Source organism: Liolophura sinensis, chromosome 6 (assembly GCF_032854445.1).
Source record: "Liolophura sinensis isolate JHLJ2023 chromosome 6, CUHK_Ljap_v2, whole genome shotgun sequence".
In the NCBI taxonomy this organism is placed as follows: domain Eukaryota; kingdom Metazoa; phylum Mollusca; class Polyplacophora; order Chitonida; family Chitonidae; genus Liolophura; species Liolophura sinensis.
Window position 1 is genome coordinate 69,200,238 of NC_088300.1, and position 144,179 is coordinate 69,344,416.

The 144,179-nt window shown below is 37.7% G+C and overlaps 5 protein-coding genes across 6 annotated transcripts in view; 1 reads left to right on the plus strand and 4 right to left on the minus strand.

Moving 5' to 3' along the window:
- Positions 1-12,320: 12,320 nt before the first annotated feature.
- On the minus strand, positions 12,321-19,701 carry LOC135467476 (myosin light chain kinase, smooth muscle-like). The gene is made up of 8 exons (XM_064745249.1): positions 19,698-19,701; positions 19,031-19,272; positions 18,330-18,486; positions 17,963-18,106; positions 17,186-17,383; positions 15,000-15,119; positions 13,787-13,979; positions 12,321-13,417 (listed from the first exon to the last, which is right to left on the minus strand). Exons 1-7 carry the CDS (start codon positions 19,699-19,701, stop codon positions 13,789-13,791), a joined length of 1,056 nt encoding a protein of 351 aa, XP_064601319.1. The 3' UTR covers positions 12,321-13,417; positions 13,787-13,788.
- Positions 19,702-19,765: 64 nt separating this feature from the next.
- Positions 19,766-23,700, minus strand: LOC135469140 (myosin-binding protein H-like). 2 transcript variants are annotated; one of them, XM_064747677.1, is made up of 6 exons: positions 23,606-23,700; positions 22,841-22,885; positions 22,391-22,538; positions 21,552-21,732; positions 20,928-20,948; positions 19,766-19,965 (listed from the first exon to the last, which is right to left on the minus strand). In XM_064747677.1, exons 2-6 carry the CDS (start codon positions 22,846-22,848, stop codon positions 19,796-19,798), a joined length of 528 nt encoding a protein of 175 aa, XP_064603747.1. In that variant the 5' UTR covers positions 22,849-22,885; positions 23,606-23,700; the 3' UTR covers positions 19,766-19,795. The 2 variants fall into 2 exon arrangements, with proteins under 2 accessions (XP_064603747.1, XP_064603748.1); XM_064747678.1 differs by lacking the exon at positions 20,928-20,948.
- A 1,764-nt stretch (positions 23,701-25,464) lies between these two features.
- On the minus strand, positions 25,465-112,673 carry LOC135467477 (twitchin-like). Its single transcript, XM_064745250.1, has 85 exons — positions 112,377-112,673; positions 108,484-108,811; positions 98,906-98,921; positions 96,536-96,684; positions 95,333-95,497; positions 94,380-94,688; positions 93,742-93,757; positions 93,207-93,423; positions 92,749-92,839; positions 92,067-92,299; positions 91,758-91,849; positions 91,122-91,335; positions 90,756-90,843; positions 90,429-90,496; positions 89,868-90,111; positions 89,385-89,410; positions 88,348-88,357; positions 87,756-87,941; positions 85,714-85,797; positions 82,703-82,722; positions 81,156-81,258; positions 80,345-80,584; positions 80,026-80,071; positions 79,664-79,722; positions 77,578-77,589; positions 75,893-75,984; positions 74,116-74,196; positions 72,351-72,542; positions 70,010-70,277; positions 69,572-69,711; positions 65,436-65,574; positions 63,488-63,609; positions 62,427-62,571; positions 60,798-60,939; positions 59,997-60,127; positions 59,559-59,651; positions 58,614-58,808; positions 56,181-56,480; positions 55,838-55,989; positions 55,553-55,703; positions 54,988-55,109; positions 52,569-52,740; positions 52,072-52,177; positions 51,522-51,718; positions 50,822-50,994; positions 50,367-50,496; positions 49,755-49,903; positions 49,267-49,402; positions 48,780-48,887; positions 48,238-48,432; positions 47,927-48,031; positions 47,265-47,459; positions 46,533-46,832; positions 45,933-46,090; positions 45,356-45,479; positions 44,503-44,805; positions 44,054-44,204; positions 43,621-43,772; positions 43,113-43,231; positions 42,572-42,737; positions 42,124-42,206; positions 40,990-41,209; positions 40,099-40,287; positions 39,712-39,822; positions 39,152-39,256; positions 38,627-38,824; positions 38,068-38,179; positions 37,401-37,573; positions 36,721-36,909; positions 36,013-36,102; positions 35,285-35,457; positions 34,588-34,717; positions 33,847-34,149; positions 33,457-33,568; positions 32,942-33,114; positions 32,066-32,350; positions 31,621-31,786; positions 31,039-31,196; positions 29,987-30,052; positions 29,735-29,828; positions 28,218-28,421; positions 27,617-27,758; positions 26,697-26,896; positions 25,945-26,097; positions 25,465-25,525 (listed from the first exon to the last, which is right to left on the minus strand). The coding sequence occupies exons 2-85, from the start codon at positions 108,794-108,796 to the stop codon at positions 25,465-25,467; spliced, it is 12,495 nt and encodes a 4,164-aa protein (XP_064601320.1). The 5' UTR covers positions 108,797-108,811; positions 112,377-112,673.
- Positions 112,674-135,257: 22,584 nt separating this feature from the next.
- LOC135467478 (guanine nucleotide-binding protein G(I)/G(S)/G(O) subunit gamma-7-like) lies at positions 135,258-140,532 on the minus strand (the record flags this gene model as incomplete). The annotated part of the gene is made up of 3 exons (XM_064745251.1): positions 135,258-136,756; positions 137,240-137,360; positions 140,414-140,532. Coding segments are annotated over 2 exons (225 nt in total), but the record flags the coding sequence as incomplete, so codon positions are not given.
- Positions 140,533-140,847: 315 nt separating this feature from the next.
- Positions 140,848-144,179, plus strand: part of LOC135468779 (tRNA wybutosine-synthesizing protein 2 homolog) — a 6,999-nt gene continuing 3,667 nt past the window's right edge. Inside the window, exons 1-3 of the mRNA XM_064747199.1 lie at positions 140,848-140,909; positions 142,869-143,233; positions 143,852-144,002. Coding sequence (XP_064603269.1) covers positions 140,848-140,909; positions 142,869-143,233; positions 143,852-144,002 — 578 coding nt within the window. The remainder of the gene's footprint in view (positions 140,910-142,868; positions 143,234-143,851; positions 144,003-144,179) is intronic.

Consider the following 144,179-nt stretch of genomic DNA (forward strand, 5'->3'; position numbering starts at 1 on the left):
CTAAATTTCTATAATAAACAGGAAAATTATCTGTATCACACAGACAAGGTATAACAAGTTGTATTCCTAAAAAAGGAAAAGCAAAAATTATCTAAATAATTGGCAGTCTATCACCCTATTCAGTGTTTCGTATAAAATAGCAGCAGCAGCAATAGTTACACACATCAGGCTTAAACCGCCCAACAATAATTAATCAAAACCAAAAGGGTTATAAGGAGTCGAACCACAACTATACCGACGAAATCCGGCCTTATATCAGTTTACGCCTCTCAAAAGTTTGGGAATTGAATTTAGTATCGGCTTGGCAGAATTCGTAAGGATGAGGTTCATAAAATAATTAATATCATAAACAGTTGAACCAAAAGGGACATCACTCCGCTAGGTAGAATCACTACTAAAATCTGTTTATTGTCACAATTATTGTTCCATATGACTTACATTATCGCGAATAAATGTTTTACATTCATTTGGATTGGCAAACTTGATAAAATGCATGGAAAACAATCATGAAAGAGATCAGGAATGCTGAGTGGTCAGCGTGTACCAAACAGTGAGGAATATAGGTGTATAAAATCACAAAAATAACCTGGATTACATTAGATTATTCTGTATAGATAGAGTTTGATCCATGCCTCAATGGCGACTTTCATTCCCAGCGGTCATCCCCTGGAAATTGGTTTCATTGCTGCAGAGAAAATTGTTATGCCTAAAATAACCAATATTTCTTTGGAAAGTCTTTAAATCTTGGAACCGCCTTCTACAAAGCATGCTTATTTCTACGAAAGAAACTATATTTTTTGATAAAGATTCGTTTAGTTTAAACAAGCCCATTGTACAGCGTACTTGGTTTAAATACTGGTTTTACATTTTGCATGGCGCTTACTAGCTCAGGGTAGTGTAGCTATAAATATTACTTATTGACCTGACCAGAGAGGCCTGTTTTATCAAAAATCTAAACGATAAGCCTAGACGACTAACTCAGTAACAGTTTCACAAAGACAAAATTTGGCTGTATCGACTGAAGCGTTTGTGCTTTAGGTCTTAAAAGGTCGCTCAAAACCCTTAGTCACGTCCGAAGGTGGCTAGTGTGGATGGGGTGGGAACAAAGTCGGCTTTCAAAGCGTTATGAGTCCCATTTCCGAAACTCTACTTTTTCACTGGAAAAAAAAGTCTTATTAAATCTATTGATGTTTCCCTTTGGCGGTATGCTGTGAGAGTTATCCCCCTTTGTTTGTAAACTTCCTCGAAGACGAAAATGAAGACGAAATTATCATTTTTTTGAGTTATTTTATGCACAATAATTTAACATTTATCATCATGGGCTTAACCAATCAGATTGTTGCAGAGCGACAACAAGCATCACCGGCTATGGTATGTGCAAGTCTCCTGTGCTTTTGACACTTTTGCTTTGGTGGAACAGCCCAGTCAACTTTATTTTTTAGCCTGTTTACAGCAGCCGGTGGTTAAATGGCCCTTAGACATGAGACAGCTACAGAATTTTGTTAAACGGGTATCTGAGATTACAGGCTAGAATCCAGCATTACTTTGAGCCGGATCAATAAGATCGCTGGCTAAAACCCAACTGGTTTGTTGTGGCTTTCCATTGACCACTGAGCTCAAAGGCTAGAGTCTAGCCAGCTTTGCTTCGTCCTTGCGACTGACCATTGAGATCACAGGTTAGAATCAAGCTAGTTTTCCTGCCTCTTCACGAATGACCAGTAACATCACACCCTAGAATCCAGTTAGTTTTCCTGCCTCTTTATGCCTGATCATTGAGATCACAGACTAGATGCGGTCGCTAAATGAGTTCGAGTTCAGCTCATGTTGGCGTCCTCTCAGTGTGTACATGGAAGGATTTGCTAAAACCTGCCGATGGTCGTGGGTTTCCTCCAGGTTCTGCCTGATTTCTTTCTGGCACAATGCTGGTCGCTGTCCTATAAGTGAAATATTCTTGCGCACAGTGCGAAATACCAATCATATAAATAATTATGCCAGGTCAGCAATATTTCAGCCATATCGTGGCGAGGAGGCAGTGAATAGCTTTCCATGCGATGAGAACATCCAAAATCAAATCAAATATACTGACATGTTTTTTAAAAAAAAATACAAGCACCAAGCATTAGCTAAAACTAGAAAACCACAATGTTTTTAAAATATATATGTATACATTCTGGAAACCTGTGTATATACATAATGTAGAAAAGCCATATTTTGTGATATAGGCCAAATCATGTGTTGTGAGCAGGCCGCCTTGATATTCCATCTTGTTTCCACATCAAGGAGCCTAACTCACATCATATCAATGGTCTAGAAAAAGTCAATAATCTTACCACATCCCAGTCACTAATGAAGGAATCCGCCATCACAAATAGATTTAGTTATTTAATTGATTGGTGTTTTATGCCGTACTCAAGAATATTTCACTTATACGACGACGGTCAGCATTATGGTGGGTGGAAACCGGGCAGAGCCCGGGGAAAACCCACGACCATCCGCAGGTTGCTGACAGACCTTCCCCACGCACAAATAGAAATAAACACCCATGTAAATAGATAAACATGCGTACTACCAAAAACATGTTATTGATCTCGAGGCCAGATCGCGCTGCATTAATCTTGGGAGAAAACTGTGATTAGACTATCAGACATTTTATAGACAAGGCAATGACGATTGACCGGATAGAAACGAGGAACATCTTCTTCCATGGATTAGACCGCAGAAAGCCAGAAATTAACCGCCAAAGTATTGCAACAAAGAGACACATTAATGCAAAACGTGAATGCTCAATACATAAAATACTGAAGTCGAGAAATTTGTAATTCACGATAAGTAATGTTCAAACAGAGCATTAGCGATGGAACATCCCCCTCGTGTCACTGTGCTTTACATGCAGCACGTTTTGAAATACCAACCCATTTACTTCAACGTTGCTTTCCCCGTTATTCGACGCCGACGCCGACACCGACGCCGTCGATGGCGCCCGGAATAATGTTACTGGCGAAGTAAAAAGTTGCAGTTCGCTCTTGTATACGACATTTTCCCGGAAGGACTTACAATTGTTTACGAAGACTTCCCATTGGAAATGAGAGAAGCCAGAAGATAACCACTGCCAGATTTGAAAGTCTCAATTGTTTACCCTGCGTGCTAAACTCATGTGTGACGGAAATGTGGTGTATGAAATCCTCGTGCCTTGTGAACTTGCTGATAGGTAGCTACCATGTAGCACACCCGCAGAAAGTTTCAGGAGAAAACACAACTGAGTCAATTTATCTTTTTCATTAATATCAAAATTTTTTTTTAAATTTTTAGTGGCTTTGCTAGATGAGGGTATCTGATAAATTCTGTGAGATATTGTCGTCGCTGTGATTCCAAGGCTACACAGTCAAACAAACAATGATATTCATCTCCGCTTTTTTTAAAGCCACACAAATGGCATATTTACTCATCTGCTGCGATTCTACCCCATCGCCCAGTTCAATATGTAGTTAATGATTTGAGATACTCAAACGATGCATAAAATTTTACTGTTTTTTTCAGGAAGATCATCTAAATAGCTTTCATCTGGCGCATCCTTGCAGATACAATAGAATTTACCTTTCAAGCAATTTTACATAATACGCTGCAGGCTTGTCCATCGTCTTTTAATAACTTTAGCATTACACCACAATTCTCAGTTTTACTCTTTCAGTCAACAGAGTAACACCTGTTTCACCAAAAAAACATATAATTTAAAAACATAATACACTTTTTATAAATTTTGACTGAAGTCTTGTTAAAATTTCAATATTTCCAAAACCCCAGATTTGTAATTGGTAGACCTACATGTACTTCCTTTCCTCATATAAATGAAAATCTCGCGAGAAAAAAGTTCGGTTATTTTAGTTCAGTTGGTAGACCTACATGTACTTCCTCTCCTCGTATAAATGAAAATCTCGCGAGAAAAAAGTTCGGTTATTTTAGTTCAGTGACATCGGTTATCACGCAGCCAATCAAATCAAATTTCTGGTTGCGACCGTTGGAAATGGCAGCTAATCAAACCGCTTTATAGGCCTACGCTTTGTGGAAGTATTTGAGTTGAAAATCAGATTTCGCGCCTTTTCTGGAAAGAGTTCAACGACAGCGCCCGCTCACGAACTGCCAATCATTGCCACACTGTTGAATCACGCGAAGAGTACTGGAGGAGAAACAAACCAAATTTAACCCAGCTGAGATAGGCCTTGAATAAGATTTTAACACGAATGATGAAAAATATGGCTTTTAGGCAAGAATTTATTTCACTAAAAGTAGAATGTACTTATAACATTCAGATATCATAGTTTCATTATCCTGTTGATCTTTAAATTTTAGAAATCGGCATTTGTCCTATTTAGCTCCATGTTATTTATCACTTCCTTGTCCTTGCGAGGAGCCCGGATGCTGAAAGCTATGAATTTGTGCAAAAACTGTAAACCAAACCGCCAAAACATATATAAACACAACAGTTATGTGCGGCCTATTTCGGCTCTGAGAACACAGTGACATTTTCCATATTGTAAGAAAGCTAAGCAGCGGATATAAATCCTGCCTCACAGTTGCGTCAGTTATATTCTTCATTCATTTCGAACTAGCCCATATAGGCCTCCGTGGCGAATGTACTGCTAGTGTGGCAAAGTTTGTGACACTCACCGGGCGGTTTGCCTAGGGTTCGGGTTAAAACAGTTTATATATTATTGTATTGAATGTTTCACTGCAGACAAACTTTCTTTGGAGTTCTCTAGATTGAGAACACGTATTTATTGGTCATTTCAAACCATTTGAGAAAAAAAAATACTATTCGAAGATTTCTTTTAGAAATGTGGACCTAAATGACTTAGGCCTGTTTATATAGCATTTTCACGCACCGTTGGACACATACCTTAATTATGGACAGCACACTTCTGTGTATTCATTGTTGGTGATTTGTCGATTAGGATTCTGGTACTAGTTTCAAAACAATAGCACACAGAATCAGCATAGCTTATGTACTGTTGTGGTCACTGATTAGTTTCATGTAACAGATCATAACTGTAATTCCAAAGAAAGCGATAGTTTTCATTTGGAAAAATCTCTATTTCGACATACATTTACAGCATCGACTGGAAATACGTGGGCACTTTTCACACAACAAACAGTATATATACAAGAACAATGAGAAATGATCGCTTTAGCTAAACCTGTGGACAGCCACAAAGAAAAAAAGCTAACAAGGGAAAAAATTGAAAGGTGCGATTTCAACAAAGCTAATTCCCTCGTGGCTATTTTAGCGTGGCACACTTCCATCTTATGCACAGAACCTCTTTAAATAATATATAACTTATACTATTTTTTTGATCTGCAGCCAATAACTGAACAATTTTGCTGCAGAGAACAAATTGGAAACAGAAAAACGGAAGGGAAAATTTGTAATCTACGCAGTGCAAATTAAACAATAACACATTGTGACTGTGAATAGAAATTAAAAACAATGGTTATTTAGTTGTTGTTCATGAAGGTGTGAAATCCTGTAGTGTTAACCCCCGGACCATGAGATGGTCATACAATCTCAGCAGGTGGCATATCTATGGTCACGATGGAACTCCCGGCATGTTGTCCTTGATTGAATGGCTTCTAAAATTCCTGATTTGGCAAAGTGAGCTTTCATTGTAACATAGGTTAAGCAGTTTTCCATTATATTTTGTGACTTGTATTAATTGTAGAATAGTCACGCAGTGTGCTGATTTCCAGTTAGGTTCGTCTACACATAAATTTCATTCTTTAATCCAGATGTTTAAGAATTTTCAAAATGAATCGATGTACATATGTTCTCATTTACAAGTAATTTGAAGAACACATCCTTGCGGGAGGGCTTTTCCTGACGGTAATTTTGTCGCCTTCGCTTTGATAGTCGTTACTGTGTTTTGTCTTTGGTATCGGTGTAAATATTGAACTCATTACACTGAAAGATTGTCCCAGATTGTAAATGCATTACTAAGGATAATTCATGCAATATCTTTGGATAAAGTGCTTATGAAAGTGTAAGAGTTGAGGTTCTCCCGTCAAACTTTCTGTTTTCGCCACACACAGGTAGGTACAATTGTTGTAGGGTGTGTCTGAGGACAGCTGAGGATTTACGTTGAGACAATGGCATTGCTCATTTTGAAAGTGCTCACAGGCTAATGGATATTTTAATCACGCTTAAGATAAGAGTGATTTCTCAGGTGTAATGTGGATGGGTCTCTCAGCAACCTGTGGATGGCTGTGGGTTAATTTCCCCTGGGCTCTGTCCGGTTTCCTTTCACCATAATGCTGGCCACCGTCGTATAAGTGAAATATTTTCGAGTCAGGCGTAAAACATCAATCAATTAAATAAAATAAACAAATAAATAAATCTCTCAGGTTAAGCTTCACGGATTGAGTTTTTATGTTGACCGGATTTTTTTAGTGTGACTACGTGATTTATTGGGTTTCTGTACATATATGTCTCACAGCTAGTGTGGGTGAGGTTTTCTCATATCCTGTATAACATCTTTCTTGTACCGACTGTAAATGTCAGTCAACTCATACCCTGTATTTCAACTTTCTATGATATCGAACATTTTACCGAGGTGAAAACTGGGCCTTGGTAGAATATGCCCATAAAATGTAGTTGACAACTGAGTGAGATTGTCGTAGAAAACATATTGTGGAATCCCTGAGTATCTTAATTATTTACATGTAAAGTGGATAAAATGCGTACTATCTACAAGACGTGTCAACGAAAAAACTTCTTTATACACAGCAAGTTAATTCCTCCATCGATTGACTCTAAAAATGAAAGAATTGTACTTTTTATATAATTTTACTATAATGTCGATGTATACGATCAGATAAAATACTAGTACATCTTTGTTTTTTGTTATGTAAAAGCTATTCCTAGTTATCAAGTTGGCCATGTATGGTGTCATTCAAGAAAGGACACCTTACTGAATTGTCTCCCCTGCGACTGTACATCCTTATTGATTTTGACAAGTTATATTTCAGCTTGTTTGAAAGAAAATGACGGAACGTTCGCGAAATGAAAGTGTGCTGTGTTTTTACAAATTGAAATATGCCGTGCATCAGTACCACCAGGTTCTAGAGCTTCAGTAACAAGACATATAGGCTGAAATTCTTTCAGTTTGATGGACAGTGATGAAAACGCACATTTTGAAGCGGTCGTACATTCATCGGTCCACTATGTTGGACGTCATTATCATCCTACAGCACACTGTAAAAGCGTGCGTTTCGCATGTATACAGTTTAGCTGACTTCAAGGGGTCAATGCTTTGTTTGCCATAAAAACAAGAGCAAGTTGTTACTTGTGACAAAAAATGAAGTTTACACTACGTATTGTCTTTGTTTACCGATGTGAGGGTATCGGTATAATAAGCCAAAATCAATTCCGATAACAAGCCTAACGAGTGTCAAACAGTCTAACACTCTCAAACACTCAAATGGTTGGTTTAACAATTCAATAAATCAAAAGGAAATAATGATTTAAACTACAAATAGCAATGCACAGGATATATATATATATATATATATATTATATATATATATATATATATATATATATATATATTATATATATATATATATATAATAAATGTTATAAGAAATGGCGGCAGCTACTCGTATGTACAAATACTTCAGGACCTGAGTTACGCTACAGTCCTTAACTTGACTTTCCGTCCTTGTCCAATCGGCCCCTGGAATATTCCAATCCTGTTTGTGGACGTCCGTTCCTCTGTACTGACGCAGTTTGTTGATCTCCCCAACCTTAACACGGTGTGGAATCTTCCGACTCGTCTTACGAAGGGAGGTTGATACTCTTCTGGTATCGAGACCACAAAACCTCCAGCAAGCAGTTTAATATATATACACGACACAGTTCACAAACAGCAGAATGTCCGCCAACAATCACCCGTTAGTCCTGGTCCGACTAATCCAAATTACACCGCATTTCCCCTCCAAAGAACCAGCATTCCGTCAACAGCACCTTATAGCTTTCCAAATACCACTGTCGTATCACTATCTTATCACTCTCTATCACATAAGTTGCGTGGTTGTTTTGCTCTGGTTACATCTTTCCACAGGCTCTTCCTGGTGAAGTGGAATAACCGCTTTTATCAGAATTCCATTGAAAGCCGTCGATAGACGGAGTCACTTGTATTACGTCAGCCACATCTTCTTTAACTAAGCTTAAAGCCTGCATGTTTGGCTGTCTGATAACGAGGTTCGATGTGTCCTGGGTTTGGTTTCCTCTGATAGTATCCTTATCCGCGATTATAGAAATCATAAATTAATGCAAAGGTGTGAAAAGAATATTCATCCTCCACGGCTTTGAGATATTTTGAAAATATATTTAGGATGGGCCTGGGTAGTTCGATGGCTTGAAGAGAGTGGCAGCAGTTATATAGTAAATGTTGACAACGCCAAATGGGATGGGATTACCCAAAATGCCCTACCCCATGCAAGTATCACAAGCAAAACATTCTTTTTTTTAAAATCCTACCCCAAACGTTTAGTAAATGTTAACAATGCCAAGTGCGATTATATCTGAAATCGTTTCTCCAAAAAGTGACTCAAGAAAAATAGCGATTTGAAACCATACCCCTAAACAGACAGTTTAAATGCCCCAAAAAGGAATTTGCTAAATTTGAGCAAGAAACATGCTTTGTGTAAAATACCGTACTTGAGGATAGTTTTCTCATTGAAAGGACATGACATATATACCTTATCTTGGGATATAGATATAGATGACAATGAAAACTTACAATTCTTTTACATTGATTTGCCAGTTGGGTGAATGACATCACAGGGATTGGCAGTTGAGAAATTGTTGTTGCTTTGGAAGCATTTTTTGGCATCAGAGTTTATGTGAATATTCCATTTGTAATCTCTCCATTTGTAAAGAATAAATGGGTTATTATGGTCCATTGTGCTGCATTTAATTTATACACCAAATTGGTCAAAAGTGTAGACCCAGGCACTCGTGACACTTCACACTAAACTTTTACTATGTCACCAAAAACAGTCGAAGGTGTACTAAGAATGTCAATCAATATATAAACTGGATTACTGTGGCGAATTTCTGGTGATTAGTGTTTGTCTCCCTTTGGCATAAGTGCAGTAGAAATACCTCTGATTAAAATGGTCGATGCAGATGCTAGACGTCATAATGACTATTGTTGGAAAATAATTGCAGATCCACCTTGAGCACTGTGGCTGCAAACCTGCTCACTATCCGTCCACACGGACGAGATAAATCGAACAAACATGCCGAGAGAGGGTTGCAAATATTACATATAGCCTCTTCAAATGGTCGATGCAGGTGCCAGACGTCAGAATGATTATTGCTGGAATATGCAGATCCATTGCTGATGGATTCAGATCTTGTTTGTGGTAGAGGCAGAAGCCAGAACGTTCATCGAGGGACTGCCTGGAATACTGTGACTGCAAAACCTGTTCACCATAAAACATCCGTCTCAGAGACGAGATTACTCCGACAGACAAGTCACACAGGCTTCATTCCAGGGGATAAACAATTTCCACCAGCAGGCCAGTAGTCAGAACATTCGAGCAAATGTTCAAAGTACTACGGCAATCTTAGTGATAATTACATGTAGACTAATTCTTTTACTTGTGCAGCACTATCCAAAATATATGTTCACCATAGGGTGACATTGGATAAACTGACGTCACTGAAAACATACTTGCTTTACACGTGACCACTTTCTAACCTATCACAACCGTGTTAACTCCTTTGTTCAGCGTGTTCAAGTTAATTTTAATCACAACTTGTATGGGTCACGTAGTGTTTTTTACTGAACTAAACATGTGGAAATTTATCCGTGCAACCTAGTGTTTAGTTTGATTTGGGGACAAAATTAGGGATTTTCACGAAGTTCAGGGAGATAAAACATCATGTATCATGTTCCTTTGAAACATGATATTAAATCATAGCGCAGAATGAAACTTTGCTTTCCACGTGACGACAACGGAATTAGGAGGGTTATGTGCAGTGTGAGAAGGTCACATAAATAGGCTATAAGATGACAGGTTATAATTACAATATGCATTATCTCACGAATGTTAACATAACTGTCAATTTTAACAGCATCGCGAAAGGATATCTTCAGTAGTCCAAAAGAGTACTGATCCTTTGTTAACCCTTAAGTTTTTTGCACATTCGTGCACACAACTACATGACCATTTTCGCTCACAATCACAATGTGTTATTGTTTAATTTGCACTGCGTAGTTTACAAATTTTCCCTTCCGTTTCCAAATTGTTTTCTGCAGCAAAATTGTTCAGTTATTGGCTGCAGTACAAAAAAATGTATAAGCTATATATTATTTAAAGAGGCTCTGTGCATAAGATGAAATTCTGCCACGGTGAACCTAGGTACAATAGCAAGGAAATAGCAAGGAAATTGGCTTTGTTGAAACAGCACCTTTTCAATTTTTTTCCTTGTTAGCTTTGTTTCTTAGCTAAACAGGTTTAGCTAAAGTGAACATTCCTCGTTGTTCTTGTGTATATATTGATTGTTGTGTGAAAAGTTCCCACGTATTTCTTGATGATGGATGTCGATAGAGAGATTTATCCAAATGAAACCTTTCACTTTCTTTGGAATTACAGTTATGATCTGTTACATGAAAATAAGCAGTGGCCACAACAGTACATACGCTATGCTGATTCTGTGTGCTATTGTTTTTAAACTAGTATAAGAATCCTAATCGAAAAATCACCAACAATGAATACACAGGGAAGTGTGCTGTCCATAATTAAGGTATGTGTCTAACTCTGGGCTGTTTATATAGCATTTTCACGCACCAAGTCATTTAGGTCTACATTTCTAAAAGATTAATCTTCCAGAAAAAAAATCTTGTCTAAAAGCTGTAATTTTCATCATTCATGTTAAAATCTTATTCAAGGGCTATTTCACCTGGGTTAAATTTGGTTTGTTTTCACCTCTAGTACTCTGGCACACTCTTGAATCACGTGATTAATGATTGGCTCAGAGCAGGTATGACATCTCTTCAAAAGTATGAATACCAAAAGGCAAAAAAGCGCGATTAAAATTATCATCTTCAACTGGAGGCACAGATTTGCAAAAGGTACTCCTAGTTGTTTAAGTGCTTTGTTATGCTTATGTTTATGGTTATGTTGATGTTTATCCTGATAGTTATGTTTAAATTGTTGACGTTTGTTATGATCATACTTAGCGTTAAAATTGCACACGTAAGTTTAGGGAAACCATATGTCAACAGAGTATCTCATCTTGTATCTCCGATGGTGCATATGAATATAGGCCGAAACTAGCGAATGAGGAAGATCTGGCCTGGTGAAGATTACTCCTTAATAAATGGTTTATTGATGATCTGCTAGCCTAAAACATTCCATATATTGCAAAGGCTGTGGCAGATATTTATACACCTTGGCAGGATTAACATCTTATCTGGATCTATATTCGTACAAAGACCAAGGCGCTTTCCTTTCTCACAGACTTTACGACAAGACGGATAGTTTTAATGTGGATATTGTAAATTTTCCTCACCGAGACAGCAATATACCAAAGGGTCCTGCATATGGCGTGTACACCTTGTAGCATTTGATAGATCTTGTGTGTTGTGTGACAATTTCAACCGTCACACGTTATTCCTGGAAAACTAGTATGTCAAGGTTATTCCATCAAACACCTTCACTTCAAGTTTCTTCAGTATAACAATGAGTATAATTCTCTTTAAGCCTCAAGTGGTTGATATTTGTGCTGTGTCAAAAACGGCCTCCACGTGTGTTTGCCCGAAATATTGACAATATGTATTTATTTGATTGGTACCTTGAGTCGCATTTACAAATTAAAACGTCAGTCTCGAGAGTTTGTCCTCACATATATATACATGTGTGTACAGAAGTTGTTAGGTTAATCGGTGGAGGGAACCGGGCAACGCTGGACATCTCACAAACATCCTGAGAAGCATAAGCAGCCAAAACTGGATTTGCACACAGCCAAAACTGGATTGGCCATCTTATTGCCAAGGGCCAGGTAGTTACATCGTCATTGCTTTGCTCATATGAGCCAGGAAGGGCCCCAACATTGACTTTTGTCTTGCACTAAGAGAAAGGCTCATGTAAAACGTTTCCTTCTTGCGAATTGGACGAGTTTGTTAAGACTCGTTAGGATTAGCTTGAGATATTGAGCTCACAACGTTTGACTTCCCCCTATTGCGGTGTCCTGTGGCTATGTTGAAAATGTGAGCAATACACTACTACTACAGTAACACGATGAGCCAACAACAAGCTTTTTTGTACAAACAGCTTTATTTCATGGAAGGGTGCGTGGTAGTCTGACAAGCAGTTGTGGCGGGAGACAGTGTGTAGGCCAAGGCGTCACTTCTTGAACGAAAGTTAAAGTAGAAAAGGTTTAATATTAGGAGGTTTTCCAAAACACAAGTCAGCCTGTCATTCAGCTTTATACAGCACGTCTCTGAACATGCCACAGTCAGGATACAGCACCAAAATATATCTTGCTTACACCACTAACAAATACAGCAGGAGCACCAATGCTTAGCACTGCTTCTCAACATAATGAAATGAGCTACAAATGAGTTGCCAATTCCAATAAGAGCCCTTCAAAAGCTTTTTCTTTACTAGTATTTTCACACGGAGGAGGCACAGAGTGGGTGTGGTTGACGGTATCATAGCATCACACATGGAAAGAGAATATTCCCCTGGGTCACATGTAAAGTAGTGAAGAGAGTGAGAATGGCGCCTAGGTCATCCTCAAGCTAAAATGCCCATGCCCGTCGACAAGAGTGATATATGTATTAAATAAATTCTTCATTTACAAAGATATATATTGTCGGAAAAGAAAAGGGAAAACTTTTTTCAATTCTTTATATATTTTGCATTCACTAATATGATGATCCTACACACAATTCATAACTCATAAATTAAAATATGATCATTAGATCTAATAAATTATAGGCTGCTATAAAGGACTTAATAATATGAACAAGGCACAAGTTAAACATTCCTTCTAACCAAGATGACAAATATACACACTCCAGATTCACCACTCCACACTCTCTGGTATTACACCCCTCTGACAAGTAGCAGAGTGTAAAAGTAGCCAAATAGAATAAATATAAATAACAATACTTACAGAACAATAAAAAATATGACCATAGTATCACATAATCTCAAAATGGACACAGTTACCAGTAACACGAGCACTGGCCCTTCAAACAGTTTTGTACGTCAGCCTATTTACATGCTGGACCTCTGGCACACGTGGACTGTTTGCACAGTACAGAGTAAAGGAAAGCGTTCAAAGGGCTCCACTTGCACGGCAATGATCATATGCTGTCAGTACTTCCTTCTGGCTTTAAGTGATTTGCTACAAATGAAAAGAAAAGATCGCCATAAATACAAGACATCCTAGTAGTGACATCGCCAAGATAACAGTACAGTTAGAAAGTACGCATTCCTCTTATTAATATACAAAAATTATACAGCCGGTTATCTAAACCCAGAGCGAATCTAACCGTTTAACAGGTAAAGACTTCAAATTACCGGTCCCAGTAGATTTGCTGATAAATGCATGTGATTTGTGACACACAAGATGTTTCACTTCTGTACATCCTTTCAGTCAGGTTTGAATGAAACTGCCAAAGGGTAAATTACATGTAGTATCTCCAGGGTTTGTCCAGAAATTCCTTCTATTTTAGGGAAACAATAGAAGTCTTTGCTCAACTACCATTCCTACCTTTATATAGCCATTCCAACACTGAGGGTGAACATCCAGCTGGAGGAGCCCTTATCACTGGTGGCTTTGACACTGTAGATGCCCGCATCAGTGGACAAAGCTGAAGGTATTTCCAGGATGAATGAGTTGCCGTCCTGGCTCAGTTTGATACGGTCACTCTCCTCCAGGTCCTGACCATCCTTACTCCACTTCACTGAAAACATGCGACAATTAAGTGAAGAATTTAAGCATTTAACAATAACTTAAGAATTCAATTATTTATATAATAATACTCCACTTCATTGAAAATAATTAAGTTATTTTTAAAGAATTAAGGAATTATTTTATTTATTTGATTGGTGTTTTATGCCGTACTCAAGAATATTTCACTTCTACGATGGCGACCAGCATTATGGTGGGAGGAAACCGGGCATAGCCTGGGGGGAACCCACAACCATCCGCAGGCTGCTGGCAGACCTTCCCACATACGGCCGGAGAAGGATTAAGGAATTAAATCATTTATATGATAACAAAGACTTTATGGTACCATGGAAGAGTTTAACCAGAGTTTGACCAGAGATTAAAAAGTAACCAAATTCTGATGGTCGCATCTCTGTAGATGAAGAACTAGTCTGCCAGATTTCTGGAGGCAGATAAGCTTACCACCACACAGACATGGGTGATTTGCTGGAGTACTTGCCCCATGGCTTAAATCCATCACACATACAACCAAACAGCAACACACAGTAAATCAGCTTACATTTTGCCCATAAAAAGTGCATTTTAGAATCAAACAAGTATCATTTGTACTGACAGTGTTGAAACTTACATATTTTCCAGTAGAACATCATCCTACCTCATATCGTACATTAGATATACTGTATAGGCTTTTCTAAATAAATTTCTGTATGAATGTGTGTATTCATGAAGGAATCAAAGAAGATTGGTATTGTAACTAATTGATAACCCTCAGAAAAATAAAGTATTATTGTTATTATTATCACTACCTTCCAAAGAAAGCTCAAAGTAGCTTTCTTTGAACAACATAATAGAACTCTTGAAATCAGGCAAAATATGTAACTCAATCCTGGATGAAATTTTAGGACCTTTACATATGTCATCAACAATTAATCTCTGCTAATAACTACTGCAGACCCATCTCCCACTGTTAACATATTTACTGACTTGGCTACCCTACCTTGAATATACATAAATATATGAACTGTAGACCAACCTTGAACAGGTGAATCCCCTTCAAAACTGCAGTTGAACTTGGCCTGTGCTCCTTCCTCAATACTGGTGGACTGAGGAAACTTCACGAAGACTGGTCCTTCCATGTCAGGCTCGTCCGGCACTGTTAACACAAAGTCCAATGGTCAGCCAGGATCACAGTGTCTGCGGTGGAGCTAGCAAAACTTTCTCTTCATTATTTATAGCTAGAATTAAAATATTTGTCCATCTTAATCCCAGTTAATAGCAAACATAGTTTTTTTTTTTTTTTGCTTTTTTTCCCCAAATCATGCAAGTTTCACACAATCATGCACCACAGTTCATAAAGCTCCTGGGTCTTCATATTGGGATGTTTTTTTCTAGGGAGGGGAGAAAATTCTGTTGAGCAATAAATATTCAAAACGTAACAAGAACATTTTAATTATTAAAGTGGTCAGTAAATGGAACCACTCCCATCACTTTGAGGACATTTTCACTAGCAGATTTCTGCCCAGTAATTGCCCTCAATAACACAGTGTGCTGTTGGCCACAGGGAAAGGCACGCATGCCGTGAAAAAATGATGTTACATCAAGACGTCAAGTCAACAATGGTTTTGGTCATTATATAACAAGTAGTATTGTTCACAGCACCCAAATCACTCAGATACAGGAATGTTGACAGCATGCCCATGGTGATGTAGAGTTACATGTACATGTATGGGATCTCTCTCCATATATCATGTGACTTTACATGCGCATAATTTCAGTGGCGCCCAGTATCGTGGGTATTATGTCACCATGATAGTTACCTGAACGTAGCGCTATATGCAATTTTGTGAAACAAGGCCCTGTGTTTTGCATATACATTTAAGGTAGCAAAGGACTAAAGTAAATAAATTTCAAACCCCAAATGTTAATTTATAATTTTTTGCTGTATAATACGTAAGAATATGATACAGCTGGATGAAGCAGCGCATGAAGTCAGTATGAGATTCATGGATTAACAGATTTATGGATACATTGTGATTGCTAGGCCTATGCATATATCCATGGTGTACATGTATAGTGCTGTATGCATACAGCAAATCGGGAGCGATCAGGAAGGGAGGTGGCACTGGGTGTACTATAGCCTACTCACCGCCCTCCACTTTACAGGCTGGAAAACAATGTGGGGTTTTATATTATGATGTTAGTTACAACACTTTAAGTACATCTGCACCAACCACAACAGCATATAAATATGTGTTTATAGATTGTAGGTTATAAATGTGATGTTGTCACTGGTGCACAATAACATACAATCTTTTTAATAAAATACAAAAACACACAAAAAAGATTAAAAACAAAAAGATAACGAGTCAGTTAAATATTCACCCAAAACCTAAGTTTGGGGAGTAGTACATTGATTTACATATACATAACTATGATTAATAAGGTCAGATCCCAAATGGCTCCATGTCATAAATTTTGTATGAAAATTACATATTGCTCCTGAAAGTTCATGTTTGTCAGAGAACTAACATCTGATGAGAGTAGACCTCCTGATATACATTTGTTGGCTGTTGAAGTGGACCATGGTTAAATGGCTGGCTTTGTGTAATTTGATCTATGAGGGGTACATTTTGAAACAAAGGTCCCTTATTGACACCCTTTAATGAAGCTTAAATCTTTATGCATACAATTATTATGAAAATTACACTAAAAGTGATTTCCACTGAAAAACGTGCTTTAGTGGTTGAAAAGGCTGAAGTCTCTTGTGAAGCAGCCACCAAATTGACAAGGAGAGCATTTGTCAGGTATCCGGTGAGATGTTTCCTCCACCCCTGAACCTGACCACTGTTGTACAAATATTTTTTATTTAATTATTTGATTGGATTTAACACTGAATGAACATTAGAATCAGACAACATTAAAAGAAAGGTTTTTAAGTGCACCCTCAGAAGTTAAAAAAACACGAAACAAATATAAACAACACAGAAAATCATCCAAAAATTTTCTAAATAACATATGATGATATGTATTAAGCCTGAAAGTCTTTATGTTAATAACACACACACAGAGTATATATATATATATATATATATATATATATATATATAGGGACATTAGGTAAAACATAGTATACACACACACAGCCATTTAAACACATAGTCTGTTCTTGTACATCAAACATTTTTGAGCAGAGGAAGGCTGAAAATATACATGACTGACCTATGACTTTGACTGTGCAGGAGCTGGTGGCGTCCCCAGCAGCATTAGAGGCCTCACACGTATAAAGTCCCGTGTCCTCAGGGAAAATCTCAGCAATCAAAAGACGATATGTGCCGTTGTCATTCTCATAGGCAAAGTCTTCACTGTTAGGGATTTCCTTTCCATTGTGAAGCCAGACAACATCAGGCCTTGGGGATCCTGAAGATGAAATCACCCAAAAACAAAATGTGAAACATACTTACTGTAAACAAACATTTATAGAGTTCTTCTGAAAAGGTTAAATTTTTCTTATTCATAACACTACTTTTATCACTACAAAGGGTTATAACAGTGTGAGATGTGCTCCCAGTGAATGTTCCAGGGAATCTCTCAAAATAAAGGCTGAAGAATTCACTGGTTGACGTTATGAGCAGCCATCTAATTGAACACATCTCTATGGAAAGACACGTGTGAGAATTATAAGCCTCTTCAAGAAATATGTACACTGTCACCATGACACATTCATCTGGGATTTGTGAAAAATGCTTTTCAAAGACTTAAAAGGCCCTAACATCCTCATGTTTTCAAGCAAGTCCTTGGACCTTTCAGTTTAAGTATGATGAACTCATTGGTGCATTACAAACATACTGCCTTAGGATAATCAACAATGATAATCATCAAAAACTTCAAAGGAATTGAAATCTTTTAACAAGATTCCGGCACATGTACTTTAAAAGATTTCCAGGAGCAATGTGAAACGTGATTTATGACACAATTAATACCCAGAGTAGACCTCACCTGTGACGTCACACTTCAAGACTACTTTGTCCCCATCCTGAACAATCTGTCCCTGAGGATGAGTCTTAAACCTGGGAGCCTGCTGAGCACCACTCTCTCCTCTACTGCTTTCTACAGCCTCTGTCTTCACAGGGGCAGGTTTGGCTGTAACAAAGTCCAATAAGCAGTTGTTAAGTGCACTTTTAAATGCATATAAAAAATAATCAAATAAAACTTTTGCTGTTGGAACTCACATTTTTCCAGTAGGTTATCATCTTACTTTTCCAACCAAACCAGGACACACCTTTACTCGATGAACAGAGCTCTCAGAAAGGCAAAATTACTAGGGGGAGAGAACTAGGCGACAGTGGAAGCTGACTGCACTCACGCTTGATCTGTACTGATGTCTTCGTTGTTGCCACACCCTCCAAGTTTGTGGCCTTGCAGGTGTAGTCTCCTTCGTCATCCAGGATAGTCTCTGCAATCACCAGGGTACATGTTCCTGCACTGTACCGTACCTTCACCATGTCATCAGGCTTCACCAGCTGTCAACAATATTTGTATTCAGTTTCACATGGGGTATGAATGGACATTTTATGCAGTATTAAACCTATTACTTCATCAAATTTAAATAAAGTAACCTGAAGCTAAATGGTACTTTATGGTCTCATGTTTCACTTATTAACTACATATAGGTACTTTAAGTAAGGTTTTCTGTACACAAGAGAAACAAGCCAACAACAAACCATTTTTGTTTCACCCAAAAGCATTAGTTACTTATGAAGTTGTCCTGTTTTCATCCTGGATACAACATACATCTAATATACATAATCAAATTATCAATTTGTGGGTGTGTGGTATTTCCTGGTATTGTTGACTTTTTTATGGTTTGGTTTGATTTCTTAGAAAAAAACAATTTCATTTTTTACAGGGGGCCTTAGATCTAATAGTACTGATGAAAAGTGAAAACATACAGAATTGCTAGGTTTTCAAATGAGTATAATCATGAGACGTTTAAATTAAAATGAACAAGAATCACTACTTGAGAAGTACACATGTAAAATTGCCCAATGAAACAGTCAAACTTACCACACCATTCCAGTACCACTCTACATCTGGTTCTGGTTTGCCCTCCAACTGACAGGTCAGTGTTAGCCTTTCTCCTTCATTCACAAACTGAGGGGAGAGGTTCTGGGTGAAGCTTGGGGCAGATCTGTCCTCTTTCTCTGTAGAAATAATACACACCCCAGTTATTATTGTCTGAGCTTTAATGTTGAGAGTTACTGATCTGTAGTGTGCAATTCTCTCACCTCTACTAATGAATACACTGACTGCAAAACAACAACATACACTTAAAAATATGCCATCATTTTTTTTTATACAAGTACATACATATTCAGTAGTAAAATTACACAGATCTATGAGCCAGCCATTTTACCATAGTCATTTACACACACTGCAAGTGTTATTTAAGTAAGTTTAATCTCATATAAAAATAGTTCCTGATTCTTCATTCACTTCCCTTTCCAGTAGATACCTGTGATCTAAATTTCAAAAAACGTAACTGGAAATGTTCGTAATAAAGTAAACATTCCTGATCATACATGTATGTCTGAAACTATTATAGATAGGGCCTACATTTTCTACATAGGTTTCTGAACAGTAATATTGGTCAGACAGTTTTCTGGAAGACTAACTACAAGTGGAACACTGCAAGCAATATGCACTTTTTCTCAATTATATCTGTCAATGTCACCCATTACAAGTATCTGCAGATTAAAAGTATGACATGGTGTATGTTAACATGTGAGCACTTACGTCTTCTGTTATTTTCTACTGCTAGACACAGATTCTTCAAAAGTATTCCTCTGTCCTCTTGGAGTGCCGGACTGACATGCCATCATCCGTCTCAAACTCATCCATCATTGCACCAGACTTTGTACGACGTACACTTCTGGACACACCAGTTGTTAGAAGAGAGTCTTTCTCTTGTGACAAACCCTTAGGTTTTTTCTGGAAACGTTCTGTCATGAAAATAGGTTTTTGAAAATATAGAAACAACAGCACATGTGATCAGATGGGTAGATACCTCATCAGAGAGCTAAACATGTGAAATACATATTACTTATGCCTCACATGCATGTTTTCATTGTAATCATAGTCGACTCGTGTAATGTTTTGTTTTAGATAATGTGTCCTTTTCAATGTTTGCTCCATTCAAGAATTATAGCAAACATTTCATTCATATCCATACAATGCTGTTGTAAATTTCAATTGTAACTGTTTGAATTGTAGCCAGCAGCAGAGCGACAAACTGCTGTCAAAAGCCTCCATACATATTTAAATACATACAGCTTCAGAATTCCATTAAAACTTAATTGTATTATACATATTTTATTGTTTTAAAGTCCGTTGTAGAAGCTCTTTCTGACTCTGACATTGCCTAACACATGTAGATGATACGGGAATAATCTCAATATTAGTAAAATACATGTTCATGTATTATATATAAGAATGAAAAGATATGATGTGTCTTTTGCAAGTCCAGACCACAGAAACACAATCACTGTATTAACACATATAACAGATACAGGCAAAGGTGATGTGTACATGAGCATGTCAACAATATAACATTAAAATATATAAAGCACTAACAATTTTAGGAGTATGTGTGACACTTTCTGTATCAGACACACTGAGCCATGCAAATAAAACATTGATAATATATCAGCATGTGAACTTGTCAAAACATCCCAAACTTTTAATTTCAGACATTTTCAAAAGATCTGTAGATTATGGAAGCAATAATGTATCCATGGTTTCCAACATTTAAAGCATTTCAACACATACATGTATGATATAGTTGCTGGACACATTGAATGCAGACCCATATATATATATATTGAAGCTGAGAATGGTTATTGAGCAATCAGTAACAATTCTCCGTCACAAGACGTGTATACAGTCACCACTTTCTTCATCTCACCTTTTGCCTTCTTCCCAAAATCTGCAAAATACACAGTCCTTGATGCACTAGTGGCATGCATGCACAGAGAAAAAAACTGTGAGGTATATGGTATGGGATGAAGGTTGCATGCTGGATATGTATAGGTACAGAGAGATTCTGCAAGAACAATGTACACAACCCTAGCAACACAAGTAGTGCAATCAATATCTTCTCAAATGTAACTTTTGCATTCCATGATTTTCCATTAATCATTTTTCAACATATGAACTATATATCTCATGGACACACTGAAGCTTATTTCACTGCTCTTGAAAAGAGGAGGGTTAAATAGTGCTTGCTTTTTCTAACAAACTAGATGCACATGTGTTAAAAATGCTGACCTCACAATTATTACTAAATAAAACAATGTCTAAACACTGGGAATGAGCTAACATCAGCCTGAAGGGAATCTGCAAGTTTCTGTATGAAATACTCCTTGCTACAACACACAGGAAGACAAAGTAGTGGAAGTCAAGCAGGGGATAATCTCATACTCCTACCTATTTATCAAATAACAGTCCTAAGTACTTTTGGGTGGGGATGAATAGTGACTACTGGGTAGATGGGTGTTGGAGACGAATGAGGTAAGAGTTAGTTCCTTACCTTCCACAACAACTCTGCAGCTGGTTTCCTCTTCTCCCAGCTCGTTGATGGCAATACACTTGTATGTGGCGGTGTCCTCCACCTCGGCATTGAGCACCTCCAGGGAACAGACTCCACTGGAGTAGATGATGTCATAGTGGTCATCACTTCTTAGCTCGCGCCCATTCTTATACCAGGTCACCTGCAGCACACCATATGCATTCAAAACACCTCCTCAGTTTATTTAACGACACTTGAAGGTCAAATAAGAACTTACTCACCTGTTTGTTCAATTAGGTATTTTTTGTGTCACTGTCAGAGAATTTTATAACACTGGACATATTATAGCACACCTCCAGGATATCCACCTTATACAAAGAAAAAAGGCTTTGCAGCATACGAACACATAACACTGGCGAAAAGGACAAAAAATCCTATCCATAACTCTTGTATCTGTCAGTTTGTCAGTCTTTAGTTATTTTCAGATATACCCTATTAAAGGTTAATGCAACAGTTCTTTCATAAAGGTTTGCACAGTTTATGTGACATGTAATAAAAACTATGAATTACACATTCAATCCAACTTCGAGAAACCTTACTTGCCCAAATAGACCTGTTGAATCATCAAGAACCCTTTCTCATTGAATTCTGCATATAAATATCACATGAAAGCACTCAAGCTGTCTTGATCCCTGGACAAATGCAGTTGTTCTATTTCTTGGATTCCCGGCTTTTCAAAAACCCTCAAAATAAACTAAAAAATTCCAGACTTGACCAAGAATTATGTTAACTGTATATGAGAACTTTCAAAAACGTATGCAAATACAGAGTATATAATATCTATTAAAAGTGATTCTAACCTTTGGATGTGGCCTGGCCTGTACACAGCAGAGCAGCTTGAAGCCCACACCTGCCTGGATGACGCGAGGTCTGAGGGAGAAGGAGAAATCTGGAGGCTCGTCTTGAGGTAACTCCACCTCAATCTCCTCCAAGGCTTTCTGCCGTGGACTGTAACAACAACAACAGCATCTTCTCAATTACATTAAACATCATTTTTAGAGTACTGCATTTCACCTGAAGTTTAGAATGAAGCCAGATGTGTCACTTTACAAAAGCTAAAGTATATTTAAGTTCTGTGCAGATAAACTCAGGCCTCATAAGTATCATTTTAAGGTCAAAGTTCATGTAAAATCCAGCATGTCCACTCACTAAGTTTATTTCTGAATGAATGACTTTCTGAAGGCACATTAAATTTCACATTAAATGGTTGTTCAAAGTCTCTTTGTTTAAATGAGAGAGAACAGACTTACGTTCCCATGGGAGTTGTATCTCTTGTAATGGATTCTTCTTCAACTCTGAAGGAAAAATCAAATCAAGTTCTTTTTATTCATCACATTAGCACTCATGTTAACACTGTCAGAAATGTGTTTATGAGTTAGGTTAATAACAAGAAAATTGGCCACTATTAGCACACTGATGACCATACTTGCGTTGTTATGTACATACCAACACTACAGATTCTAGTTTGCCAACCACAATCACATAGTTAGACCGTAGTACAGTTTCATAACCTTTTGCCCTTGTCTACTTTTTTAAACTGCAGTAGTGAGATCTTGAAAAATGAACAGAAACGAACATGATTTGGCGTTCCAAAATGGACCACATTTTGGTAACAACGGCCAGTTCCCATGGGAATTATATCAGCAGTGAGTTGCAGGCCGCATTCCTCTCACTTTAGGTATGTACATGTATGTTCAGTGCTTTTTTTTTCTTTTCATTCCCAGGCAAAAATGTTGACTGCATCCTTACTCTAAACATAAGCCTTTACATGTATGTCCAATCATTGTAAGGCATTGGGCCTAGAAATGATTCAATCTGATTTGATTTGATTGGTGTTTAACAAATTTTTCACTTACAAGACGGTGATGAGATTTATGGGTGTAGGAAACAAGACTGCCCAAAGTAAACCACCAACCTTTGCCAGGCACATTACTAGAATTGCTCTCTTTCACATATTTCCCATGACCATAAACATGTACATGTATGTATACAACCAGATTTCTGACCAAACCTACCTTCAACCTTGAGCAGAGCTACCTCCTCTCTCCTGCCGAAAGAGTTCTCTGCTCTTACTTTGTATTCACCCTTATCCTCCATTTTACAACGACTAATCTTCAGTTCAAATTCCCCTCCACGATAAATTTGCATATATTTGACACTCTGTGTGAGAAGGTCATCATCTTTGTACCTGTATTAACACACAAGATCATGAGTAAATTTTGCGTCTCCTGATAGTAGTAACTTTCTTTCTGTTTTTCATGTTTTTGCTATTTCTAATTACACATAAAGCCACCTGTCATACACCTGCATGCTTAATCTTGGTGCAACTATAACCGAGATTCCCCAGATTTCAGTCTTTATTCATACCAGACCCCTGACTTACCATGTAATAATGGGTGATGACAGAGCAATGACTTTGCAGTCAAACTTGGCAATCTGACCTTCTGCCACAAGAGCATTACGAGGTTTGCGGATGAATCTGGGCATAGCTTCACGACGATCTGTAACACACAAACATAGATGACACTCAACAAGCCGGCTGAAAGAATTTATACCCCATAACATAATTTATCATAATTTATATGTTTCAAACTTTACTTGAAGGGGCACAAATTCATATCAACCTTAACCATACCAGTGCAGATTTACACAAGAGTCTTCTGGATCTACAGAATCAATTACAGCATCAACCTTTCCTTAACAATGTTCGGACCGCAGTTTACATCAAAAATCCATATTGAGTATCCTCTCAAGGGGCCTGGCATGGCCGAGGGGGTTCGCACACCAGCACAGCGCAATGATCCAGGTGCCTCTCACCAATGTGGCCGTTGTTAGTTCAAGTCCAGCTCATGCTGGCTTCCTCTCTGGCCATAAGTAGGAAGGTCTAACAGCAACCTGCAGATGGTCGTGGGTTTCCCCCGGGCTTCTCCCACCCTAATGCTGGCCGTCGTCGTATAAGTAAAATATTCTTGAGTACGGCGTAAAACACCAATCAAATAAATAAATACATATATCTTCTCAAACATTAGCATGTCCCTTGAGTGAAAAGCAACAAAGACACAAAAGGGTTAATTTCCATTTTATATGACCCAAATGAAGACTTAAACTGAAACATCAGGGTACGGATGTGGTGAAAGTTAAACTTACCAGAAATAGGAATCAATAGATCTGGTATTCCTTTGGCCTGTGTTTTACGCAGGGAACTGAAATTGGCAATCCGGCCGATGGCTGGCATTGGCTGGGGCCAATCAGCCTGGACAATAAAACAAGAGGTTATTTTCTACACAGATCCATTACATACACTGCAATCCAATCTTATGTTTAACAAAGTTGACTGTATTAATTTGTCTTTGAACTTCTTAGTGAAGAGTTGTGTTCACTGGAAAAGAAGAATATAATTTAAAGCATGGTTAAACACATGTAAGTTAATTCTATTTTCTGTATTTCTTACATATTTCTGCTTGATCTTCTCCCGGATTCTGTTGTATCTGCTGGACGGTATCCTGTTAGTCAGGTGACTGAGATCTCCCTGCAAAATACAAACAATAAAATGATATTTATTGCAACATCATCTTTCGAAATGATCCACACATAACAAAAGATCAAAGAACTATCTCAATAACTTAAATGCTTTTTATACACGTACCAAAGGAAGAATTTCTTTTAGTCTTACTAAGAATTTAATGAGAACTTAGTTAAAAAGAAAATATTACATTAGCTGGAGTTATTCCCCTGAGTGCACCCAAACTGCTGAGTTATCTCCTCTTAGCATGGTTTACTTGCAATTTGCACAAATGAATCATAGCAAAGTGTTTGCTTGATTTCTCTTTAATTCAGTTCAACAGGTGTATAGGCAAGTATTTTAATGTAATTATTAAAATTTACTGACCTTAAGCCATTCATGTTCAAGAGCATCATGGACAGTCATTCTCTTCCTGGGAACAGATAAATATAGATTGTAACTTACAACTTCTCTACTTTCCCACATGTATAAAATAACAACAAATAACCTGTTTTGTATGCATTTCAAATATTCTGGTAACTACTTTGTATTCACACATTTTCATCAGCTAAAATTTCAGATATCATTAAGCGTGATACTTTGTACGGTTACAACTATCTCTAGTTAATACTGTGGGAGTAAAATAGTCTTCTTAGACTTTACATTTAAACTGATGAAATTGTTTGGAAAGTAGAATAATATCCTACCATGAAAATATCAGATTGGGCACCAGAAGCAATGTTTCATGTCATTTATTTGTCTTGAAAAACAATATTTGGGGGGGGGGGGGGGGTATATTTTAGGTCATTTACCATGCTTTCCATGGTTACCAGTGTCTCTACTTGTACTTACTGTGGTTGTCTGAGGAGAAGAGATTTGATAAAGTCTTGAGCCTCTGGGGAGACATTACTGAAAGCATCCCTGTCAAACTCCCAGTCACACCTCTTCACATTCTGTAGAGTCTCCAGATCGTCCTCACCAGCAAATGGAGATAAGCCACTCAACCTAAACACACAATCGACAATCACATATTTACTACATACAACACTATGTCATTTGCATGGAAGATCTTGTAATATAGCAAAAGGTTCAATGCAATTTATGTTGTGTTCTTTTTAGTTGGTTTAGTAAACCTCCCCTCAGCAGAACACAATACGTTATTTTCCTTCCTTTCTCAGAATTTGAACACCACAGTTGACATTTTACCTCTTACAAGATGCAGCAGATCCAAGTTTAGATTTATTTACGCTACCTCACACAAAGTGTACGTTGACGACATCAGACCTGATGCCTAATTCTATCCCAGTATAATGACACTAAGCCAACCAGAATTTTGCCAAATTTTCCTCCAAAATAAATTCCAATCGCTGTTTAACACATACTGTATGTACATGAATGAGCATAAGCTTTGAAAAAAATGCAAACTTCACAGTATAACAAAATCATCTTGGTTACAACATTATCTAGATTTCAAGTTTAAACTGGGCTAATTACAGGAATAATGTTTGCTTTAATAAGCTCAACTCTCAGCGTTTAATAAAAAATAGTCTATTACTCAATGTGTATCATTGCTGGCAAACATACAGGACTCCAGTCCTACTCACAGAACGTAAGCCAGAACGCCAACTGCCCACATGTCAGTGTAGAAACCCACAGGTTCCCGGTCCACAATCTCAGGGGCAGCGAACTCTGCTGTGGCAGTTGTCACTTTCACTATCTCCTCCGGATTCAACTTGGTAGCCAAACCAAAGTCTATTAACTTGACATTTGTGCTCTTGTTTGTCTCACACATAACATTCTCAGGCTGAAAACAAGGAAATGAAAACATCATTTAACATGAGTTTGTACAGTGTTTTCCATTTACATCATGTGTCTATGATTTATATGCTTTTGGTCATGGAATTAACCACCTGTCTTGTTATAACTTCACTGAGTTCACCCCAAAATCTTTCTGCTGTGTCTTATCCTTTAATGCATCCATTATATACCACAGGAATTTTAATTTACATTTATTTATTTATTTGATCCTTGTTTTAACTCCATACTTATTTTTCACTTGCACAATGGCAGTCAGTTGTATGTATGCCTGGGTTTTAACATCGCACTTAACAATTTTTCAGTCATTAGGTGTGTTTACATATACTGTGTCTATATTGAAGCTAGGCCAACCAATCCTGTTTTCTTGCGCTAACCTCTCAGTGCTGAGTGACAAAAGAGGCAACAAGTACCTTTCTAAAGTCTTTTTTTTATGATCTGACCCGGGTTTGATCCCATGTCTCCTGGTTTCAAGGCAAATATTCTAACCATTAAGTTACCGAAGCACCAATGTGCCTTTAGCAAGTTACTGACAAACTTTTACATGTGACGCATGGATATGCACACTGTACTGATGGAAGACGACTGTCACACACAAGCGCTGTCGCGTCATCAAGGCAACATGCCATGAAAGCAGCAGAAAATATTGTAGACAAAGGTTAATTGTTTGCCGCTACATGTATAATGAAGTGTAATTGGTCTAACTCACCTTAACATCGAGATGGACAATGCTGTTCTCATGCATGTGTTTAAGGCCCTCACAGACTTGTCTCATGTAGTTGATCACCTCAGCCTCTGACATCTTGTAATCCTCAGCTGCAATTCTGTCAAACAACTCCCCACCTGACAAGCTGTGAACACAAGCAATTCCATCCCATTTTGAGATATAAAATATGTCCCCCCACCCCCAAATTTTTTTTTTTCTTCTTTTGCATATCTTTGTTTTACGGTCATTTCTGCCATGAATGCACTTACATAAAAGATTTGAAGATAAATTAATTGCTTCAATATAAAGGCACAACAAATGGCAAATGCTCCTAATTTCAAAGTTTTATGAATGTGCAAATGAAGGATATTTAAGAAACATTATGCTTTAAAAATGCAAAACAAATCACATGACTTTAATAGAGGGTGGATTGTGGGAACTTTAATTGACAGTTAAGAAAACAGAAAGTCATATTTACTGATTTAAAATGAATATGCAATAGTTTTTAATTCAAACTTAATTTGTCAACAATTAATCAGTTGGAATGGAGTATTATATGACCCTCGCCGAACAAAATTGAGCAAAGTGCAAAACATCAACTGACAATTCGAGGATGAGGACCATCTCGTATTTATCCTCGAAAGCATCATGGAGGTTGATGAGCTTGGGGTGGTGCAGCTGGTTCATCACACTGATCTCATTCCTCACTGTGTACTTGTCCAGTGGGTATGGGGTATTGATGAACTTGGCCACAAACACACGGCCTGTCTTCTTCTCAACACAACGATGTACAACACCGAAAGCACCACTAGCATAAATCAAAAAAGAAAAAAACAAAACGATGATTGCTCCTTCTTTAATCTGTACAAAAATATCTTGACATGAACCACAATGGACTGTATAAATAAATATATATATCACTTTTTAACTATATTTCGTACTGCAACAGTACATCAATGTGTACAGTTTTGTGAATTTTGTATCATATTTATTTCTCATATGCACATTTAGCAGTCAGTAGGAGACCCAAAAACCTACATACAGGGCTTCAAATGTTTATAAAATTTTACCTGTGTCAGGTGACAGGTAAAATATTTTTTCACCTGTATCCATTGAATATTATACCTGAACTAATTACTGTTTCATTCTTTGTACACAAGTACATTCAAAGTATAAATCTGAAGTACATGTATGTGTGCCAAATGTCGCTTGTTTTTCTTTACTGTAATGATCCTTGCATTTTATTGCATTAGCTTCTCTCTGTATGAAATCACACTAGTTTGCATGTGATCCTAAGTGATAGATGTGCCTTTAACATTGCCAACTTTAAAGACATCTGTAAAGTTAAAAGTGGATACTTGACAGCTATATTAGGACAATATTTTGCAAGGCAGTAGTAACCCAAATGACCATTTCCAGTCCTTGCTTTGTCTGTTTTCTGGTGAAAACTACGAAGATATTGTGACGACGAATGATCACTACATTAGCATTCTCCACAACCGCTGGGGGTAGTACATGCGCATTTGCTATGGCCTACAGTTTCTGAAAGCTGATTCATCATGGAGAGTGTCACACAGTATTGAGATTTCAGCACTTTCCACTTATCTGTCACTGAGTGTGAGTCAGGCATATCGGAAGTTGGACATATTCAGCCTGCTGGATTTGTCCAACTTATTGTCACCTTAGGGACATGCAAAAACACTGACTTCTCCAAACTGAAGGTTTAGTCACTGCCTACCAAAATAAAGTGCATGTTTTATGGTTTGAGGTGACATGGTTTATTTGTCGCCAGACAGGTCAGTTCATTTTGTGCCTGTCAATGGCAAAACTCACCTGTCATCGATGTGGAAATTGTCGAGCTCTGATATACGAGAATCAACAGTTTAGTTTGACCATCTACTAACTGATTGTTTATTTTACAATTTCCTGTTCAAGAGCATTTTATTGATGTTAGAAAAGTGTTCTTCTTGAAAGTAGCAGTGTGATGACATACTAAAGGGAACATGTGATTTTCTGCAACAAAAGTAGTATTTGCTTGTAAGAAATTCACATTTAGTTTGACTATCAGGTAAACACTGTACTTTATGTAACACAAGAAAGGTACATGTACAACATACAAACCTTCCCAATTCTTCCAAAATATCATAGTAGTCATTGACATCCCCTTGTCTGACCTCCACTGGCTGTGGCTTGTATTTCTTCCAGATGTCTTCATCTGAGTACAAGATGAAGAAAATTAACAACCTAAAACCTAATTAATCTCCTAATATCTTTTTCCATGTATTTGAAAGTTCAATTGTAAATGTGAATAATTACAATAAAACGTTACTTGAGCCTGATAAGGTTACAGGTGATCAACTCCGTCATACTTACAGAATTTATCGTAGTCGTGAATCTTAGGCCCATCGTATTTCGACCTGATCTTTCTGCCAAATTCATCTGAAAAACAAGAGTATACTGGCAATGAATGAACTACACATTTGCCATAAATAGTGTCTAACCCACTAACAAAGTATGGATACGCGAATCATACATTTGTTTATACATATAACATTAGAGTCGTCCTGCCTGCTTATGTTGGGAACAGGACGCTGACCCTTGAACATGCATTATATTTTAATCGTCCTACCTGCTTATCTGGTGGGAAAAGGACACTGGTCCTAGAACATATTACATTATAGTCGTCCTGCCTGTTTATTTGGTGGGAAGAGGACACTGATCCTTGAACATGTATTACATTTTAGTCGTCCTGCCTGTTTATCTGTTGGGAAGAGGACACTGGTTCTAGAACATATTACATTTTAGTCGTCCTGCCTGTTCATCTGGTAGGAAGAGGACACTGATCCTTGAACATGTATTATATTTTTGAGTTTCTGCCTGCTTTATCTGGTGGGAAGAGGACACTGGTCCTACAACATATTACATTTTAGTTGTCCTGCCTGCTTATCTGGTAGGAAGAGGACACTGATCCTTGAACATGTTACATGTTAGTCTTCCTGTCTGTTTATCTGGTTGGAAGAGGACAATGATTCTAGAACATGGATTATATTTTAGTCCTGTCTGCTTGACTGATGGAAATGAGACAAATGTCTGGCTATATTCCTAGGACATACATGTATATTACATTCTGCTTTTAATAATCCACATGTTTATGTGGTGAAAATAGAACAGTGCCATCTAGATATATTCCTATAACATACATTACATTTCTTTTCATGCCAGTTTTTCTAGTGGGAATAAGGCAATGTTCCATACCTTTAGTTCCTTTATTTCATTGTTGTTTTACCACATACTTAAAAACTTTCCCAATATACTATAGATATGCACACTTTATTAGTGGAGGACAAATGGCAACCCACACTTCGTGTCTCACAGAGAAAGGCAAGCACCTTTGAGCACTAGACCAGGGCTAACTCCCTGCATACCTTCAAGCTGTTTCTTCTTCTTCACCTCCTCTGGTTCATCAGTCTTGATGGTAGCGGTGGCCTCGCATGGATCACTACGCCCATAGAAGTTTTCTGCCATCACACGGAACTCGTACTCCTTAGAGGGAGATAACCCTGTGATGTTGTGGTACGCAAACCTGAGCAATCACCCAAAAAAGCGTACTATTAAGCTCAGACTTCTTACAGAAAACTTATTTAGAATACATAATGTTCATATTGTTGTAATGTTAAACACAGAGGGTCTTGACATCAAAGTTACATTGTTACACACTCACTGGTGGTGTGGTGTGGTAAGCTGAAGCGTCTTGGATTGGTTTCACAGAATAGTTACTTGAAGTACCAATATGGATGAAGTTATGTTTGAAAAAAAAGAGAATTTCTGTTACACAGTTGCTACTAAGTAACACATAAACAAAGTGTTAACAGAAAATCATTTTCATGTGAATAAGGACGACTGACAGGTTTCATATGCTTAAAAATAGGACAATTAATGTTGCACAAACGATTCACCAAACCAGCCACCATTTTCATGAGCTTTTGAGTTTCAGTGGTAAACTGTACCTGGTAGAAGCAACCCTTGTCCAGTTGTTGGAGGGAGGCTCTCTCTTCTCCACCACATATGCTGTAATAAAGCTGCCTCCATCATTCAGCGGGGGCTTCCAGGAGAGAACCACAGAGTCATCACGAATGTTCTCCACCACGGGGAAGCGTGGAGCATCAGGGCGATCTGCAAGACAAATTATTAGTCAATGCTGATTTAAAACACATCTATGTTTTCATTTTTCTATGTGCTGTGGGCCTAGTTGGCTCAGGTGGTAATCAAATAACTAAAATCGGACTTCTCATTGCAAAACTATATAAGGGTGTGGTATGAGAGTACAGTTCTGCATGAACAAAATCCTGTAAGCAGGCAATACTTTCTGATTATCATTATCATGGGGTGAGATGTAGTTAGGTTTACCTGCAGACTATAAGAGAGCACAGTTCAGACCTGGAGATGCCTTACCATTAATCTGAAGCTTTAAGATGGCAGAGTCTGTTCCCAGATCATTCTCAAGCTGTAGTCTGTACGGTCCGTCATCCTCTTTGGTGGCTCCTTTTATACTGAGCATGGCATGACGCTCTGTGACTTCCTGTGTAAAGCGAGATCCTCTCAGAGGTTCTCCATCCCTAATCCAGCTCACAGTTGGCTTAGGGTTACCCGTGAATGGGATCTTCAGGAACACAGTCTCACCCTTCTCAAATGTGCACACATCTTGGAAGCGGGGTGGTACATGGATCTTTGGTGCAGCTAAAGGAAGAGTAAAAGTGTGGACAATAGCTGGTGTTTTATCTCGCACTAAAATACACTAGAGGCATTCCTTAGTTACACTTTTGTTAGAAACATGGTCCATGGGTTTTGGCATGGGTCTTTTAAGAAAACAAATTACATGAGACCACAAACTAAATCAAGAGAAGTAAACAACCAAATATAAGTATCTCAGGAATAGTCAGTAGACTGCTCACATGACAAAATGGGTCTACATGTGTGGATCAATGCAGATTTTGATTTGAGCATATTTTACATGTTGATTAGAAATGAATCAGGCTGATTTGTTAAAATATTTGAATACATGTATGTCTTCGCCATGCAAAATTCAGTATCTTCTCTAAAAACTCTACACATATTTCTTACATCAAGTACAGTTTTTATAATTATTGTCATTTATTGTGCCAAATTATTATAACTTTATCCCTGACATAAAACCAAGACGTACAGCAAGTTTACGATTCCAACAGTACTAGGAGTCCCTCATCACTGAGTAGATTACTTTACATGTATACTCTGCACTAAGAGAATATAAGCAGATATGACTTACAACAGTGACAGATGTGAACTTACATCTGATCTCCAGTGATCCCCTGCTGCTTCTTGAGCCTCCTCTGTTGGATGCCTTACACACGTACTCATCAGCATCCTCTCCGTACACGTCGTGCACTATCAGCACCTGTTTGTCCCCCTCCGTGAAGATTTCATACTTAGGGCCGTCATACAGCTCGCGCATGCCCTTAAACCTGGTGTAAAGAGTAAACCATCATAAAGGCCAATTACTATTACAGTAACACAATAATGAAATGTACAAAAAGAAAGCTTCTACCATAAAACACCTATGGAATATGACCCAAAATTTCCCCCCAACAAAAACACATTTTTAAAGGCGATAAATGTCATCAAATATTACTTTTTTATGCTGAAACTTACATTTTTCCAGTAGGACATCATCCTACATTCCTAACAAACCTCAAAACAACTTACTGATGTCAATAGAGCTCTTGAAATTAAGAAAAATGAGCAACTTAAAGTCATTTGGGGTCATTTAATACCACATTACAGACCCACTTTATTCAGCCACTCACCACTGAATCTCTGGCTTGGGTGTTCCATTCACCTGGCATTCAAATCTGGCAGTTTTACCCTCTACAGCCTGGATCTTTCTGACACCAGACTCAAACTCTGGTACAGTGGAAGCTGGAAGTTATGACAGACAATTGTTAGATGTGAGTTAAAATATATTATTGGGCAAAATTGTAGTCTATATAACTTTCTTGTCATGATTCACTAACAAAATTAATCACAGTTAATGGAGAAAGACATATGACAAAAAAAGTACACATCTGCACAATAATACTCAACTGTCAGACTTTCCATTAGATATCCAATAACAGCGTTTAAACAATATACTCTGAAATACACGTATAATGAAGAAATCTATACACATATCACAGAAATATTCTCAAAAGACTCACCATTGGGATCTTTGACCTTGACTGAGTTGGAAGCTGATGACGGTTTGCTCATACCAGCCTCATTCTCGGCAAACACCCTGAACTCGTATTTGCGGTCTTCAATCAAGCTAGGAATATTAAATATGTTGGTGATGCATGGTTGCTGGTTGACTCTGGTCCAGTTCTCTGTACCATGTTCTCGCTTGTCAATCCAGTAACCCTTGATTTTACCACCACCATCAGATTTGGGCTTCTCCCAGTTCAAACTCACAAAGTCTCCACCGACCTCTGTAACTTCTGGGGTGCCTGGGGCATCCGGAGGATCTGTCAAGCAAAGATCATGCATGTCAATTTATAGTTAAGAAACTTTGAAGAGTAACACAAAACAGAAGATTAAAAAAATCAGAGATATATTACTTTGGCTTTAGTGTAACAGGATTCCCACTGATGAAAGGAAGTTTTTTTCCTGCATTTGCAAGGATGATTAAGTGTACGTAAAAACCTTTACAAGGAGACTAATGGATGCTATATTATTAGCTAATTCATTTCTACATTTCAAACATTATGTAATTTTTCACATTGAGAAAATTTTAAAAACATTTTAAATTTCAACAAAATACTTTCCATGATTTCAAGCATCGCTGACATTTATGGTAACCCCAGTGCAAGCATTTAATGTAATGATTTATTTTCTTTTTTCTGTTTTTTCACATGAACTTTTGTCAATCCCTGAATTCTCTGTTACACTTCTACACTCCTTACCAAACTGCATCTTTGCCACAATGGGGTTTTTGGCCTCCAGGTACTCGCTGTTTCCATTCTCATTGACAGCAGCTACTCTGAACAGGTACTGACTGTCTTCATACAGTCCTTGCACATCACAGTTATTGTCCTACACAACACAGAGAAATCCATCAATAGTTACACAACACTGCATCACACCTTCATGGAGGGCAGTCAAATTAGTCATCAGCAAGTAGAACTCGTGCAACATAAAGCTCTTGGATACTACAAGTGCACATAAACATGTGAAACTTTAACTTTACGCAATGGAGTTTTAATAATACTAAGTGTTGATAAAGAACTGACTTTGCATTTCACCAGGTGATATTCAATGCATACATAAGGAAGAACTGTCACCAAATATTTAGCATTCTTTTATACATATTCAACCTTAAACTATTAATGCCATATTCAAGAATTTTTCCCTTAATGTAAGGAGGCAGCCAGGTTTATGGGTGTAAGATACAGGAATCCCTAGATAAAATCACTTCCTTTTGGCAGATACCTGACAAACATTCTGCAGTAAAGATGATGCCGATCCAATGAGGCCTTGACTCACGTCTGCTAACTCTATTGGCCAGGAAATGTTAGTTTGTGGCAAGAAATGCCCTTTAACTACCTGACCAAGCCACAGCCCTGAATTTCAAAATAAAACTGAGCTCCTCTGAAGACTTACTCTGCACTGTGATGACACAGTTGTCCAATAGGGTTTAGTTATGTCCTTCCTCTCCACAATGTAATGAGTAACCCTGGCACCACCGTCATCTTTGGGTGGTTTCCACTGGAGTTTGCACGAGTTTTTGGTAATATCGGAAACATTAAGAGGGCCTTGAGGTGTGTCAGGGGGACCTGCAAAGGAAACATACAAACTTGTAATGCTAAGATTATCTGATTATAACAGCAGGATGCTTCATGCTCTACAAAGTGGTCAAATAATTTGTCTCAAAATATACAGCTCAACAATACAAAAGTTGTCTGACAAACAATATGTACAAGCAACTGTTAAAGTTGACAAGATCCAGTTCTCTTGTTCATTTTATGAATGTTAAATCTACACTAAACTTGCAACAGAAATAGAACAGTGAGTCAAACAGAACAAATGAAATCTCAATGAAGAGAGGCAAGACGTATAGATGATTGAATGATTAGCAGTATAATTCACAATAAATACCCTTGTGAAACAATCAGTCTTAAAATATACAGCATAGGAATAAAACAGTTGTCCTGATAAGCAATATGTAAAAACACTTGTTTAAGATGACAAGATACAGTCTACTGTTTTATAATATAAGCGTAGTCTATCCCAATACTGAGACAGGATTTGAACACTGAACTAAACATAATGACAAAAGGCACAAAGTGGAGATGATTGGAGTTCATGTGGATATGTCTAGTTGTACTTACTGACAACCTTAAGCTGGAATGGTGCAGAGACAGACCCACTGGCATTGCTCACTTCTATCTCGTACCTACCAGTGTCGTCACGCTCTGCTTCTGTAAACACAAATATCAACGGTGTATGATAAGCAGATAAATACTTTATCATTTTAAGTCATAGTGAAACATGGCAGAATACAACAGAACAAACATTCTGGAAGTTTAATTCAATGACTTGGTAAACCTCATATCAATAAAGAAGTTGATATCCATAATTATTTGCGCTGGTACCTTTTTATCGACCACTCAACTTTAGAATGCCATTAAAAAATTGACTGAAAACCAGGAAATCCAAGATGGCTGACAGTCCCACTGGATTACTTAGATCAAATGATGAATGTAATTCTTAACAGTCCTTTCACTCACATCAAGCCAAAGTGTAAATTTAGCCTTGACTGGTTGAAAGCTGTTACAGTTGACAAAATCAGGTGTGACAGATAGACATGTGGAAGGATGGATTCTCACAAAGAGAATTCCCATGACATTTAAAAAAAAATCAGAATATGCAAAATCAGATCATGGGAACACTCAAAGAGATATCTTCATTTAGACAATAAGAATGGCATTCAGTAAGTCTTTAAGATATTTCTACAGCTTACCTCTAGGATTAGGGTGGACAGTTTTTAAAACCGTAAAACAATAGATAGATGGCAGTGAGATTCCTCCAATACTCACCTTTAATATTGAGGACAACAAAATCATCAAAGGGTGAGAACTTGAGGCGATCGTCTCCTTCAATTTCCCGGCCATTCTTTTTCAGTTTGAACTCAAATGGTCCAGTGCCACTGACAGGCAGTTTGAGCTTGAACTGTTCTCCTGAGATGATCTTCTGATCCCTGAGCTCCTTGTCTAGATACGGTAGACCTGTACACAAAACACAGCCATCTCAATGCTACATGTATATACATTTATCATCAAATGCAACATTCACTGGACAGCAATAGTCAGGTAGGGGACGTGTATATTCCTGTATCCTACAGCTGATAACATGAGTCTGCTGCCTACATTTAGGTTATCTCCCATTGTTCAGCTGTTGACACAATGATAAATTGAACTGCCTGTGCACTGGCCTTCTGCACTGAATTAACGGGCTGACGTCTCGCCCAATATGAGGGTTACTGACATCATACATTTCTCTATCCTGTCACTGAGTAACCATGTAACTAATAGTACACCACAAAGAATTAAGAGAGAAGTCCTGTCCACCAAGTATTAAAGATGTGAACCTCCTGGCTGCTCCTTCAGTTGCCCAAAAAGTCTTTCAAAAAAAAAAACATCCTTTACTTTCTATTAATGGATATTTACAGGTCATGGGTAGGGATCAATGCTGATGGTTAGGGTGTATCTGATCTTACCTAGAACATTTAGGTTAGCTGAGCAGGAGAGGCGCCCCAGAGGGTTGGTCAGCTCACAGGTGATGTCAGCTGAGTCATTCTCGTAGACATCCTTCACCAACAGGGTGCACACGTCACCCTCCTGTTTGGCCTGGATCCTGTTAGCACTGCCAACCTCTAGACCATTCTTGTACCTAGACAAAAAAACAAATGATGCCACTGTACTTTTTAACTATAAAACAAACATTATTCCTATAAAAGAGGAAATGTCCAATAAAAGAAATGTATGAGCACTTAACTGGTTTATCCATAACTGACAAATATCATTAAACATAGAACAGGCAAAGATTTAAACTTGGACTTGCCAGAACGAGTGACCAACACATGCCAAAATTCATACATTTATGTTTGTTAATGCTCAAACTCTGCAAAATGGCTGAAAACCCCCAAATTATAGCGTTAGTGTCAGCTATGCATTACTAAACCTCTTCTTATGTTCTTATTTACTTGACTGAAGGTCTCTAAGCCTTCTTAAGGTGACTGGTTTTTGTTCATTTTTGTGCTGTCTGACAGCACAATGATATTTTATTGAAATTTTCTCTCAAATTCCAAATACCCATTGGTAACCAAATTTGGGACCTGTATCTGAGGACTACACAAGAACAGTTCCTGGAAGTGCTGGGCTTACCATTTCACAGTAGGTTCAGGTTTTCCATAGACCTGAGCTGTGAACAGGGCCTGCCCACCAATAGGGGCCAACACTTTGGAGATCTTCTTGATGAAATCTGGAGGAGCTCCACCTATGTAACAACAGCAAAATTTGTTTTCCACATCAACATCAAAGCAAACAGAATTATTAACTGAACTCATAACAAAAGAGCTAAAAGCAAAGAAAACTCTGAAACGAATTTTCAAGGTGTTTATTGATGGTATTTATGATAGTTTAAAAAATTGTCAATCCTTGTGGTTGTTGAAACAATCCAGTTTCGTTTCCAGTATAACTGATTTGAGAGTTTTCTTTTAAGAAAAACAGCAGTCAGTATAAAATATCACAGAAAATGTAGCAAAAGCAACCATTACGGTCAATATAGCAAATTTATTGAGCATGTTTATGCATGCTCTATAAGTTATCAGAAGCTTTTTGTCCTTTCAACAGAGTACATACATGTATATTCTTTCCACAGTTCAATTATATTAATTCAGGACGGATAAAGCGTACAACACGTAACCCTGAAAAGTTTACTCACTGATCCTCTCTTTGACTTTGATTGCAGCTGACCCATTACTGGGTTCTCCCTGTCCCGCAGCATTGATAGCAGCCACCCGGAACTCCAGCTCAGCCCCCTCAGGGAGGTGAGCCACATTGTAGGACGTGTCCAGGATGGGGTAATCGTTCACACGCCGCCACTCATCAGTGCCTTTGTTACGCATCTCAATGTTATAGCCTTCAAGTACATCAATCACATCAGCTAGAATTTCTCAAAACATCTTGCAAGTAGTGAAAATGATAATATAATATACCAGCTGTAGTATTCAACTAAAATCAAATGGCATGTCCACATGTTATGCACGTAGGTATTACAAATTAAAAAGTGTGACTAGGATTTGGACGTGCTCAAAACAACTTTCAAGTCACATAAATTATGATATTACATAAACTTGATCATGCTCACATCTATATTCATAGTAATGTCATATTTTTATTTTTTGTTTTCCTTTGCCATAGTAAGAGATCTATAGTGAGTAATGTTAAAAGTTGCATCAAGTTGTACCTGTAATTTTGCTGCCACCATCAGATCGGGGTTTCTCCCATCTCAGATCTACGTAAGTCTTGCCAACATTTGTAGCTTCTGGCATACCAGGTGCTCCAGGCTTACCTTAAAGGTGTACAAATGTACAATTAGTTTTAGTTTCTGCTTTCACAATGATCTAAAATGCATCGGCGAAAAAATCTAGAATCAAATTATCATGTATGAATAGTACATGTATACAATTTTAAACATAAGAATCAATGTTAAAATGTGTTTGAAGACTCATGAGTTAATCTAAAGTCAGTTGAATTGCTAATATCTGCTGATATCAAACAAATATTTTACTGCAAAATCACATGGGGGGAAAAAAGAACTGAGAGTTGTTGGTGAAAGTGGCCATCTAGTGCAAGCAGAAAACCTTGTAAGGAATATTTGATCATTGTTTAATGCTATAGTAAAACAATTTTCTCTTAGTATATGATAGTGGTCTGTTTTATAGGTAGAGGAAACTGGAGTACCATGGGTAATTAAACGCAGCAGAATCTACAAATTCCTTGTTCTAAAATGTGTTTGTGACTTACTGAATTTAGGTTTGGGTGCAACAGATCCTGAGGTGTCACTGGGCTCACTCAGACCCACGGCATTCTTGGCTCTTACCCTGAACTCATAGTCACCAGGCTTCAAACCAGACACTGTCAATAGATTCAAGTAAATGTCAGTGCTTCTAGCTGTCAATCAAGCAGTCAGTTATACAGTGTACTGCCACATTTTTACAGCAGTAAACATGTCTTTAATATGTACATAAATAATACGATACATCACTTTTAATAGCAAGGTTGTCAGCTAAACTGGTTACCATAAACTACAAAACATTCAGATATGAGGTCAAAAATTAGCTGAAAAATGTAAATGTCACATGGACTGTTGATTTCAGTTCAGACCAGCCTTACAAAAACGTAGATTCTGACCTTTGTACATGTTATCTTTGACGGGGAAATCTGTGACAGGTTTCCACTTGCGTCCATCTGCCTCTTTCATCTCTACAATGTACCCTTGTACCTTCTTCCCACCATCACTCTTAGGCCTGGTCCAGGAGAGAGTGACAGCATCCGCATCAATATCAATGACATCTGGGGTACCGGGAGGATCAGGGACGGCTGAAGACATAGGAGTAGGGACAGAGGCATAACATCACTTCGACCACTGAATTACATGGTGACATAAGATATATTTATTCATTTATTTATTGGTGTTTTATGTCATACTCAAGAATATTTCCCTTATATGACGACGGCCAGCATTATGGTGGGAGGAAACCGAGCAGAGCTTGGTTTAAACCCACGACCATCCGCAGGTTGCGCCCAGACCTTCCCACTAACGGCCAGAGACATACGATATACTTCTGAATGATAAAATACATACATCATATGGGGTATAGTATATAGGCACAGTAAATATAACAATAGAAAATATAACAAAGATTAGGGATACACTGTTGTTTTAATGTTTTACTTGCATCACTTGGACAAAAATAAAAGAAAGACTATTTTGTAAAAGTTACCAAAATAATATTTGCCCTCATGCAATTTTGTATGCAGACTGATGAAACTCATGCATTACAAGAGAACAAAGGTCAATTAAACTTGGACTCCAGTTGATTGGGAAAAGGTACCTCATTCTATCATAAAACTACAACTTTTATCATTAAGTCATAGGAAAAATAATCAAAATTTTCTACTGGTTGTTGAGGTGTAACACAGTCATGTCATGCTGGATAAACTCGGCTTAAATTACATTATGCCTTTAATGTCGAAACACTTTGTAATGAAGTTTTATTGCACATGACAACAGACACTCACAGAATGGGCTCTTGGCGATCATGGATTCCCTGGCCTCCAGAGGCTCACCGACTCCATGTTTGTTCTCAGCACGCACACGGAACTTGTATTCCTTGCCCTCAGTCAGTCCCAGAACCTCATAGTTTGTGCCACGTACAAACTTACTGACACTGCTCCAGTTTCCTGTACGAGGATCCTGCTTCTCAACGATGTAGTTGGTGATGGGCGAACCACCATCCTCCTGTAAACCACAATTACATGAACAGATACACACATGTATCATGCTTCACTTTGCATTAATGATAGCAAAGTCAGTACATTTAAATAGAACCCACTATCTTTTGGTGCCTGAATGTGATCTTTTTTCTGTGATATGCTCAGCTTGATGTGTGGCCAGATATTTCGCAAACTGACTGCATGTATCTGCATCAAAACAATCAGCCATATTTAACTGTCTATTCTACAGTGATGAACTCTAGGTATTAAGTTCTCTGTAACAACGTTGACATTGAAGCATCAAAACCCTTTTCATTGTACTTTCCGTATTAGTACATGAACATACATACATGTATATCGAGTCTGTATACAGGGTTAAAATGAAAACATAGCCTCAAAAACGCACGTTCCGGTCACCCACATTGCATCACCTGTCACGTGTTATGAGTAGAGAGCGTGCTGCACCTGTGTGACACGCGTCAATCAAGTGTGTTTTGGAAAAATTCTCTGGCTCTAGTGTCAGAGAAACCCTTCCGCCAGACAGCCGCCAGTTTTGCTGAATCAAGATCCTTTTCTCTGCGTCGGACAAGGAATTGATGACCTTTTCAAGTAATCAAGGTAGAACATCATTTTGAAATGTCCAGAACATGCGTTTTTGACTCTATTTTGATTTTGGTCCCATGAAGGGAAATCTGAAAGGATTAAATTGAAATTTGGTCTGTATACTTAGGACATAATGGCTTTTGAGTGTCTAAATTTTTAGAAGCTGACGTAAGAGGGTTTCAGAAATATTGAGTGTCAAAGTACGGCCCATTTTTTTATGCCCACTCGATGTACACATAAAAGCATTTGATGCATTTGCATTACTACACCTGCTTCACATCAAATACATATATATGGACATGGATAAGACAGAGAAACAGTTGAGTCAATGTTTACCCTTGGAGGTTTCCAGGTAAGGGTACAGCCTTCTGGTGAGACATCGGTGATCTCCAGGGGGCCTTCAGGTGGGCTGGGTGCATCTGTAACACAGACAGGACAAATATGCAACACCCTGGATACAAGATGAGTAAAAATGTGCAGTGAAACAAATTCAGAAAGTCTGCACTCTTAAGGGCAATTATTAAATTCAATAACTTTTTCAGCAAAGATCTAGTTGCATACCTACAACTTGTTGTGTGTTAAAATCCCATTTGTGGTACGAAAAGAAAATCAAACAATATTACCAATTTTCAATTTCCAAAACATACACATTAATATACTGATATTTCCTTTTTGATTGGTGTTTCATTTATAGATGGAAGAAACTGAGGCAGAAAATCAACAACTTAAAGTGGCAGCCAATTCTCGCAGCATTCACATGTGTGACTGATTACCAAGTACTCACCAACAACTGTGACATGGACAATGGCTGTGTCAGAGCCCTTCTCATTGGTGAGGGTCACAGTGTACTTCCCAGCATCAGAACGCTCAGCTTTTTTGTTTTTAAACACAATCTGATCAGGTGATGATTCAAATTTAATCCTGTCACCTTCTGGTATGTTCACTCCATCCTAAAACAGTAAATGTATGGATAACGTGTAGGTTGTTTCACTGGAGCAATTTCTAAATCTTAAAAATTATTATTACTGGAAGATTATTGACCTATTGCAAATGATCAATGGAACAAAACTGATGATGAGCCTGAAACAGTTTGTTGCGAGCTTTTGGTTGTAGACAGAGTAAAAGACAGGCAGACATTAGTATGCCAAATGTATTTTATCCTTATTTATAAAAGTAATGGGATGTAATGGATAAATACAAATGACAATTGTTTTAAAGGAAAGGAATGTCTAGAGGGTAAATATAAAAGTCGATTTTTAAATGGAATGAATATGTAAAGAATAAATGTACATAATGGAAAAATAGAAACGTGACAATCAACTCACCCTTGACCATGAGCTGGTTGGGATTGGATAGCCTTTGAAAGGAATAGGTATTTTAAATTCTTTTCCAGCAACTGCTATGATATCTTTTCCAGAGAAGTCCAGACCAATCTTTGGAGCCACTGAAAATAGATAACAGAACATGAATTAACATTAAGTTATGCGGACCAATATATAACAAACATCCTGACTTATTTATTTATTCGATTAGCACTCAAGAATTATTCAGGTTTATGGGTGGAGGAGACCAGAGTGCCCATGGTAAACCACTGACTTTTCACAGGTACCCGACAGATCTTCCGACTTTAAGCTGCATGGATTCGAACACTCATTGGTTAAAGCTATTAAAGTTGATTTTAAGCGTTTAATCGCTAGAGTAATGCTCATGCACTATACTGAGCCAGTGATGGCCTTATAACAACTGTTAGAGTACATGTGCAATGTTATGTTCTCCTTGTTATACCCCATCTGTCTGGCCATCCTCCTGACATGAATAACGTGTTGATCTCACCTGGTGGGGGCCCTGCTTTGATAGCTTCGGATGTCTCGCAGAATTCCCCAGGGCCAGCAGCATTAACAGCAGCCACTCGGAACTCATACTCCTTCCCATTGGTCAGGCCACGCACCTGGTACTCTGTGTCCGGTACTTCACCAATATTAGCCCTATACAACACAGACAAGTGTGTCAAAATCAAAAATGATGCTTATGAAAACTTGGGGTCAATAAATTCATTCTCTTCTCTACACTATAGAGAAAAATATGGCACAACTGCACAGCGATTTTTTTTCCACTATATACATCAAAATCAAGTATTCCGGTTTATTTTTTTTTTAATCCTATGAGAGAGATAATAGCTTGCAAACATGGTAAATGAAGATGATTGCGATAATTCTTTCCATTCTGAAAACCAAGCTGTGAAAGAGGATTAATATTTAGTACTCACTTGATCCATTTATCTGTTCCTTTCTCCCTCTTTTCGACGACATAGCCCTTGATGGGCGCTCCTCCATCTTTCCTGGGTGGTGTCCATTCCAGGGTGATTGAGTCCTCAGATGTGGTCAGGGCTTTGGGCTCCCCTGGCTTGCCAGGTGGATCTGCACAATGAAGAGCAAACACCCAAATGTATAATGTTACAACAGATCAAGTATTCAGGCTTATCCTGTGATTTGCTTAAAAATATTTCAACTCAAATTATTTCCTGAATTTTATTACATCATGTTACGCCAGTACTGTGTGTTTTATTCTCAAATTTCAGATTATATGGAAGGAAGATGCAAATTTCTTCAAGAAAGTTTTAAATTTCTGATGCAATTGCATTTAGTACGTTGTCCCCCATTTTATAAAGTATTCATATTTTGTGTCTATCATCACACTCGTCTACACTTGACTCACCATAGGGGTACCTTGCCTTGATGGGCTCTGTGGTCTCCAGTGGCTCACTGACCCCATGGGTGTTCTCAGCACAGATCCTGAACTCATATTCCTCACCAGGCTCCAGGTTTCTCACCTGACAACTAGGTGTATTCACAAAACTGCTGACTTTTGACCATCGACCAGACCCCTTCTTTTTCTTCTCCACAATATAATTAGTAATTTTTTCCCCACCATCGTCCTTTGGCGGCTGCCAGTTGAGGGTCAGGCTGTCACCATGGAAGTCCTCGGCTGTAATAGGCCCACATGGCGCTGACGGTTTGTCTGTCAGAAGAGAGAACAGAATAGTACACGTAAAGGCATGCCATACCTACTTTGTCATAGGTAGCAAGCACACCATCACTGCTTTGTCACAACAAACAAGCAAGCATAAAGATAAGGTATGAAATTTATTTGACATTCGCACTCATAGATCCCTTCTTACAAAGCAGAATCAACAATATCTTCAATAAGCAATAATAATATGTAGTACAATTTTAGCAAGGCAATGTATAATGTATCTTAATGAGGAATACCATATAAATTGCTTCCATGAAATTTAAAGGCAACCTTTCAACTAGTCTGGCAGTTGAGGATTCAAAGTAAGTATATGTGGATGAGAATGTATATGAAGAAAGAAATGTGCCATGTATTTCGTGATATTGTTTTGTTAATACAATATCAATCTGCAACCATTGCCAGGCCATGTGTTCTCTAGATGTGGTGCAATCAATAATAACCTTTGGCTGTGAAATGTAGGTTCTCCTGTTCATCAGTTGCCAGTGTAAAGTTGATATGATGATGATGATGCAAAAAATACAGGATGGTGACTTACCAAGCACGTTAACATTGACACTGCCAGTGTCCTGGCCTGAAGCATTCTTTAGGGTCAGGTTATAGCGACCAGCATCCTCTCTCTTGGATTTGGGCACAACCAATATGGCTGAGTCTTCATTCAGCTGAAATGGAGTAATTCGTTTTTTTTACCTCACCAAAATAACTTTTCCAACAACTGGCATATATGTAGTGATAAGGTCCCTGGTGTAGGGATGCACACAGCGATCTCTGGTGGGAGACAGCTGACTGCTGATTGAGACAGACACAGACTGGACCTAGAAGTGAACACACGTGCTATACCTGACGAGACTAAGCCATCCTGACAGGCGTGGTCACATATGTATGTGGGTTTTTTGGCAATTATTCTATGGGATAAGTCCAAAAATGGATATAGCTCTATAAAGAAAGCTTTTATTTAATTGAATAATATGAATACTTACATTTCACAATTCAAAAAGCAAACAGATATAAAACTGTTGTTTATGGTATTTTGTATATCTTTCCACACCTTCCATGTTACAAACACAAACTATTTAAATACATGTATGTCCAGCATTCCCTGTATATGTTAATACCTCAATGGCCCTCTTGGCATTGGCCTCAACATCTTCTCCGTCCAGTGTCCACGTGGCAGTAGGCAGAGGCACACCGGTGAACGGGATTTTCACCTGTAACTGCTGTCCAGCTTTCACTGTGATGTCACGCACACCCTGCAGGTTCAACCGAGGACGATCTGGAAAATGGTCACAATTATACAAGAGTGTCAGAGAGAAATACTGCTGAGAGCATAGCTTTGGTTGTGGTTAGTCAATGCCACCATTATTAATATCATTATAGGTCAGACTTCATAAAAGGCAAGATAATTGCAAAGAAAATAACACTTAACATTTCCAGTTTCAGTAGCTTCAATATCGTCAACCAACAATCCGTACAAAATAGCAACATACAGATCACATTCCAAGTACAATCCATTGACTTTCAAATTGTGGATGATGTGTTTTTATAATGCTTGGAGCTGACTTGTGTAGGTGGAGAATGCTAAGCAATCTTGACCATTGTCTTGCATCTATATCTAGTCACCATTCTGTGTATCCATATTACCTCTTTATACTCTTTAAAACAAAAAATAAATGTGAGCATAGGCTCCACTAGTGGTATGAAGATTGTGTTAATACCAGGTTGGTCCTCGGCAATGATGGGGCGAGTGGGTCTACTAGGCTCCCCTGATCCTGCAGCATTCTCAGCCCTCACCCTGAACTGGTACTCTTCACCCTCCTTCAGATTAGGCACAGTGTAGGTCGTGTCCTTCACCGGGGACAGGTTCACCTCTTCCCAGTCACCATCCTTTGTCTTCTTTTCCACAACATACCCCAAGATCTTAGTGCCGCCATCGTTCACAGGCTTGGCCCAGGACAGAGTCACTGAGTTCTTGGTAATCTTATCAACATTAGGAACGTTGGGGGCACCAGCAGGGACTGAAAACAAATTGTTGTTTAATTAAAATATGATGACCATCTTAGAGAAATCCTTTAACAGGAAAACTACAATAACTCCTCTCTCCGGCTATTTAATCTCAACAGACATGTGTCTCTTTGGACTTTGCAGGACCACTAGTACAGAATAAATGTAAAATCTTTATATACTCATAAAACATTCTAACAGTACAGAACAAATATTTCCTCGACTATATGTATACTCATAGTGAAGTAAGAAGAGTATTGGAAAAATATCTACATTTCACTTTTAAAGGGAAATCAAAATCCTACCCACTGCATATAATTCAAGCACATATACTCCTTTTTCCTAAAAGAAAATGACAAAAAGTGAAGCCATTTGTCCCCAAAAATAATTCCCCCAAAAGCATTCTCACAAACAAATAAGACAAATTAAACATTGTGCTGACTTACAGATGGGATCCCTAACAGTGTGTTGAGGTGTGGCTTTGCTGGGTTTGCCTGGCCCAGCGTCATTGATAGCAGCTACCCTGAACTCCACCACCTGTCCCTCCTGAAGACCTGTGACTGTGAAGTTTGTGTCCTTGACTGGAAAGTTGGTCACCTTCACCCAGTCGCGGCCCTTCTCACGCTTCTCTACCTGGTAACCTGCAGAATCAAACAGGCAGTGTCATTGTACTAGAACCACATTTTTAATCTGATTGTTTAACTGCCTGGTGTTTAATGAAGTGCTGAAGAATATTTGTCTTTCAACTGACAGCTTTCATGTTTATGTGTGGAGGAAACTAGAGTTCTCGGAGTAAGCTACTGACACTTGCCAGGTAATTAACAAAAGCTCTTGAGTTAAAGCCGAAGCAACAAGAGCTGGATCAAACATGTTTACACTTCATTGGTCATGTGCTTGACAGTCACAGAGAGTCACTTTAAACATTTGTGCCAACAGGAACCCCCATTTTAATCAGGAGGTAAATAATATGTTATATGCTCAGGACACACAGAAATACACTCAGAAATGTATTTACTGTTTGGCAAAAATAAACTTATTAATACATAAGTTTAACTTATGCTTGTAGCTAAAAATGTGATAAGCAAACATTGGCGATTGGCGATCTTACCCTGGATGGGGTTTCCTCCATCATCCAGTGGAGGCTTCCACTTCAGAGACGCTGATCTCTTGTCATATTTAGCTATTTCCAAACCAGTTGGAGCATCCGGGGGGTCTGAAGAAGAAAAGAGTAACTTAAGAGTTTTGATTCATGTTTTACCCTTGTCAGCAGTCAGTATTCATTGCTCTGTCCACAAAAATAAACTGTTTTCATGTTATCAGCTTAAGGAATTTGACAATGTATAGGCGAGACAGTGTAATTTCACTTTGCTGCATGCAAATAATTTAAAACTTAAGAAGTTTAAGTGCAGAAATATTCACCAAATGGATTTTTGGCAGTTGTAGCCTTCTCAGTAATCAAGGGATCTCCAAGGCCATAAATGTTCTCAGCTCTCACACGGAAGTGGTAGTTCTTGCCCTCATCCAGACGTTTGACAGTGTGAGATGTGCCATTGACAACACCCGGTACTTTCTCCCAGAAGTTAGATCCCACTTCACATTTCTCAACAACATAACCTGGAAGAAAAGTAGTGATTTTAGTAAAGATAATGAACAAATAATTTTCTTTTCAATCTCTTAAACAGTTTTCTATATCTGTCACATAAGGCTGTGGAGATTTGAGGGTGAGGGTGGGTGAGGCATGGAACACACTTTAACCAGAGGCCCAAATCAAATTACAAATCTGATTTATATTTATATTCTGTAGACGTGCATCCACAATTGTATTTATATAATTTATATATATGCTCATGTGTTTTCAGCCTAATGCCATGTAGTTCCTCTAGTTATTTCATAAAGATATCAAAATATTAAAAATTCATAATGGCCTCTATATAACCTGACCTGACCAGATATTTGTGTACCTGAGACTTCTGCGCCTCCATTATCCTCTGGAGGTTTCCAGGTAAGTTTAGCCGTCTCAGCTGTCACATCGGATACAGTCAGAGGCCCTTCTGGGGGTCCTGGTTTGTCTGGAATAACAATAACAAAAGCAAGTCAGCCAGGAAAGCATGTAATCACATAAATGCGTAAATCATTTCTTCTTTATACATGTTGTAGATTTTTTTTACACATTTAAATTTACTTTCTACAGATAAAGAATGGTAGCCCCATTTCAAAAAGCACACTTGGTACTACATGTCACTAGTAACGGCTTCAACAGTGACTTCCTTGTTTATCAGTGGACTGAAACTTGCAAACCTCAGAACATAAAACTTTCGAGAGAACCCCATGGACAGCACAGAAAGCAAGGGCCACTTTCACGTAATATACATGTATATTGTAATGGTGCGGCCTTTAATAATTACACCTGTGACATGAAGACCAAAAGAGCACTTAAGTTAGTCTTACCAAGGACCACCACATTGACCTCAGCGGTGTCAGAGCCTGATGGGTTGGAGACTGTGATCGCGTATTTCCCTGTGTCACCACGAACAGCCCTGGGGATGTTCAGCTTAGCTTCTTTCTCATCAATGGTGGTTACAGCCTGGACGATGAGGAAAAAAAACCCCAAAATTAAAACTTTTGCACGATATCAACCTCTGCAGGAATTGAAGATAATCACAATTTGTCTTTGGTTTTGCTGTGAATGCAATGCAAAATTTTGACAATTGCATTATGCTGTTTTATTTCATAATCCTACAGTAGAACAGTAAAACTGTGTATCAACTGGCTGAGAAGAACACAACACTGTAAATTGTTTACCAAGGCTGTCTCCAATGAAAATCAAGTCATCACCTGCATGGATAATTTGCAGTGACAGGAATATTCTTTCTGTCACTGATTATAATGTCTCTTGTATACGCATGGAATGGTGTATACACATGCACAGTACTCACATTGCTGGGAATGCTCCTGCCGTTTCTGCTCCAGTCGGCTGTGGGCTGAGGTGTGCCAGACACGCCCAGGTTGATGTTCAGAGGTTCCCCAGCTCGGATACGGATCTCCTTTGCGCCAAACAAACTGTCCAGATTCAATTTTGGCTTCTCTGTTCGATTCAAAAGGTATACATGTACATGCATGTTGTGAACAGCAAATACACCTTCCACTGTCACTCTTATTAAGTGATGTCTACACTATGCAGTTTGAAGTTACACTAGCTGCAATACTTTATTTCATACAATTTGAACCCCTAAGAATTCAAATGACAAATCACATTTCAAATATGTTGAAATCAGTATGTCGGAACTAAGAAGGCTTATTAGTATGATGACAATGACTCAAGTGTACCGGCTAAACTGTCATGCTGTTTCATTAACTGCACCATTGTAAACTGGATTCCTCATTTTTTGGATAAAACTCTTCTGTTGTAAGTTTACTTCACTCCCTAATCAATACAAACTTGATCGCTTAATGAAAATTAGTGACATTAGTTGCAAATCTGATATAAATGTTTTAATGTCTCTGGATATTCTCTTGGTGGGGAGGGGATTGTAGATGAGGTTGTTTACCTTTGGTGGGTTTAGCAATGATAGGTTTAGAAGCAATACTAGGATCTGAAGGTCCTGCTGCGTTGATAGCAGTGACTCTGTACTCGTACTCCTTCCCATCTACCACCTTCTCATCAGTGAACTCAGGCTCCTGGATAGATGAATACATGATGAAGATATGTCTCCATGTGCTTAGAGATTTTTGACATGTTTGGCAAGTCAAAATAATATATCTTTAAGCTGTTAATTATCAAAAAGGATGCAAATTTCAGTGGGTCAAATTTCAAAAATTATTTTCAACACCAGGCTGATGTGTTTATGAAGAAGAAAACACACTTTTTAAATTCATGCTTGATAACAAACTTTTGGTACATTCAATCATAAATGTGATTACAGGGTATGCAATTTGTCCACACAGTTTCTTATATAGATGTAGATGTTATTCCTTCAAAAACACTAATGGGCTATTGACTTACCTCTACAGGATCTCTGGTTACTTTGACCCAGCGATTGCTCTTGGGGTCCTTCCTCTCCACATCATAGCCAATGATAGGTGCCCCACCATCTTTCTCTGGGGGATCCCACTTGATGGTGATGTGGTCACGCCCCTGAGAGACAGGAGTTGGCTGACCAGGAGGATGGGGCTCATCTGAAATCAGCCAAGTCATGAATTATTAACATCACCAGATACAGTGAAATTAAACTAAGATAGAAAACTCTTACTTCAGTTTGTAAACATAAGTCAGAAATAGATGTATTCTCTAATGATGAGTGAGGCAGAAATGACAAAGCGCTGACACAAACCCATTCATGAATTACAGTAATAACTGAACTACAATGAAGATAAGGAAGGTCTTCCTCATGAAATAGTGTTCACCCGTAGACAATGGATACTGATAATGTATGCGCATAGAAACATAAGAATTTTTTTGTACAAATTAAACTTGTAGAGATTTGACCATCTAAAACAAAAATTGATTTGGTGTTGCAAAAACACAAGCAAAACTGATCTATTTCCCTTCATTCACAGGGGCTGTTGCCTAGCTTGAAATGACATTATCAAAGAAATGCAACACGCACAATGCAGCATGACCTATCTCACAGTCTTAATAATGTTGTCATACTCAAAATTCTCAAATTTACAGAAAAAACAGATCCCTGTAAACTGTTTCTCACCAAATGGATTTTTGGCAGTGACAGGATCCTCTGTCTCCAGAGGCTTGCTGGGACCATTGGCATTCTCAGCAGCCACACGGAACAGGTATTTGTGTCCTTCTTGCAGCTTGGGAACCAAACATGATGTTCCCTTACAGTTATCAGCCACCTTCTCCCATTTACCCTTGTCTAGATCATACTTTTCCACCTTGTAACCTCTGCAAAGAATAACAGGTCCACAGTAGAGGACTAATCCCTCTTCAACAAAGAGCCATTTAAGCTGATACTTTAGCAAGTAACTCAATAACGTGACTTCGTATAAACATAATTCTGTTGACAGTTCTTTTAATCCAATCAAAAGTATTGCATAACTTCTCACACAAGCAATGCAAGCAATTTTGACCATAAAACATATTTTTGCTTTGAACAATTTTTACTCGGGTCTAAGGGAAATTGTACTATGGAATATGTTCTATTAGAAGTATGTTGCAGTTTGCAGCCATGGCTTATGCCAGAATGCTACTTTCATCTGGTGAATTGGTAAAGCTGATGTAGTTTTAAACGTGCTTACGTGATTTCATTGCCTCCATCATCCTCTGGGGGCTTCCAGTGAAGTACCATGCTGTCTTTCTTCACATCTTTCACTTCCAAAGGTCCACCAGGGCGGGTAGGTGGGCCTGAAACCATCATACCAGACATGGTAATACCTACACAGCTGGTGTGAGACCATAGTTGTAAATCTTGGTGTTATAAAATTTCCATGTCACCTTGCCTTTGGAAATGACGATTATCTAGCAGTATCCAACTAAGGTGGGGCTTCTTATGGCTAAAATTTAAAAACTTCAGAGTAACTCCAAAATGTGCGCTAAGTAAATACATGTATATGTACATGTATTTCAAAACTACTGAAAGGTATAAGTTATATATGTACATGAAAGAGTGGATTTTCACAAGCTACCATCAAAAGTACTATTCCTGCCACCCCATTTGAACCCTCTTCATTTTTCATGTATACACAGTAACATCTTGTTGTTAATTGATGTGAAGTGAGACTTAACGGCCACTAACCCAGCACGACCACGTTGACCTTGGCTGTATCAGAGCCGTGTCTGTTAGAGACGGTGATGGTGTAGTCACCAGTGTCAGCCCGTTTGCTGTCTTGATTGCTCACTGTGGACTGCTTCTCTGACTTTGTCATTGTCATTATATCTCCTATCTCCAGAGGCTTTGTTTTACCATCCTGACAAGAACCAACATATACAGATGTTAACACAAGTTTACTGTAGTGACAAGACATGCATGCACAATCTTAGATATCACCAGACGAACACATATAAAAGTACAATAGAATACAAAACAATACAATACATGAGATTTTATAGGCCAAAAGACAGGTACAATGTTCACATGTCACTCAAACAACATTAAGCTTTATGGAGATTTTTGTTTATGAATTACCTTTACAAGCACCTTAACTTCAGGTCTTATGCATTTTTGAAACACCTTAATCCATCACTTAGCAAGTCATTATTGAATACTGTTTATGCACCATTCATGAAACATTAAGCTTAATATTTAATCAATGTTATTTCTATAGTTCAACTGAACAAAGGAACCCAAATCCACAAAGTCTTCTAATTCACTTTTTAATTATTTTCTATTTTCCTTAATTATTCATACAAAAATATATTGACATACTTTTGGAAAACTGATTTTAAACAGATTTATTGTGTTTTTGAACCTTTTATTACCCAATTTGGCTAGATATAATATACATATGAATAAGTATTTATTTTATTTTTATTCATATTTATGATATTAAATGTTTATATAAACATCACAAGAACACTTCCATTCACAATTACATGCACTGGACACATCCACTAGATATTCATATCAAATTTACTCAGCATCAGGCTTCATATTTTTTATAACAGCACTCTTTTTTTACTCATCTTTTTTGTTTTGCTGTCAATCACACAAATCAGTCTTAAATTTTCAATGTCAGTCATGCAGGTTAATGTTTACAATATTGTACCATATTATTTCAGTAATTATTTATTTCGTCTAAATTGTAGTCTGCATCTGCAAAAGAGGCAATTTGTCCCTCTTTTAAATATGATTAGCCTACACAGTTTTTTTAGAAAATACACATAATTTATTATATTGTTTTGTAATGTACAGCCACATACATGTATACTTTATAATAAATAAATGCCGTTAATGCCAGAAAAACTCTGGGGGTACCAATTAAATGATTTTATCATTTTTGCCTCTCTTGCAGCCAGGTTTTTTTTTTGACATCTGTTGTTAGTCATATATTCCCTTGTTCTAAATAAACACATTTAGGTCCTTGATTTATTATGACAATTAGTGTTATATCCACTGTTTGTAAGTTAGTACATCAAGCCTGCATTACTAGGTACATATAATCTGATATTTATATATCTTACTGTTATTAGTATAAGATTATTTACGTGTCTTAGCAATTAAGGTTAGCAATTCAGATCATTGCAGGACAAGGTCCTTCATACCTACCTCTGGTGGAATCTGAAAACAATTCCCAAACATGCCTCATTTTTATCCCACATTAATGAGAACACAAAACATTATGTAAATATTATTTAATTTGTTCTTTAATATCTACTTACAAATTCATTATATATTTTTTATATTATTGTACTATTAATCCATTTACCATTTTTTTTAATGTACATGTATCTGTTCCCATGCATTTTTTTATGTTGGAGTACAAATAAAAGAGATATTTTGAACACAAGAAACATGCTCAGTTCTGCCTCAAGATTGATTAACACAAAATACATTTTGTTTCAGCATCTACCACCTGCATATGTCATGAGACAGGAAACCCCACACATTAACACCTGTCAATATATCAGTAAACTATAGAACTCTGACAACACACAGATATGGCAATGATACACTAAACAAAAGTAATTTGACAGTTTCACAGAATAAATTAACATAGTACTAAAAATTCATTCAGAACAACACAATACCAATCATGAGCTGTACTAAACAAGTTTAAAGAATTCAGTATTTCTACTTTAAATAGGATTCAAAACTGCAGTCTGACTATGGAAGAATTCATTACTCTTCTGGATTCATGGGCAAGGATCACAGATTCAATCCCACATGTGAGACAGAATGTTTTTCAGCAGGAACACTCAACAATTTAGTTATTCTTACATGATGTCTGCAGCTTCTAAATGAAACCCTGCATACCTATTTCCAGACACATCAATACAACAACTGAAAATACATGCAGTTTAGATATGATTGTTGAATTTGAGTTGTTTTTTCAAAATTTTGCATGTTCACATTCAAGTCTAAAATTTTACAAAAAGGAATGATTTATTTCAGCAGGGAAAAAGCAGAAATATGTATCAGACAAATGTGGCAAAGAATTACATCTTCCTATGGACACCATAAAGGTGGGGCGTAGACATCCTATGGCTGCACTCACCTTGCCAGTGACTGTCCATTCCACCTGGGGTGGAGGCTCACCAATGAACTCCACATCAATCTTGAATGGTTGTCCCACCTTTACTCTAATGTCATTCATCTTGGACATGATCCTGGGTTTGACTGAAAAAGGAAGCAGGATATAGCCAAAGCAGTGACAGAGACATCACCTATGTGATGCTATCCTCTAATCCCTCAAAATGTACGGTAATTTTATGTTTTATCCATGGCAATGAGTTCCATTATGTGCTGAAGACCCTGCATTCACGCCAACCAAAAGGAAGCGGTTCGCAAATGACAGGTATATGTATTCCATAACATCACCACATAAAGTTTGAATTCCTGAACACTTCCACTTTCCTCAAAAATTTCCTACCTGAAGAAAAGGAGACTGCATAGGACATTTTTATACCATACCTGGTGTGATAGGATTATACGATTACTGGACGGTCACTGCATGTACCAATGGTTCAGCTGAAGAGTTAAGATCAGCCTCTACAGCTAGTTTATCCTCCATCTTACAGAGTTGTGGCCAAGAAATGCAACAGGTATGAGATGGTTTATACCTTTCCTGGACTTGGGTGAGATGGTAGGTGAGGCCTCACTAGGCTCTGATGGACCAGCTCTGTTCACAGCTGTCACTCTGAAGTCCACAGGCTTACCCTCCTCCAGACCCGTCACCATAGCCTCCGTCTCACCAGCAGGGACCTCCTTAACCTACAGCAACACATACAACAATACTGTCAACTAACATCAATAGACAAAATGAAGAAAAGCCTCAGGATCAAGTTTTGTGTATGTTATGTGTGAGCCAGAGAAAATACTGTGTCCATCATTATACACAAACTCACTTTTCTCCATTTGTTGGTGTCCTTGTCTCTGGCCTCAATGATGTAGCCTGTGATTGGAGCGCCGCCGTCATTTTTGGGCGGGGCCCAGGCCAGTTCAGCATGGTTCTTGTCATAATCTATCACCTCAGGTGTTCCAGGTGGGTCAGATGGATCTGAAATCATCAGAGAGTACATGTCTGGTTAATTTTGTTATACCCACTTTGATTTTATCCATCACTATTTCATTATGTTAGAGTATATGAATGTAATTCATCTAAAAAGCACACATTCTTGATTATTTTAAACACAGACATTTTCATTTCTCTTCGAGAGTCACTGCCATTGTTCACAGCAAAATACCTACCCCATGGATCCTTGGCCAGAGTTTCATCTGTTGATGTCAGCGGGGTACTTTTGCCCTGATCATTCACGGCCATCACCCTAAACTTGTACTTATGGCCTTCTTTGAGGCCGAGAACATCACATTCGAGCTCCTTAGTCTCGGCCACCTTCTCCCAATTGCCTGTGCTGGTGTCCTGTTTCTCCACCACATAGTGTTTGATAGGGCTGCCACCGTCATCCTTTGGCTTGTCCCACATCAGGGCGCAACGGTCGCTATACACATCCATCACATCCAGGGGGCCCACAGGGGGAGAGGGAACATCTGTAAACCAGCACAAGTACATGGACATGGGGTGAATTTATATCATAAAAGATTACGCACTTACCTATGGATATATGTACCATTAGTTCAATTATAAAAGCCCAGAATCATTTCACAACTGCCTTAAACGCAAACCAACAAAGTCATTATGAAACTGGTCCCTTGATCAAGTCAAACATTTTACATTTTACGTATGCAAAAATATACTCACCTGCCCCATCAAATCAATGTCTAACCGAGAAAACCAAAGTATGTATTGAAAAGCTTAAGCTTAAGATTAAATTAGAGAGAATGATAAAATGACATTCATATTTGGAGCAGTAACAGCATCTGATTTAATATATGAAAAGCAAAACGAAGTTTCAACTATGGCTTTATTGAAAGTTGTCATGCATAGTCTACATGTACATACAGCTAGTTATTTCAACAAGTGATGCTAATTTTATTACTGCTAAAATGAAAGCTGTTTTCTCTGACAAAATGTATTAATGGTAACACTTTTTTTCCAACAATAAATAGCTTGGCCAAATCATATGCTTGTCTGAGTTTTCATGTTTCATTACAATGGTTGTCTTGGAGATGACTTTCTACAGACACCCTAACTTGTAGCTTAGAGACAACATTAAAATACACTATTACAGTATGTCTTCTCTCAAGCAGTTGTAACCTGGAAAGCTTTGAGATGATTGGCTACATGTAATAGTTTCTAGGATATATAATAATTACAGAATCAAGCTCTACAGAATAAAAACTATTGCAGAAAACTACATATGCATGTATGTACGTAGCTGGGAGCATCTAGTGAAAGCCTTAAACTTACCTTTGTCAACTGCGGAAAGAAAGTTTAGAAAGAAAGGACAGAAACTTAGTAGTAATACATGTACGCTGTTAGACAATCAAATCCTTCATGGCAGACGGCAGTCTATATGCTTTATGCCCTTGAAATAATTTCACTTCAATTGTATACAAATATGTCGGACTTTGTTAGTGTGTCGGTCTATTTAAAATAATAAACATTAATACAAAATTCTGGATCAAAGCAGGTTTTGTGTAGTCTGACATGAAGGACACAAATGTTAGACAACATATCAGCAGATTATCTGATCACCTGCACAAAAATGTTATTACATTTAGTTACAACATATATCACCCCAGTGTTTCTGTACAATTTGTTAGTACCACTTACATATACAGGTGTATTAAAGTAAAAGACCTCTAAAAATTGAAGTAGACATCACTAACTAGAACACTTTAACTATGCACAAATACATTTTCATTTATTTTTTTAAATTGTAGTGAAAAAAGTTGTGTTCAAACATTTGAATCCTAAGGTGAGCTTTATGGACCATACCATCAGAGTTAAGGAACTCTAATGTCACAGGAAGTTTTTCCAAATCTAATCACAAAACTGAATGTTGGGAACAACTTTTTACCCATGAGTAAAACATCACTGAAATAAATTTCTTTCTTCTGGTGAATATCAGGAAAAAGGGTGATGTAACATCAGAGTTCCTAGATCCTGTCAGTATGGCTCATAAAGCCCACCATAGTATTCAAATATCTGAATGCCTTTCAACACTTTTAAAATAATCTGAAAAAATAAATGAAAGCATTTTTACACATAGTATTCAGTTGTCCGTATGATGAACCTTACTTCATGTTTTAGCTTTCTTTTACTTTAAGAACTAAAATATTATCTGCTTAGAGAAGGCGCATATACATTTACCATGCAGTAAGACAACATACGTAAGTTGAGAGAGAAAATTAAAAGGTTTAAAATTAAGGGTTAAATAAATCAAATACAAGAAGTATACACATACAAAGACAGTATTAAAGACAAGACATTTTCATACAAGTTTTGTGTATATAGCTAAACCCGGATATTCTGGCATATGACTAAATAAAGAATAGAAGTAAGTCATCACTTAGGTGGACACATCTAGGTAAGTGTTACCATTTGTCTGGTATCCCAATCCCTTGCTTAAACCCACTCTGTGGACGAGCATCAAAATGTCAAGCCTTATCACTCTGACCCACCTATCCAGGTTTCACCACACACTTTTAGTATGGTCTAGTACATGTACATTCACAAAATGACACCAAATACAAAAGAGAATTCAGCCTGTGTCTTACCTAGCACCTCAACCTCAATGGGCACAACCTCACTGCCAGCTTCGTTAGTTAGTGTGACCTCGTAGACACCACGGTCATCTCGCTGGGCATCAGGGATACGCAGGGCTGAGTGATCATCAGTCGTCTCCATGTCGTAGTCAGCGGCATTCAGCGGAGCACCATCTTTCTTCCAGGCTCCAGTGGGTGAAGGTACAGCTGGAAACAGTCGACAGTAAATGTAATTTCCTGACATTTATAGAACATACACGTATGTACACAATGACACACAGTGTATGTAATTCACATGATATTTTGAAATACCATATGAAGTCAAAGTACAAAATTTTACTTACAACAAGCATACTTCTGACATCTGCTTAAACTCTGGAATTGTAATTTGTAATTCTTGTGTTGGCGCTAAATATGAAGGTATACTATAACCAATATACTTAATACATCAATATAAACCATGTTTTAGAACAGTTATGTTGATGGATCTAGAGTGGATCAAACTGGATATTAAGAGATCTGATCTGGTTCAGTGTAGCGTGACCACGTCCAGGTTTTGCACGAGATTAGCTTAAAATGAACAGGTTGTAGTATGGCAGTTGAAGTAGAAGGTTGGAATAGTTTTAATTCGTTAAATATTCCTTAACTTAAATTAGACTTCTCTTTCTGGATGTCATCAACATTCACAAGGATGTAGAAGGGTATACAATGTTAAGTCATGTTTCTTTACTTTATCTGAGTATGGTATGATTGTAGTTGCAATCCTGCTGCCGACTAGCTACATGTGCTCCCTAGAGATAAGCAAAACAAGATACATTTGCACTTTCCAGGTGAAGCTGTTCTTCAGACATAAGTTCAACGCCATAAAAGTTTATGGACCACCTGACAACATTGTACCATAATTCGACCCTTCGTTAAAGACCGGCATATAAAAACTCAGGATGCAACTTCACTTACCAATGAAAGGAATATCCAAGTTGATATTTTCCCCTTTCTTGACAGTTATCTTCTTAGGGATAGCATCTCTATCAACCTTAGGTGGTTTTGGTTCTGAAAAGAAATTAAACCTCTCTAGATTATGGCCAGGCACACACAAATGATCCCGCTTTTACTTAAAAGCATATACAAGTATCATTAACTGTAAATTCAAGCCCTGTCCACCTCATGCTGACTTCCTCTCTGGTGATACTTGGAAAGGTATCAAAAGCAATGGCATGGTCTGCAGATGGTTGTGGATTACCCAAGGTCTCTGCCCTGTTTCCTCCCACCATAATCTTGGCCAACGTCATATAAGTGAAATATTCTTGGCATAAAACATTAGTCAAATCAACAAATAAATAAAAATCAACCCAGAAAGAGAAAGTGAAGAAGAATGTAAGCCTGTTCACTACTCACTTTCCTGGACAGTGAGAATACAGGTGCTCTTCCTGTCCCCTACTTGACACACAATGGTTCCTGCATCAGCCTTTTTCAGGCCTTCCATGATGAGCCTCTGTTTTCCCCAGCGGTCAGATTCAATTGTAACCCTGTCAACAATAACAACAAATTTCTCAGTCAACAAACACAGCAATCATAAAAGCTCCCCAACACACTTAAATGAGCTTCCAGCAGATGGCTTCACCATTTAGCAAACTTGCTAAACTTCTTTAGCTGTATTTTTTAAAACAAATATTCTCTTTGATTACCAGATGAAAATTTTCACATTTACAATTTCTGTAATTTATCAGTCCTGGTCATACATGGTACATGTAATTGTACACATGGCGTACTTTCTATATATACGCTATACTTATCTATTTTTAAATGTTTTTTCTGTTGTTTTATTTGTTTGTACATAACAGACTTTTTAGCAGTTCACTATTTCTGGAAACATAATTACAGACTGCAAATAATGATCACTTGACAAATATTGTCAAGAAGACTTGAATCCAGTAACAATCAAATGACAGCTACCGCATGGACCACAGATGTCCATGTTCATTCAATAATATGTGCTAAGTGGAATCATATTCTGTATTAATACATTCTCTGGCTACAAGGTGTCATTATTTTAAATCTCAGTATTTATTTACAGTCATGCATGTTTTTGTTCTAAGGACTTGAGTCTGCAATTAAAAAAAAATATTCCACATATTAACTCATGGAAAGATCTCTTAGGTCAGCTATTGCACAGGTCGAGGCTGCAGACTGGCTCACCTCATGCCTTCCCTGATAGGCTTGCCGTCCTTGAGCCACTTAACAGGTTGTTTGTGAGGGTTCTCCACCTGGCACTCCAGGGTCACCTTATCATCCTCTTTGGCTGTGGCATTTTGCAGCTTCTTCAGGAACTTTACATCAGCTGAACATCAACAGGGCAAAGGTTAAGGATCATGGTACAAGCATACATGCAACTTTATCTAATGGGACTACTCACTATTCACACAGCCAAAAGTACTGCATCAAGCAAAAAACATGCATCCCATAAAATCGAACTGTAGTAAAAATATTTCTGGATTTCATGTTGATTTGCACATTCAATAAAATTTCAACAAACTCAGGCTTGAGCTCACTGTCAATGGGCTAAATGTCTGCAGAGAAAAAAAATCACATTTACAATTTCTGTAATTTATCAGTCCTGGTCATACATGGTGCATGTAATTGTACACATGGCGTACATCGGCCTCTAAGGAGATCAAGATCTGATAAAACAAGTACTCCTGGCTATTTGGATGTATTATTTTGAAACTGAGTTGGATTTCACACACACAAACTAAATAGCAGACAGAATTTAAAAGTGTATTTTGGGAACATAGCAGGCTTAAACTGAGCAATAAAGCTGTCTCTCTGACTACAGCAAAGCCAACTCTGCAAATTTAAAAAAGTCCAACAAGTCACTCACTGATACTAACAATACATATTATTCCATTATCTTCAGATAAACTTTTGAGTAAAACAGAGACATTATCACTAAATGTACATATATAAATATTTATATAAATAATTTACACACAAAAAAAATTTATAAAGAGACATATAAAAGTATGGAGCCAAGTACATGTACCACAATAAACATGGTTTTGACTCTATACTGTGTTGCCAATGGAACTGATTTTGTAAGGGCAACAGCAAACAACTGTAACACAGCATGCTGACCTTACCTTCTTCTCCAGCTTTAAGAGGAGAAACATGAATACGCATGTTAGTAAACATCGTTACATACATAATGTCAACATAAAAGCTGTAATCTGACTCTCGTCTTCCTCAATAGCATTCCAAGGGTACATGTACATGGTTTGTGGGGTGCAACAGCTAAATTTCCTTTCTTCCAACTTGAGATTCATTCATTCTCACAATGAATTTTGTTAGTTTAATTCTAGAGTGAAGAAATACTAGATGTTGGGTAAGACAATTTTGCTTTCAGTTCAGTGCTTTTGGACAATGACAATCTTGTAAAAGTGTCCTTGATAATAAACATGCAGATCAATATACAAATGATGTTAAACTTGTAACAAGTATGTATGCTGATATATGTTATGTTAAACAGAGTTACATATAACAGTGATGAGTACATACTACACCTTAAATGTACTTATAGATCATTCAACAAGCAATATACATATACTAATACGTGAGTGTTAAGACAATACACTTTCTTTTGGAATTGTGTGTAATAAATAAATGAACAGGTTAATATATGTACATTCACAGAACCAATAAACTAAAATCTCATACAACACAATGAAATGGTGCAGGTTGCCAAAAACAAAATGGTGCCATCTTGCACGTTGTATAGAGAGAATAAAGGCAATTGAGTTAAGTGTGATCTGAGCAATAGAGAACACTTACGTTCCACAAACAGCTCTCCGTTGGTGGACTTCTCCAGACATTTACAGGTGTAAGTGCCTTCATCCTTGGCTTTACATCCTTTCACCACCAAAACCCTCTTCAAACCATCACTCTGAATCTCATATTTATCTCCTGGTTTGATGGCCTGGTGCAACGAATTACAGGTAATCATTAGGGTCAATATTGTGCAAGGTGTCTCATCAAATCAAATTAAAACAAGATTTATAATCTAAACAAAAAAAAAATAGTAATAAATTCAACACATACTTGGCATCGTGGCAACGTCTACTAGTAACACTGTGATAAAGACATATTATCCAGGAAACAAGTGCAGGCTACAAACTTGAACATCATTATTTGTCAAATCACAATTTTTCACTCTGCCACATTAAATTATTTTACAATGAATAACACATTATAGTCTTTGATAGATGTCTTGAATTCTGTTATTCTAATGTGATCACTCTGTGACTCATCAATCTGACTGTAGACGACAATGGAATAAATGAGGGAGGACAACCAATAGCGCAGTCAAAAATGAATGAGACACAGCAAAGATTTCGTGTGATTGTATATGTTGAACAGGAGATGTCATTGGTTGCAGTGTCACAAATTGATCATAGGATGTGGTTTTACAAGACAAGGGAATGAGAAACTTACATGATGTGTAATGGTATTATTTCAGTACTAATTATTATCAGTTTTAGCTTAATACATTGTGTTGGGAAGTCAGATGGTGTGTTGTTGGCCACTCTTCATGAAAGTGGCTTTTAGCTAATCAGATTCCTGACTGAAAAACCTGAACATATTGTAAAATATAAGCTGTATGTCTTTTTGTTAAATTTACATAATGCATAGGGGTTATTATAGATGACCATAAATAAAGAAAATATCCATATTTACTCCATCAACTCTGTTTAATTATGGTACGCCACTGTCTTGGTCATATGTGTAACCCTCTTTGTCCGTAAAATCTTTGGGGTGCAAAAACAATAATCTGTAATAAAACTGACGATTTTATTCAGAATGGACTAACTTTGATAAACCTCACAATGACTTACAGTTTTTCCTTTAAACCACTCCACCTCAGCTTGGGGATCGTTCACCTCACAGCTGAACTTGGCATTTTCTTTTTCTACTGCCTCAATATCATCCAGCCCAGTTGTGAAGTCCCAATCAGGATCTATCATAAACACACGTACATATACCACATTGTCAGTCTCAGAATAGGTTGCAAATGTAAATAAAATAATGTGATACATGTACATGACAAGAAAAACTACGACTCTAATCATTAGCATGTTAATCATGTACACAAGGCATACATGTAAATGTATGTAGTTCACTTGAAGCTTGCAAACATTTGGGAGTTTTGTATGCATACAGTACTGCTAGGTATTATTGTTATACTTTAGTAAAAGCTGTATAACATCCACATCACATTAAAAGACATACATGTATCAGAGTTATAAGAATCATCTGACTCTTTCCAGTAAATAACTTTCACAGCATGTATGTGCTCAGAGCATGGAAACATAGAGAACTATATACAAGGCCAACTGGCATGCCAAATGGAGAAAGAAAAGACGATAAACTAAACGGAAATTATTATCATGCACCTACAAATTTCACAAGGAATAAATTTTCACTAATTCTTCACTACAGTTCTCTCTGCACTAACTATTCCATAAAATAAAGTAATCACACTCTTTAATCAATAAGCATGCCCATAAGATGCTTTGAAAGAAAGTCATGAGTAACATTTGAATATTCTGAGGCCATCTTGCTTTATTTTAAACCCAGGTAGATAAGCATGCTTCAATGGTCTTCTTATTCTTTCGTTCAAACAGGCATAAAGGACCTTCTAAATTGTTTTTTCATGTAAAATGCACATCATGCAATCCATCAACTGTATTTTTGTTTCATATTCAAAAGACAAGGCAAGTTGTATGTATCAATGGAGAATATAAAGGAAATCATTCAGCAGGGTTTTAGTAGGTACTTCAGTGAGTAAATGCAACATGTACCTGATCAAGTGAACTACTACACTAAATAATTCTTCCTAGAGTTGAAAGAAATAGTCATTCCGAAACAAAACTCAAAAATGCTTTTCATGCAGCATCTTCTAATTTCCCTATTTCACTGAAACACTGAAAACATTCTTGTCAACTGAAGACTAACTTTAAATGATTATCCTTTGCCTACATTTTTTATCAAAAAGCAACTCCTTTACTTACCAGCTCCTTTATGATGAATGGAGAAAAAATGGTTGTTATTGGTTAATAGTGTACAGAATAACACACAGGAGTGTAAGGGTAAAATGTCAGGAGAGATATTAAATAACAGTGTACAGAGTCACACCCAGGTGTGTGAGGAGATTGTGTCTGGTGTTACAGGAGAAACATATACCACAATATGTAACTAGCTACTGTTAATAGACATCAATGTCAAGAAATGTGCTGGTTAATGAGAGTGACGATAGGTAGGTAAATTATACTTATTATAGTTAAAATACATCAGAGCTCGCACAGATTAACCTATATTACATTTTACAACTTTTCAAGTTTGTGTGCTTCTTAAAAAGTGATTATTTAGCCAAAATTGAAGGCTGTACTATAATGCCACTACATGTAAATAACACCTGCATCTGTTGAAGGCTATTAACCCATTCAACGACTTGAACTCCAGTTGGTATAGTAAACGTCATGAAAGTTCTTGAAAAGTTCTTAAACTTAATATCATGTTGATGCACTGATTTTCTCGTAAAAAACACAAAGCTTCAAGACTTCTGAAATGCCCATAAATTTCATACATTTTATCAAAGGACTCTGAACACGCTTCAGAAACCTGTACGAACCCTGACATATATATCAGTGGATTTAATATATCCACACAATAAGCTAGTGATGTTTCCGTAGAGTGCGGCACGACCACTCGATTGGTTAGAAGTTTTTTACTTCATGTACACACATTGTCAGTACTTGTAAGTAGAAGTTCATGACACATTACCTTCCACATAGAGATCACACTGTGTAGTGGCTTCTCCACAGTGGCAGCTGAATTCTCCTTCGTCACTCTCATCTGCATTTCTCACCTTCAGGATACAGCGGTTCTCACGACGAGACATCTCAAATTTGCCAGGAACATACTGTTAACATTACAAAAGTCATAATAATTAGTCAGTTAATTTTTATCATTTTTACATTTATTTCACTTAACAGGAGCCTTCATTACAAACAAAGGCTTGAGCTGAACATGTACAGTGATGCGACAATTTCAACAAATGAATCAAAGATGACATGATTCAAGATTTCAATTTTATCTACACCATTTTAATTCTTGAATTGAATAAAACCAAAACACTGAATCCTGTAACACCCTGCATCATTTGTTACAGTACTCTTAAGTGAAGTGCTTCGGTGGAAATGGAAATACATAAATGTCTTCTTTACATTCTAATTATCCACCATCCTTTAAATTACCAAGGTGTCTTAAATATACATACATCAATATTCATATTTTAAACTTTCTTCAGGCTATTCAAATATATTTATTCAAAACCTGTATTTGTACACATAAATATGTTTCTACTCCGATTTAAATTATGCTGATCGTGATTATGACATTTCAGTTAGCAGAGAGTGTATAAACGTAGATGAGGAGAGTTGGGAGGAGTGTATCTATATAATAACAGAAAATGCAGTTACTGGTGTTACATGTAGTTTGTGTTTATTGCCATTTTTATAAAGGAATACTGAAAAACTTGCTGCTATAGTTTTGATGATGAAGAAAGCGTTCTAAGAGCAGAATAAACACAAAGCCCCAACCAAAAATGTGACCCACTGGCATTTCAAATCAACAACAATAATGCGACCCCTCATGACCCTCAGACTTGAACCGGCTAAAGAACTTAAGGACAAGCCCTATGTCTACTACAGAACTGAGCTATGCCTCAAGACATTCTTCCCACCAAGATACACTTCACACACAATTCACACTTCAACCAATGAATAGCCATAATTGCCCTTGAAGTATTCACTGCAGACACTGATCTTTGTGGGGACATGCCATGTACTGGTGGTCGGCAATGAGAAGATACATGTACGTGCAGTGCCAAACAGTTGGGAACAACAATGAATAATATCTACTATGTCAGCATGAGTATATCGCACGACCTAGATAGAAATCAATACTGAATTCTTCACAACTTCTCTTTTCTTTAATTCTTTAGGTCAGTTCACGGTTGATGGTGATACACTAGGGTGATTTACTGCATGACTGTCCATGTAACTCATGTGTGTCCCATAGGACAGACGCCACAACTTGCCACAAATTGTGACATACTGAAAACAGTGTCTGAAGCAGTCTTGGTATTACATGTATAAAATGGATGAAGAAGACTCATTTTCTCAGGTAAGGATTATACAAAATATCCATGTACAGACATTCAAACCAACTGTTAGACTTAAAAAAAAAAAGAAAAAAAAATCCCAAACAATTTTCATTCCTTATTAAAAAACTGTCCAAAAAAAGTTTCTGAGAAAGTAATGTCAATCATTGAATAGACATATTACAGTTGTTGGTCACATTACAAACAAAAAAAAAAATACATGTATGTATACACATACAGGTGTATATATGTCTTTTTTGTTTGTGCTTTCATTTTTTATATTTGCTCCTCACCAACTTGGTAACTGACATAAACATACTAATAGCCAGTCAAAAATAAGGTAATCCATATGTCTTTCCAGATCAGCCTGCAAGATGATGAGCAGGACGATCCAGATAATGTTTCATCCCTCAGTTCACTGTCTGATTCAGAGAGCATGGATTCAAACATTATCAATTACTTTTTGGACTTCGATAATATCATTGGAAGAGATATTGTGATCTGGTCGTACATGAAGCCTAAGGTACTACGTCTTTACAAACCTTCAGCTGTAGACACACTGGAGTCACTGGCCAAGTTTGTCAAACATAACATGGAATACAATCACCACTGCCATAGACTGGCCATTCTCTTTCCCAATGAGCTGTATCCACAGGACATTGGAGATGTTGTCACTCTCAAAATGGGTACATCCATGCTTATCCTACCCAAAACACAGTGTAAGATCACCATTGTCATTCACAAGTTGAACGCCATACTTGAAGTGGACGCTGACTTGTGTTCACATGTGTTCAGCTTGAAGCAGGCCATAGAAGAACAGTATGGTTTTCCTATGCCACAACAGGATTTACTGTACCAAGAACAGTGCTTAGAGAACCAAAGTAGACTGTACCAGTGGGGAATCAGCAGTCAAAGTGTCTTAGACCTTCACCTGCACTATCAGTACAGCCTAAAGGTGAGTGTGAAAACTTTCTGGAAGACAGGGTATGAACTGTTTGTTGATCCCTGCATGTTGGTGTCTGAGGTGTTAGAAATAATCCTTAAGAGATGCATATCTCCACATGTTTGCAACAACACATCTATCCTGGAGGACTTTATGATCCCAAGACACCTGCTCATCCTTACTATTAAGGGCAGGACCCTCGGCCATGAATCAGCTCTAGGATTCTGCGGCATCCAAGATGGAGACAGCCTGTTCCTCACCACGATCGGTCGCCAATACAGGATAAACGTCAACCCTATTGAGGTTAACCTGAATGATGGCAGATCAGCACGTATTGTTGTGTCACACTTTGACACCTGGGCAATCGTCGCCTTCCATATGCATGGGATAACAGCCATCCCCATTGATAAGGTACGCCTTTATAACAACAACAACCTGGTAAACTATGCCAAACCCATTGGCACTGAGTTGTGTGAAAATGTAGAAATTAGATATCCAGAGAAAACAAAGAAGCATTCCAAAAGGTTGCACCCAAAACAAGTTTCTGTGTCAGAGGTATCTGTTTTGGTAGATTTAGGTAGTGGAGTTACAGAGTCAATCAAATGCCCACAGACAATGACAATGCTCGACATTAAGGATCGGCTAAAGGACATGGGAGTTCCCAATGCACAACATTATCATCTGAAAACAAGACATGGTACTCTACCAGACACTCTACAGCTGAAGCACCTCATGAAGACAGATCAGACAAGCCTGAAAATCACACTGAAACTGGAACAGTTTCCAATTTATATCAACTTGCCGAGTGGACAATTGACTGTTACCGTACATGTTAACCAAACTGTAAGAAATATCCTGCAAATGATTGAGAAGAAGTCAAAGCTTTCTTTGACCCATCAGAAATTGCTCTTGGCTGGACATGAATTGACAGGGGACCCCGAAGCAATAGCTTATGACTCTGAGCTCACCATCTGTAGTGTTTTATACATGGTCACCAAACGAAGAGCTCTTTCATTCAGTGTGCATTCTGACACCACTGTGACTAGATTGAAACTTCCTCCTAAACTGATAGCTCAACAGATAAAGCAAACCATCTGGAAAGATGAAAACCTATCTTCTACCTGTTTAACTTCTATGGAAACATTCCTTAAATGGCATTTGTCAATAGTGAATTCACACGCAAGAAATGTTTCTTTTAGCAACCTTTTGCCCTCCATTGTGTCACCATATCATATCCACAACCCACCTCAGCAAATGTACAATTCACCCAATGGACAAACCATACAGCAACCAAGGCATCCAGAAATCGCCCCAACCACAGGCACAGTCAGGATTCCTCAGAAGAGTGTACAATTCAGAGATGTGCCAAAAGACATCAGACCAAAGGCAGCGAAGAGTCAGAGAAAAATAGGAAATGTTGTGATGCCCATTTTAGGCAGACAATCCCAAGGACCTACACCTAACACTGCCACAGATTTGCCCGTTATCTCAGTGGGACAAGGTGTATTAAATTTGCCTGAAGTTCATGGATTAAAGAAACAAATCGAGTCTCATTGCAAAAAACCTCAACTTTCAAATGAACCAGAAAAAGAAAAAAACACTGGCACCTGCACTGTGGAGGCCTGGAGTTATGTTACCTGACTTGAAATATTATAAAATCAGCTTTTCTTATGATCAAAGGTTTGGAAATACACTGTGAAAAATATGTAAATACAACTTACATATACATGTATATTTAAGTGACAAAGGGTGTACACAGTTATTATTACAACAAATCATGTAGTGTGTGTGTGTGTGTGTGTGTCAACCGACCTCTAGAGGTTCTCCACCTTTGCGCCATTTCACTCTTGCCCTGGGATCAGACACGAAACATTCCAGCATGCAGTCCTTCTTCTTCTTGACTTCATAATGCTGAGGCAACTTCTGTGTGAAGTAATAGTCTGGTTCTTTGGCTGTGAAACAGTACAGCATATAAACATTGTAGATCAGCAGAATCTTTTCTCCCACTCAAGCTTTTAATACCAAATATATGCATGTACACTGTATTTTAATACCCTGTACTATTGTCCTTCACAACAACACTTTAAAAATAAATTTTGTGCCATCACACCATCAAATATTTGTTAATAAGATTTTTTTTACTTCTTTTCACTTTTTCACCCATGACAATCATGACAAAAATTTACAAAAAAATAGCTACGTATGAAAAAGCTTGAAATGAGTAATTTACCATCTTTCGCGTCCACTTACCATCAACATAGAGCCAGGCAGACGTCTTCACATCATTACACTGGCAAGTGTATTTGCCTCCATCTTCCAGCATCACTTTGTTGATCTGTAACATCAGCTCATCCCCGTTCTGTACGAAATGGTAGTGATGGCTGTGAAAGATCTCTAATTTGTTCTTGTGCCAGCGCACCTTAGCATTGGGTTTGCAGAACTTACACATGAAAACCACTTTGTCCTTGCCCTCCATGGCTCTCTGGTCTTCTAACTCCTTCACGAATTGCTCTGGAGCCTGAGTAACACATGACATCAATTGACTTTACAATGTGACATGAGGGAATTTTCAAACTGACCGTGTGAAGCTGTCCCTGCTCATGGAGCTGAAATCACAAAGATGCTTTCAGACTTGAATTAAAATTTGAAATAAGATTTTAGACTTTATTTTTAAGAGAACAAAAATTTTTCACCTCAAATACATCCTATTTTTAAGACAAAAGTGTCAAAATTTCAGCTTTCAATGTGACAAAGTTTTAAATTTTGACTAAAATCAGAAATGGCTTTGTGCAATCAGCTCCTGTAATGTAATATTGTGTTATTTGCACTTAGTAAGAACAGTTGTATACATAGCATTCTCAAAAATATGTGGAAAGACAAATTAAGTATTTACCTACCGACAAAAAAAAAAGTTGTGCTGCCGCCTTTAGGGCAATGATGAACATAGATGTGTACATGTACAAAATACACTGAACAAATTCATAATGTTGTCTTTAGCTTTCATTTAAAAACTTTACAAGTATAAATATTTATCTGTTACCATACTTTTGAGGTGCCACAAACACAAGGCCTACTCACAAAGCCATGAAAAACACGTATTTTTCACTTAAATACAAATTTACTATGTTGTAACATCCATTTTATCTTGTGGAGGGTGGCAAGATTTATAAAACATATCCAAGACAAAACTGAAAACATTATTTCCACTAGACACAGGTACACATAATATTGTAATATGTTTGATCAGAAACATTTCTCCATGTATTCATAAAAACAAAATCAGTGTGTATGTCGTCATAAACTTCAAGTATTTGCAAATCATACATGTTCATGTGTAAAAATATACATGTATAAAAATAAACATTCGCATTATCCTACATGGATTAAGCACAGCAATAACTAAGCATTCATCACACATCGCATGCCAACCACGTCTAGAGAATGTACACACAAGCCACAGAGACATTCATTCTACACTACCACCTACATGTACATGTGACCAATACTTTGTCTTAAACATGAACCTGTATTGGCACAAGTAATTACTGTCTAAATACATGTAATAATTGCATGTGTACAACCCCAATTTATCAGAAGGACATACAGATATTTTGCTTGTTTTGAACTTTCAGATCTCACATGGAAGTTTTCCACACATTTATAGTTTCGCTCCTAGGTATAAGTGTGCTTAACTCCAACAATTTGATTTCAAAAATGACAGAAATCTCCATCTGCATTTTAACATTTCTACAAAGTTATCAGTATATCATGAACACAAACAAACAGGATAACCCTGGAGGAAATCAAACATCAGGTACCATCTTGAAAGGATTCTAAACGTTTTCGTTTATTTTAGTAATCACATTATTAGTCGTCTACATGAGAGCTTTCATCCTCAGCTCTTACGACTACACACCTGATAGAAAGAGCACATTTTCACACATACTGAGCAGCCAGTTAATGGACAAAGAGAGACACACCAATAGAGCAGTTCCCAATAGTTTTAGACTCCAACAGTCTGTGCTTAGCTTACCTCTCAGTGTGCTATGACAACAACAGTACGTCTGTTAAGAACATTTAATGTTATAGTATTAGTGTTCTCAGAAAGAAGGAATACAGTCACATGTATAGTGTAATCAGACAATTAGCACATGTGAGTAGACAACATGAAATTTGTAGCTGTGTAATGAAGATGCTAACAGTAGTAGTCTATTGGCTCGCATACCTTCCTCATATTTTTCTGTACAACTACTTTCACCAACGATTGTGCAGGTAACAGAAAAGTGCCACAATAATTAACCAAAATAAGTACATGTATATTACAAAAAAAAAAAAAAAGAAAGAAAGAAAGAAAGAAAGAAATGAAATATCCACCAAAAATGAACCCTGTTAGTATATTATTTACAAATAAGGTCTACAACCACCTTTGTAATAATCCACAGATTAGACCAAATAAATGAAATTTGGTGAGAAATGCATTATGCTGCTACCAACTGGGTTATCCGGTGTCGTACATTAAGTGCTGGTGAGCGACTGAGTGAGCGAGTGAATGAGTGAGTGTGCAGCATTGGGAACATTCCATTGTGTGTACCTCAGTTTTCTTAGCCCTCTTTTGGAGGGTTGGCCAGTCAGGGATGACATCAGCCAGGGAAGTTCTACGCTGCGACATTTGCTGCGACATGCGACGTCGCTGTTCCTCCATCACCTCTAACTTCTCCTGGTCGACTTTCATGATGGGGATCTCAGGAGCCTGCTCCACGGACAGTTTACGCTGCTGCTCCTTCTGTGGACAAACCCCAACACATCCCACTGGTTCAATACAACGGTAACAACACCATCAACACCACTGATCAAAAACATGGCTAGCATTCCCTGTTACGAGGCGCAGAACGTCGCATCCACAACTTCTTCCCAAAAGCAATAAAAACGCACACTGATTGAAAACCAGAATACTCACAAGACAGCATTTTCAAGCACTGACAAATGCACACACCATAGAACAATGGAAGAATGCACATCATAAAGCTGGTGCGATTGAATTCAGCCAAACAAAAACAAATGGGAAGCAAAAAGTATGTGTAGGATTGAGAACTATTGTATACACATGTATCAATCTACTTTTATAAAGGAAATGCAGGAAAAAAGTATAATACAAAAGGTAAAAAGCAAATACTTTGAAATACAGAGCAATATGAAACAGAATCTAGGCATTGGTTTTCTCAAACTTTTGAGAAAGTTTAAAAATTTAAAAATCCATGCATCACAGTTCACAAGTACGATTTATCTAAAATAAACAGTACTCAAAATACTGACAACTAAATACCCTCAAACTGCCAAATTTTAGTTTCAGATCACAGAATTTTTGTAATTAATTTTACAAACTAAGCAACTTAATGAGTAAAATAAAGGTTTAGAAATTGTGATACTGAAAAGAGAGCAATGTGTTTCCAAAATTTTGAATGGTACATATACCTTACAAACATGCCCATGTCAATACTTTGTGTACATGTTGTATATGAAAGGAAGCATGCATTAAGATTCTAAGAATCGTGCAGAAAGACATACATAAAATCACCCTACAAATAAATGCCATAAATTAGATCTTACTAAAAAGCAAGGCATTTCACTCATACATCAGGAAAAAATGTTTACCAACAGTAAAAGTTCCCCACAGGCTTTTCATACTATTTTAATATATATTTCAAGAAGCAAATAAACTAGTTGATAAAATTTCCTGTGGCACATGTGCATGAACACGAACAAATTATCCTTGTCATTACTTGAACATGTTAAATGATCTCTGACTAAAATAGGACATTAATGACACTTTCTTCCTATCAAATCAAGTCATTACCACCATTAGAATGTACCAATGTAAATAATTTGTGTATAACATTACCACTTCTGAGCACAAAAAAAACCCTTACATATCAATGGAAAGGAAAAAAAGGTGAAAAGCTTGAGAATCTTCTGTTATGTTGGGAAGATTTCCTCATCATCTGTATATGTACAATGTAAATATATGAGTTTTTTGCCCCAATAATATTCCATTTCCAAGCAGAGTCTTATTCCTAAATGCAACACTTCCCTGTACATGTTGAAGTTTATGTGGAATTCCAAGTTATGTTCAGTAACTTGTGAGCAACTTGTACTGAAAAGACACACAAAACGTCCAAACCAGCAGAATATAAAAACCCTCATGAATGCTTATACACACACAACAGAGATGTGGGCAAGGCACATGGATAAACTTCAACAGTCGCGCTGCCAGGCCAGAGCATTAGAAACAAACAGTCAAAAAAAACATCAACGCTTTCATCTCCACAAACATTGTCAGCCCCCAGTTTTGAACATGCCTCTTTGTCTTGATGATCCACGGAAGTTCGTTTCTTATCAGCATGTTCTGCGCCATGTCGCTCAAGCTTTCCATGAGTCCCCTTGAAGGTGGAAAAGAAAGATACGTGTGTGTTGGCACTCTGACATCACAACATACGCATGACATAAGCGAGATGGGCACATGCATTTAGCTTTTACAGAGCCTGTGTCTTTAAATTGCTTACTTAATAGTTATAAATAAAAAATAATGTATCAGAAACTTGTATTGTGTTGAAATGATATAAGTTATATTTTCATTTAAACTTCAAATACCACCTGCTACAAGAGATATTAAATAAATTTTTAAAGTACTGTTTTCCCAGTTGTTAAAACAATATAGGGTTAAGGATGATCCATGTACATATGTATTCTTGGATTGTTTTTGTTTCTTTTATAAGAATAGCATTTTTTAACCAAAAACAGGGTTTTTTTTATATTAAACTTTGATTCACAACACTTTTAAAGAATACATGGTTATACAAATTGCTACTAGCTCTGTATTTAAAACTGGAATTTTACAAATTTACATACACATATTCTTTAATGAAAATCAATTTAAAGACAATTTTTGCCAAGATGAATCTTAGTATATTAGTTTTCTACGTAGGAGTTATGGTATTTTCTTTGGGTTATATAGGTACATTACCAAAGCTCATCAACCATTTAGGTGACAATACATTAAGTGCACAGAGTTACACGTACGTACTGTCATTAAGTATTACACACAGAGAATCTAAATTCTAACATTTATGCCTGTTCGGGTTAGAACAAAAAAGCAGTACATAAAACAAAAGTATTTTGTTAGAAGCTCTTATAAATTAATTTAACGCAGAAAATAATGGTTAAATGTACATAAAGTTTATAACTACATAATTGGGGCTTTCTCATTTAGAATCAATTGGGGAATGTAACAAAAAAAATGTACATAAATAAGCAACAAAAGTAAGAAAAATTAAGAGTAAGTTTAGTAGGACTCCCCAGATTTTGAGTTGGGTTAATTCTTCGCAGCGCCTGGTGTTCACTGGTTTACCGTAGTGCCTCCTTTATAATGACCTCCTTTGGGGATCACAGTTCATAGGTAATGACATAAATAATTTATAGATATTACACTCTTCACTGACTGAGTTTATGAAGTTTAAATTAAATTAAATGCATAAATCAAAGGTGAAAATACAAAAACTAAACAGTTATGAAATCTTGTTATCAGATACATGTATATACCCTGTGCTTTTTGGTTTAACAAATGCAAGATATATTAATCCTATTAGAGAACAATTAACTTTTAGTTCATTTATAATACCCAAGTCCTCATCCCTTTCACATATAAAATGAAATCAAATGGAATGAATTTTTTTATCTTCTCAAACATGAAAATGGAGTTAGTTAATGGGTGTTGTGGGTCATTCGTTTAAAAACTTCTCAACCTTAAAGATTTATAATCATCGATTTAAAAAATCTCAAATATGTCAAATTACACAACAGAATAACATGTGAAAAGGATAAGGAAATACATAAGAATGCATAACTATTCAAACCTTTTTTCTGATAGCCTTGTTCATAAATGACTAGGCTAGTCTCATTTCCAGATCTGATTCCCATGAAAGACAGAAAATTCTGACCTCAAGGATTGGATTGGATCAGAAAACACCCTTGTGAGAATTTCACAGAAATACATGTACTTTATCTTCTTCACAAATTACAGGACCTTATGTGTACATTAACCGATTTGTTTTCATCTGAGCACAGAGCTGAACTCACTCGTTCAGAATCACTATCACTGTCCTCTCCCTGGATTTTCTTCAGGTTCATCTTTGTCAGCTCGATCTGTGACAGTCGCCGCTTTCTCTCCACTGAAAACACATAAGTTCCTTGTTTGATACTGCAACTTCAACCAGAGCAATGAATATGAAACATGCTCATGCTATGTATAGTGATCAAAACAAAATGAACCAAACACTTCATAGCTTTCAATGATATTGTTTAATTATTCACTGATCTTTAATGACTTAAATTCTTCACATTTGGATTTCAGTTATTTTACTATAAACTTTGAACATAAACAACATTTGGAATTATTTGTTGTTGACCGTAAAAAAAACTACTCCACTTTTAAAATATTCATGAATATACTTGGCTTACTGTTTTTAGTTTAAAATTCTGCAAATAATTCATCGTGGTAAACATCATCTTAAGCAGGTGAAATGCAAGGTGTTTTTAAACATAATTTTATTCAGACAGTTATGTAATCACATTCCTTGTTAACATGAATTTCTATTTTGTGTTCATTTATATTTATTTAGAATGCTGAATGTAGGGACATTTAAGTTTTCATTAGCATCATTTTGTTTGGAAACAAGCTTTTATCCAAATTAAAATATATATCAAGTGTTTACCGAGGAACATTCCAAGACACATACTCAATTTTTAAAATTTGAGGTACACTCATAGACAGTTACACGTAACCTTTGCATTTCACCTGATTTCTTAGCTATCATTTTAACACGAGACTACATTTTGACAGTCGCTAGCACACATTTAAACAGTGCTCAGTATTCCAAAATTATTACTGATTATGGTATTATAAAACATGTAGAAAATACGTTTATTATTAATTCATACAAATACATGAAAATGTATCTGTTATAAGTCTATGTTATGAACTGGCCCTCGTTTAAAATCACATGCAGCCTTTAAGGCCAGTGAGGAACTGACTATTTACACATTATGAAAGTTGTTAATGAAGCTACAAGTATAAACTAAGTTCTGTACAATTAATACAGTCAAGGGAGACAGGGTTGACATTTTAATCACAAAATCATGAGGAACTTAGGAATTTCGAATTTTAACTAAAAAATTTAGCAAGTTCATGAATATGATATCTGGCTTTTAGCATTTCCTGTAACAGAAATGAATATTGTAATTTTGCTCCAAAGAACACAAGGAATGGAAACATGTCAAAACTTTCATCTGCTTGAATTTTTATTTCGATGCTTACACTTCACTACCCTCAGTGTCACTGTCTTTTAATATTATTTTAAGACACTGACGAGTTAGGGACATATTTATTTCCACATAATGGTGATTCCTATTACTTGAGACATTAGATTTGAGAGGAGTTTAATTTTTAAGGTTAACTACAAAAAAACGCACGCAGGACAAGCCACAGGACAGCTGATGTAGAATACAACTACACATTTTATCAACAGCCCACTCTTAATTATAAACACATCCAAATATCTGCTATATAGATTTTGTCCACTCGCTTTTCTTGAGAATTACTGATTATAAGAGTATATAAAACTTAAAAACTCTGCATACAAAGTGACTAAACAAAATCCCAGGCAAACTAAAGATGTGTTTAAAACAGAGTCAAAGGACAGCACAATTGGACAGAACTAAAGCTCACAACAACTATAGATGGTATACACATTGTAACTACATACTTCCCTGCCCCTCTGCAACAAGAAGTGAGACAATATCAAGCATGACGACAGATTCATGTAGGAAATACATAATTACACTTACGACATCGGTATACCTTTATGTTTAAAACGACAAAATGAACAACATAACCAGAACAAAAACCACAAAGAACATAAATAAAGATCAAACGATGAAACAAGAGATGAATAATGTGAAGAAAACAACAAACACATAAGTTTAAATTCTGCCTTCATATTTGAAATGAGGAAGGATTTAAATTTAGTTACGCCAAGTTTTATCAAAATTTTTTTTTGTTAAAAAAAAAAAAAAAAAAGGAAACAAATGAATACACAACCTTTCAAATCAAAAAGTACCTTTGTGCTAAATTGTGATAAAATATCATACTAGCTACAGTGTAGCATGTAGAAAATAAAACAAGGTTAACATGCATGAAAAGTGAAAACCTGTTTCTAATAGTCACCATTACAAAGCCATATGGATTACGGGTAATTATTTTAATATCCACATTAACTGTGATAACTTCTGCAAAAATTCATTCTATTCAACATTATACAGAAAATAGAATACGATCAACACTTTATTACAAAGTTACTGAGGATTTACATGTAGGACAAGCATTGCTTATATCTATTATTTAAAGACTTAATTCACCCAAGATGTAAACAAAGAAGACTTAATCTGTCCTATATTCCTTGACATGTTGTGTAACCTCATCACAGAAGGTTAAAGGACAAGACAGCACCTGGCAAAGATATGTTTTAAGCAAAAGCAGGATTCTCAAGCTTTCTAAAAAGTATACCACACTTTACTATCTTAATGAGATTTCACCAAATAACATGTAGAACAAAACGATAATACTGCATAAATGGCTTGTGTGAGTTGAGGCAGACATCTTGAGAATTTTATCCAATCGAAAACCTTGCTATCAGGTTAAGCGTCTTAAACTACTACATAAGACATCATTTTGAGATCGTTTACAACGATTTAGTTACGTGTAGTCGAAGGGCCATTTCACACAGTGTTGTGGGACAGGTCTGTATCATTTACGGACAAATCAGTTGATTTACAAGCCGTGTAACATTCAACGATAGTTTCACAAATAATGTCAGAGAGTAGCATACCGTCTCGCCCAAACTGCATTTATCTCCTCAAACACCCTTTTTATCGTTCATTTTAGCGTTTAATCAGCTGTTTCCAAATAACAAGTATCAGAGTTCTTACAATATAATTTTTTTTCTCTGAATTTATTACAACTGAAGAATTTAAATTTTACTCCTTCGTCTTTCTCGCATACAAGGGCTGTTCTTTTTTCCATTTTCTTTTATAAAATACAGTAAAATTATTGAAACGCGTTGTTCAAGCCAAGGTGCTTTCTCTGATGTCCACGATAACTAGCTCAGTACTGCTCTCGTCTTAGAAGCTATCGCTACAAAAATGAAGCATAAAATCCAGCGACAGTCAATTGCCTAGATCAGCCTCAGCCATTGTAATTTTGCAAATGTTTAATTGGGGTTAAAAATCACCAGCATAATCCTCCAGAGGCTACGACCTGAACCAGGAATACCCAGGCTGTGCATTTGCACCAATGCTATTGAAACAGGGTTATTGGAGTTCCCTGTTAATGATATTATAGGCCTGCTGTACCAACAGTTCAAGGAGTGGAAGAAATATTCTTCCAGTATGTCCAGTTTCCGAGAAAACTATTTATCACTTCGGCCTTCATTGCTATCTGTCATAGGCTACTGCTTAGACTAATATACGAAAAATACCTTCATCGTTAGAGAGCTAGAGTAAACATGACGTAACCTTGCCCTTGATAATGGGGACATGCTGAAGCTGTGTCAAGATGAAGTTTCACTCAACTTTCACTGAGTTGAAAAAAATCTAAAAAAATACTTAATGTCAGTTTAAGATACTTTGAATGGTAGTCTTTCAGTGGATATAAACATTACTCAGGTGCTGTCTTTCACTTTATATTTTATATTTGTCTCCGGTGCCTATGGAAAACCAAAAAAAAAAAAAAAAAAAAAAAAGAAAACAAAGCACAAAGCGAAGGGTCAAACTGTTGGAGTTTTGGCCTGTTACCTGGTTTGAGCTGCCCCCAGTCCAGGTCATCTTCTTCCTCTTCCTGCTTCTTCACATCCCTGAAACATATGCCATGCCACTATAATTATTCTGCAGTAATTATTGCTTATGTTTACAGTGATAACATGATAGGGTTTTTGGTAGCAGTGAAAATGTGACTGTGTCTGGTTGTCCCAAACTATATAGTTAAACATGGGTTAAACAGATAGAGCCATAACAATATCCTGCTTTCGTGAAAGATTTATATTTCTTTCTATATATAAATTTTGACAATAATACTGAAGATTACAAATATATAAACATTAAATTAGATCACTTCAAAGTGTAACACAAAATAGCAGAAGTAAATAAATATGCTTTACCTGTGCTTTAACAGTGCTCTGAAATCCAGACTGGAATCCTTGGGGTCTGCAAAAAATAAAATATTGTGAAGCTCAAAAGTTTTCCATATTGACTTGAATCTTTTGGATCTGCACACAAAGAAATCCATAAGATTTGTCCTTTTTTCTTGTTCAAGATTTTCGAATCACAATGACAATCATTATGAATTCATGTATTCCAAAAGCTGACAGCCTTTTTTCAAGCCTGCAAGGCAAAGAGATAAAAGTGACTGTTTACTCCCTTGATGTTTTACCTGTACTTCAAACATGTGTCCACAAAACAACCGGATAAATAACCCACCTTTAATAAAGACACTGAAGGTTCCCGAGTCGGTGACAGCTCCGCCCTGTTCCAGGTTTACCGTATATTTGGCCTCATCTGTGGTGCGCGTCTTTTTGATTTTAAGTGTTGCCGTCTTATTCTTCTCATCGAGAACGATAGCTGTGCGGGTGTCCTCACGGAGCTCCCGACCAGCCCTGAAGAACTTCACACCCGGCATGGTTTTACCATCAATATTCACAGTAAAGTTTAATGGCTCACCTAGGCAATATGAGAAACAGTACTTTGTTAATGTGTAAAACACAGCTGCAATTAATCTTCTTACATCATCCCAGATTTTAAATGTGGATCAACTTACAATTTATTTGATTATTGTTTAAAGCCATACTCAAGTTTTCCACTTACAAGATGGCAGTCGGTTTTATGGGTGGTGGAATATGGACTGGTTGGTGTAAACCAAATGCCTTTGGCAAATTTCTGACAAACTTCTCAATGCCTGACATACATATATGCACACCATATTGCTTGAAGCCTTTTTCAACAAACATTGAACACTAAGGGTCACATGAGCATCCTCAACTTCTTATGGTCACCTAGATGATCCAATAGGGGAAGTGAGAAAGTCACTAATTCCCTGTCCAATATCAGGATTCAACCTTGTGTGTCCTTAGCCATTGAAAACTACTATCTTCACCACTATGCCGCTCGTCCTAAACCACTAACAACCTTTCTTATATTCAATCTGAGAGCAAACAAATACTTTTATACCATTAACGTAAACCTTAAATGTAAACTGGTGACAAACCAGGAAAGCTTATGACTCGGGACTTACCCTCCACAATAACCTGATTTTGTAGCTTGTCGCGGATCTTCGGGCCATCTGCAGAAGGCTTGGACTTGGACATTCGTCGTGGTCCCTCCATTTCATAGCCAGCCTGTGCAATGATTGTATAGGATTGTTAAGTTATGTCTTTGTCTCCAGAATTATATGTCAATAGCTGTATGCATGATATGTCACCCATACCATTATGTCAAGTTCCAAGCAAATAGGCAAAACCATAAATCCTGATAATGGCCCTATCTATCAAATACAGCAACAATAATAATGGACCAGACACACTACTACAAAGCAAAACAAATATAGTCTCATGTAAGATCAAAAATGACAAGAAATTAAAACCAATAAATTCTTATCCTGTATCCCAACAGCAACACATGAAAGACTTCTTACCCTGCCATGTAGTTTCACTTTCACTCTGCGGGGCATATTTGGAGAAGAAAAAAACACAAGGGACCCGCTACACTTGCTTTATCTCAACCGTGATGCAATGACTTCAAACTTCTATAAACCCAACTTGACCTCAGTACCCTCTAGAGATAAGTCTGCATCACATTCCATCATTGGTTGCCTTATTAAGCATACAAGATAAGGGAAAGCTACCTGAGATGACAAAAATAGGTAAGAATAACAAACACTAGATCACTGCACAGTGTGTGCTTTTTAGATTCAAATATCAAGGAATCAAATATCAAGGATAACGCTGGTTGCTTTCTTTGGATGTATCACTGACCAGGAACTTCACCCCAATTATTCTCTTCAAGGTCTACCACTTAGGGTTACTCTTAAGCCTCAGTAGAAGATGTGAAAACATTGGCTAGAGTAGAGTTGTTAGGATTCCTGTGGAGAAGTTAGTTTATCAAGACAGATAAGGGTGGCTACCTAAGAGTCAGGTACCAACTATCACAATGCCCACCTGTTGGGATCTGGACTGGCCTTGAGATGAAGCTTTCACTTGCATTACAGGGTGAATACAGATTTACTGTAATATCATACAGAATGCAACATCTGAAGGGGCAGTACTCCATTAACAAACTCACTGCACATGTATTTGGAAGGTATATATACCGAGGGCTCAGAGAATGTTTTACTGCAAGATCTAAGTGTTGTACTCCACCAGCAGAAGCTTGTAAAGTTCTCAGATGTGACAAGTATTTCCAACAAGCATCAGGTACGTGTAATTTAACACTAGAATCTGTATCTCAAACACAACAGACTGTCATTTCTATTCATACCAATCTTTGTGGTAAATCAAGTGCTACATGTACATTGATGGTCTTATCGTATGATCAAAATCAATGTATGTCAACTTCAAAAGGACAACAAATAATTTGGATAAATATAAATCTAATAAATGCATAAATGTATTGTGATAATAGATATATTTATGTACATGTACCTGTATGTTTATGTTTGTGAATCTCTATAAGGTGTTCTTCTCTGGAGCCACATCATCATTTCCAGAATCATGTACTCTTTATTTTTCCTTTTTGAAAGTGGTAAGTTGAAGGTTTCCTAACCCTACTCTACGTGTTACCTACCTTGTCCATACTTGCTTTACCTGTGGACAAATAAGACAAGAATTATCAAATAGAACAAGGTGAAACTTGGATTCAAATATTTGATCTTTTTTTTTCATTTAACAGTTTTAAAGCTCATCTGCATGAGACATATGAAAGTATTAAAAGTCATCAGCTTTATCATGACTTAGTATAAAGCCCTTTGTGGCTATACAAGGCACTCATGTCTCCTGTGTTCTAGTGACAGATTAATGTAGTTAGTACAGGTACAGGTACATAAATCACATTTACACTATGTTTAGAGAAAATGGAACTTAAATCACAGGTAACGAGTGTACAAAAGATCAAATTACTAACGCCAAGAAACTGAATTGTCTGCAACACTAACTAACACTGAAATGAATCCAAAAAGAACAGCATTAAATATTTACAAACAAGGCTCTAATAAACAAAGTATTTAAAAAAAGAACTGTTTACATACAGAATGTACATGTAACAGAAGGGAGCTCTGCAAAGAGATTTACACATGTACTGTACAAGTGAACATTTGAAGAGTATACTGGACATCTACATGTAATATAGTGTAAACAAGAATGGGTAGAAGTTTAACAAATGTCTATCTACTTGAAAGAAGTGAATAAATAAAGCATGAAATCTGGTGCTGTTTCCCTGTCTTGGTCATTTTAAACATTTTCATCAACTCTATTGGATGACATTACTTTACAAAATGACAAAGACGATGAACAGTTATTTAACATTTTATTCATGTGAAACAGCACAAGTTTTCATACAAAATAAAATGAAAAAAACATAACAAGATCATGAAATTAATACTTAATATCAGAACTTAAAAGTAAAAGATCTGAGGGTTTACATTACCTGATGGTAGTATCCTGTGACATCACTGATTACTAGGCAGCAGTGGAACAAACAGGTGCTTGTGTTAGTAAAAAGTACACTCCTAAATCATACTACTGATCTTTCTCTTCATCTTCATCTTCCTTCATTGTGATGAGTTAGAAGTGTGTTTTCAGTATTTTGCATCGCCACAATATGGCTGCAATATTGCTGATGTTGTGTTAAGCATTAATCATTCATTTATTCAATATTTTGCAGACTGGTTACGCGAGTCAAATCTATTCAACCACATAGCTGAACAACGGTACTGTGGTATGGCGGGGTAGAACATAAATTTACAGACGCATGTGCTTTGCCAAATGTGCACCATGCAGCCCACTTATTTATTCTTTTTTTTTTTTGAATGTGTATCCAAGGTTTAAGTAAGATAATGAAGAGAAAGGACAGCACATGTTTTGCATCTGACAAGGTTAGAACCAAAGTGAAAAAAAAGGGCTCAGCAAGTATCTGCATGCCACTCGCTGGCTGACTTACACTGTACACGGTTTGAGACAGAACACTGACAGGACAGTTTTAGGGGCATACTGCTTGTATTACAAAGTGACCTATTTATGTTACCTGGTTATGAGTCTACAGAGGAGATATATTACAGGTAGGCGGCTTATAACCATCCTGGACAGGACAGAGACATTGGTCAACAGAATCAAACGTAAACTGACACATTGTGTAGTTATCAATCGTTAGTCACAGTTATTTGTGTACCTAACTTGATTTCCAGTAACAAGTATAACATATTTTAGAACTTCAAAAAACTTCAGATACTAAATGTATGTAATTCTATGATATGAAAGGATTCATATACACCCTTACAGACATGAGGTGTACATGTCAGTGTGAGGTATAGGTGAGGTGTATATGGGGTGTATGTATCATGTACACCTTAGTGTGAGGTATAGATGAGGTGTACACCCCATCAAAATCATCTGAGGTGCACTGGGCCTCAAGTTCAGCCCAGCCATATGCCTTTACCTCAGATGTAGCTGAGGAACTTTGAAAAAAATCAACACTTAGAAGATGTACCTTAGGTACACCTTAGAAACTTTGAAAGTTAAAAAAAATGAATGACATACCTCATGTACACCTAAGAAACTTTGTGAGTTTTTGAGCAGTTTTTGAACATGATATAATGTACCTCAAATATACCATAACAACTTTGAAAAAAATTAACACTTAAAAGATCTAAAAGAACACCTTCAGTTAAAATGGTGAGAGCAAAATTGCAGATATTTTTGTGCAAAAGAAAAATGTTTATGAAATAAACATAAGCCTACTATGCACTGATTGATGCTTCCTTGACATGCTTGACAGAATTTGAAACATGTTTGGGCAGTTCTAAAATGAACAGTTCTAAAAGGGGGAATTTTAAACATGAGGATGGTGTCACATGGTAAAGTGATGTCTATTTCCTGAAGAAAGTTTTCCACAATGAACATCTGAGAAGGAGCTTACTGACTAACAATAGGGTCTTTACAACTGCCCTAAAAGGCATAGAAAAGGAGTAGCACTAAATTCTGATCAAGCAGCTAGAAAGCCTCAAGTAAATGTATATCATTTACTGTAGTTGTGGTAAGTCAACTGAGATTTAAAGATAATGTACACAAAGAAGATGCACTTACAAACTTCCTAAAATTTATCCATAATTTATACAGCCAATATCTAAATGTTTTGAGCTTGTTTTCTATCAACATGTATCTCAGCTATACCTCAGTTGTACCTCAGATACACCTCAGACATTAAATTTTGTTACCATATATTTACAGGCTACACCTCCCTTGAGGTTTACTATAGGTGTACTTGAGGTACTAATTTGCATAATTGAGAGATACACCTTCAGTACACCTCAGATACATGTACACCTCAAGTATACCTCAAACCTCAGTTCACATATGCTACACCCCAGTGGTATACTTCAGATGTACATCAAGGATACCTCTAGTACATCTTATCAGGCTGGCATATTCAGGTATATATAAGTACATTTCTACTTGACAATGATTTCAGACAAGTTAGTCCATTTAATATCTAGAAATTTCAGGAGTGGTAAATTTCAGAACTTGAAGTGGTCCCTGTTATTAGAATGTAGCAGTTGGCTGAGTGTTTTGCCCCATACATACCGTCATCATCAACATCTTCTATATGGAATGAGGGTCTGTCGTCGTCGGCCTCATAGCCATCCTTCTCCTCCTCTTCGGAGCTTCCTGGTGATCAGATGTATACTAAACAAGCCACACATCTCCACATGCTTTACCATCAGCCCAGTCCAAACAATATCAAAGCCCAAGTAGAAAGCAACAATGTGAACAATTTATACCACTACTTGTCCCACTTTCAAAATGAAAGATGTCTGAAAATGTAATTTTTCATTGAACAGCTTGTTGTAAATTAGTTTCCATTAAAAACAATACAATGCCAAAAGATTGGAAAACTGTGATCATGATATATTTTTGATAAAGCAATCTATTTCTTGTCAAGACTTAGATGCAAGAAGCATAATTAGAATGTGAAATATTTTCCAACTCTCCACAAATGTGGTCTGACATTCATCATTAACTTCATCAATCCCACATTTTCACTCTAATAAATGTATCTGAGACACTGAATTGTGGAACAATTCAACACGAAACACTTAATGATATATATAACTTTAAACATCTTGTTCTACATTTTTCTTCCTACTTGGGCTGAACACAATTTGACAGAGCAGAAATTACAATGAGATACTACTGGACTTGAGCCTTTGGTACATTTGATGTGATGGAGTTGAGTCAAACATACTGTAAGGTTTAAGTTTAGTACAAGTACACAACATGTAACCATTTTTTTATTTACAGATTTCTTTTTTACTCCAAGATACAACAAAGTAAGTATGGTTGCCTTATAATATATTTCTGGTTGGTCAGTTTTATACAATCTTTCATTTAAAATAGACTGATCTTTTAAGTCTAAGTCAAATTATCAGTGTTAATTGTTATTGGACCCAAGAAATCAGAATTAAATTTGTGTTATTTTTTATTTAACATATTAAAATTGGTTAGAGAAAATACTGTTTATTAATTACACATAAGACACATATAACTATAGTTTCTACACGGATCATGTATTAATTGACAGATAAGAACTTGTAGTTTTGTCTTGCACAATTACACTAGCACGTTGAATGTTAGAGCAATGAACAGTGATGACCGGAGCTGATACCATAAGCAGGACAAAGTGACCAGTGGTCAGCACATGGCACATCAAGTTTACAAGACCTAATAAAACAGAACAGACGAATTATGTGTCCTTTGGACCGGAACTAGATTTGCGCCTACATATACAGTTAGCAGTTATAGAAGTAGTATTTCTTATTATTGGATAATTATTAGTCATTTTGGTTTTAATATATGCTGCTGACAAAGTCAGTAGTATCTCATGTATTCTGGGTCTACTATATTAGAGAGAGATAGTGATGTGAGAGAATATAGGAATAGAAAAGGGGGCATAACTCATGTCAGGCATAAGCCAACTGGTGGAGGAGCTTTTTTGCTTCTTATACTAAGTATACCTGTAACGACTTGCATGTTCATGATATTTCCCTTGTTTATCAGGAATCAGTTATACTTCACAAGTGTCTCCATAAAACATTTAAGATTATTTATTGCAGAAATTTGAATTTGAAAATATCAAATGAAAGTACAAATTAAAGCATTCTAATAAAAAGATACCATGTAGTATGGCATAAAAAATAAAAAAGCCTTTCATAGCTCCATACTTCAAGGACATGGGTACATACTAAGTGCAGAGCTAGACCTTTTTCCACCAGGTGACCCATTGTGAAGCCTTAGCAGCGAGCTCAGTACAATGACGACCTGCAATGGACATGTACTCAGCAGGCCACTGTCATGTTAAACAGAAAGACACTGCTGTTATGAGAGAATCCATGCTGGTGACAAAGCATGTCTGGAAGGGGTACAGTGATTGAATGCATTTTAAATTTACTTTTCCTCAAATTTACATCATTTAGTATCCCTGTATACAAGCACAGTTATGGTGTTCATTACATAAGCTAGTATGGTTGAATGACTGATGTTGCAACAGTCATCCCCCACAAATGTTCCCCCTTCCTCATGCTTAGTCAGACAGAACTCATGCTCAGGCACGTGAAATTTGATATTACCTTCCTCCAAAATTGTTGTGGGTTGTTTTTTGTATGGCTGCTGTTTCCTGGTCTCTGCTGCTGCCTTAGAAGATGGAGGATTGTTTTTATTATCTTCATTTTTTTTCTCGTTACCCGTTTTACCTTCATCAGCTGGTTTATCTGCCGGTTTCTTTTTCTCGTCCTTTTTCGTTTTTGGTGCAGGCTCTGTAAGCGCACAATTGGGGAGAAAGGGATTGCAAAGACTAGTTCATCTACACAGATGCATGGGTAAGGGATTTTGCAGGAAGACAGTCCAATAATACACAGCAAATAATAATCTACACACATGACACTAAAATGGGAAGAGGGCAAATTTTCACACAGGTTTGATACTTCTAACTACAAAAACAACTTCTGATAATTTGTATTCTTGAAATTTCAGAACATAAAGGGATTCAAAACAATCTGTTTTTACAAGTGGTGCTATCTATATGTATCCACAGATTTGGATTTCAAAGAGTTAAACATGAATATTTAATCATCAGCATCACATCTGCCTTCCATAACAACTAAGCTCTTGCATTTAAAAAAGAACAACACACCAAAGTAAAGCACACAAACAGAATCTTACGCTGCTTCTTCTGTTAACACCAAGTCCATGAAACAAAAGAAAACACACAAAATATAAATGACATTTTATAATTTAAATGTAGCTGTGTATCAGATCTAGACTGTTCCAAAGAACAGCTGTACTGTGCTCTCTACAACTGTCAAGGCATGTACAATTCAAGAAAATATTTAGACTTAAACTGAACTGTGCTAAAGAGTCAAGACCAAAATACAGCCAAAATAGTTTATCAGATATGAGAAAGACAAATTATGAATGCATGTAGTATATAGCTGTACTGCATGTATATAAACATCATACACTTATATTTCAAGTACAGTGTACATGGTGTATGAACAAACTGTATGTGCATCAGTAAATAAAATTAACATTAACAATGCATTCAGGCATGGGGCAGTGCAGAAAAGCCTGAGCACTTGCAGCTGAGGGAATAGATATACATAACTTTCCAGTGGTGCCTGGATGATAACCCATATGGAGGTGGAAAGCAGAGCAATGGTTAAGCTAATAATTTTTAATACTCCAAAACAAATTGGCCAATTTGTATCACAGTTAAACTATACGTCATTGCAATTTATTTATTTATTTGTTTGATTGTTGTTTTAACGCCATAATCAAGAATTATTACACAATGAATGCCAGTTTTGTATTAAAAGTGGAGTGTCCAAGGTTAACCATGCACGTAGCTTCAGCAAGTGAACTACAAACATTTCCATGTGTGATGTACAGATATACAAACCACACTATCGGAAGTGGTCTTTGGCCTGTGCAAACAACTGAGAATAACACCAACTGCTTATTGTCACCACATGCACCATGAGTACAGGCAATTCAACAAATTCCCTATCCGAGGCTGCATGGGTTTGTACCCACACCTCAAGGTGACAAATCTGGAAACTGACATTAAGGCAAGCACCTTAATAATCCCTGCACACTGTACATCCATCCCCTATTTCAAGTGACGCATTTGTACTAACTTAACTACGTGTCTGAGGACCATATTCCAGAGGTTACTGTGGATATAAATAATGTGAACTTACCAGTTCCTCAGGCTGAGGTGGAGGCACTGAAACAATACAGAGCCAATGTCAGTATACTTTTGAGTATTGTACTGGACAATACTATGCAAGGAATTAAGTCATGCCTTAATACACTGTACAGGCTACCAGCTAATCCTTTCAATTTAAATGTGTGTACGAAAAACAGCTAGGGTAAGATTTGAATCTCCTACCTTGTTGGTCAAGGAATATTTATTTGAGTGATATGAGATGTATTTTGAGAAATTCATAAACTTAAGATAGTTATTTTTCAATTTTATGGAAACTTTGATAGGTTTAGGAAAGCTGTGTTTATATGGAGAGAATCACATGAAATTTAAACCTTTGCAAATTTGAACTTTCAGAGCTCAGGTAGATATAAATATCCCTAATCTGAAATTATGACAGCATTCTCAATAGCTATATTGTCTTTTGTCATTTGACAATAAAATACAAAAATGGACGAAAATATGTTTCTTCACATACCATTAACTTGAAGACTGGCTGAAGCATTAGCAGTCCCAAACTGATTTTTAACTTCCACAGTATATTTCCCTGCATCCTCTGGAAATATCTCTGGGAAATGAAGTCTGCATGTGCCTTTGTCATAAGAAATATTGTAGATCTTAGATGGTTTAAGTTCCTTCCCGTCTTTTGACCACTTCACCTGTAGAGGTTCAGTTCCTGTTACCTTGGCAACAAAGTCCACAGGATCCCCATCTGTGACAACCTGGGAAAGTATATAGACAGCATCTTACATGTATGACACCAGCAAATGTTGTAAATTCATTTTATCTCCTTCTGTACAAATGCAAATGAAAAAAAAATGGAAATGCTACTTTATTAAAGTCACCTCAAAAAATGCATATCAGTGGTGAATAATGCCGGCAAACTGTCCTCATATAAGTCAGTCATGACAGAAACTACAGTACACATATAATTCAAGTGTTAAAATAATGTCAATATTCAAATATCAAAAGCAAACAAATTTTAAAAATACGTCAACGAAACTATGATATGTACGTACAGGTGATGTGCAATTTTTACCTGAGGAATTAGTTTTTCTGTTATCTTTGGAGGATCACCTTTGACCTTAGCAGCAGCTGGCTCTGGGGCTGAAAAAAATTACAGCAATAACATGTTCACCCTACGAGTCATGGATAGCTGACATATAAATATAATAATGCAGAAAATGAACACAGGAAAATACGGACAAATCTTCTAGAAGATGTGGATTTAACGTATGGATGTTTTTGTTAAATTGGGAAGGCAAGCATGGATAGTTTATTATGTGTTCCAATTTTAACCTCCAAGACATATCCTAAATATGCATTGCTGAGGAATATTTATCTATCTATGCCCAGAAAAACTCACACTTGAGGTTGAGTGTGACATTGGCAGTCACCTCTCCAGCAGGGTTCTTGATGAGACACTTGTAAGGTCCAGAATCTTTTTCGTTTATCTGAAAGGGTAAAAGAAAAGAATGTCAGTCTCCTGAGAAGAATCAATACTGTACACGTACTACATAACTTAGTGTAAATTTTATTCACTGAGTTCAGGATTGACATGGAACAGAGGGGCACCAGTGCTAAGAGTAAGTAACAGCTAGATTCAAGCTAGATTCAAAGTCTACAAACTCAGTGGTGTGCAGTTAAGGGGTCTGCAAAGTTAAACCTTCAGGCAAATGAATGAATGAGAAAACAAGAGCATTAACATGTATTCATGATGTGCTGGGCTTACATTTTCTATTTCCATTATGATTATATAATGGCCATTTTCATGAGCAACATCCAAGAAGTAGCGACCTCCAGACTTGACTGGTTTGTTGGCAAAGGTCCAGTCTGCAGTTGGTTTCGTGACTGCCTTCACTTTGATTTCCACAACAGCCCTTGTGTTATTATCCTCCAGCTTTATAACAGGCTTGCCTATAACTGTTGGTGGAGCTTCTTTGGGCCTGGAATAATCAACAATATACATGTACATGCTTTCATAACTGCGTTTCAACCACCTGCACACATGCATTTATTTATGTAGTGGTGTTTCAAATCAAACTGAAGAATATTTCACTCATCTGACCGCAATAAGACCTACACGACTGCTGGAGACAAGAGCCAGGTTTGAATATACCAGATCTGACAGCTGGATATACTCTGATGTTGTAAGAGCACAGGCAAAGCCACTGCACAACCACATGCACCTTCTGGTACAAGTAACTCAATATTAAAGGACAATCAAAAACTCTCATTGCCTTGTCTTATTCTGGTAACAAATCAGTTCAGTATTTACAATGTCAAATATCGTTAAACAACGGCAAAATTCCAGTGGGTGGGGAGGAATAATTAGATACATGTACCATTATTATTACAAACTTCTTACCCTTCTAAATTCAAGCTAATATTCGCATTGCCTTCACCCATGTCATTCTTGGCTGTGACTTTATATTGTCCACCATCTGCTTTTGTAAAATTCTGGAAGGATACCACAGACATGGATGTATTATTCCACATACAGCCATGACAGTATATAATGATATTCACAAAACCATGAACAGTTTTCACATAACTTTTACCGGCAACTTTACACTTCATAGTATCCTTTCACCATACATGTAACTTGTACTTACATTTTCTAAACAGATATTGCAAGATTAAAGAAACTACGTTTATTTCGTTAAATCCACTTTACCATAATATCTAGATAAAGGTTGTAATCATTGTTGTTTTTCTCCATCCTCATTTTGTGCCTGGCATCTTCCTTCAGAACTGTTGTTCCCTTGTACCAGGTGAGGTTGGGCTGAGGGTTGGCTGTACATTTACACTCAATGGTCAGTTTCTTCCCACTGGGGTCTTGTACAACCTTAGGTTTCTCCTTAAACGTTGGTGCAATGCCCCCTGGAATTTTCTCAGGTTTTTCTCCCCCTGAAAGAACACACAATATAATATAGTCTCTCACTCTCTACTATCCACGTATCACAGCATATTTTATCAATGTTCAAAAAACCTGTGAAGACATATACATGTACATTCCTTGGCATTGATATCTCTATTAACATAAGGAATCAAATTAACATTTTCTCCTGTTTTGCAGCTTTATCACTGCTCTTTTGTACTTTTTCATCACTAAGATTGGTACAAAACTATCAAACCAACCACAGAGTTTAAAGTAATGTTTCATATCATTATAGTAATAAAATATTATCAAATATTTAATTATTTAACAAATTAAATTAAAATAGGTTAAATTATTTAATAGATTGTAATTCAAATACTTCAACTGAGAAAAGCTCAACCCAAAGAAAAAACGCCTTCAATGAAATGGTAAAAAAAAAGTTCCAACTAATGCTGTAAGTGCCTATCAGCATTCTTACCCTGAAAATTAAGTGCAATATTTGCATTTGATTCCCCCAGTTCATTGGCAGCTGTACATTTGTATGAGCCACCATCTTCTGGTTTTGGGTCCTGGAAAATATCATAGGTAAGGAAGATGTTATCCTTGGTAAAATTTAGCACAAGTATGTCTAAAGTAAAACTACAGCTGCGTGTCATAGGTCATAAATAAATGTTTCTGGAAATTAACTTTCATCCACATTGGAAATATGCCACAAAGAAATTAGTTTTGCACATCCATAAATGTACAGTACATGTACATGTTCGTCGAATCAATATGATATGATGTTTAAAAAGTAAGAGGGAAAAGCATAGTTATTGATCTTTTTCAAATATGACAGGTACAAGCATTAACACAAAGTTGCATTTTCTAAAATGGTATTAAGTAAATTAGCAATAGAATGAAAATAAAATAAAAGGCATAAAAAGTAGTGCATACCCTGATTGTAAGCATTAGTTTATATGTATCTTCTTTTCCCTTTTCTTTATCACATGTCATTGCAAATCTGCCTCCAGCTTTGATTTCTGTTGTTTCCTTAAACCACCGGATCTGAGGAGCAGGTTTAGCTTCTAATGAACATGTCATGTTAAGTAAATTCTTCTGTTGTGTAATGGCTGGTTTTTGTAAAAAATGAGGTGCTTTCCCATCTGGAGCTCTAAAACAGAAATATGTCAAACAATGCCATGACTTCAAAGTGATGAAAAGTGCATCGGTCAACATTAATAATGGAATGTTTTAGAACAACCCTAAATGACTACATCTAATACCTTGGTAAGCAGAAAGGTCACAGTTTTTTCATGTCTAATGTACCATGTAAACTGGTTGATATTTAAAAAATAGCCGGTCATGTATGAAAAATTGAGAAATGTATCAACTTTAGTGATCTGAAATCAACTTTGTCATTCTGAATTAGAAAATGTCACAATATTTGTTCAATAAAAATTACTTCTCATTACTGTAGGCCTATACTTACTTTGCTTTCTTGCCACCTGAAAAGCAAACAGATATTATTCAAATCATTATTTCAAAGAAATCTGAAGTGCTTTCATCAATGAAGAGATTTGTTTGATAAGTCATAGTCACACACGTGAATAATAGATACAATGTAACACTACAGAGGAAAATATCCCCTGGAAGGCAAAAGTATCGTTCAAAGCATCATTACCATGGTGTACGATTTGCAAACTTTACAAAATCAAAATCTGTGAACTGTTAATCAAATCTGAGTTGAATAGTGCAAATCGAAAGATTGTGTCCTAAATTGGGACCTTTTATTGACATCAAATGCTCCTTTACAAACTCATCATGATGTCAATCTGTATGACATTACATGTACATGTACAACAGACACTGATACATTATAGCTGCAATAAATTTTTGACCTAACTCAAGGTCCAGCTTCACACCTTGTGGGACTGAAAAATATGTCGCCTCCTCCTAGATTTGACTTTTGATGAATCGATGTAACAAATTACCCAAACAAATTACATAAACAAATTACATAAACAAATTGATGAATACAGCTTAACAGGGTTGAATACAGTATGAACGTCCTAAAAAACCATGGAGTCAGTGTTCATGTTTCTCTACATGGTGACATGGATCACCTACCTTCAAAGTTGAGTGTGATATTAGCATTGGCCTCTCCAGCACTGTTTTTGGCCACAACTTTGTACTCCCCTCCGTCATTCACACCGACTTTGTCAATTTCCAGTCCTACATTGTATGCTGGACCGTTCCCTGTGAAAATCATTTTGTACCGTCCTCCTGCATTAATCACGTTATTGCCGCGGTACCAGGTGAGATTGGGGGCAGGGTCAGCCGTAAGTGAGCACTCGATGATGATCTTCTCTCCTGCTTGTCTGATAGCTGGTTTCTGGGTAAACACTGGCCGCGTCCCCTTACCCTGTGGCTCTTGACCTTACAACATCATAGAAAGTCATGTGAGACGAGCAGAAAAATAGTGGTAGCATTATAGTTCGTCAACAATCCTATCTGTTCTGAGTATTCAAACTGACCCTCAACAAATGAGTTCTCCCCATCTGGATTCATGGTTTTTCGCTGGTCTTGATGTATTTCAGGCTAGGAAAACAGATCACCTTGACACATTCCATGACAATAATTGCAATGTGTGAGAAATCCTTTCCCCAACAATTTTCTTATTATTTGCCTCACAACATGTCAGTTTTCTGAGTTATAAACGTGACTACAAACTGATGTCCTACCCTGATGGAATGAGTCCACTTTCTGTCATAGGGGGGCTGTTTGAATTTATCTGTTTCACTGGTTTGAATATTACTGTTTGCACTTGTCTGCAATACTTCACTGCTAAACCTTACCATAAAGGCCAACACAAATTGTCACAACATCATGACTGGATAAAATATACTATCTTCGTCAATCATTTGTGAGCCGACTTAGAAATTGTTTGGGGAATATAAAGTTTAGACTTGAACTGACAATAACTATAGGTGTCAATGGTGTTTTACGTAGCATCAAGATATCATAAACAATATCAATTAAAATAATTTATTCATAATACACATTAGCGCAACACAACTTACTGTCAAAATTGAGCTTAATGTTAGCATTGCTCTCTCCCAGAGCATTTTTTGCCGTAACTGTGTAATTTCCTGCATCCTGAGCTGTAACTCCTTTTACTTCCAAGGCCACCATATATTTATTGGCATTTTTTGGTCCATCTGGTAAGCATTTCAATGCATAACGACCTACAACAACAGTAACAAGGAACTGTTAGAACACATTTAATTTTACTCACACCATCCCACTGATCAAAAGACCATATTATTATTAACAAGTTTAGAAGTAATGAGCTTGAAACTTGTACTTAATCTTCTTGTGTTGTCTTCTACCATTTAGTTATTCATTTAATTGTTTCTCATAATGCTAAACTCAGGAATTTTTCCATTTTCAACTACTAATACAATGTCGTATTCCAGAGAGTCTGCATGTTACATCATCATTCCAACAGCACAATAGCTTCATTCTCCACCATTTGGAGATACATGTTTAATAACTTGGGCTAACATAACCACACTTCAGTATTGCTGTCAAAATTATGGTTGACAAAAAGGCAATTGTTTTCACCAAAAATGGAAGATTCAACATTTCTCTCCCTTCTTTAAATCTCAGTTTGGATGTCTAGAATGCCTCAAGTACAAAAGCACTTGTATTTTGACCAATGAGATTGCATGCTCTAATCCAGCTGGATTTTACAGTCAGACTACAGCCTTAAGCCAAGCTATTTTTCAAGCATGATGGGTTTTTTCGGCCTATCGATCTACCAAGTATCCTCCACCCCACAGATGGCAGAATTGTCCAACCGCTATTTATACCTAAAATATACAACAAGGTACATAACTCCAGTGCCCATGACAGAAGAACCAACTTTACACAACTGGACACAAAACCCGGAAAAATAATCCAATCTCAAGCAAACAACATTATATTAGGTATGAATAGCGAGCGGACGATTCTGCCATCTGTGCTCCACCCATAAGCCTTGACTTTGTTAACCATCTATGAATAAAAATTGGCACAAATTCCATCTTATAAGGAATGCTTCCTTGGCAAAACTCAACACATTGATGTGCACTAGTTTCATTTGACTGTACATGTGCATCTGAGTGACAAAGACCTGTGAACAACTATATATATATATATATATATATATATATATATATATATATATATACATGAAATAAATGTTGCTGCTATTAAATCTGTGAAAACATATTGATTCTCACCCCATGGTTTTATCTGCTCTCCATCCTTGGCCCATACTATATCAGGTTTTGGGTCTGCAGTTAACTTGCACTCAAATATCAACTTTTTACCATTATCCTCTTGCCTCGTTACAGGTTTCTGGACAAAGTTGGGAGCAATACCATCTTGGCTGAAACATTAAAAACAGATTTTTATACACCTATACAAAAAGGCAGGCCATAGTTTTCATGAATGCCCAAATAATGTTTAAACATCGATGACATTACGTTGTTTCAGGGACGGAGAATCCACCCCCTTAACTGAAACCTACAACAAAACTACACAGAGCTATGTTGTTACCAATTTGCATGTCCATGCGCAGGTTGTCACGGTGGTAGTCAGTACGCATACAAGTATACTTAGGCAACAATGAATGCTGTTGAATTTCACACCTAGAAAAACGTGTCAATCAGCCACTCAGGTACCACGTGTATATGTCTATTCCAACTTCATGCTTTGTGAGCAATTTCACCACATACAGTGCCTCATGCACATTGCCTCAGAACATCTCTCATCACAGTGACATGAGCTTTTGTTTAAAGAAGGACTTGTCATATTATTGAACACGATTCCCTTAAATTATACTACAATGTATATCATGGGATCAAAACAAAGGTAGTAAGTTGCTGAACATTGATTCTCATATAGTACACATTGTAGACATTATTTGCGAACAGTACTGTTATGGAGACTAATGTGCATGTATAGTCTTAAATCTTGTAATAAATTACTTCTACTGTTGAACTTAGACGATTGAATATAAGTTGATAACAGATAGTACAACCATACAAATCAGAGATCGATACAAGGGGTCATACTATAAGCTGATCTGTGGTTCTGAATTTAATCTAGATATCCCACCATGTTTATGTGGATTGGATTTTAAATGCTATCATATGTTAGACTATATATTAGCGAGATCACAGGTACAGCCAATCTTGTTAAGCAGAATGTGGGCGTAAAACAGACACAGCTAAGGTAATATAACATAAAAGAACAATCCATGTGCAGAAAAGGGCTCTGCATACTGAATATATTTTACACAGTTTATTTTAGAAGCAGTACTTGACCTAATGTTTGCAGATAAAAGGATTCTACTGACAACATCATGGACTGTGATACTGAAATGGCTCACTTTAAACCCCATACCGAAATTTATCCAAAGACATAAGTAAAATGATCTATGTCCAACAGAAACACCATGTACAATGTACTATAGCAGACAGAGTGTGTCCACTATTTCAAGTCCAAACATCATGCTTCATAACATACGGCTTACACTACACCAACTGTCCACTGGTAGCTTGGGAATTAGGTACACTTATAGTATCATCCCCTGTGTATACACTACACTATAAGAGTTACCAGTCCCAACCCCAGTGGGGTAACCCTACACTCCCTGCAAGGCCAAATGGGTAACAAGATGGGGAAGGGTGTCAGAATGACTGGGTGATAAATCCAAGGTGATAAACAGAAGGGTTCCTCTACACATGGCCAAGTACACATGTGAAATAAATTCACAATTTAGAAATAAAATAGTTGTCTCTCTTGGAGTTGTCTTGGATGTGTGCTTCCACAGAAAATTGTGAAATTGAGTAGATGTACAACTCATACCCCTACCCCACCAATATTGATGTTCACACCAACAAATATTAATAGCTCCAGTGACCTCCACACCAACAACCGGAGCAGGAGCCAGCCTACTATATCAAATATCTCTGCAGCCATTTTAAAACAGGAATGTGTGCACACCTCAGGCAAATATCTAAATACCATGTTACTGGATCTCCAGATGAGAGTGGGCTACTGATACAGTGTAGCCTGAGCACCAAGCCAGATAAAGTGCTGCTAATTTTATCCTGGGTGCAGTAGGCCTGCAGGCACATCAGTGGATGGAGAGACTTGATGACATAACTGTAGATCTGGAAGACTGTACAGCTTTGAAGAACTGTACATACTACTACATGTGATTCCATATTTTCAAGCTACAGAAACACAAATTTACAAATACTGCATCCATAAGTAGGCCTACATATATTTATAAGTGTACACGTACTCAATCACTATGTTACATGATAAGTTACATGTATTCCAATGATCAAATGATACCATGGTATACATATGAGACTCAAAAACTAGTTTTATGAAAAAAAAAATGACATAATTGCTATTAATGCACATGTATGTCCTGTGGTACATTCCTTTAATTGTGCTAAAGCTTTTATAGCACATAGGTTTCTCAAATAGCAACCCATTACTTAAATCTGAAGTCCAGAATGAGACTAATGTAATTCATTAGATAGAAAACAAAGTATTTATTTTTTATACTGAGTCATAGTAAATATACTTACTCTTTTTTCTGACCCGCTGAAAAATAGAATAAAAATTGCTGTTAATATCATGAAAAAAAACATATCATATAAATTATCACTGAAGACAGTGTTGAAAAAGATGAGAATTTGAATTGTTTTTGTAAGCAATAAGCATGTCTGATAGCATAACTGTTATTGGGCATAACCTTTTGGAACAAGATTGATAGTATGAGAAACTTATGCATGGTAGCTTGACTAACTGTGATTGCTGAGAAGATTGATGAATAAGCATTACATTACATGACCAAATACTATTACATGCAGTTCTGTATATTGTTAAGAATGTTTAACATTATGAGCATGTGCGACCTGTTACATGTACTCTGTATGTACAAAGTGGATATGTTCTACTTAATTGTTTCCTTGATAGTTAGGCAACATTAGATTAGTCTACTGGATGTAATTCTGACAACCTTGAAAAAAATAATTAAAAAAGTAAAATGTGTAAAAAATATTAAATATGAACTAATTCTGCTGTCATTATAATTTGACTTCGGACAACTGCATTGGCTGCTGAGTTTGGTTGCAATTTTAAGCATAAAATGTGACTTAATACCAGTATTGGCCCATATACTTTTAAAGAACTCAGCCCAGAACCTGTTTTCAAGTCACCTCAAAGATGTGGCATTGGCATAGGCAATGAAACTACCATAGTTTTGAGCAAGTCTTAATTGCTAGATTTAGTTAATTGTGTGTAGGTCACTTTGCTATTAAAAATGGCCATGTACAGCAAGCAGTTCTTGAAGCTAATCTGACCACAATTTAGACAAATCCCGAGCTAAATTTCAGTCAAGAATTGATATAAAAATTGGATCCTTGTGACAGATGTAAGTTTGACTTCAAGTGCAAAGGAAATCAGGAGTTTTGAACCATGTTTTCGATTTTTCAAAGATAGTGATGAACTTACGTGAATTTCATACCTCTTCTGTTAATAACACCAAGGACATAAACCTGTCTATTACATTAAAATGGTGATGCTGAATGCCTGACTTTTAAAATAGTACAATGAGGTCATCTAGATGGATTACAGTGGAATAAAAACTACAGCAAGCGAACTATGTCAGCACTAATCTGTGATCTACACAGTCGTGACAACATCAAACTGTTTTGCATTTTATTTTTAATACCATTCATATTTAAATTTTACACTTTTTTGGCTATTTAAAGTAACTGTAATTCTGTCAGTGGAATTTATTTGTTACTATTGCCTAATCCGTATGTTTAGATAGATGAGTAGCGGTGACGTCTAACTTGTCGTCTGCTAACGACGGAACTTGGATAAGCTCCTAACTCGCCTGACAGACCGTTTTCATTTCGGGCGTACGCTCTCAGCCTAAAATGAAATCGTTCACGGTGGCCCACTGAACTGTTTCAATGTTACATACCCTCAAAGATACTTTGCATGTAGAAATCCACGGATTTTCATCTTTTTGATCGTCTTGCAGCCATGTCTGCGTGGGCGATGGTATTGATCATGTGATCAATCCAATGACTGGTACTTTGCCCGCAACATTTCCGATGCAAGTACGTGTTGGTCGATATACCGGAGATCTTTGACGAAAAATCCATATTCGCTAATCAAATCGATTTTATCCCTATTTACCAAGAATTAATACCTCTAATTCAATTGGATTTGCTCTGATCGATTGTTTGCCAAAATATCCGGTACTGTTTATTTAACTATAGCAAGCCATGGCGAATATTTTATTCTCTAGGCCTATATTATATATTTATTTATTTACATATTTATTTGATTGGTGTTTTATTACGCCGTATCGGTACTCAACAATATTTCACTTATAGGCCTACGAGTGGCCAATGTTATGGTGGAAGGAAACCAGGCAGAGCCCAGGGGGAACCCATGACCACCTGCAGGTTGCAGCTAATAATATACCTATATAAAGTCATTTTACTTTAATGAATTACTTTACTTTTACTATTGTAGAAAAGAATTGGAAACAGGCCTATGTAGGCCTACAATTGCTTTGGGCAACGGTAAAATTGGAGAATATGAATAACCGTAGGCCCCTATAGCTAGACAGTTACTTTAGTGATAAAAGAAACTTATCGGGAATTTAGTAACCTGTTTAACCAGAAGTTAAAATAAAATTCGACTTAGTTTAGCTGAAATCAGCGTCTGGTAGGGTTTTTTTAGAATTAAGAAAATACACCTCTTAGGCCTTTTACGTAAGCCTAGTGATGTTGGGCGCAAAGTAACCCTATTATAGCCCCATCTTTGAAGAAGCATAATGAAATTTTGACAAGAAAGAATGAACGCTGATTGGATCAGAAGATCTCTTTATTCTTTTTCTTCTGCAGCTTATCAGACTAATATTAAGAGCTCAAGGCAGACTCAACGGGGTTGACTTGTAGAGTGTTAAGCGTATAGTTTGCAGCTGTCGAGGCTATATGTTTCAATTAAAACATTTTTTTTTTTACCTAATACTGCTTAAGTCATGGTGCTGAGGAAGTTTAATTTCCTACTATACGCGAACAGTTAGAATGAAACCCTAACTGAGGTACACTGGTACGCCAACTATCACATGTTGTCGCAGCTCCAGTTTTACTCTCTATGCTATACATGGCCCTGTGAACACCTAATCACACAGTATAAAATACCGAAAAACAACTATAAAGCAAAAGTGAACTAATTAATGTTTACTCGTCGCAAAAAAATGCTACGTTAGCACGACCAACCAATGGACAGACAAGAACGATGATGAACAAAGTGTGTATGTATGGTGTTTCTTTCGATAATGTATGTTCAGAAACCTATGCGAATGTATGTATTTAACAACTGACACGCCTAGATACGGATTTTAGTTTGTGTATAAATGCTGATATGGATTGTGTGATTGGTTTATCATTGGTCCTGTATGTAGTCAGGTGGCATATATGTATGTGTCCTGTATCACCTTAAATGGATTATCGTACAATGAGGAGCCATGCATGCTGCGAATACAAATTTGTCCTCGCTCTTTTGAACACAGATCATTTATCGAAAGACCCTCAGGGTGTCAACTATATCGAGGATACTGTATGTTAAAGGATTTAAGTCAGTCGGATTCCATCACTGCAGAACGTCGAGTACAGATTTGAAATGGAGCCTGACAGACAGGACAATACATTGGTTACAACGTTGTACATATGTATAGATCGAAAAGCAGGATGGACAGCATTGTTGGAAACAGACAAGAACCATCGTGGAAAATCCATCGAGTTGAAACATGCACAACAATTAAGAAATGCCCATTGGTCAATGAGATGAAGAATTTAGAGTCGTTGGGATGTAACAATAATCAAAAGAAATAAAAAAAATTTTAATGCAACTGGAAAAACCAGCTAATGTGGACAGACGAGTTAGTGTGCAGAACTGGTCTGTGAACAATTTGACGGAAAATTTTGGCTGCCAGATTATGTATAAGGTCAACAAAGCACAGCGGACAAGCGTTGGACAATGCATATTATACATCGTGGATATTCCATATAAACATATGAGGATATATTGTTGGACATTCATTATGGACAAATGGGGATATATGGACGGCATTCCGTGTGGACAAATGAGGATATATGGACGGACATTCCATATGGACAAATGAGGAGATATGGACGGACATTCCGTATGGACAAATGAGGATATATGGACGGACATTCCATATGGACAAATGAGGATATATGGACGGACATTCCGCATGGACAAATGAGGATATATGGACGGACATTCCGTATGGACAAATGAGGAGATATGGGCGGACATTCCGTATGGACAAATGAGGATATATGGACGGACATTCCGTATGGACAAATATGGAGGATATATGGATGGCCAGTCCGTATGGCTAAATGAGTATGTAATTATGAAATGTGCTGGACATTTAAGACAGTCAATTGTAGACAATGGAGATGAATCGTAAACCACTAGATTTGATGTAGTTCAGGCGTAAACGCACGAGACAAAAAGAAGGTCCACAACAGGAACAGTCAGCAGCTAGGGAATAGTCTTTTCGATGAAGAAAATAATGGCAGTAACATTCTGGACAGCGAAGAAATGCTATATTGCACTACTGGATGGATGATAAGTCATCATTCTTTCAGTGATAATCAAAAATTAAACGTAGTAAAACACACATCTCCAAATTATATTGCCAAAGATCATATTCACACTGATTGTAGATTATAGTTAAGAATCGAAACGGTGAATGCAGAAAAGTGAAAAACAAATACGCTTTAACAATCTAGTTAGGTGAGATGAGGTATCGCTGTTACCTGTGATAGACTTGTGACAGACTAGACTAGTTAAGCGGAGTTTGGCTATTTGGATTACCAAACAACTGGAAGCATGGTTGCAGTTAAATGGAATCAACAGTGACAACAGTACTAGACAGTATGGGAGAACTGAGTTGGAGACCTTGTCGACAACAGGAGAAATAGTGTGGAAACGCTGGACATAACATTGTGGACAACTGAGTTCTAATCTTTTCGACAATAGGAGAAACAGTGTGGAAATTCTGGACACATCATTGTGGACAATTAAGTTGGAACCTTGTCGACAATTGGAGAAACAGTGTTGAAATGCAGGAGACAACATGGTGGACAGTTGGGTTCAAACCTTGTCGCCAACTGGAGAAACAGTGTTGAAATGCGGGACACAACATGGTGGACAATTGAGTTGGAACCTTGTCGAAAATGGGAGAAACAGTGTGGAAATGCTGGACGCAACGTTGTGGACAATAGAGTTGGAACCTAGTCGACAATGGGAGAAACAGCGTGGAAATGCGGGACATAACATTGTGAACAACTGAGTTCCAACATTGTCGACAATGAGAGAAACAGCGTGGAAATTCTGGACAGGACATTGCGAGAAACTGAGTTAGAACATTGTCGACAATGGGAGAAACAATGTGGAATTGCGGGTCACAACAGTGTGGACAACTGAGTTCCAACATTGTCGACAACAGGAGAAACAGTGTGGAAATTCTGGACACAACATCGTGAGCAACTGAGTTGGGGACTTTGTCGACAATGGGAAAAAGAGTGTGGAAATTCTGGACACAACATTGTGAACAACTGAGTTGGGGACTTTGTCGACAATGGGAGAAACAATGAGGAAATTCTGGACACAACATTGTGGACAACTGAGTTGGGGACCTTGTCGACAATGGGAGATACAATGTGGAAATTCTGGACACAACATTGTGAACAACTGAGTTGGGGGCCTTGTCAACAATGAGAGAAACAATGTGGAAATGCTGGACACAACACTGTGAACAACTGAGTTAGAATCTTGTCGACAATAGGAGAAACTGTGGAATTGCGGGACACAACATTGTGGACAACTGAGTTCCAGCCTTGTCGACAACAGGAGAAACAGTGTGGAAATTCTGGAAACAACATTGTGAACAACGGAGTTGGGGACCTTGTCGACAGTGGGAGAAACAGCGTGGAAATTCTGGACAGGACATTGCGAGAAACTGAGTTAGAACCTTGTCGACAATAGGAGAAACTGTGGGATTGCGGGACACAAAATTGTGGACAACTGAGTTTCAACCTTGTCGACAACAGGAGAAACAGTGTGGAAATTCTGGATAGGACATTGTGAGCAACTGAGTTGGGGACCTTGTCGACAATGGGAGAAACAGTGTGGAAATTCTGGAAAGGACACTGTGAACGACTGAGTTGGGAACTTTGTCGACCATGGCAGAAACAATGTGGAAATTCTGGACGCAACATTGTGAACAACTGAGTTCCAACACTGTCGACAATGGGAGAAACAATGAGGAAATGCTGGACACAACATTGTGGACAACTGAGTTCCAGCCTTGTCGACAACAGGAGAAACAGTGTGGAAATTCTGGACACAACATTGTGAACAACTGAGTTGGGGGCCTCGTCGACAATGGGTGATACAATGTGGAAATGCTGGACACAACAACTGAGTGGGGACCTCGTCGGCAATAGCAAAAACTTTTCATGTGATTAAATGTAATTAAATGTTTATTAAGTGAAATGACAACACATCTATAATAATGACGTCGAATAAATTGCACTTTAACATCACTGAATTTGTTCTACATAATTCAGCGTAATGACCGGGTTACGGTGTGACCATTTGTCAACTATGACACTGCGCTGTCGCCACTCCTCTGATGTCGCTCTTCGTGATATACTCTTTTATATTGAAATGCTAGACAAAACTGTGGACAATTGGGATAAAACCTTGATGGCTATAGGATAAACAGTCTGGAGATGCTGAGTAGAGTCTGTGTGGACAGCGGGGGTGAAGCCAACTTTCGGGGTGTATTCGGGCCATTCATTAGATGAATGGGGAAATGTTTCGACAGGTTGGTAATCGTACGGAAGAATCACTCTCTGCCAACAAGATTCCTGATAGTCAACAGCTCTGCAAAGTATTGCAAATGGTAAAGATGTAATAATAGAGGTTGCAGGGTACTGTTGACGCTGAAAAGGAACTTTCACATAGGTCGCCTTAAACATGGAATTTGTGGATTTACCGGCTCTCACTGTTTCCGGGGCCTAGGTAACCATCGGTTATCGACAACGCTCGTGTGACCGTTTGTGCCGTCTGACATTTACTGAAGACCACATGGCTTCCTCCATCACCGTACGCGTACGCGTATGTTTCAAGAGGCATTACCATGGTGACGTTTGTTCAGTTCGTCAGTAACTTGCCAGTGGTTGGGAGTTTTATCGTGCAGTCTAAAATCGAATGCACTAGATACAGGAGCGGTGGAAATCCGTCCTACTTGAAGGCACATTACATGCACTCCAGGGACTCCTTCGTTGCCATATGACTGAAAAATTGTTAAGTGTCGTAAAGCTCCAGGCACTCACTCACTAAATCGAATGAACGAATATTTTTGAACGCCACTTCAGCCATATTTCAGCCATATAGTGGCGATGAAGATAAGTGGGTGAAATAAAATTTAAAAAACAGTGAAGACAGTGAGATAACTACGGTAACACCCGTTGAGAATACCTTGGAAATGAATCAGACGTAATTCGGATTTGTCTAAAGTCCTGAGGTCACCCTGACAAAGGCGGCTTCACATATCTTCGCAGCAACTTGGAGATTTCCCAAACAGATAATGAACCCTGAAAAGCTATCTTCTTCACTTTGCGATGCTATCGATAATTTGGAAAATCCAAGGGAATATACGATAAGGTGAATCGAGAAGAAGATAAATACACGCATGTTTGGAATGCTTCGGTTACTAATGGAAGGAATTCATCTCTAATTGCTGACAGCTGATGTAAACATCAAAAGATTGATCTGTGGAGTATCTCACTCTAATCTTTCGATTATATCCTTATTGCCCGAAATATTTCCAATGAAAGGCTTTGAAGATGTCACAAAACCACATATTCATGCTTATCCGCTTGGACATATGAAAAACATATGACAATGACAAAAACATGTACAATGGTGATTTTTCCCTGACATGAACAGATTATGGTTTTAAACGCATTGATTTATATATAACAATAAGCAAATATGCCAAATTTAACTGGTTAATAAATATATTATTTGAACGTTACAGGAAAGTTATTGAGTCACTTAAAATGTTACGGTTTCTGTATCATTCCTAAACCATGCACATTTTGGCCTACGAAATCTATATATACTCTGACACACTGTCCTTCATGGTCCGTGTGAAAACTATGAAGCGACAAGATAGGCATCATCTATATCCTGACGAAAAATGTTTGAAAGTAATTACTGCAATTTCAGTAAATGTAATTAACGGGTTACACCTTTTATGTAAATATGCAAGAACTGCTACCGTTACCATGACTACGGGAGAGCAACCCACATGTAACTAGAATACTTGGCTCTTCGTCTCATCTTCTATATCAGTGTTGTTGTACATCAGAAAGTATCATCAAGACATTACATCTGGTACAGAGGATGGAATGTGTTCACATGTGATGAGAAATATGTTGCAGCTTCAGATATATTTTTGATCCTTTTGCAAGGTTCACCATAACACATATTTATTTGATTAGTTCTTGAGGCCTTATACTAATTACTGAAGAATATTTCATTCACAAGATACCGACCAGGTGAGATCAGGACAGAGGCCGGGGAAGCCCCTTTGAATCGTACCTCGTATCTGATAACGACCTGACTGAAAGCCGTAGCTAAACCATCGGCAGCTGTATTGGGACAAGTGGACTTCCAGCAGAAGAACGGTCAGATGCAATCACGTTGTTGTGGTATTACAAGGACAATTCAGAGGAGGGAGCATTTTTATGTTGTTGTTAAATACACGTGATGACAGCACAGCATTCTGAGTGATTCTAGATCAGTGGCATCCTGCAGTTATTACAATAAACATCACTGCCCTTTTCTTTAACCCAGTTGTGCATAAGCCGTGGTGGTAAGGGGCGCGTAACTTGCTACTATTTGTACAGTTAGAATACAACCCTAAATCAAGAACATGTAAACTGACAAGAGGTCATAATTCACAGGTCTTCGCTGCCCTGGTTTTAATATAAATGCAATAAGTCTTATATATTACACCCATAACAATGTCACGTCGTGCTCAAGCACGGTATATATGGTTCATATATAAGCATTATGGGTCAGCGGTTAAAGCTTGATCTGTTGGAATGTGGCTCCTGCAACTTAAGAAACCTTTGAACCATTGCTTATCTCTAAATGTTATTGTCTCTACTGTAATATGTGCATTGCGCTATATGAAACAATATCTGGTTAGGTTTTAGCCTCAAAAAGATGTAAAGATCTTCTCAGTATTATACAGTATATTTGACTGTTATATTAATTAGCTCCCCAATGATTCAAACATATTTTCATGTCATATATATTCTCTACATTTGTAGATTATATATAGGGGATATAGGGGATAGAGTAAATTATTATGTATCTATTCTTTAAATTAATAACACTTTGCATTAAACTGTTCATATTTGACTGAAACATTTATGCATTACCGATTTGAACACATATCATGTCATATCACGTTGTCAATAACATTATTAAAAGAGTAAAAACGATTCTTATCGGTATATTGATGAGCTTTTTATAGAAGTGTTAGGGTATATGAAAATAATTAAAGATGAAAGCAGATGCGTGTATATTGCTTGATCAGCTGAAGATGATACACACAATATACGTAAACACAAATCATCACCACCTTTGGACGAGACGAAACACTGGTAACTCCCTTTTCGACCAGAAGCACAGATAACAGGAGAGACACAGGGCGGGGAGACAGAGGGGCACAACATACAGAGAGCGCATGACAACTGTGGCGAGTTTTACTTTCATCCGGTAAAATCCATATGAGGATGTATGGGACACCTGGTGTGACGCGGCCGTTTTGGAAATATCCACTGAATATAGACGCAGGTAGGCAATACTGGTAAATCCGAGTGACATATCTGCATTTGACATGGATGGAACGTGTTGGAAAATGAACTCATGGCTATACAGTCTTAAATCGGCTTCCGTATACGCTCTTTTTATATCGGCTTAATCAAACCGAGCCACACGCATTATACCGATTACTCACCACTAAAATTTAAATTGATGGAGGCCGAAACTTCCCCAAGGCGATTCTTAGCGTTGACTTTGTACATTCCTCCATCATCCTGGGTCACATGGTTAATATCCATAAGAATATTGTAGGCATTGCCGCCAGCGGGAACGACCTGCATACGGAGCCGGTCGCTGGGGTTGAGGGGAGTGGTACCTCGGAACCATGAGACTTCCGGTTTGGGATTCGCCTCCAGGATGCAATGGAAGACAAGGCGGTTGCCATTGTCTTCTTGCTTTAACGCCGGTTTTTGCGTAAAGCGTGGGGCTATGTCGTCGCCGACCCCCATTGTGGTTACCTAAACCTGTAACACAAACACAAAGTAGATACATTAGCATTCTTGAATAAGTGATCATTAGGCTTAGGTAATGCACGTTTGAGGTATTCAGAAGATTATCTGAATACGAATCTATTTCAATATCTTCATTAAAACCAATACGTTCAAATGACGATAAAATCTCGTCAAAGAATGGTAGCTGAAAAAATACCATCTTCTGATGACACATTTTAGGATAAACAGCATTGATGGTGTAAACAGGCAATCGAGAGTAATATTTTCCGCAACAGTAAGTTGTATAAGAACAATTGAAAGACACAAATACAGGTGATATTAAAATGGATAAAACCCCCATAATCGAAAAATGGAATAATGTACTAAAAAATAAAGTTATGACGTGATGAAACAAGTAGGTGTATAATCTTCAGTTCGACGTACACCAACCAGGTCTTCTCCAAATGAGACCGTTAGCAAGCTGTTCCAAGGTTAAAACTTGCAATCGATCTCCAAGACCGCCTCTACAACATTGGCTACATGCCAAAACACGCTGATTACTCGTTAAAGTCTGGCGGTTTTATGGCATATTCTTTTGGCACTCACTCCGTTAAGTGAATCTAAACACACACACACTAGCTAACTTCTTCACAAACCAATGGCTTTGACGATAATGAAAACCATCGTATAAATATCCGCATTAGCCGAGTGTTAACCCTTACATATGTCACACGTTACACGGCGATACTAACTCTTAATTTACGCGCATATCCAGTACTCTTGTTGTTGGTATCTTAATCATGATTACTAGGCAACAGAATAAATGGAGTCATAGACGGATTCACTTTGCTGTTATTTTGTGTTATCTGAAACATAATTTTGCACAATAAATATTTTGTGTATGGCGAACACTGAACAATTCTTTCTTGAAGAAGGTGTATATAGAAATGCCACACTGATCCATACATCCGTTGAAATTCAGGTTTTGGTCGGAAGTATCTGCAGATGGGGAAGCCGGATTAAGGACGGAGGTAATTGGGACTTCTTTGAATCTGTGGCGGAAAATTGATTATTGTCATCCATCTATATCCTGCTCTTTGATCAACCCCATCTGTGTTGTGTCTGTGTACTGCTATCCCACCCCAGTGAAGTGGGAATGAACACATTTAGCTTCTCACCCCCCGTACTTGATCAACCGTAACCTGTATGACTAGGGCAAGTACGACGTTAAAACCCCAAGCACACACACACAGATGTGTGTATATATATATATATATATATATATATATATATATATATATATATATATATATATATATATATATATATATAGACTAGAAACTAGATTATAGTAATAAATGACATGGATGTGAACTAACTTTATATCAACACCTGAGCTCTTACTTAATTGCTTTTAATAAAGACAGCCCGTCCCTGCGGATTTCCTGCAACAATTTTGCATTAACCTAGGTCAAGGCGGTGAGAGAGACTATGTAAATGCTGAACACCCACCCAGCTCAGTAGTTCAGTTCCTATATACCCTTCAGTAGAGACGTAACGTCCAGATTTTAATTCCGATTTGTTGCTGGAAGAACACCAGTGTTAGCTGAATGTGCTGACAGGCTCTGTTATACAGAAGATGCTGAGCAGGAGGTATACCAGCTAAGTTGTGCTTGAAATGAGATACAGCGGCTTTACAGCCGGTCGAACTAATTTTGGAAAGCTTCGGCTTTGGCGTAGTCATATAAGCGCATCTTCAGTTAAGAAGAAACTGTGGGCTGTGAAGGTATTGGAATAAAGAGGAGGCTAAAGATGAAAAAAGTTGTTTACGAGAACGCAGCCATGTGGTCTTATGTATTCCAGCAATATTCCTCTCGCATACAAGCGGAAACAGCTATAGTCGACAGACTTCCCCTTATAACATTCAAAGCAAACCTGGCCGTGTTGAAGGTAACAGAAGACCATACATACTGTAGTAACAATTTAGGTGTAGCTACAGGATGTCTGTAATGCCTCCGAGGGTTAAAGTTATGGTATACAGCTACCTACGCAAACAAGCGTAATACAGGAACACAGAAACTTCCCAGAGAATCTTAATTCTTACATTTGTAGGCTACACCTGCTACCATAGATTCTGTAAGCTTATAAAATCTAGACCTAATTAAACTACTAAACTCTAGTCATGCATGTCGGGAAAGGTGTATAGCTGGTATATAGTGCATGGTACATCAGAACTACATTGGACTGCCATTTAAAGCCGGCGCCATATTGAACATATATATGGCGTGTTAATAGGTGTGTCAGACAACTTTGAAACGCTGTGTTCTCATGTATTCCAACAGGGCAAGGTTTTGGGGCCGATAAGGTAAGAGATACTGGTAGGAAGAACCAAGCTACTGTGTGGCAAGAATTAATGCAGATACAGAGAGACACGGAGAGATAGGTTACCACACACTGAGGCCGTTGATGTGGAGGAGGCGGGCAAGATACAGTCTGGCCTGACTGAACGGTACAGATGGCCTAGTTTGTTTATGAGCAATTGACTCCGCATGGCAGCCCGGAAGGACAACAAGGTGTAGATATCCTCAGGGTTTCCACTCACCCTGGGGGCTAGTTAAGTTAAAGACAAGATATAGCTTGATGTTTGCCGCGTTTGCTTTGTAACGCTAACATGAAATCAAACGCATATCATTTTGAAGCTAAATTTTAAGACTTTGCTCAAGTGGTTGACGGAATAAAAGTTTGGTATACGATTCTCGTAAAGTTATAGTATTCCCAGCGTAACCGAATATAGCATCAATATAACATACAGTTTCTACGTCATCCATACACAGAAAATTAGGTATTGATCACATTGCAAATTATTGAACTATTGATTTAGTCTTAGACTAAAAGTTGTAAATGCCCTCGAAACGTACTTGTTTTCATCGAAATTCGGAGTGATTTAAAGTTGAATGAATCTGCATACGTCAAGGCAAATGATGAGCATTACTTGTGGAAACAGAAACCAGTGTCTCTGCATCGACCATGCAGTATGTAATGCGTAAATACATATTTAGCGCTTTACAGGCTTCAATTAAAAACATAACGTCCACCACGCACTGCCCGGTTTCCTTCCACCATAATGCTATCCGCCGTCGTATATGAGTGAAATATTCTTGAGCACGGCGTAAAAACTTAATCAAATAAATAAATAAATAAAATCGTAATGAATACAACCGAACTTTTTGATTAAGCAATCATTACACATTCGGTTAACTGAATATTGAATCTCAGTCAAGACGGTATGGGTTCATGTTGGTTTCGGCTTGTGTATATATGGTCTACCTACAGCTAGAATAACACTGCCCGATTGGCAAATGTGCTGACCTAAAGGCGTACATATATATGGGACAACAGAATCCTTTCCCAAATTAAAAACGGCATCTATAGATTTCTAATCTTATCATAATCATCAAAACCAGAGATAATACAGATGTACCTTCAAAATGCATGTGAATATAATATCGACAGGCAAACAATAAATACGACTTTTCTGGGGATTATATGCAGAATTGATTATCAGAACGTTAAAGAAAGAAAAAAAAGCGACGATTACCGTAGGACGCAGTTTGTTTGAAGTTCTCCACACCCTTGTTTAACGTTGATTACGCCAACTTAGTATCGAAAGGTAAAATGTCCGGTCAAATTTCCAAGCATATAGCGTAACCACCAACAGATTGTAGGCAGCCGAGTGTGCCGGTATGAACGGCACCACCACACACCGCAGCTGTGAGTACAAAACGCGCATGCACGAAGGTAATTTGATGAGTCAAGGGTGTAGTAGGTTCGACCAGGTCATAATCACCAGCTGTAATCAAGGGCAATGAGAAGCTTCTATAAGGCCAGTTTGCGGACGAAGTGAAGGTACAAGAAGACAGACCAGCAGCTGATGCCGGTCTCCCGTGTGCAGTCCCGCTGTCAGAGTCCAACTGCTACTCTAAAGGGTGAAACCCGAGCTTCTATAAACAACCGGCAGACTGCCGGCCGGAGATAATTGTGAAGCGGCTGACGACCAAAGGTATATACCGTTATCTACACTAATATATTAAAACATTTTTTAATGATTTTATTACACATAAGTTCGCCTGGATAATTTATTGGGGGGAGGGGGGGGGGGGTGGATCTTCATTGCGTTACTCTGAGATATCCGGCGGATTGGTTTCAGTCCCAGGGGATAATAAATAAGATACATATATCAACATGGGTATTTATATGCATAAATATTCCGGTATACCAGAAAGCAAGGTTTCAGTTGCAGTGGTAGTTTTTAGCTCAAAACTCAATCAAAGTGAGTTAAATGTCAGAGACAATTTTCCTTCTTTCCGACACCCGCTATCTCCTCGTCAAACTTCAAGTTATTTCTGGAAAGAAAAACGCCCAAGTCCGATGCCAAGTATTTTATGTTTGTTTAATATATTGCGTATGAGGTGAGCTTCTTGAAGCTTATAGCGAGTTGGCGTCTGGTAACATTTCTGATGCTTAGAGTCACAGCGCGCTGGGGCAATCCACAAACCTGCCTACCTACGCTAACAAATCAGTTCTCCCCGACCTAATCACTCCTCTATTCTTATCTCGTCTAAAAATAGTGCCCCACAGTTTGCACACGTTTGACGGGCTGGCCGCAGAACAGCTAAACTTTTAAGCGCATGTAGATTGTAATGATGAGAGTACTGGGTTTCATCCGTAATGGACTGCTTCCAGAGGCATTCTTCTTGCATCTTATCAGATGATATAACGACAACAACAACAAGTGATATCGATCTTCTGTTGACTCATTCACCTGGCGTGTAATTATCTGAGTCAAATGCTTCCAGAGAGGGTGCACTTTTGGTTCAGCTGATTTCTAAATAGGCATTTCTAAGTAGAAAAACGAGAAGTCGACGGGATGGGGAAATACAAAATATTCAGATTTTCAGACAGAATATGTACATTACCAGTATACAGAAAGTCTGTTCAGTTTTCATGGTGAAAGCCTTTGCACACTTTCTTGTATTTACGATGATGAGCCAAATTTGCATGAATTGATAAAAATCCAAACCAGTTTGCACAGCATTATTTTTTTAAGTCAAAGAATAAGCTAAATTTGTTAGTATTCTGAAAAATGTTTTAATGGTAAAATCTACATTAGCTTTCTTTTATCTACAAAATTAGTTTTTGTTACGTATTTATTAGATTAGGTTTTAATCTAGCAGTGTTAATAGACAGCCATAACTGACTCAATCGTCAGCCGTAATGGATGTTATTAATCAGATCAATAATCAGTAAGATCAAATTCCAAAACTCAAGACAACCCACCACAGACGATGTTCTTTATATAACGTAAGAAATTAGTAGTCATGAAAAGAAAAGCAATCAACAGTTTTCAATTATACTAGAAGGACGCAATGGAGTTATAGGTGCGTGAATTTTATCACTATCCAGATCGTGTATACCATGCGTGTAGTTGTCTTTAATCAAATTTGCTACAATTTATGCATTTACATGAACAGTTAGAATAAAACCCTGACTTAGGTAAATTAACACGAGGCCGTATTTCACCCGTTGCGTGTAACCAGTTGCCAGCTATCACACTGTCGTCGCTGCTCTGGTTTTAATCTCTGTGCTGTACGTCTTTAATTATATTTAAATCATAAACGTTGTATCTAAGTTACGTCTTAATTGCAACTGTTTATATACTAGTATCCAAAGTAACGATTTTATTCAGCACCCGAATTTGGTGCAATTTGACACAATTATGATACAAGGGCACCAGAAATTATGTATATTACGTCCAGATTCACTCAAGTAAGAATTATACTCATCGTAAAATTAATAAACGCGGTGAAGATATTTGATGGTCTATCCTTGCTGCACTATAGCTTCCATGTACTAACTTGCGACCTTGATTGAAATAGTCACATAACATGAAGGATCTAACAAATGCTGCAAAATGAGATGCGTGCAGCGTGAGTTTTCCTGCACGTCAGTGATAGTAAAGTGCTTTCTCAGTTTCAGGAGTCATTTGACAACTATTGAAAACCATATTAGTATAAGATCTCGTCTCCTTCGCGATGTATGAGTAATTCTCTATGACTGACTGAGCTTGGGTCGTTAGGAATGCTTAAGAGGGTTTGGTTTTATGAATTAAGGCATACACGTGGATTATTCGTCAAAAAGCCACCTGATTGGATACACAGTATAGCCCTACTGTCTTCACATATGCGTAATCAGCTGTTGGGGGTGTAAGCCGTTGTGGTGGCTGTTGGGATATCGTATTGTATACGTTGTTTTATCCGCGGGCACCTGTTCGGCTCTGCTGCATGAAGGGCAATGGGCACAAGACAATGCATGGTGTTCCATACATAGATCAAACATGTTATTTCTGGATCTAGCCAGCCATGCCTGATATTTACGAAATGGCACGCGGCTCTCGGTGCAACGTCTGATATCAGCTGTACAGAGATATGACACGCCGAATACAAAGTAGTGCTTACAGTAACACCTAGCTATAAAGGCGAACAGAATCACCAGTATTTTAGCATCGGGCACACAATATGAGTCAGTCATGGATTCAAATGGTGAGGAGGGCTGCCGAATGTATAAGCTGGCAAGATTTATCTTAAAGAGCTTTCGAAAACTGACAATATTACTCTGGTCCTCTATTTAAGACCTGGTTTAGTCATGAATTCTTGCTGTGAGAAGGTTTTTCGAACACACATGCTGGCAAGATTTATCTTGTTCTGGATTTCGACAATTGACGGTATTACTTCTGAAGACGGCACTGATCCCGTATACGCGCAAGGATTGGTTTTGTCAAGGATTCTGACTGTAAGGAGGTCTTCCGAACACATGAACTGTATTGCAAGATGTATCTTGTTAGGACTTTTGAGAACTGACAGTATTATTCTGGTTCTGCAGGCTTATATAAGGCTTGGCTTAGTCATGGATTCTGACTGTAAGAAGAGCTTCCGAAGACATAAACTGGCAAAATTTATCTTATAGCACTTTCCCTTGTCTGCATATATGGCTTGCGTAAGTCATGGATTCTGACTGTAAGGAGAACTTCCGAACACATGAACTGGCAAGATGTATAAGATAGGGCTTTCGACAATTGACAGTATCATTCTGGTCATATATATTGTGTATGTACATACATGACTCGACCTTAGACATGTAAATTTGTAGATTCGTCTTAGTGATAATACCCAATCGAGGGAGCTCGTGGGGCAATTTGTGGAATCTTACGTTCCTTGAAGACTATATTGTTTCTCGCCAATATGTGACATGCAAATTTGTATGTCACACGTTAAAGAGTTCGTCAGTAACTTGCATACAGTGGTCGATGGTTTACCCCCGGCACTTTTGTCTCCTCCACCCATAAAACCTACGGCCATCATTTTTATATATAAAAGAAACCTTGGGCATGGCTTGTTAAACAGCAATCAAATAAATACAAATTTCGTTCATGATACACATAGGCCTACATATAAAATCTTCATCAGGGATTAGTGTTGATAACTGTTTATTTATACCAACCATATTTATTAAGTACATGGTATTACTGTGCATATGCTATTCGTGTATGACAAGGGCTTAAAATGAAGAAAATAAATCGAAATGTGTGACAAACAGTTAAATATATCATAAAATCTCAGATAGCTCTCGTGTGATTCCGAAATGGACAACGATGTGGGTTATGCAAAACTGAGCCGGTGTAACCATACTGAAAATAACGCATCCCTAAGGGTAACCACAGAACAGCGTGTACAGTATATTGCATATCGTCTATAGTTGTACTATGTGGGGCACAGCCTCTGAACCTTCCATGTGGTTCCCCAATTACGCCAGGTTACCGTTAAGTCTGAGCAAACCATTTCCTCCGTGAAATTGCTTGATGAAGATTGCACCATGAAACCTTAAGTTATTTTCTACGTGGAGTTAGACGCTATGAGAATAACATGTATACATGTATTTTCCAAGGCACTAAAACAAGCTCATTGCCTTACAATTTTTATATGCAACCGGTATACATGTTGTTAATTAGAAGCAATTTCCTTTTTCTGCACGCAGCTTTGCAGGAATGTTGTAACAATAAACTGGGACTAAGGCACAACATCTAGCGCTTAAAACAATCGGAGCATCCCAAATATCTAGTGTGTTCATTCGCAATAAACCAAAGAATAAAAAGGCCTGCTTTCTAACGTACCCGTATAAGATACGTCAGTGCCATTCAAAGCAGCACGTTAAACTGTACCAAAAACTGCTTTCATTTTTTTTTTGTAGAATTTATGATCTAAAACAGGATAAAATATGGTGGCCTTTTCGGAACACAGGTAAGTGATGTGACGTCATATCATTTTCTTTATCAGAATTTCCTTTATTTACCTAAGGAACATTTCGAAAATAGTTTTTCTCTGTGCAATAATTTCTGATAAACTACCTCATGATGATTCTCATAAGTTTGAATGGATTTTTAGGCACTCAAAGCAATGTGAAAACCCTTTGCAAAATATGGTCTCAAAACCAGCCTTAGGTAATAACTGATGTTTGTGGAATTTAGAAAAAAATGAAACATAACTTTTTGAAGTATTTCTGAACACAATTCACCGTCGTCTTTCATCTGAGGCATACTTTATATTAGGATTGATGCACACTCTACATAATTATGGCATCAGGAAAAATTATAGATGTGTACCTAGTTATTCATTGGATAGGTCGATTTGGTGTGAGCGTGGTGGCCTATTTCAAGTCATTACCCTTACCTTCTGACCTTACGCCTTGCCAAAAGAAAGCACCTTGAGAACTCATCAGTTTTCGATTGGATCGACGTCTGTTTCGACGCCTAGATTCATACCAGCTTTGGCCACTCCTTGAACCGGCCAGAATCCAGAAATATAATACCAAGGCACGGTAAAATGGAAATAAATGAACATAGGTTTTGTCGCTGTGATGGATTTTGTTGGCCCCTTTTCACCCTAAGGTTACCGCGAAGGTTCCTTGGCATCGCCTACATATACTACACACCAAGAAGACGGTACACCTTGGCGAGAGGTTACTGTAGGTATCTGCTAGTAAGCTCTCAGTCTGATGAATGAGAGTTCAACAAGATTTGTTTTGGATATAATAAATAATCCCAGGGTCAATGGCCATGTGTCCGCCGTAACCAGTATATACTTTCCTCTCTTTAACCAATGTTTCGTCCCCCGCCCACTCACTCCGATGTCCTCAATAAAAATCGGCATTTATCTACACTAAGCCATTTCCTCCACACAGCAAACAAGGTCGTGTAGGAAAGTTCTTTTAAGGTTAACAAACATGGCCTGTACATGGGAAGGTCTGTCGGCAATCTGCGGATGGTCGTGGGTTTCCCCCCGGGCTCTGCCCGCTTTCCTCCCACCATAACGCTGACCGCCTTCGTATAAGTGAAATACTCTTGAGTACGGCGTAGAACACCAGTCTAATAAATAAATCAGATAAATCAAATACAAACATGGCATATATCATCTAAAACAGCATTGCTTTCATCCCAGTATACTAACATTCAAAGACAACTTTACTGTCAACCATAAGAAAGGGATGAGTCAATAACTATGATCCGTTTTCGTAAAGTCGATGTTTATTGCCAGTAGGGATGCCAGAGAAACATGAGAAGTATTTGACCCCTATCTCATGACCTTAGACGCAACCAGAAAGGAAACATCTTGTAAACTAATCACTTTTCAGTTGGGCCGCGTCAGCTTTGATCAGAGTTTGAACAAACCTCCAGAAAAACAATTCAGGCATCGATACGATGGAAAACAAGACCTTACTAAGTTGGAAAACAAAACATTGCTAAGATGGAAATAACACAATATAGATATTGCCATTCTGGCGGCTTTCGGTGACCCTCTTTGCACCTTGCTGTTATCGTGAACGTTCTTTAGCACCACCTATATACCTATATATATAGCACCCTTAAGTCTATATCATACCGCGAACTTACTGTAAGGACCAGCTAGTAAGGTCTCAGCCTGATGAATGAGAGTCTAACAAGATTTGTTTTGCAAGTGGCCATGTGTCCACGAAATCCAATACTTCCCCGCTTTAACCAAGGTTTCCACCTCTTCCCCCTCACTCGCACATTCAATATCCTAAATAAACGTCGCCATTAGCTACACGAATCATTTGCTTTGCACAAGAAAAACTGCTATTCAGGAAAATCTGTTTGAGGCGAACTTACATAGGTTAATATCAATAACATAATCGAAAACAAACAAGATACTTAACAAAGTTCAAAGTTGATATTAAGCCATTGATTTAAGCCCAAGAACTGATAAAAAAATTGTTCCGGAAAGTACATAAATGTGTAGCGTCGTGGGTTTTCCTCCGCCTCTGTTTGGTTTTCTCCCACCACTATATTCTGGAGTACGGCGTAAAACACAAATAAAACAAATAAATCAGTTTATACTCTTTATCCTTTGTGACAAGTATGGTATATATCATCTACATCTCAACCTTTCTGGATAATTAGGGGAAAGTCATGTCTATGCAAAGGTAACTTAAGCAGAGTTTCCTGAATGGTGGTTCGTTTTGACCGGGGTTGAATAATACTATATACGCAGAAACTATTAAGGAGTAATCCTCGCGATCTTTTTCATTCACTAAACGGTACATTGATGACCTGCTAGCCTTAAACAATACCTATATAACAAAGGCTGTGAAAGATATATATCTACCTTCGCTGGATTTAAAGGAAACCACAGAATCTCCAGATGGTACATCTTATCTGGACCTATATTTGTACAAAGACCAAAACGGATTCTTTCTCGCAGACTGTACGACAAGGGGGATAGTTTCGGTTTGGACATTGTGAATTATCCTTACCTGGAAAGCAATATACCGAAGGCGCCTGCATATGGCGAGTATATATCTCGCATTGTAAGATTCGTTAGAACCTGTGTGTATGTGACAATTTCAATCAACGTCACAAGTTATTACTGCAAAAAGTTGTGTTTCAAGGTTATTCCATCAAACGCTTTCACTCTAAGTTTCTTGGGTTGTGCAATGAGTATAATTCTCTTGTAAGTAAATATCGACAAATGGCCCAGAATATCTCGCTCTCTGCTTCACAATTGTGTCTAATTCCGCTGAACCCGAGGCTAGGAGCAGTATGTTCATCGTGTTGAATTAGATCGCCAGTTTGGATAAATGTACAGTTGCAATAAAAGCGCAACTGAGATACATATTTTATTGTCGACAACATATATTCTAGCATATTTGAATACTGATTTCACTCAGTGATTCCGTCCTATTTTCGTATTTAATATACTTTCGTAGTTCTTTGGTAGTTTGTGTTAAACGTCGTTTTGGGAATTGGCCTTGCGATTATTGACCCGGAACGTCCTTATTGGTTGACGGCTGGTAGACGAATGTCTGTTCGACGCATAGATCCAAATCAATCACTATGACCTGTTTCCAAAACGTTCATTTCAAGAGAATTATAACACAGAAAATTTTAACTCCCTAAAGGCCGCCCTCAACAATCTTTGGCGACTATCTTACACGACCTACTCTTCACTACAGACACTCACATTCATAACTATGAGACCAATTACAATGTCAATAGAACACGATAAACATACTTTGAGACAAGTCGCAGAAGTAAAAAAACAGATCAACTGATCTGTGTGCATGCGACACATGCGTAGTTCTTACGATCAAAAACAAGAAGAATACCACCCACGACAATAACAGCAACAACGCCGTCGTTCTCCCAAAAAGCTGTTCGCAGCTAAAAATTGTATGAAAATTAATTACTTTCATTTGTCATCTCACTTATGTATATAAGAGCATAACCAGAAATAAATGGTTTAGTCACTGTTCAAATCACCTTATATAAATACTAAACAAATTGAGGACAACTCAACCTACCGGCTTTACTACACAAGCAAGTCGAGGCATCTCAGAAAATTGCAGCTGAACAGGCAAAAACAGGAGGCAATAAGTGGATGGCGATTGCCGTCCACAAATATGATCACAAAGGAAGTTACTCTAGCAGATTAATGTAGAGGGAGTATAGGGTATTCACAATCCAGTTATACGCTAAAGCATAATATTTGGAAATCATATAGAGCACGTGGTTAGAAATGCATGGTGGAATTTTGTTAGATATCTACACGTTCTAGTTTAAGGGAGCAATAAATCAAAGATCTAACATCAAAGCTACCATGTTGAGATTCAGATGAATTAATCTGGTACCCATGAGCATGCGCGTTATCTAGTTGTCATCAAACATGGCTGCATTTCTACGCATTTCTATGTTATGACATAGTACGGGATATAACAGATATATTGGGTCTGAGCGGATGATATTTAGACCAACACAGAATCTCTTCAAGATGTACAGCGGGTATTGTCTGACATTTCATCCCCGTGCCGTTTGTTTACATAAGTAGCAGCCATGTGGTCTATGTGCAGGCCATGTACGATACTGCGGCTTCAGAATGAAATGCTAGCAGACGATACGACATGCACATGAACATGCTCTCCATCCAATCTATCATCAATTTTTAGGTGGGTATAGATATTTTCGACTGAAATAAGTTTATGGAATCTTGAATGTTTTCAAAACCCATTCAATTTATGGTGAAACTTTGTTTACTGTAAATGTGGCGCTGTTTTTGATGCCGATATTTCGCGTCACAATTGTTCGCAATCGCGCTTAATTTATTGGAGGCGAATGCAGACGCAAGCTGCGCGCGCGAGAGGAAGTTTTAGTAAATTTATTTGTCACCTACCTGTGAAGACTAGTTTCCATAAAACCCAGTTCTAAACAAATCTCGGAGTCGTCGAAGAGCTCACAGGCGACTGCCAGCCATAGGCCCCTAGAAACAGCAGTTATTGGAAGTATGCAAAAAATCTGACTAGTAAGAGAGAAATCCTATCTGTTCTGCCGGCAAACCATATATGTAACTCGCTGCACATGTGCAGAGTAACGTCACAGCGCCGGCCGGCTTCGAGGCGGACTGCCTTAAAAAGAGTGCTCTGTATCCAATGGAAACGAAGAAGCCTCGGAGCTGCGGCGCTACCCTCTCGTCTGCTCTGACGGTTTGAGTGAGACGGGTGAAGATAAAGTGATTAAATCTGTGGACACGTTAACGGCCAGGTTCAGTGCATGCGGAACAAGCACCCATCTCCTGAGGAGAGTTAACCAGCATAAACTCTCTCTCAATACAGCGGTCTCTTGAAGATGAGCCAAACGCCATCTCGGCTTTCACATCCAGGGTCTAGCTAAAGGCCTGCCTACAGGGTCCCACATGGATAATCGCTCTATAGGTATTAGACTCGCCAGAAATGAAGGCATGGGCCTACATACGCGAGCAGGTTCGCACAGACTGAAGCTATAATAACGAGGCTGTCTTTTTCTCAGGTATAGCTGGAAAACGCGTTTAAGTTGCTGGGATGCCACACGCAATGTAAAAAGCGGCGTTAGTTTCGCATACCTTTAGCTTCCGAAAAATTTGTACATGCAGACAAACATTCGATTAAACTGGCGATTTTCCAGCTGACGTTGAATGAGGTTAAATGCGAATTCCTCTTCAGATATATAGTGGCTGATAATTTCCTCCATAATTTTTCATGGTACCTGTACCGTAACATTTTTAACGCTCATACATGGAGACCATGGAAGCCAGGTTGTGTACTTTTCAATGGCTACTGTTCCTAAAACTTGATAGATTTATAAACAACAGAGTGGGAGGTTGTAAAAATACTATGTGTATATAGCGGGTGAACGTGAACCTGATTTTAGACTGTACCAATATATGCTGATCTCTACCAGAGAATGGCATAAAAATGCAGTATCGATGTCACTATAGCTTTGATTCTAAATCTTGAATCATACCGATATAGACATTTACTCCTTCGCTTTATGGCAAAAGAGACTGATGTACAAAGACATTCAGAATAGCTATAGTGTATTGATGTGCGGGCGGCACGGTTAAACCTACAGTTACAACATCTATATAGCAAGCATTTATGATACATTTTGAAATACATGTATATGGTACATGTATAAAACGTCATAACTTGTACGTATGTGAGGCCGTGACTTACATTGGGACTTATCTAATATGAAGAAAATACAAAACAAAAAAGATGACACTTAACTGGGCTTGTAGTGTAATCAAAACCCTTGCTTGGTGTGCGAGAAGCCCCCTACTCTGTACAATGTTACCACGTTAGACTATAACCAAGTGTACCACGCAGCTTCTCTGTGTGTTATCAATGGCGTATATGTAAACCCGCTAGAAAGAAAAGTTTCTGACTGCCGCATGTGTGCAATATACGTAATATGGACCGCGCCTAGCATTCCGCTTTACTTTTTTCCTATACTTCCAAGGTTAAAAGAAAGCTGTGTTGAAGTTGATAAATTCGCAGCACCTGTCTGTTGATGTAAATACTGTTTGTTACAGACTTCAGCGTCTTGCCGTGTTTTCAGTCATACATGACGGTTGGGTGCTGTCATTGATGGAGATACGTTAATCATCAAGCCTGCCAAGGCGCACGACCTCGTCTCCAGGGCTGTATCTAAACCTCCAGCTAATTAGCACCCCGGTTTCAGTGCGGTATTCTAGTTTTCTCTGAACTTGTCCAGACAGGAAATAGCCAGGGAAAATATCAGTGAAATAATCAGTTGCTGTCAAAGCTAAATCAAATGATAATTCTGCGAAGCCTGATGTTTCCCATGTGGAATATATACACATGTTCAAAAATTCCCTCAGCCATGTAGACAAATGCAATGTAAGGGCTTTGTGCGGAGGGAATCTCTGTGATATATATCTGGCCTCAATATGCTTATTTCTTTAACTGCATTTTTTTTAAAAGCTGTATATATACTTAACGCTTTCCTGTAATATAAATTGCGGTCAGGGTTATGGTTCGAGGGAACCTTAACGCCAGGAGTAATCCACCACCCCATAACAGGTACCTGAAAAACTTCACGTATTAAACCTGCACCCGAACCAGCGAGAGCTGGAGTTGAACATGTGGCCTGATTGGCCTGGAACCGATCGGTTGCACGAGGAACAACCATTTCGGTGGCTCATCCAGCAAGAAAACATTATGCTTTAGGTACGTAATTAGCAATGATTTCTGTGAAACGGCTAACTGTTCTGAAACCCAAGAAATTGTACAATGTATCTGTGACAACGAGGTTACCTCTTTGATGGCGTTTACCTGTCAGTCTGTGTATTTTTAAATAACGTAGGGGAAAATCATGCAAAGATTTGGATGACAGTTTTTTTGTGCAACTGGCACCAATCCACAACAGTTTGGCGTTGGTCTAGACGCGGGCATTTTTTTTGTAAATGACTTTTCACCATTACCAGATACACAAATGCATAATTTTCTTTTCCTTTGTGATAGTGCTGAGCAGAGTACTATCCCTTTGTAGGAATTCACATGTGCCTTTGTACAATTAGCTGTGACAAAGGTTGGGCTATCTACATGCCTTCCACATCTATATCTGGCGATGTATTCAAGTTTTTGTTACTTTATAGTGTTGTTAAAACATCGTCCCTCACTCATCTTATCAAATTAAAGTACAATTTATACAGCAGATCGTGTTTTTTAGTATGATGCTTGGTTTTTGCTTGTGTATTCGAGGCAATAATATGTTCTTAATTCGGCAGTAATGTATACCAAGTAACGTCTTCAAGCAGAAAGCACATAGGATTGTTCAGCTCATGCGTTCTGTCCGACCATGTCAGATCAGATGATGATTCGAGGTCACATCAAATCTCCAAGATCAAGGTAATGTAGTGTGCTTCCGCAATGACGAAAGCACCAGTGTATAAGTTTTCTTTCTTTATCCAAGCCTGTAAGTAGCGAGAATATTATCAATTTATTAATAAAAATTCACAATGAGGGAAACACTATGCTTTATAATATCATGATTTAAACGATTCAAATCCGTATCTATCCAAGTGAGTTTCTCACAGACTTGGTCATATTTAAATCTCAAACCCTGTCTTTCCAGTGTGGGTGATCTCACAAACATGGCAAACTGGCATTTTTGCAATGTAAGTGAGCATCTCTCAAACTTGACGTATCCGAATTATCTATATATCCATGTTAGCTGCTAGCTTCTCTCTCTCTCTCTCTCTCTCTCTCTCTCTCTCTCTCTCTCTCTCTCTCTCTCTCTCTCTATATATATATATATATATATATATATATATATATATATATATAGCTCAAATTAATGTAGTTCTCGTACCTATTTAAATAGCGTAAAATTATTTTAAAATTTGAACAATTTTATACAGCGAGATCACCCTTACTGTTAAGATGTAAAACTTGAAATTGGAATATTTTTTTTCCAAAATTTCCGGTATAGCCATTAACAATCCTTCACCAAATATTATATGAGATGATATAAACAAACCATTAACAAACCATACAAAACATTAACAAACCATTAACAAAAACCATACAAAACGTACAAATTTACAAACCATTGCATTAACAAACCATACAAAACGTACAATCGAGCTGATATTATTGTTAGACTACTACTACCCTAAAAAAGTGAGGAAGTCTCGTCTGGTGTTATTTATAGTTGTAAAGCGTTTATTAATTTCCATATATCTATGAATCTATCTATGCAGTACGAAGGTCATTAGTCGCCTCATGCTACAATGTTTTCTGGTAATGTCATGATGCAGTACATGTACGAGTGCATACCGCTATCCGGATGTTTGTTATTAACATGATCCATTCATTTGGTGAATTGTTACATAAGCTAGTGTTCTTATTAAAAAACGCAAGTGATAAATATCAACATATCTGTGATATTGCACGGCGATGTAGGCCTAATGTTCGTGTCCAAATTGTAGACAGATCGGCTGCAAGCATACTTTTTATATGTTTTGTTATGCTTTGTATGAAATAAAAGTTTATTATTGTTCCAGCGGGCTTGTCATCAGTTATCTTGTACATGCTCCATTACTTTACCGCTGATTACCTAAAAAACGCATGTCTGGTCGAGTTCTGTGTGTTTTCGATATATCTGGTCTGTAAACCAGGCGTACACGTTTGTTGTGCCGTTATCGTCACAGCTTGTTACACAAACGCAAACCGATGATAATCTATGGGTGGTCCAGACCGGTATACCAATCCTAACGGTACATGTATCAGGCTTATGATACAAGACGCTATATGTGGATGCAATACCAAAGCCAGAGCCTTTCACCAATGTGTGTTTTCCGGGGGTGTATAAACTGAGAGTAATGTTACCTGGATGAAGTAAACAGTTCAAGCGGCGGTGCTCTGACAGAGGAAAGAAAATAGCCTCGCGCTTTGTAGTTTTAGTGTAAAATGTTTTGGTTCGGAATTCTGTCACAAGGCGAAATGTAATCAATTCATAACTATGGATAAATTAATCTTTGGAGGAAAAGCAAACTACGCTCGTTAGAGTTCGCCACCAAGTATGTTGAACGACAGTCACTCCTCTAGCACACATGTACAGTGACGTTATACTTTCATGGTGAATTCCTTCTTTCCTTGCCATCGCTTTGGTGGTCTGATTTTTTTAAAGCGTTCGCCTCGAAGTCGGGAGACCTAGGATCAAACCCGGGTATGGTCATACCAAAGACTTTAAAAATAGAGCTTTTGACACTCAGCAATGAGAGGTTTGAGCAAGGAAACAGGGCAGGTTGGCCCGGTGTCAGTGTAACTGGGTGGGTGTCCTGTACGGTTTCTTCTGCATGATGGTGCAGTGACGGCAGCACTTTGGCGGCATGGACTCGCCCTGTCACAAGAAGACACAGTATATGTACACACACCTAATAACTCTTCGTCATCATACGACTGAAAAATTGTTAAGCACGACGTAAAACCCCAAGCATGCATACATACACCTTCTTTCCGTTTGTTTATGAAAGCCAATCCCATTTCTAGAATTGGAGTTATGAACTCTTCATTTCTCACTGCTTTAGTTTCCTTATTAAGTACTTATATATTTAGAGATTTACAAAGAGAATAATACAAATAGAGGGCCCATATTCTAGGTTAAAATCTGACACCGTGCATGTGATAGTAACCTATATTGCCTTTTTGTTGTGCTTGACTACAAAACTAATTCTATACCATGCAGTAAAATACATGATGAAGGTAAATTGTGTGAAAAACACAAAACTATTGTTCTGGTAAATGTAGTTTCAGTGGACTTTTTTCGGTGGACTGCCTGATGAGTCTTATCTGCTTTCAGTGTTTGTTGTTTTTAGACGCTGACTTAAAATATGCAAAAAAATACCTTAAACATACCTGGCTCCGAATGTTAATGACACCTTTATGTTCTCTCTCATACATATGGCGTTTATCATATCGTACACAGGCCCTTTTGACTCATACCTCTGATATACCATTGTCTTGGTTGTATCGTCTCCAGGAAACGTTGAGTCACAACCAAATTTATATATCATGACCAGTAAAGTCCTTGAAGATGACAAAAGAATATTTACCAGGCTCCTTTTCAGAAAACATATTCGTTTTCCTTCATGAACAACCTTTTATGGTAAGCCAAATCGGAACCAGTACCAAAATGGTTTGTCATAGCCGCTATCCCACAGAAACACTATATATACTAGCGCTTGTAAAGTGAAACGACTTAGGTTATTTATACAAGGTTTTCTACATTAATATTAAAACTTTCGGACATATATACATATTTAAAGAATTTATGCAACTATAATAACGGCCATCTCATACAAAATACACACGCCTGAAGAGAAACAGGGTATGTGTGTACATATGCTGTCATCAATATTCACCACGTGGTGTGTGTGTGTTTTTTTTTGTCCTGTGCTGCACAGGGGATACACAGGCTTTGGTAACAGTAAGCGGTCGACGAGACTCCAGGAACCGTTTGATCAGATATACTGTGCATAACTGCACATTACATGCCAAGGTAATTCGGCAGTAAGTTGTTAAAGGTATCGATTTATTCAGAGCACTCGTACGTGTTGCCTCAACCCGTGAAACTATCGCTGCCGTGTGTATAAATGGAAAATTCGACATAGGGTCGCGGCAACAACTTGCAGTCCCTAATTGAAAATATCTGGAGTTTCTTGAGTTTTAAAATTCTGATGGAAATGTCTTAACAGAGTATTTTCGGCCAGAATACCTCTAATAATTCATGGGTGTCTATTAAGTTATATACTAGTAGTTAGTTGAACAGAAAAATGCAGATGTGCAAGTCGCCATGCAGATATTCCTATATACGATGGGTGGATGCTATTATATAACGTACCAGTATATATGTGCTGTGATTTTTGTCCAGTAGTTAATGGAGGAACGTCCAAACTACAGTGAGCGGATGAGGCCTTGGAATGGTTCCATGTCGCTTAATGACTCGGCGGCTTCGGGCAGCCATAACATTGTACAACACCGAAGCGAGTAGGAATTGTTTTGACACGAGCTTTCAACCTCTCTTTACGTTACAAAGTCTCTATTCGGAAAGTATCTGAGGAACTCCCTGGAAGCAGTTGTTTGGTAAACATAGACGTAACAGATGAACAGATTGCACAGAAAGCTTTGCTGGTTCATTGAAGTTTGCTAAAGGTTTGACATTAAGCATAATGTTGTGCAGCAGGAAAACGCCACATTCCGTCGAATTGATTTAGCAGACGTAAAACGTGCGTGCTGGAATGACGTGGACAAATGTTATTACAAGAACCAAAGACTATCCCGCAATATGGTAAGGAGCCATGAAATTAATTGCATAACAAGTCTAGCGCAGTATCAGGCTGCACGGCATGAAAGGTCGTTAACCTAGAGTGTAGCGAACAGATAGTACACGTCTTGGTTGCTGAACACGAGGTACGCCTGGGTTCTGATTTTTGCATGGTTGGGCAAATTTGTGCACTGACATATCTGCAATGGGCGGGCTAGTCACTTCCTCTCTCAACATAATCGGGTTAACAGTATATTTGACAAATGCACGGCCGTATTTCCAGTTTGCTGAATGTCGAGAGGCACCTTTTCGGCGATAATCTCTTAACCCTCAATCTCTCCTTAAATTAAAGAGTTTGGAGACAAATAACAAAAAATATCATTAAAGTCCTTCATTAACTCCAGTCCGCGCGGCTTCGGGCCACGGTTAAAGTAAGGAGGTTTGTCAGGTACCTATTCACAAGGGCAATGGGCTACTTGGTTTCCAACACTGATAATGCTGTCTTCCATCATATATTAGTGAAAAGTTCTTGAGTGCGGTATTCAGCACCAATCAAACAAATCCAGCCTTCTTTAGTGTCGACAAGGGTATAGTTCACTCGTGTTCAAACAAGTTTCAGACACCTAAAAGTGTCAGCTTTTGTTTAGAAATGAATTACGGTACCTAATTCTGAAGAACTAATCCTTCTGGCATGCGATGTATATGCCCCAGTTACTTAGTATATGCCAAACATTCTATTTTCTTGAGACTGGATTGGTTTCGCTGCACTCATAGTTAAAAGAATATAGCGAATCGTATTTGATTTGGTGAAATTTAAATGAAAAACATGATGATAAGTGTGTAGAACACCAGTGCGGAGAGAGCTAAAGTGACCTGAGCTCATTTACAGGTGAACCTGAGAAGACCTCATTACCACGGAGACACGGAACATATTTTCCTCAGATGTGTGTAGTTTTCTTAATGCAGAGATTCCATGAAAAAAAACTGCTGACGAATGAGCATGGTTTATGTTAGATGATAGCAAGGGCGCCATAGCGAGCGTCTAGAGTGACTTATCTCAGCAGGTTATATGGGAGCATGGAAGAGTTGCATCGATCAAAATAGTTTCCATTGCTCGAATGTGTAACGGGCTAAAGCCTGGATTACAAGGAGCATAAAAAATAACATTGAACTTCCTTGCAATTGGACAGGCCCACGTGAATGTTACAGAATATATATAAAAAGTCAATGTCATCCAAACAAAAAATAAAGTGAATCTGTAGCCAAAGTCTGCAAATTTCTCTTTAAGCGAGTTGTGAGATTTCTTTGGATTTTGGCTATCATGATTTAAAGTTAACAAAAATTTATCCACTAAAGCTGAATTATTTAATAAAGCAGTATTTCAGAAATGTTCTAAAAATATTTTTAAAATCCTACACCGCTTATAAACAAAGTAAATAGCAAACAATCGTCAGTACCTAGCCACTCATTTGGAGACGACATTTTGCCATGTTATACCTATCAAGAGTGACGTCACAAAACCTAGGAAATCTCCTGTACCATCGGTATTAAACAATGTGGCAATGATAAAATACCAACAAAAACGCCTGATACCCAACCAAAGAGTATCAGCTCTGTTCCGTGCTCAAAAGGCCGATGTTTCCTTTACTTTGGCGGTCAGGCGGGGCGATGTTCATGGGCACAAGTTTCGTGTTTTATCGGCCATTGATGTAAGTATATGGGCTAGCTGACTGTACCGACTTCAGGAAATTTAACGAACACAGCAGGACCTTCTGATTGATAAAAGACCTTTAAATTCAGATTCTGAGAAGATATTTTCGTAATAAATCTGATTTTGCTAAGGAAAAATAATGCAAAGTCACAATATTTTTCTCCAAGCAGTGACTCGCGAGGCGGTTTTCTTGCCAGCTCACCCTGACAAGTTACTGCAGTACCCTGCCCAACACGTACGCATTGTGACACGGGCAGCCGTTCTCCGTTCCCTGCTCATAAATGTGTGCTACAAAATGCATCAGTTTAACACTTAAGCTAACCACAAAATCCAATTTATTGCATTTATATCTGTCTGTCCACTATAAGAAACCACACTGACAATCGAGAGCTATTAGGTTTTTTGACATGACACCGAATTATCAAGAGACGCTTTCAGCACTATTGATTGGCCAAGCTCATAAGGGTTTCTACAATATAGCTGCTTGGATTGAATTGTCCATCAGCACCATATCCCAAGTGCTGAACACCATCTCCTCGGCTTCAAAACTTTATAGGATTTTTTACATATTTTTCTGTGTGCTACATCATTTTTTCTATGTGTATATAGTGGCATACATTATGTTAACAGAAACTTTAACTATATATCATCTTAGGTATTAATATAACTGTCGATAATTTTCTTTCTTCGCAACAAGACAGTTGGTCAGGGGGATATAGCTGTGGAATTAAGGTAACCTCTGTCTTTCAAGACTTCTACATTTCGCGATTTCTTCCATGACAATGTGTATGCATTATACATTCTTTACAATTCCTTAAGTCGTGCTGCTTCAAAGTCAAACGTGTTCAAACATCGGATTTGAACCCCTTATATAGTTAATGCTACACCTGGTATACTTTATTTATTATACTATGTTAAACTGGTCTTGGAACGTCCTAATCTTTGTAACGTTTAAAAGTTAAAAGTGGGGACAAAAGTCAGCTGCAAAATCATTAACTCAAAAGCTGTTGGAAGTTGCTGGTTGGAGGGAGCTTCAAAAAGCAGCGGAAGCGCGCGTGGTTAAAAAACGCGACCACATTGGTTAAGTACTCGTGAACTTTTGATCAGGAACGGAAACGTGATTCATAATGCATTAGTGCAATGTCTTTGATCGCCTGCAACGGAAGCTTGGTTCAAAATCATAGTCTCATGTTTAGGTCTACCTCCTGATTATGAGCAGCGTAAACTTGGTTAAAAGTCTACATATATCTTCAGCTGTGAAAACTAGTGAATACAGCAGTGAATATATGACTTCCCTAGTCCAAGTTTTACGATGTATAAACTTGTAAAACACGCGACGTCATTAATATAGTCAAAGGTCTATTATCTTCAGCAACGGAAACTTGTTTCAAAAATACCGTCTCACAGATTTATATGATCTTAAGCACGTTTTCCACTTGAGATGCTCTATACAACTGAGTCAGCGAGCAGTGGTAACCTCGCCGATGCTGAGGTTTTATTCCTAAAGGTTTATTAATAGGGTGTAGCCTGTCATCGTTAAGAATTGGGAGGAGATGGAGAGAATATATGAGGGTGTCACTGTAATGCGATAAAACATGGGCGGGTCACATTGCACTCATGTGCCACGTTTATCTACAAAACGTGACTTATTGTGCGGCCAGCAGACGTATCAATGCCGTAAGCACTACCACAGCTGACGTATATTCATCTCCCCATCCCAGCAATTTAAGAGTATGCATGCACAGTTAGAAAAAACCCCTAACTGAGATAAACAGGCAAGAGGCCGAATTTCACAGGTTATATGTGTGACCACTTGCCAACTATCACACTGTCGGCGCCGGTCCAGTTTTAGGCCTACTTTCTATGTCATAGTTTTTTATATTGTATTCCAGCATAAACAAGGAACCTGTAGGTGGACTAAGCATTCCCGAGGCCTCTTCCCTTTGCATTGTTTTAATGTTATTATATGTTAAATGTGATGACAACACAGCATTTTGAGCATTTCTATAGACCACTGACACATAAACATCATGCAAAGTTTTTTTCTCCCAAATTCTATTTATAAGTTGCCGTTATATGTATATAGTCTGTCCATCTCTCAGATAAGGCCTAATTGTATAAATAAACGTTTGCTTAATTAATCTATTAATACACACATAGGTAAAGGAAGAAAATACTCAAAATTACATTTACCAGTACTAGTTTTGTGTTTTTCACTCAGTTTAACATTGTCATGTATCTGAGTTTCACGTTTACTGATATGTAGTTTTGGGCACACTAGTATATGACGTCATGTCCGCCTTCCTCCTTCACAGTGGCTTTATATGGACACAGACCCCCATTACAACTTCCTTTTTTCGTAGGGACGAATGTAATTCTGTGTATTTTAGGGTGTAAAGTCTATTTTTTGCTGCCAGTCTGCCTTTTTTGGTCTACAGGTGCATGCTTGGTATCAAAATGCTGGAAATTGTATAAGCTTTGGGCAGGTATGCGTTTTAATGATGAAAGTTTGAAATTCTGGGCGAGAGGACACAAGGAGACAGGTGGTGATGAGGCTGCGAGTTCGCGTTGCTAGGCACCACCCCCAGCTGCCGGCATAGGAAGGTCCAGATTTTGACAGTCAACCTATGTCAAGATTTTTATGGCTTCTTTCTCTCAGGCTGGGCGAGGTATGCACCAAAGCTTAATGGCCACGGAATATTTGGGACTGAGCTACAGCGCTGAACGTTAACATTGTCGCTTATGGAAAGCTAATGGGGGGTTAAGGCCATATGGGCGGAAATATTGAAGTTGTATGAGGTGTACATGCGCACATGCATGCATACACTGTAAAAGCTGATGTTCCAGAGTACATGTGTATATATATCATCTTCGATAGCATCCCTGAAAGAGATAGCATTTAATATCACTGATTATAGACAATGCTGTACCCTACTATAATATTTGTAAAGTCCATGGGTGACTCGGAAAAGACTTGAAATCCGTATTGAGTCATACCTTTTTGAGAGGGCACTTAGACGGTACTGCCACAACAATTCAAAGTACATGTATAACACCTAATGACTCCTCGTCATCACATGACTGAAAAATTGTTAATTTGCATATACATATCATAAAGTCCTGGAAAAAAGTGCAAAACTAAAAATGTCACCTCATAGGTCAGAGGTCGATCGTGGCGGAGCTAGCCGGGGCGGTTCTTTTCAACAGAAACAAAATACAGCGTCAGCATTTACGTCAATTAATATACAGTGGCATGTCGGAAATATTCTGGAAAACACAAACTTGACACTTGTATGTGGATGATGCATTAAATACATGAACAGTCGGACAGAACCGAGAAGAAAATCATCGACAGTTAAAGCCCACCTTCTCACGCGAGATAGATTGGGTGGATTTGTAATTATGAAGCGTTCTGATACTTCGCTTCCCTAAGCCAGTCAACAACAATGTATTTAAAAAAAAAAACGGTATTCCATCCATGCATCCGTACGCTGATCGTCATGTAAGCTAGTGAATTGTTCTTGAGAACAGCGTAAAAATACAGGCAAATAATGAAATAAGACGGGGTCTATTTACTCCACTTCATATTATATGATATAACACTACTAACAGAATTAAGGTATGAACGTAATTACATCTGATCTGTTGCTAATATGGATAATTATCCCTGCTCAATACATGCATCATTAAACTCACCATCTGTCGCCATGCAATCATCCTGTATATATTATCCCTAAATAATCATTACTCACAAAACAAGGCAAATTGTCTCATCTAGGGGTAATTCGGTTCGTCCATTCGTTCTGCCCTGGATACTTTATCCAGGATAGATCTATACATGCGCCTATATCGGTCTATTCCTAAGTGGAATTGATGAAGGCTTCTAGGTTATACCATGGCGATCAGTTTTACAAGTTTACTTAGGAAAACTAAATGCTTTGGGTAAATCACAGACCTTTTGGTAAGATTCTGATAATCTGATTGTTGTTTTATACCATGCTCAAGAATTTTTCACTTATATAAAGGCGGTATGGGCGGAGAAAAACATCGACTTTTGCAAGGTTACTGAGAGAACTTTCAAACATATAACGTACTGACATGTACATCATATGGGTGGAAACGAGTGGTCTGTAACGAATGTAGGAATACGCAAGCGGCCGCAACATATGCACAATCAACCACAGCGAGAGGGGAAGAATGTGACGGCGTATATTTATGGACATGACAAAACAATTGCTTCCAAATATTTTAAGATAATTGGTGCCATCGGTTGTGATTAATCGTATATTGTTGTATTAGTGAGTGTAAAATTCCGGCTCGCATCAACCTGTGGCTTAGGTGAATTCAAATTTACACACTAACAGCAGAGGGGAAGCATTTTGAGTACAACCTATGGAGTGATGCAAGGGACGTAATGTACTGCTTATTTAACTGCAATTTCCCCAACCCAACAGCTGTTGTAAGACTGGTTTAACTCCTGGGAAAGGTGGTTCTACTTCACAGGTTATTGCACGTAAAACAGCCATCATCGGTCAAGGCACTGTCACACTACAGGTAATTCTATTACAGGTTGATAAGGCCAGTCAGTGACACTTTGTTAAATTATGACTATGCAGAGCACATCTTCAAGACTTTAATATTCGACATTTTCAATGTTGGACAGAAACATTGGAGCGCCCCGGAGAAACCATTACACTTTGCAATACATCTGAAAAACTTTCTGATGTAGGAATCAATTGCATAAAATCATGCACTAAAAGTTTTAAAACATTTTCAGGAAATTATTTATGATGTGTGTTTTACGCGGTACATAAGAAATTTCACTTATACGGCCAGAATTATGGTAGGAGGAAAGCCAGTAGGGACAAAAGAAAATGCATGATCATCCACATCCTCCTGGCTGACGGTCCCTGCATGAGCTGGACTTAAACACAGTGACCACATTGGCGAGAGGCTCGTGGGTAATTGCGCTATGCTAGCAGATTTACCACTTGGTCCCGAAGGCCCCCATCTTAAAAACATGAATCAATTAAAAACACACAAAGCTGTACTTGTATTTTTTTCACAAGTCTAAATTTACTGGTAGCAAAACAAACGTACCATTCTTCCTATTACATATTCTAAACACTGACACTACACTTACATGTACATATTGTGAGTATGTATTGTATTAACAAATAAATTAAGACAGCCTGTATAAAAGGGTTGTAAGTAAAATGGCTAAGTTTGATTAACAATCACTGTAAATAGTGAACACTGTTTCACAGTTTGTGCTATTATAAATGCTGCATAACACAGGAGACATGATATTACAATTCCGAATGCTGTTAGAAGTCCCAATCTAAAAATTTTATAAGCGCCAACATGTTACTTCAACGCCCAAGGGAGAAGATATAGCTGCACAGTAAAATTTGTGATTTAGCATCTTTATGCAGACAGCGTTTTCTTAACTGATCGAAAGATCGGTATTCATAATTGCCAGAAACCGGAAAAGCATTTATCCTCATTATCATTGTTGTTGAAAAATAACATAGCAAAGCTAGAATAAGAAATCGTATGTGGTTTGGTAGGAGGAATTTTCCTCCCATGAAAGTAGCCAGGTCCGGGGTTCTTCAGATTTATTCTTCACTTACAATTTTATTCCTTAGTTACTCAATTTATTTAAAGGACAATTTATTCATTTTTGACCAGCGAAATCTATCCTTCCTGTACACAGAGATATCTGACCTAAGGCCAGGACCGTATTCCACAAAGGTTATCTCAGCTAATATTAGAAAGCATTGGCATTTGTATACCAGTAAGCATACAAACTATACAAACGTCAGTCCCGTGACTGCTTTGTAGAAGACACCCCAGCAAACTTAACCCATTTTTACAAACTGTTTATTGGTTACGAAAAGAAAATAATGCACAGTAGCATACTCTCCACAGCCAATGGTTTCATACCACGGTACAGCAAGGTTTCTGGTGAACTTTGCTACTCCCTTAAAAGGATTGGGTAGAGTATCAACAAAAAAATACTTGCTTTAAAATCCTACAAAATACCAAAAACAAACCTTAGATGAACATAAAAAAGCCCAATTAGAAAACTGATAAAATCTGGTCGCTATAAGATTGCACCTCACTGACACGGTAGACATGAGCAATTACAAAAACAACAAGCAAGAGCATGAAGAGCATACATAATGAGAAGGGCTCAGGTATTGCACCAAATATTACAAAACGCTATTTATGTAACGACAAACAACAGGTTGACAAACTTGACATTATCTGACCAAAAATCTGACAAACATGTTTATTAATCATGATGAATTAAAATGTTTTGGTTTGACTTGCATGACATCCTGTAAGGATCAAATGTTAAGCTGTGCATATCTGTTTATACCTAAGGAAAACACAGGTGTGACAACTTGGACTGTCAGTAATAACAGCTGACTCGGCAAAAGCTAGTCAGGGTTGTTGAGAGGAATCTACTGCTGAGACGACAACAATAGTCACATCATCCCCTGGGGCAGTAGAGACACAGCTAAACAGTCTGAAACACAGAGAAAAACGGAAAAATATTCACCAGTAATATGCTCTGTACATGAAATACTGCAGCTTTTTGCGGTGTAATCTTTACTCCACATTTAAAACCAAAACTTGCAGGTGTGTGTCATCACAGTATCATTTTAGGCTTACTATCCAAGACATGGCTGAGAGCTGGGTACTTGCTCTTTTACTAATGTCTACAGGCTTTACTCGAGTGACAAGGCGGGGATTAAAGTATTGTCTGAATAGCAAGGAAGTGAATAGAAAACATAGCACCAAAACTATCCTTTCCTGACTTTCACATGTGAAGAATGCTGAGTAGATATTTCAGTTGTCTTGTATAAGAATAACAATTTCTGGTACACATATTTCCAGGTTTCCTATTACAGTAATAACCAACTCAACAAAATATCAGATAATAAATAATACATGCAATAACATACTCTAGCAAAATATCAGGTACTTATACAAATCAGAAGCATCTTACCTCAGCAGAAAGTTTTCATAGAATAGTGCAGCTTTTCTGATCCCTGAAGGGATTTTCAGATGGGGTAACGCCTACTACCAGAGCATCACTGTTTGAGTTCTGATTCATGTAATTGAGTAGCCTGAAACAAAAACAAGCCATTATTGCACCACCGTTTATAGCTGTTTGCTAGCATAAACACAGACATGTATCTCATACATTTGGTCAAAAGTTAGATACACTGCTATACCCGTACCACAGGATCATATGTTCAAGTCTCTTTGCACTACATACAGGAGAAACATTTTGAAAACATTAAGAGTAACTGGTCAGGTTTAAAGACTGAAATCAAGGAGGAGTTAAATGGCCCCAAAGGCAAGCTCATGCAGCTGCAGTCTTCAAGAGATATGACCTAACTGTGAGAGATATCGGAACATATTTCTGGATGGCTTGAAATGTGCTCCTTTAAAGGAAAAGAAACTTTAAAAAATGACACTATAGGCTGAAGTGCACATTTTTTTCTATCTGGTGGTTCCTGCTGCATAATTTTGCCATTTTTCCTCGCCAAAACCTGAAAACGGCAAAGCTGGCATAAATCGCTGAGTCCATCGCGTCTATCTTTACCATTCTGTAATTTATGCTGGGGGTGTGTCGCATCTCAGCCACTGGGAGTCATTAAAACTGCTGGCTTGTTCGTGTAAACTCGGAACCTACGTCTAACACTCTGGTTTCCCTACTGTCAAGCGGAAAACGAAATGTACTGTTCGCTACCTTCTGGGAAGAAAAGTTCTACTAGAAATGTACGAACTGCACTTCGGCAGTTTCCGACGGCAATTCTTCTAAGACAGAAGACTTCAGGACTAGTTCTTAAGAAAATGGAGTCGCCACACAGTGGATTTTGGCGCTGACTTTATAATTTATCAACTTGATGTACATATTAGAACTTTTTTTATGGCATGCACCTTTTTCAATGGTATTTTATTGATATTTTTCTTCTCTTTCAAGACCATTTGTGTGATTTCGACAATGTCTTCAATGTCCACAATTTTGGGCTGTTTTCGTCATATATAGGTTACTTCCCTTTTTAAGGATTTACCTCCCTGGACAGTGGCCATCTGTTCAATTATCCTATGTTATTAGCATCTGGAAGTTACAGCGTTTTGGAACTTAAGCAACAGGAGTGATTAACTGTAACTATAACTAACCCACCGGTGAAATTTGTTGTAAGGCACAAATCTGGTTAGCCAAAAATGTGAACGGGGGTGTCCAAACAGCATTTTTGGAGGCCGTTTTATTACAGTATGGTGTCCAGATTTCATTTTGTTCTATATTTCGCATGATGAAAGTGCTGAAAACAGGGAGTCCAAATAACGCCAGTTTCACTTGTCCCAGCCGGTTAACCTATGTTGTAAGGAAAAGTTACCTACTTTTGAATCATTCCAATTTGCTTTCTTGCGATGGGAAACTCACAAAGCAAAGGTAGGTAATTTCTTGAAAGGGGAAATAAAATGCGATAAAGTTTCTGTTATCATTGCCCTATTCTTTCATTTTTTGCTGAACTGGAATGTTCTTTTGTCTTTAGAATCTGATCCCAAAGCAAACAGTTGATCAAATGCCAGAGGAGAGAATGACAGAATAGAGGAGAAGAGAAGGACTATAGGTGCCCAAATGTAGCTAAAAGGAGAGGATAAGGTGGGTAATTTAGCGTCAGCAACATTGTTTGGAAACTCTTAATTTTATTCAAATGGAACAACTTCTGACTATAACTCTGCAGCATGCCATCAGGCGTATCACAATATCTACTGCAAGCTTGAATCAGAATATTTGAACTAGGGACCTGGGTGCTAATTTTCACTCAATGTTTTAACTTAGTGGCAGCATGATTACTACATTAGATATCCTTTTCACCTCAATTCTGCATGGGGATTGTGCCCCGATTTGCAGTAAATTATTGTAAAAACAATGGAGAAACTGAAAATGTCAAATGTTATTTTTGAAATGTTGCCGCTTTCTCTCAGGCACAGCGTAAAACACCAATCAAATATTGCGTCAGCTTTTGTGTAGCTGACTCTCCCTGTTTCAGGCTTTATACTCATGCAGTCTGTTGGCATGCCTGTTATGATGGAAGAGGTAACATCTGTAAAGGTCTCAGTTCGACTAGCCATGGACAACAACGCTCGTAGAGCCTTGCGTAGCGATGGTTGGGTCCCCTTCAACCCAGTAAGAGGAGTTGTAAAATTTCGGAAAACAGTCAATTACTAACGTACCTCACCCATCCAGCCACTCCTTTACAATGTTTAGGGTCCTAGGGCAACTGACTGTTAAAATCCTGAGATGTCCATCATCCCAAAGGTAAATATCCATCCATACTTATTAAAGTCACCCTCTCTGCTCACTTCTCAAATTTACAAAATGACCGCCATCTACATAGTGTGCATGTGCGGCCAGACAGCCAGATTATGAAATGGCCGACTCTTACTGGCTTCATTTGTGGAGGTCAGGGATGTCAAAACAATAGCATGTGCTCTAGTTTGGTTCCCTGACACGCTACTTGTACCATCTAAAGTCAATGGGACTCAAACCTGCCTGTGCATGATGGCATAGAAACAAAAGGACTTCATAAACAGCATAACTGAAGGGAGGGACAATTTCATATTCAGTTGCCTAGCCGCGTGTGAGCGCCGTGTAGTTGGCGGCCATGTCGTAAATAAAAAATCAGCGGAGAGGGTGACTTTAATAAATATGGATGGATATTTACCTTTGGGATGATCGACATCTCGGGATTTTAACAGTCAGGTACCCTAGGACCCTAAGCATTGTACAGGAGTGACTGGATGGGCGAGGTATGTTAGTAATGGACTGTTTCCGAAATTGTACAATTCATCCTATCGGGCTAAAGGGGACCAAGCCATGACTACGCGAGGCACTGCGGGCGTAGTCATTCAGGGCTAAGTTCAACACAGCAAGCCATTAAATTCTGGTATAATTTGAATATTTTCATCTGAAACCCTGAAATTGTTTTCAGATTACGGGCAAATATGCAGAAATCAAACAAAAATATGAACATCCTCAACTGCTGCAAATAAAAGAAGCCAAATGAAGAGGATAACCAGAGGACATTAGCGGTGGCGCGGTAGGGTGTTCACTGTTCGCGGAAATACAGTGTACACCACCTTCGTATTCATGTCTACTCACTCTTCTACTGCCTGTGATACCGGTATCCTCTGGATGCTAGCTTCTTGTCTGAGCTGTGCTACCTGCTTTTGCAGCGTCTGGATTTGGCTAGACATATTTATGCAAGGAATAATTCGTAATTTTCACTAAACAAATATGTGTATCGTCTAACAAAGATGAAGAAAATGGCGTTATTGGAGCTCTCGCGAGATCCCGAGAGCAATTAACATCACGGAATATCAATTTCAAGGACTTGTGAAGGATACGGACGGTTTTAAGTTTAGTGATGATTTAAAAGTTAAGCACATAATGATCTTTTGTCAAGTATTTTAATTTTATGTGTTTCTCATACAACCAGCTTCTGTAAAAGCTCTACAAATTTTCAAGGGTAAGAGGGTTAAATGCGGAACAGTCCTTTATCGAAAAATAAAGTAGTTCCAGTTATAAAAATAAAAATGACCGAGCTCAGTGGTACAAGTGCCGTGCTTGTTTGGAAAAAAGATGCTCAATTGTTTAGGTATGCACACGTACATGTATAAGAGCATCACACACACTAGCTTAGTGAGATATCCGTAACTGTCAAATTTTTGCCCCATTCGAATAATTTTATAATATTTTGTTTGTTCAATATGACGGAAACTGAACCCTCCATAGGCGTGGCGATGTCACCGCCAAAGTTCGATGTTCTTGGAATTAATATACAGCTAAAGTCGGACGTTAAGGTAATTTTCAGATTAAATCCTGATGTCAACACCTTACTTGTCCTCATGACCATAAATCTTAACATTCTATCCACCGGTGGAAAAGTACATGCCAAATTTGTTCAATGAAAACCGGAAATGAAGATTAAAGGTAGTTGAATTAAATTAAAACTTGAGGTGGGAAATCTCATGAACTACAGTCCATGGATGTAGAATCAGTTTTAGTCTAAAGATGAATTACAACATGGGGGCCTCCATGGCGCAGTCGGTTAAAGCGCTAGCGCAGCGTAATGATCCACAATTTTATGAAGTTTGCATCTTTAGTGACACAAAAGAAACATGTTGACGTCATTTTCATAATAGGGGCCTCTGTGGCGTATTGACCCAGGAGTCTCTCACCAATGCGGTCGCTGTGAGTTCAAGTCCAGCTCAGGCTGGCTTCCTCTCCGGCCGTACATGAGAAGGTCTATCAGCAACCTGCGGATGGTCGTGGGTTTCCCCTGGGCTCTGCCCGGTTTCCACCCACCATAATGCTGGCCGCCGTCGTATAAGTGAAATATTCTTGAGTACGGCGTAAAACACCAAACAAAAAAAAAAAAAAAACTTACAACATGAAGACTTTTCTTGGTTTCGAGGCTTTGAGTTTTGCTTATTTCAAAAGTTTATAATTCTACTGGACATTGGAATTATCATATTTTAAGGCTATAGGCACAATATAATTATTTTTACTCGAAGAATTTTTTACCCAAAAGCCATGTTTTTTATTTGTTGTGGTAAAATCTTATTCAAGGACTATCTTGACAAGGTGAAATTTTCCTTGTTTTCACCTCCAGTAGTTAAGTTACGTGACAAAAGAGTGCTGTTGATTGGCTCAGAGTATCTATGACATCACTGCCAGACTAAGAATTGTGCCAGTCCAGCATTACTTCAAAACTGGTATAAGGCCTATGAGAGAGTGGGGGCGCACCTGCATGTACAGGAACTTTGGGCTAGAACCATGATGGTACACGGCCTTTGGGCGAAAGTGTTGGACGAATGGAGCATTTTCTAACCCCAACTTCCTGTATATGAGCAAGCTCCCTCATGCGGAAATCCGGTGAACTCGTGTCTCTCATAGGCCCTATGGCATAGAGCAATGTAAATGTTAGAGTGTGTAAGGAAAAAAAAACACTTTATTATCAGGCAGTGATAATAAATGCATAGAATATGAATCAACAATTCATGACATAGTACAGTTTACAGCAAGTACATTTAGTCTTTGCCCAAGAACTTTGCTTATGACTAATTTAATGTGGTGTCTGAAAGTCTGGCATATTATATACTGTTTTCAGAATGACATGCATTTAAATATATTGAGAAAATTTTCAGAAATTTGTCAAGTCAGTGTACATGTGGACCTAATGCGCTTTAATTCAACAAAGTATCCCTTACAGTTTTATCAATCTCGTAGATTTCTGTCAGACATCTCTCTGTGAAAACCATGAACCCCCTTAATAACTTTCTTAACAGTAAATGTGCACCACTTTGACTATAAACAAGCCAAGCTTTCAAGAGTTCGCAGCTTCAGGACTACTGAGCCTGTTAGGTATTGACAGCCAATACAGCACAATTCTTGGTAATTCATAGTGAGTAGATGAAAAAGACTATCTGTGTGAGAAATACAGTATAATACATGTACATGTGTGCTTGAGGTAAAGCAAAGACCTCTTCATATTTATCATTTACCTTGTTGTCTGGTAAGAATTTTTGCAATTCATCCTTTTCCACCTTCACAGAAAAAGTTTGGAAGCTTCTGGTGTATGGGATGGAAGTCGGAGATTAAAGTGTGTGGGGCCAAACCAAGTTGCCATTCCTGTGCTAGATGGTGCCACTGCCAAGAAGCTGTTGGAAGACCGATGGCCACAGCGTAATGAATGCATGGGTATTGAAGTCATAAGTCTTGATCTGCCTGCTTCCAAGACATCCCTACTTAAACAACCTCATGGGATTCTGGTGGAAAATATCAGAACATTGATGGAAAAGTCAAATATTGTTTTGACTCCTGACATGCTGAAAACAATTCCTAAACACTGGCAAATACATGGGGATCTCATCCTTCTGCCTAGTGGAGCATTTCCGGAGAGTAAATGGCCAGACACAGGTATTATTTTATTTGACTTTAAACATAATATGTTAATGTGTTAAACATTATTTCCAATACAGTCTACAAGGATACATATTTATTATGCTCAAGTAGCTGTGATAGTTTTTATGGCAGTTTTCCTGTACATGAATGGATAGTATATTATTTGTAGTAAACAGATTGTTTGTGTTGATATTATTAAAGGTGTAGAAAACATAAAAATTACATAAAGTTCAGATGAAAGCAGAAAGGTTGTAAATGTGGTCTTCAATATTTTTTCGATTTTTGTTTAAAGAGAAAAAGACAGTAATTTTTGTACAGTGGGTATTTGGTACGACCTTATTGTCTCTGCCTAGTAATGTTATAAATGACATTTTAGCTGCATGTAGAACCTGTTTAATGAAAACATTTTATTAATATACCTTCTCAGCTAAGAAATGTGTTCAGCCTTTTATATTTTTGATATATTCATATGTAATGTCATAATTCCGATTAGATGCAAGTTTTTGGATGTAGACAACAAATTTACATTCAAATAAGTTTATTGGACATGCATTGCATCATTAGTTAGAACATTATTATGACAATATATTGCGACAGAATTGATTTTTAGTTGTGTGTAATTCTATGTTATAGGCTCTCAGCTATGGAATATTGTAGCTAAGGCTCTTGGTTGTCAGCGTGTTGCTAGGAAACATGCCATAGCAAGTGATGGCTTCCGATCACCTCAGGTGGACTTGTTGCTTGGAGACAGTGCATGGGTGGAGCATATTGATAATGGTATAAAGTGTGTACCTCCTGATGTTCTGTTGTTGTCTTTTTACTGATTGTGAACGCAATGTTAATTTGAATGTCAGCCTTGTTTGATCTGCTTGATTTAAAAGAGTAATTGTTGCAGTGAGAACTTACATTCTTATCACCTGCAAGAAATAACAACACTAGTATAAATGTATATATATATACA

Excerpts from the sequence above, each read along its gene's own strand:
- LOC135467476 (XM_064745249.1), bottom strand. Across the intron at positions 18,487-19,030 it reads AGTGGTACTGGAATGGTGTG|CTGGTGAAGCCTGATGACAT; the intron begins GTAAGTTTGACT and ends TATTGTTGACAG. Across the intron at positions 15,120-17,185 it reads CTGCACAGTCAAAGTCATAG|TGCCGGACGAGCCTGACATG; the intron begins GTCAGTCATGTA and ends TTGTGTTAACAG.
- LOC135469140 (XM_064747677.1), bottom strand. Across the intron at positions 21,733-22,390 it reads AGGCCAGGCCACATCCAAAG|GTGACCTGGTATAAGAATGG; the intron begins GTTAGAATCACT and ends GGTGTGCTGCAG. Across the intron at positions 19,966-20,927 it reads TTTTGGGAAGAAGGCAAAAG|AACGTTTCCAGAAAAAACCT; the intron begins GTGAGATGAAGA and ends TTTTCATGACAG.
- LOC135467477 (XM_064745250.1), bottom strand. The coding sequence starts at position 108,796 with ATGGGGGTCGGCGACGACATAGCCCCACGCTTTACGCAAAAACCGGCG. Across the intron at positions 85,798-87,755 it reads CACAACAATTTTGGAGGAAG|GAAGCTCCGAAGAGGAGGAG; the intron begins GTAATATCAAAT and ends TCTGATCACCAG. Across the intron at positions 50,497-50,821 it reads TAACCAGAGATCCTGTAGAG|GAGCCTGAGTTCACTGATGA; the intron begins GTAAGTCAATAG and ends TCATCTATCCAG.